Source organism: Rhinolophus sinicus, chromosome 1, assembly GCF_057876585.1.
Source record: "Rhinolophus sinicus isolate RSI-liver-muscle chromosome 1, RSI-T2T, whole genome shotgun sequence".
NCBI classification, from domain to species: domain Eukaryota; kingdom Metazoa; phylum Chordata; class Mammalia; order Chiroptera; family Rhinolophidae; genus Rhinolophus; species Rhinolophus sinicus.
In genome coordinates, this window is record NC_142501.1 from 114572649 (window position 1) to 114716827 (window position 144179).

The 144179-nt window shown below is 40.3% G+C and overlaps 3 protein-coding genes and 2 long non-coding RNA genes across 7 annotated transcripts; 1 reads left to right on the forward strand and 4 right to left on the reverse strand.

The window, feature by feature from the left end:
- Positions 1-2411: 2411 nt before the first annotated feature.
- On the reverse strand, positions 2412-64376 carry LOC148759225 (uncharacterized). The gene is made up of 14 exons (XM_088793581.1): positions 64101-64376; positions 58720-58839; positions 43264-43883; positions 39670-39784; positions 39334-39507; positions 33616-33722; positions 32168-32305; positions 29776-29846; positions 23327-23360; positions 20656-20807; positions 20555-20583; positions 5466-5538; positions 3136-3315; positions 2412-2449 (listed from the first exon to the last, which is right to left on the reverse strand). Exons 3-14 carry the CDS (start codon positions 43497-43499, stop codon positions 2412-2414), a joined length of 1347 nt encoding a protein of 448 aa, XP_088649707.1. The 5' UTR covers positions 43500-43883; positions 58720-58839; positions 64101-64376.
- Positions 64377-73291: 8915 nt separating this feature from the next.
- On the reverse strand, positions 73292-85871 carry LOC148759226 (optineurin-like). The gene is made up of 4 exons (XM_088788894.1): positions 85686-85871; positions 78240-78416; positions 77372-77575; positions 73292-73463 (listed from the first exon to the last, which is right to left on the reverse strand). The coding sequence occupies exons 2-4, from the start codon at positions 78403-78405 to the stop codon at positions 73384-73386; spliced, it is 450 nt and encodes a 149-aa protein (XP_088645020.1). The 5' UTR covers positions 78406-78416; positions 85686-85871; the 3' UTR covers positions 73292-73383.
- A 403-nt stretch (positions 85872-86274) lies between these two features.
- On the forward strand, positions 86275-100569 carry LOC148759227 (uncharacterized). Of its 3 annotated transcripts, none has more exons than XR_016018031.1 (3): positions 86296-87306; positions 91078-91286; positions 98103-100569. It is a non-coding gene; the product is annotated as an uncharacterized LOC148759227 (long non-coding RNA). The 3 variants fall into 3 exon arrangements; XR_016018032.1 differs by lacking the exon at positions 98103-100569 and adding an exon at positions 94068-95023; XR_016018030.1 differs by lacking the exon at positions 98103-100569 and having other exon boundaries at positions 86275-87306; positions 91078-92601.
- Positions 100570-105455: 4886 nt separating this feature from the next.
- Positions 105456-107342, reverse strand: LOC148759228 (uncharacterized). Its single transcript, XR_016018033.1, has 2 exons — positions 107216-107342; positions 105456-106082 (listed from the first exon to the last, which is right to left on the reverse strand). It is a non-coding gene; the product is annotated as an uncharacterized LOC148759228 (long non-coding RNA).
- A 9351-nt stretch (positions 107343-116693) lies between these two features.
- On the reverse strand, positions 116694-133416 carry LOC148759229 (ankyrin repeat domain-containing protein 26-like). Its single transcript, XM_088793604.1, has 6 exons — positions 132424-133416; positions 130921-131070; positions 127741-127811; positions 127307-127400; positions 120370-120482; positions 116694-116724 (listed from the first exon to the last, which is right to left on the reverse strand). Exons 1-6 carry the CDS (start codon positions 133333-133335, stop codon positions 116694-116696), a joined length of 1371 nt encoding a protein of 456 aa, XP_088649730.1. The 5' UTR covers positions 133336-133416.
- Positions 133417-144179: the final 10763 nt, after the last annotated feature.

Here is a 144179-nt window from a genome sequence, read left to right on the forward strand (position 1 = left end):
AAAGTCTCTTGATATAATAAAAAATTAGATGATGTGCTAGAAAAGCTATTAGCTACCTATTTCTGCCTCCACCACTCCCAACTCATGCAATATTTAATGAAGATACACGCTAAGTTTCCGTAACAAAGAATGACAGCCAATATGTTGGCAACACCTGAGAGTATGTTGTTTTCACCAAAAGTCCTGAAGGCTGAATTCAAAACGCAAATAATAGCTGACATAAATGGAACCTGAACTGGGACAAAAGCAGTGAGCTAAATCAAGTTAGAAAGATACACTGACCCTTCTCCATGGTCTGTCCCTGGTTCAAAGATTAATCTGTGTGAGAAAAATGGCAGTCTTGCTTCTTTAACGTAGAAAGCAGTTATTAAATTGCGCCATTCATTCCTTTCACCCTGAAACACTACAATCAGTTCCCTGAAATGTGTGAAATGTTTGCAAGTTACACGTACAACAGTCAAAGAACAAATATGTATGTTCTTAGCCTCCCCACTCCCAGACCACTTGTCCTCACAGCTTCCTGGCAATCTCCAACCTTGAAAACTTCAGCGTAAGAAGGCATAGACTCCTGAAACAAGGATGGGCTCAAATGACCCACAGTAGGAGTTGTCCATTTCCCTGTTCCTGGAAAATAAGCTAAGTGGAGCCTCGGTCATCCACTCCCAACACAGTCATGTTACCACCTACCCAACTCCATTACTGTTTTCACAATCAGTCCTCCCTCTGCCCAACCCTCCATATCCATGGGAAGGACATCAGTGCATCGGGAAAAGAGGTGGAGGTGACGAAACACCTGCGGTGGGCCATGGGTCTATAGAGTTCAGCAATCTGCAGTGCCTTTGGACTCGAGGGGACCCGCTCTGTAATTTCGGGTGCTGGTGGATGATACCATATTCCTACTTGCTATAAAGAGAATGTTTCCAGAGGCTCAAAGGTTTAATATGTTTTCATACAAATCTTAAAGAATGCTGGTTCCTCCAAGTCAACAAACAAAAAAGCAGCAACCTGTTCAGGACGCCCTTGAACCCCTTACTTTAATCTGCTTTTTTAGACCACTACCAACATCCTCTTTCCTTCTTTCTTGTAATTTCTCTTTATCTTGTCATACCCTACTATTCTGATCTCTTTTCCCTTATCTGATCTCTGATCTCTATTCTAAAAGCCTTACTCCTACTCCATCCCAGTGTTGGTCCTATTGAAACTTGGATTCCCCTGCTAATTCCATTCTTATCCTCTTCCACTGCAGTCACTAGACCTTTCCATAATTAAAACACACAGCCATAGGATGATAAAGAAGGAAGTGTACAGGGCTTAGAAACCTACACTTAATCTCATTTCATTACTCACTGCATCAACTAAGTCACTTTAATCTCTTGGAATTAATACTCCTCATGTGATCAACCACTTGACCAAAACATTAATGGCAATATGAAGTACCAGGGGGTGTTTTGAATAATTAATTGCTAACATCCCTTCAACACCTGGAATTCTATGGACTTTTGATTCTGTCTAGAAACATGGAGAACACTTAGCTGGCAGAAGTGGAAAACAGTAACAGAACAGCAACAAAAACCCCCCAAAAAGCAGAGACAATGGTAAAAAATCAAGAAAAGTCATGGAAGAAGGAAGAAAGACTGGAAAAAAAGAAAAAACTTCCTTGGACAAGGGAAAGGTACCAGCCAGGAGGAAAACACAGGCTGTGGAGTTAGTGAGTAGAGAAATCAATAAGAAATATCTCTGAATATGTGCTGCATTAACACAACATGATCTATACATAGATGTTCTTCACTTACAGAACAACGATTCGTCCCAAGAAGGCTACATCGCATTATACCTGAAAACACTTGCCTGATTGGGTCTTGCTTATGCACAACCTGTGGTTCTGTGGCCACAGCGAACTGAGATCTGCCTTAAACACTGATGGTGAAAACAAGGTTCTCGTCACTGCTGCAATTGTGGAGTACATTAACACAAGAGCTTGCGCTCACTGGGCTTGGGAGGACACTTCTCAATCAGTGTTAACACGTCACTAAACGGGACTCTCTGAGTCCACCTGACTTGCACCTGAACCTTGAATCCAGACCTGTCCAGGCACTTCTCAGTACAGGCTGAGGGACAAGAGAAGGGACTTGGGAAGCCAAGCAGGCTGAAGGTCACATCACGGGTCAGCCACTTGGTAACTATGGTACCAGGGGTCAATTAATCCACCTCCTGGAACCACACATGTCTAATGAATAAAAACTAGGCCGAACAGCACAGCTACTTTGCAAAGTTACTGTGCTGATGACCTGAGAGAACCAATGTTAGGCACACAGTATAGGGTCTATTCCAGAGCAGAACACTCATTAAAGCTTACTGGCTTCTCTCTGAAGTCTCTTAGTTAACATGCAATTATAGAAATCCATAAAATCCTACCTGCTCGCAGGGTTGCATTTAGAACACTCATCCACTGTTAAAGAAAAAATTGAAATAAAGTGTAAATACACAACAGAAAAACGCAGAACTTTGAAAGCGCAGATTGAAGTGATGTAAAAACATTTCTTTGGGACAACCCCTGAAGACTATAGTAGAATGAATATTAATGATACAAGTGGTGGGGAATTAATACATAAAGAACTTTTACTTCCCCTGCTATATATTTGTGTGTGTGTGTGTATATAAATACATATCTATATATCTATATATCTATACATACATATATATATTTTATTTATATATTCAGGTATATACGTACACATACACACATACACAGACATATATACATATATTTATGTACCTATATATGTGTGTATGTATGCATATACACTCCCCAGTGTATGCTAAATACTAGTCTAAATGGAACCACACTTTCTCCTTATTCCCTTTCTTATTTCCTTATGTTACTGAGATTGAGGAAGAAAGCTAATGTCTTGCTAAAAGGTATTCTATTTGGCTGTAACTTGCCTAAACAGAGTAAAGATAAAGCACATTTTGCTACAAAATGACTGTGGGAAATTCAGAACTACGATCAACCTACACAGAGGTAGGCTAGGGTTGAACTCTTTGTTTTTTCATTTCCTTCTTTGCTTTCTCTGTTTTCTTGTAGCTATGATTCACGCAATTCATGGAGCGTAGAAGTACGTAAGAAAAACACACCTCCAATCTGAGTCTTTCGTTTGTCTATTACGGTCATCTGTCCAAACTCTGTGGATGCTGACAGAGGTTTGCTCCTTGAGTGTGTGGCAAATGGCCGTTTATCACCAAATTTCGAATCCCCGGATCTTTGAGAAGTTCCATGATTGAAAGTCAAAGAAGTAGCATTCCAGCTGGAAGAATCTGAAAATACAGTTTTCATTTATTAGGAGGTAAAAATAACACAAAGTCGACCATCGTGTAAAACTTCCTTCTTCAGAGAAGCAGCCCCACACCCTCTTTCTCCCAAACACACTACTCCTTCAGAGTACATGTTATTTTAGGTGTCTTATACTTGCCATTCACATAGGTAAGTTTAATTAACTATTGTCACTCAGCAATTTCTGTTATATAATGTGTTCCCGATTAAAGCTTTCCTTCTCAATAGTTAAAATGGTGTGGGGTGTGAATTTTTTTGTCAATATCAAAAGTTATGTCTAATCGCTGACGTTTAAATATGCGTGACAAACATGGGTTTAAAACAACTTTGAATGAATCATACTATTTCAAAGAAGAAGCTACTTATTACAAGAAAATGGTCTTTTCTAAATGCTTCAATATCTTCAGAATTCATTTTGTAAGCTTTAGATAATTGAAATTCAAATGACAAATGACAGACTTGGGTGACCTTATTGTTTCCAAGTAAAAATATGATCAAACTAGGTCCACGTTAGCTCCAAAGAGTACAGGGCACCATGAGACAGAAAACGAATATTTTCCTTTTGCTTTTTATCTTTTTTTTTTTTAAATTTAATTTTATTAAATTTATTGGGGTGACAATTGTTAGTAAAATTACATAGATTTCAGGTGTACAATTCTGTATTACATCATCTATAAATCCCATTGTGTATTCATCACCCAGAGTCAGTTCTCCTTCCATCACCATATATTTGATCTCCCTTACCCTCATCTCCCACCCCCCACCCCCCACCCTCCTTACCCTCTGGCAACCACTAAACTATTATCTGTGTCTATAAGTAGAATGAAACTGGACTGCTATTTGTCACCATGTACCAAAGTTAATTCAAAATGGATCAAAGACTTAAGCATAAGACCTGACACAATAAACTGCATAGAAGAAAACATAGGTACTAAATTTATGGACCTTGGGTTCAAAGAGCATTTTATGAACTTGACTCCAAAGGCAATGGAAGTAAAAGCTAAAATAAACGAATGGGACTATATGAAACTTAAAAGCTTCTGCACAGCAAAAGAATCCTTTTGCTTTTTAAACAAAATCTCAGCTTAAACGTTTAAGACAAGTGAAAGAAAACCACAACTGTAGAAGTGAAGCTTTAAAGCCTCTTATCACTTCACATCCTGGAAGCTCGTACATCATTTAAAATAGTGGTTTCCAATGTCATGTGAGAATGTGTGAAGTCCCAAAGTCTGTCAGTCGAGGGGCCCGAAAAGGTCAAAACTATATTCACAGAAACACTGACTGTCATTTGCTATTTTCACTCTCATTCTCTTCTAAGTGTACAGTAGAGTTCTCCACAGCCGTGATATCACAGCTCTGATGGTAACATCATAGGTCTGATGGTGACTGGCTCGTAGCTCTAATGGCTCAAGGAATGCATGCCTGTGTGTGCTCGTATTTTAATTTGTTCGGTTTTTATTTCTAAGATTGTAACTATCTATGGAGACTACTGACTTAAAAATGTTCTTTGGAATTCTCAAAAATTTTTAATAGCATCAAAGCATCCCAAGGCACAAAAGCTTCAGAATTCCTGTTTGCAAAGATTGTGTCTGTCAAATACTCATTAACATTAATTACTTCTCCCATTTTTAATAATCGAAGACACCATAGGCGCACGTACACACACAGCCAGTGTTTGCTCGGTAGAATATCTGGATGTCTTAAGACCATCAGTGTTAAAACACTAAGAGGAGAAGTAAAGTTAAGAAACAATTGACATGGTAGCAATTGAGGCTTACTTGGGTAAACATAAAAATTCAAATAACCATTTGAAAACACTGGGAATATCTTCCAGTGTGATAATTGACCTCTGGTAACCACTATTAAGTACCGGGATTCCACACTGGGACATTTAGGGTATCGAACAAATGGAGGAACAGCTTAGTGGAGTCACAGTTTTTAAATCTCATTTTCTTATTCCTGTAAATACCTTTTGTCAAACATCGATACCAACAATGACATCATGTTATTTATGTCAAATCCTTCAATTAAATTTGTAGCAAAGATAAAAAGGAATGAGGAAGAGAAGACTGCACGCATGTCAAATGTCCTCGCGTACTCCTTCCCAAAATTAAATTGGTGTTACAAAGTGTACCTGGTCTGAAGGGTTGCACTTCGTCCATTCCTACAGCTTCGTCAGGAACAGGATCTTTCTCTTCAATTGTCGGCTGAAGGGGTTAGGAAACAAGATGATTAGTAACTATTGGACATTTCATGCAATCTCTAGTTAACAATTCAGGATAACAATATTAACGTTATAACCTCCAAGAAAATGACTTTTTGAAAAATAGGTATTAAGCAAATATTAGGTTGGTATAAATTATATTGCAGTTTGTGCATTTTTTTTAACCTTTTAAACCGCGATTACTTTTGCACTGACCTAACACCTTGAAAAGTCTACTTCATATACCATTGAAATATTTCTAATGACACATTCTTTTTTTTTTTTTTTTTTAGTGTTAAAACAAGCTACTTGCTTGATATGGTAAGAAACCTTGGTGTATGTCCTGTTGAGTCTAAACAAAACATTTTAGAACCCGCTTCATGTAGGTCAGCAAGAGCTTAGAAAAACCGAACTCTAGTTTGATAAAAATTTTGATAGGAAAAATGATGGAATAACATAGCGAAGTGATAAGAAAATCTTTTCATTAAATTTTGTTTTAATAAATCATAGGAAAAATATTATATATAATTATGCAAATTTTCAAAAAAGTATAATAATTTCTAATCAGGCTAAATAAGAACATTTATTTATTAACCAACTAAAATGTCCCGGGTACTTACTATCCAAATTTCATTTGTTTTCCACCCAAAACGACAAATGTGAAAACAGTTTGATGATGGTTACCCCACTTCCTGCTTGGTGGCCATTCCAAGACATTAGAATAAAATGATGAACAGATGCGATCCAGTATTGTCTCTGTCCAGGAGGTTTTGCTCCTAGATATTCACACGACTGGCTCCTTCTCATGCTTCACTTGGCAGTTTTTGTCACACTCAGAAAGATCTTTCCTGACCACCGAAATTCCACTCCCACTCCTATTCCAACTACAACCATGTCCCTCCCCCCAGCATTCTCCATTCTCTTTAAATGAAGCACTCATAGTGACTTATAACGGACTCTTGTTAACTTGTATTTCTGCTTCTAAAGCTACAGCTGAAGCCCTGAACTTCTCCATTCACTGTCTATCTGCCCAGCACACAGTTGGTATCCAACACAGACATTTACTTCAGGTCGAAACATTGAGATCGCACCAACAAAGCCTCAAGTACCAAAACGGTACACATCTATAGTGTATCGCCAATCATAGTCTCCTGCAACTTAACATCCCTAAGATTAGAAATCCACATGGCCCATCTAACTTTTCCTTTCTGTTCTTGACAGTATTGCCATTTGATTGTCCTACAGGTTTACAAAAATTGTCCCGATATTTAGTAAGTCACTACATCCCACTGTGATCATGGTGTTTTACATTCTATAGCTCCCTTTACAGTTTACGAAGTGTTTTCACATTTGTTACCATATTTGTGCATTCCACATACCTGAAAGGTAGGCATTAGCACCATTATGACGAATGAGGCCACTTACATCCGACAGCTTAAAAAGAAGTTTCCCCAAGACCCCATAGCTAGTAACTGACCATCCAGGATTCTAATCTGTGCTACTCTGCAAGGACAGTGTCTATACCAGTAGGCAGCAGTTGCCTATATCAGAAGATCACACCTTTCTTATATCTTTCCACAGCTGTCACCTCACATTAGCTCATCATTACACTGTACTTCTATTACTACAAGTAAAAATCAACAACAAAAACCCAACTTCAGAAAACATCATATTCATTTACTCGTTCACTCACTCAATCATCAGTCAGTAAGATAACAAAACTTTACTGTAGCCATGATATCATAGGCGTAGACCCAGTGGAAGCTGGGAATATAAATGAAAGACTTGGTCCTATACTCTAGTAGGGGTAGATATAATAAATAAAAACAACAAGAACAGAAAAGTACTGCTCTCCACTTCAACACCCCAAATGAATAAAGTACAGTTAGATCATAAAAGAGACAACAATCAGTTGTACCAGGGAAGCTCAGCAGATGCGGCAAAGATAGGGCTGCTTCTTGAAAGATATACGAGGTGCTGACAGAAACCATGAAGGGGATTCCAGAAGGGCAGAGGGAGCAAAAGCCTGAGGATGAAACAACATGTTGCAAGTGAGGGCCGCAAAGGGATGGGGTAAGCCTGGAACACTGAGAATGGGATGGAGATACCGCTGCCGTTTCAGAACCAAATCAAAGAAGGCACGTGTCATGCTAGCATATGAATTTTACCCTCACATAATGGGGAGTCACCCAGTAAGCAGAGGTGTTGCATCATCACAATTCTGTTTTAAGACAGTCAATAAGGCCGCAACTTATGCTATTGAGGACCTCCGTTTCTTTCTAGTATCCTATGTATCATCCTGTCTTGCGTCACAGCATAGCCTCTCCCAGGGGCCTCCAAACCCACAAAGGCAGCTACCAAGAGTAGGTCACTTTCTGGCTTCTACTAGGCGGCTCCGGGTTGGGCACAAGCAGCAGCTGACCTGGGCCTGCCCCACAGCCCCTCCCAAGAGGCCCCAAATCCAACACACCTGGTGATCAGCTTCAGCAACACCAGAACAACACCCAATTAGCTCCACAAATGGCACGCCCAAGCCATGGACTGAGCAGACACCGGAGCCCTGCTACAGCCGATCCCACTCTGTGACGTCAGCCCACACACATCAGCTCATCTACTGTAGTCACAGCCAGTCGTCCTGAGGGTCAATTCCACACACTGATGCACCAACAACAATCAAGGCTCAAGTACAACAGGAGGGCACACACCACCCACACGAGCTTCTGGAGAACCTGGCTAAGGTGACCAGGGAGACTGTACCACTGGACCCACACAGAACACCTGTTATATGAGCCAATGCTGCCAAGATGAGGGGCATTAGCAGATCTACATAATACATAGAAACACACACAGAGAGGCAGTGAAAAAAGAAGAGAGAAAGAAACGTTTATGTAATGAAAACCCAGGAAAAATCTCCAGAAAAAGAACTAAACCAAATGGAGACAAATAATCTATGAGATACACAGCTCAAAATACTAGTTATGAGGATGCTCAATGAAATTAGGGGAAGAATAGATAGACTCAGTAAAACTTCAACAAAGAGACAGCATACATAAAGAAGACATACAAATCATTTAAAAAAAGTCTGAAATGAATAATTTATAGATGGAATCAGCACCACATTTGGTGAAGTAGAGGTTCAAATCAGTGATTTGGAAGAAACGGTAGCAGAAAGCACCCAAATAGAACACAAAAAGAAAAAAATGAATAATAAGCAAAATAAAATAAAGACAGAGAATCCTTTAAGAGACCTCTCGTACAACATCAAATGTAGTAACATTTGTAAATCTATCAGAAGAAGAGAGATCAAGGAATTGAACTCCTCTTGTAATAAATAGTGACAGAAACCTTCCCCAACCTGAGAAGGAAATAGACACACAAGCCTAGGAAATACAGAGCGTTCCAAACAAAATGAACCTAAATGTGCCCACACCAAGACATATCATAATTAAAATGCCAAAGGGGAAAGACGCACAGAGAATATTAAAACCGACAAGAAAAGAGCAGTTAGTTATGAACAAGGGAGCGTCCATAAGATTGTCAGGTGATCTCTCAACAGAAAATTTGCAGGTCAGAAGGCATTGGCAAGAAATATTGAAAGTGATGAAAAGCTATAATCGACAACCAAGATTACTGTATCCAGCAAGGCTCTCATTTAGAATCAAAGGAGACGTAAAGAACTTGCCAAGAAAAAGAGGGTAATGCAGTTGAGCACCAGCAAACCAGTATTACAAGAAATGTAAAACCACAACTTGAAGAAGAAGAAGAAAAAACAGAAGCAGAACGAGGAGGAGGAGGAGGAGACGAAATACTAATAATAAAATGGCAATATCTACATACCTACAAATAGTTAGTGCAAATGTAAATAAGTTAAATGCTCCAGTCAAGACATAAGGTGGCTGAATAGTTAAGAATACAAGACCCATATATATATGACATCAAACTAAAAAAATTTTGCACAGCAAAGGAAACCATTTACAATATGAAATCACGACCGGATGAATGGAGAAGATATTTGCCAATGATATATCTGAGAAAGGGTTGATATCAAGAATATATAAGGAAGTCATAAAGCTCGGCACCAAAAGACAAACAATGCAATTACAAAATGAGAAGAGCACTTGAATAGACTTTTCTCCAAAGGGGTCACACAGATAGCCAAGAGACATAAGAAAAGATTCTCAGCGTCACTAATCATTAGAGCAATGCAAATTAAAAGCACAATGAGCTATCACCTCACACCTATCAAAATGGCCATCATCAATAATTCAACAAATAACAAGTGTTGGTGAGGATGTGAAGAAAACGGAGCCCTTGTGCACTGTTGCTGAGACTGTAAATCCGGCCAGCCGCAATGGAAACAATATGTAAGTTCCTCAAAACTTTAAAAATAGAACTACCATGTGGGGAAGCAATCCCACGTTGGGTTTTCCTCCACAGAAATCCAAAACACTCATTTGAGAAGACATATGCATTTCTATGGTCGTTGACACATTATTTACATTAATCCAGATAAGGAAGCAACCGAAGTATCCATCATCTTGTATAAAGAAGAAGTGGTACATAGATACAACAAAATACGACTTGGCTGTAACAAAGAATAAAATCTTACCATTTATGACAACGTGGGTGGACCTAGAGGGTATTTTTCCAAGTGAAATAAGTCAGATAGAGAAACACAAACACCACATGATTTCACTTATTGGTGATACGTAAAAAAAATAAATAAACGTAGAAAAGAGAAACAAACTCATAGATGCAGAGAACTAACTGATCCTGGCATGATTCGAGGAGTGCTGGGGGATGCTTGAAAAGGTAAAAGGATTAAGAAGTACACACTGGCAGTTGTAAAACAGTCATGTAGCTGTCAAGGACAGCACACAGAATACAGGAAATAACATTGTAATAACTAAGTAGGGTATCAGGGATTCCACACTAATCGGAGTACCAGTTTACACATTATATAAATGCCTAACCACTATGCTGTACGCCTGAGGCTGACATCATGTTGAATGTCAACTGTAACAGAAATGAAACATTTTACATTTATAAATAAAACTGAAAACTTTCTGAAATTTGACATTTCACCATATGGTTTAAGAATCTCTGCTTCTAAAATTGGTTATTATTTTATGCAAAACATGTACTCTTCAATTAGATGAAGACATTTAAATATATTCATAATGTACTGATTGAGGACATAGTGGAATCCGTTTGTAATACGGGTTTTGAGATAGAGAACTTGAATTCTCAATTTTCAAAATTACCATTGTTTAAGTCAAAATGATGAACCCAAGATACCTGAAACTAATATAAAATAATATTGAATGTCAGTTGAATATAACTGAAAAAAAAAGAAAAAGAAAAAAGTATAGAGAAGACACTCACGCCTACCAACTATGTGATACCAAAATACAAAGTGTAATAAAATAGAACTATATATTATATGCCACATAGTTTTAAAATTGAAATGTACCAGGAAGATTTCATGACTATTACAATAAGTAAATGAATCCATTACAGATTTCGTGTACGCACGAGTATTCTAAAAGTCCCGCTGATGTAATGTAAAATCACATTAAGATTCCTTACCCTTAACCAAATTGCATATCTCCATCACTGTGGGAAACCTCCCAATAAAATTTTACTATCACTCTATATTTCCCAGCCTCTTCTTTTTTTCATTCCCCATGTTCAATACTTCCTAAAGTGAAGGGGAAAAAAGAAACAGTGACATCGTAAAAACGGCAGTGTGAGGTGAGCCTTTTGAAATCTTCCCTGGAATTTACAACAAGTTGAACAACTATAATTTCACAAAGGACTCCCTGCGCAGAAGACCGGCGAGACTAAGGGCCGCACTACTGCAATAGCCTAAAGGTGGACAAATTGCTCGAGCGGTGGAGGAGGGAGGGGAGAAGTGGGCACACGGGGCCGTGTAGGCTCAGGACGCAGACCTAGCTCGGTGCTCCGAGCTCCCTTCATCCCGGAACTAGTGCAGCTGCAGGAGTGGGAAGAACTTGGACTGCTAGGGCTCTGATTATGGCCCACAGGGCTGAGGGGACAGCATACAACACAGCTGAACCCACTGCTAACGGCAGGGACGTCAGAGCAAAGACTGAGGGAAGAAGGCTGAAAACAGTGGTTTAAGCCCTCACTGCCGAGTAAAGAATGGAAGCCTTAGGCACAGAGACTAGCTGCTTCCTCCCTACCCTCCCAGAGCTCGCCCCGTCCCACTTGTCCAGTGCTAGAAGCAGAACAGTAGCAGTGTCAGATCAAACGAACAGAATATTTGCAGTTCAGAGAACTGTGGTTGGCAGTCAAGGACTCACAGCCCAAGTACTTCCAGCAAAGGGCAGGGAGCTGTGGAAACAGGACTGGCTGAGGTGGTCGTCACCGCCATTGCTCTGGGCCACCTTTCACAACCCACCCCACCCCTGTCCCCACCTATCTGGGCAGATCCCTGCAGGAGTGAACACAACTGCTGAAATGCACGGGCTCTGAATCTGGTGCAGAAAGAGCTTTGGAACTTCAGAAGTTCCCCACATCCCCCCACGGAGGCAGTGCCTTATGACCCCAGTGAACTGTTCACAGAGGAAACGCCCGCCTTCCAGGGAATCCCACCACTATGTGAGAAGCCGGAATAGTGCAGAGGAAACAACACTACAGTGTGAGAGACAATAAAAGGCTGCAGTCGGAGAGAAAATAAAACATTATTCCAACACCGACTGGAAAACAAAAGAAAGACCTCTTTCTATCAACCTGTTGCAGAACTCACTCCTGTAGATGTCTAGGAAGACACATAATAAATCATCAATTGCCATGAATAACCAAAGCAACAAGACAGCTCAGAAAGAAAATGAAAAGTCTCCAGAAAATAAACTTAAAGATATGGAAATATGTGACTTAAATGACAGAGAAGTCAAGACTGCAGTTCTTGAAAAACTCAACGAGATGCAAGAAAACACAGACAGGCAGTTTAATGAACTCAGAAACATAATCAAAAGAAATGACGAATGAAAGAGACAGTTTAGGTAGTAGAGTTGACCAGGTGGAGGAAAGAATCAGTGACATCGAAGCTAGAAATCTGGAAATGACACGATGGAAGGAGAAAGAGACCTGAGACGTGAGACTACAAGAACTTTGTGACTCCATCAGAAAAAGTAATATAAGAATAATGGGCATACCAGAAGGGGAAGAAAGAGAGAAGGGAACAGAGAATATATTCAAACAAACAGTCAATAAGAACTTCCCAAACTTGTGGAAAGAACTGGATCCTTGAATTCAAGAAACAAATAGAACATCTAATGACCTCAACTCCAACAGGCCTTCTCCAACGCACATTGTATTGAAGCTGTCAAAAATCAATGACAAAAAAGAATCCTCAAGGAAGCCAGGAAAAAGAAGACGGTAACCTACAAGTCAGGAGGGAGTGGAACCAAATATGCAAACAATAGACAGAGAGAAATTATGAGACAAGAATAATATATGCAGTAACGGTATCTTTTCGGTATGAAGGAGGAATAAAGACCTTTCCAGACATACAGAAGCTGAGGGAATTTTCTAACACATGACAAGCACTACAAGAAATACCGAAGGAAGCTATTCGACCAGATCAACAGGGACAATTTGTGGCAACCAAAACATAAAAGGGAGGAAAGTAAAGGCCTCAACCGGAATATGCGAATGGAGAAAGTAAGCATGCTGAGAAAATGGAATACTCTAAATATCAAACTTTCTTTCACATAAACTTAATGGTAACCACTCAAAAGGAATTCAGAACTGAAATATATAATGTAATGAAAGAAGAGGAGGGAAAAATCATAGACTACCACCACATAGAAATAAGAGACAACAACAAAAAGGCAAAGAAACAATGGAGACACAGTCTTACCAGAAAAGTAGAGATAGAATGATAGGAAATCCTCACATATCAATAATCACCCTAAATGTAAATGGACTGAACTCACCAACAGAAAGGCACAGAGCAGCTGATTGGATCAATAATCTAAACCAAATCATATCTGCCTCCAAGAGGCACATCTCAGCTACAAGGACAAACGTAGACTCAAAGTGAAAGGGTGGAAATTGATACGCCAAGCAAATGCTATCCAGAGAAAATCAGGTGTATCCATACTGATATCAGATGAAACAGACTTCAGGATAAAAAAGGTAACAAGAGACAAAGATGAACATTTCATATTGATAAAGGGGACTATACAACAAGAAGACAAAACAGTCATCGATATTTATGCCCCCAATCAGGGAGCACCGAAATATACCAAGCAACTACTAACAGAACTAAAGGGAGAAATTGACCAAAACACAATTATACTAGGGGACCCAAATCCATCATTGACAGCTATGGATAGATCATCCAAACAGAAAATAAAGAAAGAAATAGCAGCCCTAAATGACACATTACATGAAATAGACATAATTGACATTTATAGAGCACTTTATCCTAAAACATCACACTATACATTTCTTTTCTAGTGTATGGAACATTCTCAAGGATAGATCATCTATTGGGACATAAAACTAGCCTCAGCAAATTTAAGAAGATTGAAATCATACCAAACACATTCTCTGATCACAAGGCTTTGAAATTGGATATCAACTGCAAAAAGGAAGCAGGAAAAACCACAAATACATAGAGACTGAACAACATACTTTTAAAGAACGACATGGTCAAAGAAGAAATAAGAGGATAGATCAAAGGATACATAGAAGAGTGACATCATAGGAATGGCAGCAGCGAGGTGGTCTCCTTGAGTTCTCCTCCGGAACTTACCACAAATTGAACCCATCAAAGGACTCTGCTCATCACATAGAACAGCTAAGAGACTCGTTCGAGGATTACGTGAAGGTGGGCAAATAGGGCGAGCAGGGGAACACAGAAGGGGGTGGAGTGGCGACCTCAGCCCGCACCTGCAGCTGTGGAGACACAGAGGATCCCAGGACAGAACAGAGACCACAAGAGCCAAGACGTAGGCTCTTTCCCTGCGTCCCACAGCTGATCTCTCCTGCTGAGAGACCAGCATATCCAGCATTTGAGGCAGTAACCTCAGCTGAGACCTCCAGCTGGGCCCTAGGTCAGACAAAGGACCTGATCACAACACCCGGGCCCCTCTGCCCACTCTCCCAATCCTACCCCTGCCTTTCCAGACACTCAAGCTGGCCCCTGAACTGAAGAGTAGTGTCAGATTACAGAGGAGTCATCATACCAATTGCCTTCTCTGACAACAGTGCTATAAAATCAGAAATCAACTACAGGAAAAAAAAGCTGGAAGACACACAGACTCATGGAGCCTGAATTAACATGTTACTAAATAATGAATGGGTTAACTATGAGATCAAGGAAGAAACCAAAACATGTCTTGAGACAAACGAAAATCAAAACACGACAAACCAAATCTATGGGATCCAGCGAAAGCAGTCCTAAGACGGAAATTCACAGCATTGCAGGCCTACATAGAGAAACAAAAAAAATCACTAACCAACAGTTTACCTTCACACTTAAGGGATCTGGAAAAAGAACAGCAAAATAACCACAAAGGGAGTATAAGGAGGGAGATAATAAAGGTCAGAGCAGAAATCAATGAAATAGACACCAGAAAACAATAAAAAACATCAATGAAGCCAAGAGTTTGTTTTTGAGAAAATAAACAAACTCAACAAACCTTTAGCCAGGCTGATCAGAGAGAGAGAGAGAGAGAGAGAGAGAGAGAGAGAGAGAGAGAGAGAGAGAGAGAGAGAGAGAGAACCCAAATTAATAAAATCAGAAATGAAAGAGGAAAAGTGACAACAGACACATAGAAATACAAAACTATTTAAGAAATTACTATAAGCATCTATATGCCAACAAATTAGACAATCTGTTAGAAACGGAAAATTTTCTAGAAGCATACAACCTTCCAAGGCTAACTCAAGAAGAAACGGAAAACCTGAAGAGACTGATTACCACCACAGAAGTTGAGTCAGGAATCAACAAGTTCCCAACAAACAAAAGCTCTGGACCAGATGGCTTTACAGGTGAATTTTACAAAACATGCAAAAAAGAATTATCCCCCATTCTCCTCAAGCTATTCCAAAAAATTCAGAAGGAGGGAAGGCTCCCAAACACTTTTTACGAGGCCACTATCACTCTGATCCCCAAATCAGACAAAGACACTACAAAAAAGAAACAAAAAAACTATAGGCCGATATCTCTAATGAACATAGATGCAAAAACCCTCTACACAGAATTAAGCAATATCACTGAACAGAATTAAGCAATACATTAAAAACATTATACACCATGATCAAGGGGGATTCATTCCTGGCATGCAAGGATGGTTCAACATCTGCAAATCAATCAATGTGATACACCACATTAACAAAATGAAAAATAAAAATCATATGATCATATCGATTAGATGCAGAAAAAGCACTTGACAAAATCCAGCAGTCATTTACAATAAAAACGTTTAAGAAAATGGGAATAGAGAGACCACATCTCAGCATAATAAAGGCCATATATGATAAGCCCACAGCTAACATCACACTCAATGGGGAAAAGCTAAAACATTCCCCTTAAGATCGGGAACAAGGCAAGGTTGCCCACTTTCTCCACTTCTATTCAACATAGTGCTGGAAGTTCTAGCCACAGCAATCAGACAAGAAAAAGATTTAAAAGGCATCCAAATTGGTAAGGAGGAAGTAAAATTGTCATTATATGCAGATGACATGATACAATATATAGAGAACCCTAAAGAATCCACCAGAAAACTATTAGAACTGATAAACGAATTTAGTAAAGTAGCAGGATACAAAATTAATATTCAGAAATCAGTTGCGTGTGTATATACCAATAATAAAATATCAGGAGGAGAAATTAAGAAAAGAATCCCATTTACAATTGCTTCAAAGACTATAAAATACCTGGGAATAAATTTAACGAAAGAAGTAAAAGATCTGTACTCAGGAAATTATAAGACACCGAAGAAAGAAATGAAAGAGGATACAAATAGATGGAAGCACATACCATGCTCATGGATAGGAAGAATTAATAGAGTTAAAATGTCCATACTGCCTAAGGCAATATACGGATTCAGTGCGATTTCTATCAAATTACCAAGGATGGTTTCCACAGGAATGGAGCATATAATCCTAAAATTTATGTGGCACCACAAAAGATCCCGGATAGCCTCGGCAATCTTGAGAAATAAAAACAAAGTGGGAGGTATTACGATACCTGACATCAAATTATACTACAAGGCTACAGTAATCGAAACAGCGTGGTTCTGGTGTAAAAACAGACACATTGATCAATGGAACACAATAGAGAGCCCAGCAATAAATCCATGCCTATATGGCCATTCAATCTACGGCAATGGAAGCAAGAATTTACAGTGGGGTAAAGACAGTCTATTCGATAAATGGTGTTGGCGAAACCTGGACAGGCACGTGCAAAAAAATGAAGCTTGACCACTGCCTTACACCATATACAAGAATAAATTCAAAACGCATTAAAGACATAAGTGTAAGATCTGAAACCATAAAATTCCTAGAAGAAAACATAGGAAGAAACTTTACAGACGTTACCTGGAGTAAGATTTTTACCGATATATCCCCTCGGGCAAGGGAAGTAAGAGAAAAAATAAACATGTGGGATCACATCAAACTAAAAAGTTTTTTTCACAGCAAAGGAAACCATCACTAAAACAAAGAGGGATCCTACTGAATGGAGAAGATATTTGCCAATGACATATCCCATAGGGGTTAATATCTCAAATTTATAAAAAACTCTCTCAACTCAACTCCAAAAAAACAAACAACCCAATTAAAAAATGGTCAGAGCACATGAAAAGTCATTTTTCTAAAAAGGACATAAGATGGGAAACAGACATATGAAAAAATGCTCCACTTCACCAATCATTAGAGAAATGCAAATAAAAACTGCAATGAGATACCACCTCACCCAAGTCAAAATGGCCGTCATCAACAAATCAACAAAGAACAAGTGCTGGCACGGACGTGGAGAATAGGGAACCCTCGTGCTTTGTTGGTGGGATTGCAGATTGGTGCGGCCACTATGGAAAACAGTACGGAGGTATCTCAAAAATCTGAGAATGGAACTACCATATGATCCAGCAATTCCACTCCTAGGTATCTACCCGGAGAAATCTAAAACTCTAATTCAAAAAAATTTATACACCCTTATGTTTACTGCAGCACTATACACTATAACCAAGACATGGAAACAACCGAAATGCCCATCGGTAGACGACTGGATTAAGAAACTGTGGTACAGTTATACAATGGAGTAGTATACAGCCATAAAGAAGAATGAAATCTTACTATGCGACAATATGGATGGACCCAGAGAACGTTATGTTAAGTGAAATAAGTCAGACAGAGAAAGACAAATACCATATGATCTCACTTATATGTGGAATCTAAAGAAAAGAATAAATGAATGAACTAATCAGAAACAGTCTCAAACACATAGAGGAAAAACTGAGGGTTGCTAGATGGGGGGTGGGGATAAGGGGGAAAGTGAGGGGATTAGAATGCACAGTTGGTAACCACAAGAGTGCCACGGGGATACGAGAGTCAATTTGGGGAATGAAATCAATAATTTCGGCCAATCGAATGCAACAATGTGTTAAAAAGATTAGTCATCATGACCAAGCAGATTCATCCCAGGTGCACAACGATGGTTAAACGTTCGGAAATCCATCAATGTGATTTATCCCGTAAACAAAATAAAGGACAAAAATCACATGATTATATCAATTGATGCAGAAAAAGCGTTTGACAAGCTGCAACATCCATTTGTGATTAGAACACTTAATAAATAGGTATAGAGGGACACTACCTTAACATAATACAGGCTACATATGACAAACCCTCAGCTAATCTCATAATTAATGGTGAAAAACTGAAGCCCTTTTCTCTACGTTCAGGAACACAACAGAGCTGTACCCTATCACCTCTGCTTTTCAACAGTGTTGGAAGTCCTCGCCAGAGCGATCAGGCAAGACAAATAAATAAAAGGCATCCAAATTGGGAAAGAAGAAGTTAAATTGTCAATCTTTGCAGATGTAGATATAGAAAAGCCTAAAACTCCACCAAAAAGCTATTAAAAACAATCAACGAATACAGTAAATAAAGTTGCCGGCTACAAAATCAACATACAAAAGTCCATTGCATTCCTATATACTAACAATGAAACCTCAGAAAAAGAAAGGAAAAGAACCAATTCCTTTTGCAATTGCAACAAAAGGAATCAAATACCTAGGAATAAACTTAACCAAGGAAGTGAAAGACCTACATGCTGAAAACTATAAGACATTTTTAAAAGAAATTGAAGAAGACACAAAGAAATGGAAAGACATTCCATGCTCATGGATTGGAACAATCTACATAATTAAAAATGGCCGTATTACCAAAGCAATATACAGATTTAATGCAATCTCCATCAAAATCCCAATACCACCTTTTAAAGAAATAGAACAAAAAAATCATCAGATTTGTATGGAACCACAAAAGACATAAATGGCCAAAGGAATCCTAAGCAAAAAGACCAATGCCGGAGGTATCACACTCCCTGACTTGAGCTCGTACTACAGGGCAACAATAATCAAAACGGCATGGTATGGGCAGAAAAACAGACACATACCAGTGGAATAGAATTGAGATCCCAGAAATAAACCCACATAAACATGGACAGATAATTTTTGACAAAGAAGCAAAAAAGCATACAATGGAGAAAAGACAGCCCCTGCAACAAATGGTGCTGGTAGAATTGGAAAACCACGTGCAAAAGAATGAAACGGGGCTGCTATCTGTCACCATGTACCACAATTAACTCAAAATGGATCAAAGACTTAAGCATAAAACCTGAAATAATACACTGCATAGAAGAAAACATAGGTACTAAACTTGTGGACCTTGGGTCCAAAGAGCATTTTATGAATTTGACTCCATAGGCAAGGGAAGTAAAAGCTAAAATAAACAAATGGGACTATATCAAACTTAAAAGCTTCTGAACAGCAAAAGAAACCATCGACAAAATAAAGAGGCAACCAACTGAATGGGAGAAGATTTTTGCCAACAGTACCTCTGATAAGGGGCTAATATCCAAAATATACAAAGAACTCATGCAACTCAACAACAAAAAAACAAACAACCCAATTGAAAAATGGGTAGAGGACCTGAAGAGACATTTCTCCCAAGAGGACATACAAATCGCAAATAGACATATGAAAAAAATGCTCAACATTACTAATCATCAGAGAAATGCAAATAAAAACCACAATGAGATATCACCTCACCTAGTTTGAATGGTTATGTTCAACAAGACAAATAGTAACAAGTGTTGGAGAGGCTGTGGAGAAAAAGGAACCCTCATACACTGTTGGTGGGAATGCAGACTGGTGCAGCCGCTATGGAGGGCAGTGTGGAGGTTCCCCAAAAAGTTACGAATAGAATTACCATATGGCCCAGCAATCCCTCTCCTGGGTATCTACACCAAAAATCTGCAAGCATTTATCCATAAAGACAAGTGTGCTCCAATGTTCATTGCAGCTTTACTTATGGTGGCCAAGACATGGAAACAACCAAAATGTCCTTCGATAGATGAATGGATAAAGAAGTTGTGGTACATATAAATAATGGAATGCTATTGGGTGGTAAGAAAAGATGAAATAGGACCATTGGTAAATGGGGTTTAAGATGTGGTGATGGAAAGAGAACTGACTCTGGCTGGTGAACACACAATGTGAGATATAGATAATGTATTACAGAATTGTACATCTGAAATCCATGTAACTTTACTAACAATTGCGCCCCAATAAATTTTAATTTAAAGGAAAAAAAAAACCCTCGAATGGTGATATTTTATAAAACGGTTCACAGTGACAAATTTTCCATTACAAACATAAAACAATGATAGTTGGAACACTACTAAATTTTACAAGTAAGTGCTACAAAAACTAAATTCAGAGTAAAAAAGTTAATTTCACAAAGGAGCACTTTACCTTGGTATCAACATCGACGAGCCGTTCCGCTGATACAGACGAGGAATCATTCTTGCAAGTTTCGCAGGATACAGACCAGGAATGATTCTTGCAAATTTCACAGGATACAGGCCAGGAATCATTCTTGCAAGTTTCGCAGGATACAGACCAGGAATCATTCTTACAAATTTCGCAGGATACAGACGAGGAATCACTCTTGCAAGTTTCGCAGGATACAGACCAGGAATCATTCTTGCAAGTTTCACAGGAAACACTTTAGGGTCAAGACACACAACAAAAACAAGTGAGTTCATTTCTTGACAAAAGCAACAACAACAAAGGGCGTAAAAGGTCAGCTATCTGCATATGAAATGAAGTTTCTTGATATGATTAAAATTTGTATGATGTGCTAGAAAAGCTATTATTTACCTATTTCTGCCTCCACCATTCCCAACTCATGCAATATTTAATGAAGATACACTCTAAGTTTCCATAACAAAGAATGACAGCCAATATGTTGGCAACACCTGAGAGTACCTTGTTTTCACCAAAAGTCCAAAAGGCTGAATTGAAGCGCAACTAATAGCTGACATAACTGGAACCTGAACTGGGACAAAAGCGAGGACCTAAATCAAGGTAGAAAGACACACTGACCCTTCTCCATGGTCTGTCCCTGGTTCAAAGATTAATCTGCGTCAGTCAAAAATGGCAGTCTTGCTTCTTTAACGTAGAAAGCAGTTATTAAATCGCGCCATTCATTCCTTTCACCCTGAAACACTACAATCAGTTCCCTGAAATGTGTGAAATGTTTGCAAGTCACACGTACAACAGTCAAAGAACAAATATGTATGTTCTTAGCCTCCCCACTCCCAGACCACTTGTCCTCACAGCTTCCTGGCAATCTCCAACCTCCAAAACTTCAGCCTACGAAAGCACAGACTCCTGAAACAAGGATGGGCTCAAATGACCCACAGTAGGAGTTCTCCATTTCCCTGTTCCTGGAAAATAAGCTAAATGGAGCCTCGGTCATCCAGTCCTAACACAGGCATGTTACCACCGACCCAACTCCATTACTGTTTTCACAATCAGTCCTATCTCTGCCCAACCCTCCATATCCATGGGAAGGACATTAGCACATTGGGAAAAGAGGTGGAGGTGACGAGACACCTGCCTTGGGCGAGTGATCTATGTAGTTCAGCAATCTCCAGTGCCTTAGCACTCGAGGGACATAAGCCCCCTAAGTAAGCTGGGGTGCAGGTGGATGATTCCACATTCCTACTTGCTATTAAGAGAATGTTTCCAAGGGCTCAAATTAGTATAATGTGTTTTGATACAAAACTTACATTTTGCTACTTTTCCAATTTAGCAAACAAAAGCAGCAAGATTTTCAGGACGCTCTTGCACCCCTTATTTTAATCTGCTTTTTTAGACGATTACCAACATCCTGTGTCCTTCCTTCTTGTAATTTCTCTTTACCTTGTCATACCCTACTATTCTGATCTCTTTTCCCTTATCTGATCTCTAATCTCTGCTCTAAAAGCCTTATTCCTATCCCAACCTGTGTTGTTCCTCTTGAAACTTGGATTCAACTGCTAATTCCATTCTTATCTTCTTCCACTGCAGTCACTAGACCTTTCCATTATTAAAACACTCACCCAAATGATGATAAAGAAGGAAGTGTACTGGGCTTAGACACCTACACTTAATCTCATTTCATCACTCACTGTACTCAAATAAGTCACATAATCTCTTTGAGTTCAAACTCATGTGATCAACCACTTGACCAAAACATTAACGGCAGCATGAAGTACTAGGGGGTATTTGAATAATTAATTGCTAACATCCCTTCAACACCTGGAATTCTATGGACTTTTGATTCTGTCTAGAAAAATGGAGAACACTTAGCTGGCAGAAGTGGAAAAAAGTAACAGAACAGCAAAAAAAAAAAAACCCTGAGAAAAGCAGAGACACAGGTAAAAAATCAAGAAAAGTCATGGAAGAAGGAAGAAAGAGTCTGGAAAAAAGGAAAGAACTTCCAAGAACAAGGGAAAGGTATCAGCCAGAAGAGAAACACAGGCTGAGACATCAGTAAGTAGAGAAATCAATTGGAAATATCATCTCAATTTGTGCTGCAGTAATGCAACATGATCTATACACACATGTTCTTCACTTACAGAACAACGATTCGTCCCAAGAAGGCTACATCGCATTATACCTGAAAACACCTGCCTGATTAGGTCTTGCTTATGCACAACCTGTGGTTCTGTGGCCACAGCGAACTGAGATCTGCCTTCAACACTGATGGTGAAAACAAGGTTCTCGAGACTGCTGCAATTGTGGAGTACATTAACACAAGAGCTTGCGCTCACTGGGCTTGGGAGGACACTTCTCAATCAGTGTTAACACGTCACTAAACGGGACTCTCTGAGTCCACCTGACTTGCACCTGTACCTTGAATCCAGACCTGTCCAGACACATCTCAGTACAGGCTGAGGGACAAGAGAAGGGGCTTGGGAAGCCAAGCAGGCCGAAGGTCACATCACGGGTCAGCCACTTGTAACTATGGTACAGGGGTCAACTAATCCACCTCCCGGAACACACACGTCTAATGAATAAAAACCAGGCCGAACAGCACAGCTCCTTTGCGAAGTTACTGTGCCGACGACCTGAGAGAACCAATGTTAGGCACATAGTACAGGGCCTAATCCAGAGCAGAACACTCATTAAAGCTTACTGGCTTCTCTCTGCAGTCTCTTAGTTAACATGCAATTTTAGAAATCCATAAAATCCTACCTCCTCGCATTGTTGCATGTAGAACACTCATCCACTGTTAAAGAAAAAATTCAAATAAAGTGTAAATACACAACAGAAAAACACAGAATTTTGAAAGCGTCAGATTGAAGTGATGTAAAAACATTTCTTTGGGACAACCCCTGAAGGCTATAGTAGAATGAATAGTAATGATACTATTGGTCGGCAATTAATACATGCAGATCCTTTACATTTCTCCTATTTATATGTGTGTATATATATTTATATTTATATGTTCATACATATATACACACACATATATATGTATATGTATGTCCTTATGTATGTTTGTCTGTATTATATATTTATATCAAATGAAAGAAAAATAAACGGGATGTGCAAAAATTTGATAGCTACAAGTCAAGTGCTACTTACAATGATTGTAATCCTAACCAGACCCATCAGAATGAACGAAAATGGTATCAGTAGTAAAATTAGTATCATAAGCTAACAAGGTCAAATTTAAATAGCATGATGTTTCTGGACTTCCGTCATGAAGAGCAGTTTGAACCCTTTTTTGCTCTTACACAGTACCACTGGTGCCGCTCTTCGGTCAAGGGTGTTCAGCTTAGGATGAAACACCCTGTTATTAGCAGCTTAGTCAAGAGGCAGTCTAATTTGCAGCACGGCAAAACATGGAAACAGACTCTTTCCGGCCATCTCTCCAATGTAGGGCAAGTATGAAAGACTTTGTGATTTCAGTTTTATCAAGCACAACCCCTGAGACTGTTTCCCTCATTGCTTGAGAGTCTATCCGGACTCACCTCATAGAGCAGGAAGGTCCAAAGAGTCATTGCTGTATAGCAGCGTGTGATGCCATTTTTCTCATCCCTCACCATAGTGGCAAATGCGTATAGAAATCATGGTTTTTTACCTTATAAGTCATATATCATCAGATCCTAAGCCAATGAATAACAGCAAACAAACAAAACCCCCCCAAAAACAAATAACTATCACTTGTAGTATAATAATGTACACTGATTACAGAGTTCCTTTGGTTTCTAAATTTCTTCATTTCTTCTAAAACTAAAAACATAGCTCTCGTATGAAAAGGCAGTGGTTAACAGAGTAAGTGAAAATGAAACAAAAAATTATATCCAACATGTAGGATGAGTTACCCATGGATATACCAAGAAACTCAACATTCAGAGAAAAAAACGTGCTTCCCTATTGACCTGCTGCTCTTCGCTCTCCATCTGATAATGTCCTAGTCACTCTTCTCATGTCCCATTGAAATGCTAGTGCACAATCTGGAAACCTAGGAATCATCTGAGTTTCTCTCTCTCCACTATCTTTTTACATTCGATCATCACTAAATCGTATTAACCATAACACTCTCCAGGCTCTGCTTTGTTTTGCCACAGCCACTGCCCTAGTCAAACAGGGGCTCTGAGCAGATGGCTTTCACAGGGGGGGAAAAAATGAAACACCACCTAGTGTTATGATTACTTCCTAAATGAATAGGATTTATTGTCAGCAAAACAAATGAGAAAGATATAAGCCAGCAAACACCAACATGTTAAATGGAATAAATTAACCTTCCTGACTTTTTTTCTCTCAAAATGGATGGCTGAAAACATCATAGCGCACTGATACTAGTTCAAGGAAGTAAAAGCCTCCTTTGTCTGCCAGTTATTTGTAGGCGCTTTTCTACAAACTAGCCTCTATGTGAGGGGGCCAGCAAACTTCATCCTGCCATCAGCTTTTGTAAATAAAGCTTTACTGTAGCACAGTCTTGCCCATTCAGTTGGCCCACGACTGCTTTCACACCATAATGGCAGACGTGAGTAGGTATGACGGAGACCACATGGCCTAAAATCAGGCCCTTTACAGAATAGGCTTGCTGGTCCCTGCTTTATACCACAACCAGAGTGTCCGAATGCCATCTCATCTTTTTCCTAGTCTGCTCAAAACTCTCCCATGATCCCTGCAGTAACCACTGCTGAGTCCCTGCCCACTTGCCATTTCTTCGTCTTCATTCTCACTGGAGAACCACAATGCTCTGTGGATATTTCCTGTCCCAATACACAAAGAGCATGGCCTCTCTCCAGCTCCACAGAGAAAAATGATGATACTAAGCTAATCAGTGACTGCTTTACCACTAACTGGTGTGGGTACCAGCATGTGCCAGACCCCAGCCTGTAAATGTCACGTGGGTCTACTGGCAGCCTCTCAGTTTTCTTTCTATCAAAAGAATCACACAGCTGGACATCACTGTTTATCATGGCTTGTGGCAAATCAAAACCACAGTGCAATACCTCCTCATGACTGTCAGATGGCTATCATCAAAATGGTCCCATATAACAAATGGTGGCGAGGAAGTGGAGGAAAGGGAAAACCGAGCCTGCACTGTTTTTGGATTTGTAAATTGTTATAGCCACTGTGGGAAACAGTAAGGAGATGCCTCAAAAAGTTAGAAATAGAACTGCCATGAGATCTTGCAATTCTACGTCTGGGTATTTGTCCAAAGAAAACCAAAACACTAAGTTGAAAAGATATCTCCACCTCTATGCTCATTGCAGCAGTATATATAGTAGCCAGGATATGGAAGCAACAGAGGTGTCCTTCAATAGATGACTGGATGAAGAGGATTTGATATGTGTGTCTGTGGGAGGTGTGTGTGTGTGTGTGTGTGTGTGCGTGTGTGTATACAGTAATACTATGACTGATATTAGAATAATTAACTCATCCATAATATAACTGATATAATAATAACTCATCCATAAAAGATGAAATCTTGCCCTTTGTAACAATATGGACGTTCCTAGAGGTATTATGTGAAGTGAAAGAAGACAGAGAAAGACAAATACCTTATGATCTCATTTACATGTGGAACCTAAAAAAGCAAAACACACAAAACAGAAACAGACCGATAGCTAGAAAAAGCTCCTTGACTGTTCCCAGATGAGAGGGAGTTGAAGAGATGAATGAAAAGGAAAGTGAATGAGAAGTACAAACTCCAGTGATGAAATATCTAAGCCACAGGGATGCAGTTAACGGCACAGGGAACATGTCAAAAATATCGCAGTCACTTTGAAGGGTGCTAGATGCTTACTAGACATACTGTGGTGATCACCTCACGAGTTATAGCAATGTCAAATCACTATGTTCTACACCTGAACTGATATAATATCGTATGCCAACTATATTTTCATAAAACATAAAAGGAAAATAGAAACCCCTGCAGAAACGCAGTCCTCAGTCTTTGGATATCGTCATGTGAGAATATGATGCTTGGAGCCGTTGCTAATTAACCAGCCAGCAAATGGGACCTAAACAAAACACTGACGACCTCACAACTGAAACAGGGAGAACAACAGGGATCCTGATGGCATCACAGACCCACCAAAACCATCCTGGTTCCTCCTGTGGTAACCACTGTTAATTAGGTCACCTATTACCTGCGGCTAAAACATTCTAACTGATATACTTCCGAAGGCCTACAGGATAAGAGCAACTCCTTCGTCTAGAACTAAAGACTTTCCTAAGCTTGCCTTACCTAGGTATTCACCACCTTCTCAACCATTCCCACAGCACGCTTTTCATACCATCAAAACTGAACTGCTCGTAAATCTGCAAAGGTCACTGTGTGTCTTAGCCTATGTCTGCACTTCCTTCTGCCAAACCTGTGATCTTGATTATTCTTCCCTTGCCCAACACGGTCCTTCTGCTCTTTATCTGGCCAACTCCCACTCACGCTGCACACTTCCCTAAAATCCTACCCAGATTTTTACAACCGAAATCGTCAGCATGGACATCGAGTGTCTGGCCCACAAGGTCTGACAATTACGTTCACGAACTCACCCTAGAAAAAGTGCTGCATACCTCACTGCTGAGTATCACTATGGCCACCTTCGAAGGACACCCCTGGGGAAGCTGTGCACTGACGCCAGCACCTCGTCTACTCTGCGAAGCAATTTTGGAACTCTTTTTCTGGAATGGCCATCAGAGCTGTTGTCGTGTTACTCTTGATGTCCTGAATGTCTTCAAAATGTCTTTCTTTCCATATTTCCTTTATCTTCGGGTAAAGAAAGAAGTCATTGGGGGCCAGATCAGATGAGTAGGGTGGGTGTGTCAATACAGTTATTTGTTTACTGGCTAAAAACTCTCTCACAGACGGTACCGTGTGAGCTGATGCGTTGCCGTCATGCAACAGCCATGAATAGTGGGCCAAATGTTGAGGTTGTTTTCTTCTAACATTTTCATGCAGTCTTTTCAGAACTTCCCAAAACTAAACATTGTTATCTGTTTGTCCAGTTGGTACAAATTTATCATGAATAATCCCTCTGATATCAAAACAGGTTAGTAAAATTGTTTTGACTCTTGATTTGGACTGACAGAACTTTTTTGGTCGTGGAGAATTGGCTGACTTCCATTGTGCACTTTGATGCTTTGTTTCAGAATCGTAATGGTACACCCATGTTTCATCACCAGCGAAAACACGGCTCAAAACATTGTCTTGACTATCCAAAAGGTCTTGGCAACCTTTGACTCTCCTTTGCTTTTGTTCATCAGTGAGCTCCTTTGGAGCCATTTTTGCACACACCTTTCTCATGCCAAGATTTTCAGTTAAAATTTTCCTGTTTCTCTATCGATGTGTACTTGGTCTGCTATGCTTCTCACAGTCAGCCGATGCATTTGACTCACAATTCGATGAACTTTTGCAATGTTTTCCTCAGTTCTGGTCGTTATTGGCCACCCTGACGTCTCTTCATCAGTGACGCAATCTTTCCCCTCAGAAAAACGTTTAATCCATTTGTACATGGCCGTTTTCTTCACGACATTATCCCCATGAACCTGGACTCACATGTTCCTGATTTGACTTCCACTCTTGCCAAGATTAACAAGAAATTTAATGTTTGATCATAGCTCTAATTCAAGCTCAGACAGCCTCGCAATGGCACACAAAATTATGCAACAACAATAATGAGCGCCACTCAGCAAGACACTGCCACACGTCAACACGAACACAGCTCTGAGACACTGATATACCAAGGTTATGAAACCTTACTGAGCTGTTTGTACAGTGCTGCTAATAATGTAAGTGCACGCTGGCGAGTTCTCGAACTTAATTGTCAGATCTCATACTACACACCCAATAAAAAACAATAATGATAATGATAAGCTCTCAGTGGGCTCTGGCACCTAGTAAGCACTGTGTAACGTATAGTAAATAATAGCAATGACAATGATAAGAACAAGCTCTTGGAGGGTAGGGACTGTGGTTTTAAAACGCTTGTCTTCTGCAACATCAAAATAATACTTAGTACCTAAAAGACACCTGATGCTTACATAGCAAACGGCTGCAGAGGCAAATAAATAAATGAATGAAAAGATTGCCCTTGAAAATTCTGTTTTAAGAAACCCCAGAAATAAACCAGGGACAGCTCTAAAGTATTAGGGGCACATTAAAGATCAAATTCCGTCTCATCTCTGTGTTTCCTATAACTTGCAAAACCACCGACACAAGTGCTTTGATAGAGGTCTACTATGTTTAAGGGGTCCTCGGGCATTTCATGTTGTACAATGCACAAGGTGCCACATCCAGTGAGTAGAATAGCGTTTTTGTCATTGCGAAACTTTTCTGTACTTTTATTATCATCTTTCGAGTCCTAAGTTGGGCTATGGGAACATTTATTGTGATTATCTTTTGACTAATGGCTACAGAGCATCTTGTTCTAGAGAAATTACACTGTCATGACAACTATCCAACGAACAGAAGAAAACAGCTTCTTCTAATGAGGTCAACATGTCTCACTCTGTTTTGACTTATGAGGAAAAAAGGTGATACTAGTGAGAACTTGTTGGCATAGCCACATGGAAAATAACCCATGCTTCTCAGCAAGGCACAGCTTTACTGACTTGCATCAGGAGATACCTTTCAAAAACAGTCTCACTGCGATTCCTTCACACTGGCTAAGTTTTGCAGTTCTTACTGTTTGCCATTTGTTTATGGGACTAGGAAGGTATTGTTGAGTTCCTAGTTTTAGTTACATTATGGGGAGACAAACCACAATGTAATCACAAGAATTCATTCACTACCTGTAAGCCATTTGATGTAAAATTTAAACAAAGGTCCATTTTTAGAACAAGTCCAACTTGTTGCAAGGTGATTATAGAAGAAACATACAACATACTGATTTAAAAATCATTTTTCGTATTTACACAAATATCATATGGGATTGTAGGGGTCATGACTAGATAAATGACTTTCTTTTCACACAATACGCTCTCAGATTTTAAATACCGACAATTCACTTTTATAATAATTCTGAATACTAGACTATTAAGAAAGACATTAACTAAGAAAGAAAAAATATACATGCAATATACACATTTTGCTTTAACAGCTCTTTCAATAGCAAAACTTTCTTAGTCTTACTGTATGTCTGGTAGGACCACAAAGTATACTTCACTATTAGGAGTCTTACCTCGACTGTTATTGTCAGAAGACTTTTTCCATCTCCTCTCTTTTTTGCAATCAGAAATTAGTTTGGCGTCGCTATGTGTAAAAGAGGTGATAATATTACTGTGGTATAACTGACAGGAACACATTTATCAAAACATGGAATTCTTAGAGTATTTCAGGTAATGTCTGAGCTAATATAAAAACTTGAATTATCCCATACGCTTCAATTTTGTAAGTTCTACAGACAAACAAAGAAAAAACAACTCATAGACACAGACAACAGTTCAGTGGCTGTCAGAGAGTAAGTGGAAGAGGGGATAGATAGTAGAAAAGGGTAAAGGGGGTCAAATACATGATGACAGAAGGAGAACTGACTCTGGGTGGTCAACACACAATGTGATATACAGACAATATATTAAAGAATTGGACATTTGAAACCTATGTAATTTTACTAACCGTTGTCACCCCTATCAACTTAAGTTAATAAAACAACAACATGGTAAGTTGTACAAAATTTTTCTTAAGCATGTGATTAAAGAAGACAAAAAAGCAAGGTGAACCAGTCATGGTGAGGGCAGAATAGTTCAGTCAGTTAATTAGAATTAGCAGGGGCAAGTGGCGAGAACTGAGAAATCCTAGTTCCATAGTCCACAAGATCCATTGTCGGAGAAGTCACTGCTGTTAGGCTCAGAGTTTTCCTCTACAAACCAAGCAGCTCACTGCCTTATTTTACAGGTTGTCACAGGATCAAATAGATAATACAACAAAATGGAAGGCAATGGAGTAAGTTTTTTTGAGCTTTAGTTTTTGAAATTGTTTTGGAATTCCAAATAAATCTAATGTGTGCTTTTCATAGGTTCTATTTAACATTCAAATGCTGCAGTTTACAGAAAATGTTTTAAATGTTGGTTATTAGCTACTCTTTCTTTGTGGTTTGTAATTCAGTACATCTCAGCTATTATGTAATTTGTAATTAAAGGCATTTAGAAATATGTTACCTCAATAAGTCAGATAACATAGTTGCCCCCTATTATCGTAGCTAATCACACCAGTGGCAGAAAACGTATAGAAGTCAAGACCTGGCTTGGACTACTTCTGTCTCATGACTACCTCCTGAAACTCTGAACTATCAGATCTTTCTAACCTTCCTAGGCATCCCCAGTTGACTTGGAAGATACAACACATGCACATTCATGAGGCATGGAAGGGGTGCAGCTAGTCTAACACCAAGTAACCTCCTTTAGATCCAGAGCTTCCTGTTTACTGGCTTCCATGTCAGGCAAAACTTTAAATATTCTGAAACTTGAGGGAGAGTCAAGTCACTTGACAGATTTTCATTATTTTGGAAAACAGATCACTGAGCCTCATCTTAACTAAGGAATCACAGGCAAGTTAGTGCCTGCTACTGTGGGAAAGGCGTTACGGGACCTTCCAGGACCTAAGGAAAGATACTCCATGGGATAGCAAGTGGCCTTGGCGTACAGATCTGGTAACAAAGGAGAAAGGAAAGTCTGATCTTTTCCTGCAGCATTACTGGCACCTCTCTGACAGCTCAGAATGTTCCAACTAACATGTGCTAGCAGAAGACAAAACAAGACACTCAAAAGGGTAAGTCATCATGAGGTCTGGGCTAAGATGTGGGCCCCGCATAGTTTTGTTTTTCAGGGTTGGGGAAGGGTGTGTGTGGCTAAAGCTAGAAGTCCAAGCTCCCGGGACAGGGTGCTGGTGCTCTGGAATAGGGGCTGAGAATGTAAACAAACACATGCGTGTCAAGTAAAAAATATCGTCACTTGGAAGTCCAAGTGTGGAAAACCAAGAACACCGAGGACTCGGGATCAGCAAGGGCACCTGGGAGCACAGGTAGTCATGACGACAGGACCCATTGCTACAGCAAGCCTGCAGCAACACAATCAATGGAAACCAATGAATGACCAGAATGACCTTCGTTCCCTCTCCATCTGACTTGTGAAAGAGGATGGTCCCTCTTGGACTTAGGGAACACTTTGGCTTCTTAAAAATTTCAAGGGGGAGAGCATAGCCGATAGCCTCCAGAAAATAGAGAATTTCCTGCTAAACTGTACATTTTACACCCCCAAATAACCAGTTGAAAAAGTCAGAGAAGAGACATTATTGGTACCTGACACACAGGGGTTATGCTTGGAATGAAATGGAGAATGTTGGGATCCCTAGAGATAAAGGTCTTCAAAGTTCTGGGATAAGGAATCTGTCCCTTTGCTACGTCTTCCACGTCTGACCGTTTGTTTGGTTTCTGGCTGAGGATGTCTACTAACTCACTGCCATGCCCCCACTGCCTGAACCCAGTTATGAAGTCTCACCTGTTACCTAAGAAGTAACAGTTAAAGTATTTGGAAGTTCAGTTTTGTGATAATTAGCATGTCAATGTAAACACTTACTCCTTCAAACCTTTAGATAAAGCGTATTCTTCTGCAGTGAATCCACTGTCATCTTGAGCAAAGACATCTGCACCTGCCTGAAGCAGCAGCCGGACTGTATTTGAGGATTTAGCCTTTACAGCAAGCATGAGGGCTGTTCTGAAATAACAGACAACAACTTCACCCTTAGGAACTGTAAGTTACCTAAACAGCAACATTGAGAGACTCTACCGAGTTCAATATATTGCTTATCTGTATAGAATTGACCATTTACATGCTTAAGTGTTCATCTTTGTAAATTATGTCCAAAGCTAAAATGAAGGCACATGAAAACAACAAAAACAAAAAGCCTCTTGCCCCACTTGGGTACTACCTAGAAGTTGCTAATTTAAAGTTCTTTAATAGACAAGTCACTCTGCTGAGGTCACTTATCTGAAGTAGGTGAAGATTTCAATGAAGAATTTCCCGTTTCTTCCTTAGTCTTATATACGTTACATCCAAAGTCAGCTAGAAGTCAGGTAAATTAAAGCTAGTTGGCAGGCTCAAAACAATAGTATTAATAATAATTCTAGCAATCATTGTCATCATTGAAGTTAATGGTGCGCATAAGCACGTGCTGGGCACCGAATTACACGCCAGGTCGTGACACACGACCATCCTCGAAGGAGATATGATTTTCCTCGTTTCCACATCGGGAAACATGTGTGGTGATGACAGTAATGTTCCCATGGTCACACACGTGACACGTAGGAAAGCTGAGCATTGAACCCAGTCCTGAGTGAACTGAAAGCCCATCTCTTTTTTTATCACCCATCCATGACTTGTTTCATTAAAGAAGAAGTTTATTCAGTTAATGTTGTCTTTCTCCCTTCTACTCATACCAATTAAAAATGATAAAACAAAAACACATCAAAATAGACTAGAAATAAAAAAGGATAAAAACGGAGGAATATCTGGTAGTAGCAATTCACAGTCACTTAGGGAAATCCCTATAACATCAGCATTCCTTGAAGAAAACAATTTCAAGCAGAGTCATCCAAACAACAAAATCAACTCCTATTTACCTTTAACGTGCATCTTTTAAGGAAAACTGAATACACGGCAGAGGTTAAAAAAACTGTCAGAGAGACTAAATCCCATATTGTATCATAAACTAAGTTAGACTCCATACTATACAAAACTAGTAAAATTACAGTGAAAACCCTTTAGCTAATATAATACCATGTGACCCCAAACTGCAATGACAAATGACATCAGTCGATATCATAAAGGAATATGAATCCTGCAGGATACGGTTCTTCCAGTTCACCAGTCAGAATAATTGCTTTTCTACCTAACGGACGATGTGCTGATATTTTTCACTTTGTAATCATAGGTTAATCCTCTTGTTATTAATCTTTCTGACTTGAGCAACTGTTACCGCTCTAAAACAGTTCTAAGTTTAAAAACAAAAGAACAAACCACTGTACCTTTTCCACTTATCAACTGCATGTATGTTTGCATGTCTCTCGAGTAAAAACTCCACCATTTCCTGGCTCTTCAGATGCACAGCAAATAAAAGTGGTGTAAAATCAAACTGTAAAACAGAAAACATTTTACAGCTTAAAAACTACATAGTTCTACATCAAATTTGAAAACTCATAAAAGATCCTCTAAACTTGAACATACACTAGAGAAAGTAAATACAAAGTAGCCCTCTGTGCTGTCATCTGCGGCTCTTCCCTTTAAAATATCCTCCTTCTTCCTCTCCAACGGATGAACTTCCACCTCATTATCCAGAACTCCCCTCAAACACTGACAGCCCTGGTTCCAAAATCTTTGCTCCTATCACAGTCTCTACCGCACTGCACTGCAGTGATTTCATCGTTCCCATCTGAACCCGGAGCTTTTGGAGGGCAGGGGCTATTCTTCATCCCTGTGTCTCCAAGCTCGAAATCATAGACGTAAATGCTTTAAGTCGTTTTATTGAATTGAAAACCTAAATAATTGTTTCTGGGGCAGTGTTTGTTACATTGTATTCCAAAGAATACGTACTTTACCAGAAATTAACTACTGTGGCCCAGTAGGAAGATTCCAGAAAGAGCACCTGTGTTTGAGAAGTATTATAAAGCTGTGCTTTATATGGCTATTACTAAAGAAGTGTTTCAGGTTGCTTATTCCCGATTTGACAATACTTTTCTGTGGCAAACATTAACGTTTGAAATATCATGGAATTTCAGGGATATAGTTTGGAGAGCTTTCCAACAGAGGTGAAGGTTTTCTGCAGCTTATGCAAACATGCTTGCTTCACTTCTATCCATGTTCTCAGGATCCCAGATGTCAACTTCAGGCTCTCCTGCTCCAAAAGGGTCACTAAAGAAATGGACTCTAAATTAAAAAGAGTTAGGCTTCAAATGACCTTTGATTGTTTATCGCTAAATGGTCCATGGGTTTTCTCCCATTATAAGATGATGGGTTTTTATCTGGGCTGTTGGTAAGCTCAATGTGAAATTTCATTCTCAGTTACGATGATAATCTTGGGACCCCAATGCCTATCTACTTTTTGAAAAAAATCTGTTTTCATTCTGGGTCTATTTTAATTGCTACTTAAAATTATTTTACGGCTCAGGCAAAATATAACTCCGAAATAAAATATCATGGCTTATCAGTTAACGTTTTAATACTGATCTTTTAGCATCATGAAAGCGACTAAATCACTTGCAGTTTTAAGGAACCCTGTTGAGGAGGAAGATAGAATGCTGACTGGAATATGCATGACACCTACAACTATAGCCATCACTGACCTCATAAGACTTAAAGACATTTCCATGGGTATGATCATTTATAGGACGTATAATGAAAAAGGAAGTTTTTTTTCTTTTTCTTTTTGTTTTTTTAAAAGAAAAACAACTTAGGAATTCTAGCTTGAAAAACTTACTCTCATTCTAAGGAGATTAACATAGAACACATATAATAAATCAACATGGACTGTCTTGAAAATCTTGAAATGTTTATCAAAATACTCTGTACAAGAGGAATCGCACACTCCAGTGCTTCCGGAGGCAAAGAAGGGGACCCAAGTAAGTGAAGAACCCAGGTGGGGACAGCAGCACTCTGGGGAACACATGTCTCATAGAAGAGGCGCAGCCTCGCCACAGGACACCCACTGTAGTCAGGGCTCAAGGGGACCAGGCTGGATTCGTTAAGAGAAGCTTGACAGCGTTGTTTCTCATCGGTCCCCAAACTCTCGATGTTGGCTCAACATAGGGGGGCAAACTAAACATATCGAGGAGCCACAACTAGTCTATGGCCCACTTGGGATTTTTTATCTGCCTTTTCCAAATGTTTGTGTATAATGTGAATATTTGTATGTAAAATCTTTCCGTTTTTTAGTATCATAAGCTTCATTAAAAAACTGGGCCCCAACATGCAACAAAACTGTCATTTAGACTCATTACACCCACTTCAAGAATTTTTCCCATTCTTATTCAAACCATAATCTATCTGTATTCATTTTTCAGATTGTTAATCCAATGGATAATTACATTAGAGGACTGCTGACACTAAATTATTGACACTTCCCATCTGTATTGCTACTAACTTCATGGGATTTCATGTTTAAACCTACCATCGTGATTATGCCACGGCTCTATGAATTTCCCAGACATACTGAGAGAGTTTATCACACACTTTCGATCACTGCAGCATCATTTACGGTGGCCAAGAAACGGAAACAACCACACTGTCCTTCAATAGATGGCTGGATAAAGAAGATGTGGTATGTATACACTATGGCATACTGCTGTGCCATACAACAAATGAAATGCTGCCATTTGGGACAACACGCATGGATCATGACATTATTATGCTGTGCAACACAAATCGGACAGAAAAAGTCGAGGACCATACGACTTCACTCATATGAGGGATAGGAAACTGAAAGCAACAGATGAACAAGACAAAGAAACAAAAACTCATAGACACAGACAACAGTTGAGTGCTTACCAGAACGTAAGGGGGGACAGTGGATAGTAGAGGAGGGTAAGGGGGGTCAAATATACTGTGAAGGCAGGAGAACTGACTCTGGGTGGTGAGCACATAATATGACATATAGATGACGCATTATAGAAATGTTCATTGCAGCTTTGTTTACGGTGGCCAAGACATGCAAACAACCAAAATGTCCTTCGATAGATGAATGGATGAAGAAGTTGTGGTATATATACACAATGGAATACTATTCGGCAGTAAGAAAAGATGATATAGGAACATCTGTGACAACATGGATGGATCTTGAGAGTGTAATGCTGAGCGAAATAAGTCAGACAGAAAAAGCAGAGAACCATGTGATTTCACTGATATGTGGTATATAAACCAAAAAGAACAAGACAAACAAATGAGAAACAGAATCTCATAGACACAGACAATGGTTTGGTGGTTGCCAGAGTATAAGGGGGGTGGGGGTGGGGGGTGGGAGATGAGGGTAAGGGGGATCAAATATATGGTGATGGAAGGAGAACTGACTCTGGGTGATGAACACACAATGGGATTTATAGATGATGTAATACAGAATTGTACACCTGAAATCTATGTAATTTTACTAACAATTGTCACCCCAATAAATTTAATAAAAAAATAAATAAATAAAAAAGAAATGTACACTTGAAACCTATTTAAATACAATAACCACTGTCATCCCAATAAATTTAACTAAAAAACAAAGAAAAGAAAACTGGAGATTTACAGAACAACAGGCAAAAAAGTAGGCTCACAATTTCCTATTACTGCAGGAAACCCTGCTTGCAGTAAGCATTTGTTGATCTAACAAGCGGAGCACAAACAAACATGCAAAATTCTTAAAGGGCCCGATTCTGCGCATTAGGAGACCACCCATCAGCAAATTTCTGAAGATTCTCTGAGCGCCAGTGAATGACTGATGGCTGAAAGGAAAAAGGTGTTCTTTTTTAAGCCAGTAGATACCGCCAATGATATTTCCTTCCACTTCTCGAGCCCAGAGGTACAGACAGTTCAAAAGTCAGGCGAAGAGTGTTGGGAAGGAGAGAGCTGAAGGGTAATCACCTCCCAAACTCCACCTCTTCTAGAGATATTTAAGTATCTGAGATTTGCGAATTGATATATTGCACTAGTAGTTCTTCACCAAGAGTTGTATCCGAATCTCAGGGAAATATTTCTAAATAACACATGTCCAGGCCTTATTAGCTTTACTCAGTCAAAACCTTCAGGGAAGAGCCTAGCTTGTGAATGATTGTAAATGTTTTTAAAGTTCCTAGGGTGACTTTGATTTGCCAGCACAATTCTAGCTGAGAACTAGTCCAGTAGACGATCACTTCAGTCTCTTCTCTCGCCTATGTCACCAATTTCCTCTGACATTGAGGATTAGGCCAAATAAAAGTGGAAGAGACATGTCACTTATGAAAAGCACACTTAATTTCCTGGGTAGGAGAGGAAACGGGATTAATAACTCAAAATGCAACTTGATTTCATTAAAGCTAAACTCCTTTCTTCTCATGGGACAGTCTAGATTTCACAGCAGAGTTTAGACTCTTACCTAGGTGGCTCTTTCTGCCAGAACAGGATGATATGTCACTTAATTATCTGTCCTTCCCTCGTTTCCCACTTAATTGCCACCTGTTCACTGTAATTTGGAGGATTCGGAGCCTTCCTAGAAGTGGTCTCGGGGGAGTTTAAAACTCACTGACTCTCTCTCCCAAGCTAAGGATTATTATCCCCCAAAACTGCAGAGGACCTTGACTAAGCATATAAACCGAAGGAAAACAAAAATAAAAAAACACTTTTTATTAATTAAATTTATTGGGGTGACATTGGTTAGTAGTTGGTTGCAAGTGTCATTTCTATAATACATCATCTGTATATTGCATTGTGTGTTCACCACCAGAGTCAGTTCTCCTTCCATCACCATATATTTGACCCTTTTTCCTCATCTATCACCCCTCCCCTCTCTACCCTCTGGTAAATATCGAACTGTTGTCTGTGTCCATGAGTTTTTGAAAAATCTCTTCTTGTTATTTCCTCTCAATAGTTCAATTTCCAAATTCCCCTGCATATTTCTCATAGTTATTTCCTTTCCCTTTCCTTTTTCCCTCTCAGGCTTTGGCCAATGGGAGCTAAATAGCTTTATGTAAATCACTTGTTTATAAATAGCAACTTGTCAAGAGCAGGAAGATTTCAATGATATTGTAAAATGCTTTTGTTCGTTTGAGTTTTAAGGAGAAGCCGATTTCAAAGGCAAATTGTGCTTTCCTGCATTGTTTTGCATTAATTGGAAAACAACTCGGACGTGAAAAAACACTTAAAAAAGGAAGTGTTGCCTCTAACAAGTTGTGTTTTCACAAGTAATTTGTCACAAGTGCATAAAGGAGAGCTGTGCCCTCTACTGCTACTTTAGAGGTATGATCATGTGAAGTAAAATTTTAGAAAATTGAGTTCCAACTGTTTGCATTCAGGGGACGCTTGAGCTTCCAAAGATGTAAAATTGACCCTTCCTGTGTCAACCAAGGGCATTCCTGCTGGGGTTGCATTGGCGAGCGGTGATGTACGTCCAGGAACAAAAAGGGGTGAATGCAACCCCATCACCTGCTCCCTCTGTACGACAACCCGCCCAGCGTCTCCACGAGGCTGAGCAGGAGCCCCACTCCGAGGTGGAGACCCCAAGGGGGGCCATGGCTGGCAGAGTGGCTAGGAGCACAGGTGGATGCCCCGGCTGGATGTCCAAACGTGACTGGCCCTCCTGCCCCAATCTTCAGAACCCCCGAGGCCTGGGCTGCTCAGGGCCTGTGTCCTGCTGCTTCCCCTCCCCACCTGCATATCGCCAGCTCCCCGGCCGGGACCCAAGTTCCACTCTTCCTCCCACCCACCCCCAGGAGCACCCATCTCCTAGGCCCTGCCCTGTAGCAGCCACCCCCACATACTTCCAGCCCACCAGGTCTTCAGTCCTCGGTGGGCTCTGAGCCTTGCACCCACTCCCACGCAGTAACAGGACTGTTACAGGCCAGAGCTGGGCCCTTTCTGTGGCCAACCCATTTCCCCTTCCTGACTTGGCTTTGACTTGTTTCTGTGGCGACAGGGCCTGATGTACAGCATGCAGTATATATCGACTAGAAATAAAATGCTTGTGGCTGAAACACATGTATTATAAATATTGTATAAATACATCTGTGGATCTATACCTCATTGGTTGCTTCTATATCTGCCTGGTGTTGCAGGAGCTGTTCAGCTATCGCGGTGTTGTGCCCCATGGCCGCATAGTGGAGAGCCGTGTTGCTACGGAAGTCCTTCATATGTGGGTCCGCTCCGTGTTTTAGTAGGATTGTTGCACACTCCTCTTCCTGGCTCTCCACGGCCTGTCAGGATTACGTCATTAAATAAACGGTAAATTATGGGAATTCAAAGTAAGCATTCCACAAGTTTCCACAATTAGGTATAGTTAATTGAGAGAAATTCATTTTTATTCTAAATAATTAAACCAAATCCATCTCCTGTTGACAGAGCTGGCTACCACATACCTTCATGAGAGCTGTCTTGTTTCTGTTGTCACCGACATTCATCTGGCATTTCTTCTCTGCTAGAAGAGTCACCACTTCCAGACGGCCAAAGGCGCAGGCCAAATGGAGAGCAGTCCTATGAGGGTGAGAGGACATTTAGGACATTACAGGGCACCGTCTCAAACATGCAGTTCTGCATGCAATTGTAAACATGACACACTACTCCAATGCCTTCAGAACCAACACGGAGTTTTCTTCTGCACAAAGGACAACATTCACGAGCTCTTGTTACTCGCCACACTAATGAAAGAGCAGCCTAAGCGACTACCGAGAGCATGCCCTGGGGAATCAGCTCAACTCAGGTTTGATCCTAACTTAACTCTACCACTTAATAGCTGTCCCTTAGCCTTTGTGTGCCTCCATTTCCTCATCAACAAATGGGGATAAAAATAGTACTTAACATCACAGGGCACTGTTGTTGGCTTAAATGGGAATCTATGCAAAGTGTTTACTTAGGTTCCTAGCACAAAACACACACTCAATAACTGTTTGGTAATATTATCCGAATTATTACCATCACTACTACTTTACAAGACAACATTTCAATTAAGTAAAATGATATCATTCTACCTACTTTGCAGCTGTGTTTTAAGGATTAAGAAAGAACACTGCATTGCAGTGGTTCTAAGATGCTTCTTTTCTCATATTTTAACACCTCTGACACTGGAAGGCAATGCATAATTCAGAATGCCTTGAAAGTATAGTTGGCAGCATTTAAATAATTTCTTACTGGTACTTACAAGAACGGGCATCCTACCACCCGTGGTGCCTGACGTGAAGTGAAATAATGGAAACACACCAGACCTTCCGCAGTTCTCCTCGTAAGTTGGCATCTAAATAAATGTTCGTTCTTAAGAGCATCACGGGGAAAGAGGACTAAAATCACAAAGTAATTCTTGTTTTGATTTTCAAGAAACTTGACGCCAAAGGAGACTCAGGAGTCAAGTGACTAGGGATGGCTCATTTCATTGACTGTGGAGATTCAAAGATTATATGAAAATCGGATGATTTCCAATGATCAATATTCATATTTAATACTATTGCACACTAGCTGAACAGCAAATTTGGTCACTGTTCACAACGTCCTAACTGTAGAAATCCTTTTGTTTGAAATGGGGGAGGAAAAGCTTCAATTGAGATTAGGTACAAATACTTCCATTTACAATTTTTCATTTCACTCCTACTGGGCAACATAAAGTTTTTTAAGGATGAAAAGGGCCTGAGAGATAGATTCTGAGAGTCCTGGGTAGACTGTGTCTGCTCCGTAACAGTTATTCAGTGTATATTTGATGAATAAATGGATTGAAAGAATGGATAACTATAGCTGGAGATTTCAACATTTGTAAACAACATTTTTATAGTAAAGCAGTACTTCTGCAATAGTAATAATCACTTATATGTGCTTTTTTGATCTCCACAAAGACAGAACCAAAATGATTAATCAAAGATCATTTAATATTATAGGTAATGAAGCACTATGTAATAAAAAAAAAAACTAAGTGTGTACAGAAATATAGATACATGAACTTCTACAGGCACAGATAAAAAGACTGCCTTTACTTCTGAAGAGGCTAAAAGTTGCCAAAAATACCAATCTTTAAAAAAAATATATTAAAAAATAGAAGTGAGAAATTGTTTTAATCTGAACAAGATTCATATACCTGGGAATAATGAAATATTACCTGGGATTACTTTATTAATAATAAACCATTACTAGAATTTCTGTATATGTTCAGTGTAGAGATCAGATTTTTTTAAAAAGAAAACGTCACAGTACAAATACTCAGATATCAAGTTTGCACATATTTTGGGCTAAAATAATATCGTAGTCCGTGTGTGTGTATAATCAAAGGAATGCTTTTCTCCTTTTCCGATCTACCAGAGTACATCTTTGCACGTGAGCATGTATGTATCATCCATACCACCTTCAACGGTCTCAGGTAATTCCATCCTACGGATGCACTGCAATTTATTTACGAAATCCCTTGATGTGAGTTCTTCACAATACATTGATATTGTAAGCAGTGCTGAGAAAAACAAATTGTATGTGATTTATCTAATTATTTCATAAAGATATTTTAGTACTTGGAATTGATGCGTAAAGGGAACACACATTTTTAAATGTGGTACTTATCACCAACTGCCCGTTTGAAAAGTCAGAAGCAACTTAAACTTGAAGCAGCAGTACAAGTACCATGGCTCCTCATCTTCTCAACCTTGGAGGATGGAAAAGAAGTTGTCATCTCTCTTTCAACTTGAATTCCTTTTCTCACCTGGGACACTAAGTATTGGTCACTTACAGATACACAGAAAGAACTTGGTCCCATTCAAAATTCGAGTGCGTTTTTTCTGTTGATTTCAGACACTTCTCTATAAAACGAAGATACACTTTTCCCTGATATACTTATGCCGTACATAATTTGCAAGTACATTTTCTTTTATTTTGTTAATATTATTTTCTGATATACAGAGACTACTGATTTCTTATATTGCTCAACCAACCTTCTGAACTCTTGCTTTTCAAGTCTTCGCCAACATAAAAAAATGTATAAATAGGCATTTCTGTTTTCTTCTGGTACGTTCCTCATTTCGTATATTTATAAGTTTTTATCTATAGTACACCTGGAACTTATTTTTGTGATATGAAAATCTAACGAATTTTCTCCAAATACTTAACAGGTATTTCTCCATCATTCATGAGTAATTCATCTTTTCTACTAACGTGAAATGCCGTCACTATCAAGCTCTAACATCCTACCTATATTAGGGTGTTTGGGCATTTTCAGCTATATTCCAATCATGTATCTCTCTTTTCAGCTCTTAGTAAAGAAATTGTGGCAATAGAGCACCTGTTGACACCTAGAAGGGCAAATCTTTGTCTACTGTACAAAACGATTCTTAATGTCATCACCACAATCAAAGAGACAGCACGTGCAACCCAAACTTGTAAAGCCCTGAGAGTTTAGCCGGCTTATGTAAAACTGATACCTAGAGGAAGAGCACACACGGGGAGAAAACGTGTCTTCCTAGGCAAGCCCACAGCATGTGCCCCTGGAAGCTTCCCTTCTAAGGCCCCTCAGTGAACACCGTACATACCTGGGTGGACACTGATGGAAAACGGATACTGGGTTTTAGCTGAAGAATTTTTAGCCCACAAGTTGATCTACTATGGGAATTCGTTTTCTCATTAAGCACTTTTCTATAGTATTTAACAATATGGTCTAAAACTGTGGACATCAAAAATAAAATGCTGCATATACTTTTCATTTCTATTATTGATATTTAGTTAAATCGCTTTAACATTGTCAGTAAAGTGCTCTATAAGGGGAATTATGAGTGACGGGTCCTTGAGATTTTGTTCCTGGTGCTCACAAAGTCGGCCTGGGCACTGGCACCCGGGTAAGGTCCCCACCCGCGAGGGAACACAGCACAGCGCCCTGGGTGACAGGAGGGCTGAGCTCCACCTGGATGAGCCTGGGCCGCTGAGCCCTTCTGCCAGGTCCCCCAGCCTCCTCCAGGCCCGCCCGTGCCCACTGGCCTCGCAGGCCCTCTCACCTCTTCTGCTTGTCTCTGTCATTCAATCTCTCTGGATGGCGCGAGAGAAGCCTCTTCACTTCTGATACGTCGCCCCTGCAGGCAGCTTTGTGGATTTTGGGGAGATCTCTGTCTTGGATGTGGTACCCGGACCGCAAGGAGACACCATCTCCAGTCCAAGGCTGCCTGCCAAGACCATCGCTCTGTGATCTCTTTCCGAAAACCTTCCGAAGCCCGAAGCCAATAACCTTCTTCATGGCCAAGCCTAAGGGCTTCAGAACCTCCTCAGCACTTCTTACGCTTTTTTTCTCCCGAGCCCAACCAACAGCAGACTCTAGAGCAGCCAACTCCCTGTCGCCACACTATCCCAGCAGGGCAGTTAGGAAGTTTGGAATCTCTCAGCCCAGAGAATGGCTGTAACCAAGCAACGGTGCACGGGTCAGAGACTGATGTCACTGCGCATGCGCACAGAAGCCCCGTGGCTGAGGTCAAGGGTACCCAGAGCACTCGTGCAAGGCCCAGGTGTCTCAAGTTTCAGAGATTGCTTGTGGGCAGCGCTGAGTTCCATTCTGACCTTGGTGGGCGTTGGCCCAGTCTTTTGCTGGGTGGTCTGAGCAAAATGAAATAGGACATTTCATTTCCTGAATTAAGAAAGCAGAGATGTAACAGGCAGAGAACTTGGGAGAAGCAAAAACCATAAATGAGAGAAGGGAAAAAAACAACTTTATGTACCCTAAACTGAAATCCAATAATCTCGATTTATAAAACAGACAAGCATTTAAAAGCTTGATTCCCAGAGATAACTCTTCTGTATTTTGAAATGTTTTACTTTCAACCTCAATATCTATCACCTTAGACCCAAAAATCTACTTAAAAAAATTGGAGTATACTTTGTACTTATCTGCTTTGTGAATAAGGCCTGTGGAACTAGAAATCTCTTTCTCTTTTCAGTATATATGTCAAGAAAGAAAGGAAATTTGCTCCTTTTGCCTCAGGATTTCACCAATTTATTCAGTCTAGAATGGCCAGAAAAGATCCACCTTTCCAATCCTTTTAGTTGGTATTATATTCACTTGTCAATTTGTGATGACTGGACCAGTAGTATTATAGCCGATGTTTGATTTTCAAACACTTTTTTAAAAACCCATCTTAAATTTGTCACTTAAATCCTTCAACTGTCTTTCCAAACGTGAGTTCGCATTAAGTTAATCGGTTCATAACTAACCACACTGCTGACTGTTCATTTTTGGCAGTGTCACGACACTTGTCTGTACAATGATTTTGCCAATATTTGAGTATTTAATCATCTTTTTGTCCTTATAAAACTGAGTAGGAAATATAAAAATGAATTTACCAATACCCAGAAGCATAGATCATACAGACATAATACAGTTATTAAACCTAGACATCATTAGACAGTCTGAGAAACATCCTTACGTCAAGTGAAACAAATTAAAGAAAATATATAAATCATTAGAAATAAATCATGGAAGATTATAGCTAAAAATCAAGGATAAACCAGTAATAGCTTTGACAACTTTCTTGGGATGAAACCCTTACATTACAACACGTTAAGGCTACTATTAGGTTTTTGTGCTTTTAAGTTGCATATGCATTTGAACCTAAAATGCTATGAACTAGCAATCACTTCTCCTTAATCACTACGTAATTTTGGCATCTAGTGGAAAAAGTATCTACTATTTTTCTAATCTACCATTTCAGAAGGAAAGAGTCCAATTTTAGCTGTTGCGTCTTTCTGAGTTTTCAAAAATGGATTCCAGCAGAGAAAGACTGTTTCTGATGCTCGGGAGAATATTTTGGCCCTTTTGTCACAAACCCCGAGTGCAGGTTTTCGGTAGTGCTTCTATACATCATGTACCTCCTAAGTAGTGTACATAGCTGTTTCCAAGTGCAGAAATGTTTCCATCTTTGAAATTTAGCAAGATACGAGTCTACATGACACAACGTTTTACTCTAGATGAAGAGTATTTTTCAGATTTGTATATGTTATGCTTGAATGGAGTATTGTTTTCATTATACGTCCAATATGCATTATTATGTAAAAGCTCAACTTACATTTTCTTTCAATCTCGGGCTTTGCTATGCATTCTTTTAAAGGTGTATTTTGGTGAACTAAAGTTTTCAAAGTTTTGAAATCCCATTTTTCTTCTCTTTCTCCTCCTCTTCCCCTTTGTTCTCCATTTTTGCTTAGAGCTCTCTGTGTCTTCTCTAAAATTTTGCCTATTCCAAGATTACAAAAAAATTCATCCCTGTGTTGTTCTCAAAACAGATACCGTGTTTCCCTGAAAATAAGACCCAGCTGGACAATCAGTTGTAATGCGTCTTTTGGAGCAAAAATTAATATAAGACCCGGTCTTATTTTACTGCAATATAAGACCGGCTCTTATATAATATAATATAATACCCAGTCTTATATTAATTTTTGCTCCAAAACATGCGATAGAGCTGGTTGTCCAGCTAGGTCTAATTCTGGGCGAAACACGGTAGTTTTGTTTTTACATTTGATCCATAAACTTGTGTTTGTCACAAAGTATGCAAAGAGATTCTTTTTCTTTCCACAATAGTTGTCTGTTTTTTCCAGCATCATTAGTAAAAGGACTATCGTTTCCCTAATTAATTTGGATTAACTTGGCACCTCTGTCAAAGAATCAGTTGACAATTTAAGTGTGGCTTTTTTCTGACCACTGATCTTATTATCTGTACTAAAGCCAATACCACACTGCCTTGAAGATTAACGCTGTACAGTAATTCTTGAAATTAGGTCGTGTAAGTTGTCCAACATTTTTCTTCTTTTCCAAATTGTTTTTGCGATTCTAGGTTCCTTAGATTTAAATATTCATTTTAGAATCAGCCTGTCAATTTATCCAAACAAGAGAGAGCCACAGAGAGAGAGAGAGAGAAAGCCTTCTGGGATCATGACTAGTTTATGGTGGATCTACAGATCAATTTGGAAAATAGATATTTTAGGATTATGGATGCTTCCACCTGTGAACATGGTCTACGTGTGTATTGATTTATGTCCTTAATTTGTCTCAAGAACATCTTCTAGGTTTAGGCGTATTTACTTCCAAGTATTGTTTATTTTTATGGCACTTTGAATAATACTAATTTTAAATTCCTTTTCCATGTTATTCTAGTACATAAAAATACAATTGATTTTGGTAAACTTACCTTATATAGTGTAACTTGATTACGTTCACTTATTAGTTCTTGCAGATTTTAGTAGTATATCTATACAACTATGGGAAGGGCACATAAAAGCCATTGTATTTCCTCTGATATAATCTTTATTTCTTACTTGTCTTATTACATTGGTTTAAAACATCCAGAAAAACGTGGGAAAACATACTAAGTGCAGGATCCCTGCCTTGTTCCCATCTCTATGGGAAACATCAAGTATGATAATTACCTGGAGGTATTTCATAGCGGTTTCTATCAGGTTGCGAAAGATCCTCTCTATTCTGAGTAAGCTGAGATGCTTGATCATGAATAGATACTGAATTCTGTCACACAATTTTCATCCATCTTTTAAGATTATCATGTCATTTCTTACTCTAATCTAATTCTCTTTATGTCGAATGACTTCTTAATATGGCACCGACGTTGCATTCCTAGGCTGACTCACATTTGATCATGTCATGTGATGAGTTTCAATATTGCTCTGTTTTGTGACTATTTTGTCAATATTTGTTCCTGTGATCATGAGAGATATGGGTCTGTACTTCTATTTACTTGTAACATCTTTCTCAAGTTTTGATATCAGGGTTATGTTGCCTTCAGGAAATGAGCTGGTCAATAATCCTCCTCTTCTATTTTCTGAAATTTATGATGAATAATTAATATCGTTTCTTCATTTTTCCCTTAACTATTTGCAGAATTCACCAGTGGAATCATCGGGGCCTTCAGTTTTTCTGGGAAGGCTTTGTATTTCAAATTCATTTTCTTTAGCAAAATGTAAGACCATTCAGATGTCGTGTTTCTTACTGGGTCAGTTTAGGTATGTCTTATCTTACAAGGAATTCACCCGTATTCATAAGTGGCCATTAATTATTTTCTTAGCATCATTTTCAAGCTCCCAGTGATGTCTCCTGTGCAATTCTTGATATTGATCATGTGTATTACATCCTTTTATGTCTCGATCAAGGGATTATTGATGACATCATATTTTTCCAAGAACCAAATTCTGGCTTTCTGAATTTTCTTTATGATTTCTCCATTCACTGATTCATTGATTTCTTCTCTTTATTTCTTCTTGTTTTCTACCTTGTCTTTAATTTTCTTTCCATTTCCAAGCTTTTTAATGTGGTAGTTCAAGCTTTGGATTTAAACATTTATTCTTTTCTCTGAAAGCCTTCATTGTTACACATTTTGTTTTAAATGCAGTTTTAACTATACCCAGAAATTTTCATAAGATGTGTGTTCATTACCATTCATTTCAAAATAACTTCCTATTTCCCTTGTGTTGAACCTGTTTGATATTTTCCATCATATTTGAAAATATTTTAACCTTTATTTCCCTCAAATATTTTCTTGCCACATTGTTTCTCTCCTCACTTTCTGGTGCTCCAACTTGTTATTTTTAGTTGGTTTATAAAATGGCAATATTCTTCAAGTTTGCATTTTATCATTAATGAATTTCAATTTATTGACGCCTTTAATTGACACTTCTCTGTAGCCCATATTTTATTGAAAAAAAAAAAAAATGCTGTTTCTACCGATGGTGAGATTCCTGGTAAGTTCAGGGAAATTCTACTATGTGGAGCTTATTATTTATGCTTTTATGTGTGGAAATGTTTAAATATTTCAGTCCAAATATTTTCGTCATCATTGTCTTCATTATTTCATTGCCATTGTCATTCTTAGACAAATATTTTATGCCATAAAACTCAGCAAATAAGTTGTTTCTATTTCTGATTATCTTGAATGTTTTGCCAAACCAAATGGAGATGTTGCAAAATAACAGGCCTTTTCTATTTCATTCCATTCAATACAAATGCAAATTCATCCCCAGGAAGCTCATCAAAAAATTCTTCTCAAAAGGGAGGGAATTACAAAACACAGTTATAACATTTCAAACTTCAACCAGATACACGGAGCTCTCTGTGCTTAATTCACATCCTTCCTCGCTTTGGTAGTGACAAATTCAATGGCTTCCTATTTACACACTCTTTTTAATAATTCCAATTTGCTAAAGGCTTCAAAACTTTCAGTTTCCAAGGTGTTCCCTTCATTGAATCCTTTGATTCAAGATTCACAAATGGTTTTGAAGAGATTGCAGCAAAAATGAATAGAAGACTCACTCACAAAGTACTTCAATACTACTGTAAGGCACTAGATTGGTTTTCAAGGTTGTTCTTCAAAGAACTACTTGTAAAATCTGGCTCGTGCCAGACAGCCAAGAGGAAAAGTTCATACAGTCATGCTTTAAATCAACCTCAGCTTAAGCACCAAATATTTGTGGTCCACTTACTTTAGGCATTTTATTTGTTCATCAAGCTCCTTCTTCATGTATTCCACAGATAAAATCTTTGGTTCTCCATTCGTCTTGACAAATGATGCCTATTTTGGATGGTACAGGTCATTAATAAATTTCCTAAAAATCGGTAACTCTGTTGCCTTCAGCCAGCACTGGTTTTCTACTGTTGTCCTGGTATACAACTCTAATTTAAATTTGTCCTAGATGTCGTCTTTGAAATGCATTATTATGATTAATAGGTGTATTATGAGAAGCTTTGACTGGTTTGATATACCTCTGCTTTTTACTTTCAGATTCTGCCAAGTTCTGGTCTACTCATGCGGATGACACAGGTGCACTGAACAGAATTCTCACTTGAATGTGTGGTTAACTCTGAAAATCACCCGCTGATAAACCACCTCCATTCCAGGTCCTTTACAGATGCTAGGTTACTAACAATTCCCTTTCACTGGCAGTGGGCAGAACACTCACTAAATAAAATAAAGTGTGCTCAGACACGAGTGGTTAGAGACACCTATCTCTTCATTGGACTCTTTGTTGGTAAAGCCAGGCCAGCCACTTTAATAAATAAGCCCCAAGATTTTAGTGGCTTATCACAAGGGAAGGGTAGTTCTCCTTCATGTGACAGTCACTGAAGATGCGACGGGTCACTGAGCAATTATCTTGCCCCTGGTGATTCAGAGACCCGAGTTTCTGGTAACTTAAGTTGCCATATTTCAAATAGGATCCTCTGTTGCTTACGTCTAGATGGTGAACCGGACAGAGAACTTTTTAAAAGTCTTGGCCTGGAGGTGACACATACCACTTCTTCACATATTTTATAATTGTTTACCGGTCACACATTCAAGTCAAAAGGACTGAAAATCCGTCCTTGATGTGGCTGTCATGTTTCAATTTCAGTTTTATATTATGGAAAGGGAACACAATTTTTGGTTGACAGCAAGCACTCAATGTCATTGATTCTTACCTCATGTATTTCAGTAAAATGAATTCCCCAGATGGATCAATACTTAAATGCAAAAAAGTAGGTAATTATAACAACAGAAAAAAAGGAAAGTCTGTCATTTATGACACAAAATCCAGAGCTCATAGAAGAAAAGAATTAGTTAAGTCAACTGAAAACACAGCCTTGGCAAGCAGCAATATGGGTGAGGCAGGGTGGAGGCTCATGACGCAAAAGACATCAAAACATAATCATTTCAATATATAAATGGTTCCTATACCTCCAGAAGAAAATCCCCCCAATCCAAAAGGAAAACTGGCAGAAGATGATAGAAGATAGTTCACCCAAAGAGGAAATATGATGAGTCTAAGCAATACATTAAAAATAAAACCAAAATAATATGCCAATGGAACAAATCAAACACTTGACTGACTGACATTCTGAGATAGGCTATAGCAAAACAAAACCTCATACACTGCTTATGAAGGTGTCAATTGATACAACTTCTACAGATCTTAATTAATCAACAGTTGTAGAAATTTAAAAGGAGGATACCCTTTGCCCTAGTAAACCTACTTCTAAAAATTATCTCATACACTTAGTTCCTTTTCTCTAAACATCTCATACACTCAGTTCTTATTCTCTAAACAAGAGACATTCATTCATTCGACACTGCTTGTGTCAGTAAAAGACTCTAAACCACTCACAGGTCTATCCATAAGGTGATGGCTCATTAATCTATCTTTCACCCACACACTGGAAAAATTATAGAGCAGTTTAAAAGAAGAAGATAAATTTATATGCACTTACATGTTATGGAAAGCTCTCTGTACATCTTAGGTCAAAAATGTAATCTTCATATACAAATAATTCAATAATATTTATCAAAATATATATTTACATGCATTTTGATATGCCTGTAAATGCACAGAAAGAGTTTGTGAGGACAAACACCCACTTTTTACCATGTTCTTCAAAGAGAGGAATGGGATAGAAAGATGGCTTAGGGCTTTGGAGTTTTTATTTTCAATTTTCATTGTATATAATTATTTCTAACAGATATGTATATATGACATGTGTAGTTAGGGAAATAACTGTAGTTAGAAAAAACAAATTAGGTGAAAGCAGGTCATTAAAGCCTTCCCTGAGAAGTACGCCACCGGATGAGTCCCACGAAGGAAAAAGATGTCCATCACAACACATGTAATATCTGTGTGATTTCTATGTGTTTGCCTGTGAAGAAGCTAAGGTCTTCCAATAATGTGGATCGTGTAAGACAGGCACACATATTATTTGCCTTTAACATGTTCCTTGTATTAACTGGGCTCCTGAGAGGACAGGCCACGGACACATATGGGGGTGGTCAGGCTACGGGCAAATAACGTGCTGCCCTACAGAGCTCCTTGCAGCACCTGTTGGGTAGCATCTGCAAGTAGTCAGAGCTCAAACTGACTTCCTTGGAAATTCTCCCGGAAACTGTTGGGTAGGGTGGAGACGGGCAATACATCCAGCAGCTACTTTTGGTGATCTTGAGAAGATACCCACCAAGAAGGGCTCCTGATGGCTACCTGAGCTCAATTATGATAACAGAGCCTAGCAGCCATTTCTAAACAGGGGCCTCTCAGGCAAACTGCCCTTCAGGGAGAAGCCTGCTCTAAGCTGCGTGCCTCCCACACTGAACTGAACATTCTGCCTGCACTGTGTTCCTATCATCTGAGCTGACCTGTACAAAGGAGATCCTGGAATTGCAGACTGTAGCAGAGCAGAACTATCAAGCAAGAGAGGGGCCTTGCCCCAGGACCATCTCAAAGCCATGCAGACGCACAGCCGTGCTGTCTCCTAATTGAGCTGTAACACTATTGAGCTTCACCATAGCTCTGCTGTATCACAATTGAGCTGTTTACATTGAATAACTTCCCTCTTTCACCACACCACAAATTGAATATCCTTTTGGCATTGAATTAGCACCAATGACAATCAGCTGACACTCTGTTGTTGAGAACATTGCCTCTCTCTCCAGCACATGAGCCTCAGTCCCTCTAGGGTTGTGTAAGAGGCAGATCCCAAGCCCAGTCAGATCCTAGTTTGAAGGGAGCCTAAAACCAGCAGCAAGGCTAGAACCAGAAGCAAGAAATGGAGTCAGGGCAAGGAGCTCTTTGGCAACCCCACAGGGTTTCTTAGCAGTCGTCAGTCAGAACAGGGGTCAGAGACACTGGGGTCCTCAAAGGAAAGATGGGAGCACATCTAGAAGAAAGATTAGTATGGGCGCAGGGGTCAGATCCAAGCCACACAACTGGCCCTAAGTCACAGGTTTTGTAAGCCTGAGATCCAGGGCCCTAAACTAAGATGAGACCAGCATTGGGGCAGGGCCCCGAGGTATTCTGGTTGTCAGAGCACAAGCTGAGCCCAAGCCAAGCAGGGAACCAACCCCGTTCCTTGTGAATACTGGTTTCTGGCCTAGTTTTAAGGAGGAGAAACGTGGCCCCAATAGGTATAGGGAGGTGGCCACTGTGGGTACCACTAATTAATTGCCGCATAAATTCCTTATTCTGGAGAGGAAACAACATCTCTTAGAACACAAACCAAAAAAGCATGGGGGTGAGCGGAATAAAAACACTCTGTTGTGTAATTAGTTGGATAAACATTTTTTTTTTTTTTTCCACTCCTCTCCAACCATAGATTCTTCTCCTCTCCATCTTGACAAGCTGGTTCCTGGGTGGGAATATGCCCAATGAGAAAAGGATAGGGAGCAGGAAAATTCTTAAGTCACACATGCGGCCACGATGGTCTAATACATGCCTTCTCTGGGCTTGAATATAAAACTCACCCTCACGTGAGTGCTTTCGAAAGTTCCTTGGACATCTCTCACTGCTACTTCTCTGTTATCCTGAGAATTTCAACTCTTTTCTGGACAGCACCTCCTCGACCATCCCTAAGATATCCCCATCCTGTCTGTCTCACGCACACTCATATGTGATGGTTATTCTTTGACTACATGCTTTCACCTCAGACAGACCCTAATGCAAATTTATCCTAGGGTTCCATATTTACTGTTTTGCAGAGATGCGTTTGACCAACAGTGAGACTTTTTTAAAAGGTTATGCTCCAAATTGAACTTCATTCTATGGCATGTAATGGTATATTGAGCTTCTAAACTATTTCAAAATTGTCTGACATTTTGGAAATGACAAAACTTATACTAAATAGGTCAACTGATGATAAAATCTGGAAAAATCTGCGCCTCTCAAATATACAGTAAACTACTCCTTGCTCATGATCCTTTTCAAGGGAGACGTGAATTCCTCACCAAGCATATAGATGGTTTTCTAAGTATAATAATTCTAATTGAGGCCTTCCATACTATGTGAATTGAAAATTAGGAAATTGGCCATTTTGCTGCCAGTGACGTCCATATCAACTTGAGCACTGGAATTATATCAGCAAATTTTTAGTCACAAGGTTCTGCAGCTTCACTACAAACCTATTAAATCAGAATCTAGACTGCTGGGTTCCAGGAAATCTAAGGTTTTTAGACTCTTTTCGGTCATTCTGATAAACTGCTTAAACGATTGCCTTCTTGGTAACTGGAACATCTGCAAGTCTATTCACTGAACTCCTATGGTGTTCCACCTTCAAAACTTTTCTCCCATTGTCTACTGAACATTAAAATATAGGTCATTTAGAGAAAGTCAACACCTCAACTAGTCAAGTCATGTCAAAACAGCCAATCATATATTTTAGTCTCTCCGTTCTCTGAAAAGTTTACATCACAAAGTACAGAAATTTGAAAGATGGAATGAGAATGAACATGTCATAGACAACTGTGGTCCTCATTAATCTTTCAGATTTCAAAATTTATCTTAGTTACTTTTTATCTTAAACTTTTATAAACTGATGCTGGAGTTTAAGAAAGTCTTCATTATAATCAAGATTTATTGTAACGAAGCAATTTACTTTGGCTGTGGAATTTGTTGGTTTGGGGCCCTGGATGTAACTCACAGAACACTGAAAAATATATCTGGGTTCACATCAGCGCACAAAAGAGAAGAGGCTAATCGTAGAGCTTGCTTCACCACAGAAACTTTAAAAAATTACATAAAATGGTCAAAATCAACACTGACAGAACTCTAGAAAACAAGCCAAGCTTTACATCAACAAAGTGAACACTAAACCTGGGCGGAAAAATAAGCAACTTAAAATGATAGAATGTTTTGTGGCATTTTCATTTGCCTTTGTTTCAACCCTCTGCCTGGTAAGTACAGTGCTGGTCGTGGTCTTCCAGAAGGGGGCCTGTATTCCTGATGTGGGACGCAGGGCTGTGTTTCAGAGGGCACAGAACAGACGTTGTTCACAAAGAGTTATTTGTATGTTCTAACCTGTCTGAAAGCTAGAAGACTGACACAAAGCACTGCCCCCTTTTGAATACTTCAGAACTCACTCATGGTGAAAAAAGGCAGGAAGTCAACAAAAGCAATGGAAGGCAAACTGACAACCCACAGCCAGTAAGGACAAAACATTATAGATTGAGGCACACAATAGACCAGTGAAAGCCATGGGTGAAGAGCTAGAGAGGGAGTGTCTTTGTAAAATTGAGGTATTCAAAGGCACTCATGTGTGCTGGAAACTTAGACACACACATACTCAAGGCAGAATGCCTGCTCAGGAAAGACACAAGAAAACTCTAAGCTTTCACCATTGGCTGATCTCAGGGCTCAGTGTAGCAGGAATTAAAGGCTAAGGAGGACGTATAAATGGCCTGGCTACACACTGAAGGAGTGCCCCAGATTTGCAAAGCCAGAAAAATTTAGGATTTTAAAAATATAATTAAATCTCTCTCTCTCTCTCTCTCTCTCTCTCTCTCTCTCTCTCTCTCTCTCTTTTTCTTTTTATTTTTTGTTTCTAATGTTCAAGAAAATTTAGGTCAAACACTAGCTGAACAGGAGCTACAGGTACAGAGACTTAAGAGATCACAAATGATAAAGAATACAGACCTGTAAAATTGTTGCTAAAGTTCATTAAACAAGCAGCTACAACCTACAAGCAACAGAAACCCTAAGGAGGGAGAAAACCTTGATTGAAAAGACTACATGATAATATTCAGGATGTCTAGTTTTCAATGAAAAATTACAAAGCATGGAAAAGAAATTTGGCCCATTCACACAAAAATTAAAGTTAACTGTCATTGTCTCTGAGGAAGCACACTGATTGGAATTACTAGAGAAAGATTTTTAATCATGTATCTCAAATATGTTGAAATAGTTAAAGGGAGTCATAAGAATAATGTGTGAACAAACAGAAAATATCAATCAAGAGACAGAAATTATTAAAAAGAGCCAAATACGAATCCTAGTGATGAGAAGTATAATAATTAAAATGCTCCCTACAGGATTTCAATAGCAGAATTGTATAAGCAGAATAAAGAATCTGTAACCTGGAAAATAGACCTAAAGAAATTATTCAGTTGGAAGAGCTAAAACGCAAAAGGATGAAGAAAATACACAGAGCCCGAGAGTTCAACCAAACCAACATACAGTGGGAATCCCAGAAGAAGAGAAGGCAGAAAAAAACAAACAAACAAACAAACAAAAAGAACCATAAAGAGTTCTTCCCGTAAGCAGCCTGAGGTCACCTCTGAAAATGGTTCACTACTCGCTTGACTCAGAGAACCCCACAAAATCATGTAAATCAAGAGGTTCGCATCTACCTGTTCATTTTAAGAACACTCGTGAAACTGCCCAGGCCAACAAGGGTGTGCATATCTGAAAAGTCACCAAGTATCTAAAGGATGTCACATTACAAAAGCAATGTGTGCTGTCCCGTCGTTATAACGGTGGAGTTAGGAGGTGTGCCCAGGCCAAACAATAGGGTTGGACACACAGTCCAACCCAAAAAGAGAGCAGAATTTTCACTGCACATGCTTAAAAATGCAGAGAGCAATGCTGAACTTAAGGGTTCAGATGTAGACTCTCTGGTCATTGAACACATCCGGGTGAACAAAGCTCTCAAGATGCAGCCCAGAACTTACAGAGCTCAGGGGGGTATTAACCCATACAGGAGCTCTCCCTGCAACACACAGATGATCCTAACTGAGAAAGAGCAGATTGTTATTGTTCCTAAACCAGAAGAGGAGGTTGCACAGAAGGAAAAGATCTCTGAGAAGAAAGTGAAGAAACTAAAACTTATGGCCCGGGAATGAGTTCAGCATCAAATAAATGCTAATAAAAGTAAAAGCAGAAAAGAAAGCATAAAGAATATTTAAAGAAACCATAGCTGAAAACTTTCTAAATTTGAGAAAAGATGCAGATCTACATATTCTAGAAGCTTAATGAACTCCAAAAATTATAAATCAAAGAGGTTCATACACACATCACCAAACTCTTGAAAGCCACGGACAAACAATCTGGAAAGCAGCAAACAAAGAAACAAAAAACCAGTCAGTACAAAGGATCTGCAATGAGATGCACAGCATGTTGCTCGTCAGACACTATGGAGGCCAGAAAGCAGGGCAATGACATTTCGAAATTGCTGGACTGGGTTCTGGTTTAAGACGGCCACGTAGGAATATCCTGAACTCATCTCCCCCCACATACACACCACATTTACAGCTGTATAAGGAACAATTTACTCTGAGAAAGAAAACTAACAACTGGTAGAGCGACCCCTGCTCATCGGGTAAACAAGAGGGAAAAGGAATCCACGCGGTTAGGAAGGGCTGACAAAGTCTCGCCATAAACCCCACCCCCCGCACACTGTACTTGCTGCATAGCTAATGCGGTGAGAGGCTGCCAGGTGGGACAGGGCTGACATAGGACGTTTCCATCGCCACAAACAGTTCTATCAGACATCACTGCTGTGGAAGTTTGGAGTCCTACCTTTCCCGTATTGTCTCTTGTTTCTGAAAGGACTGTTTTGCTCATCCCCGCGGTGTTCCTTTCACACCTGCACTGATATCACTGAAGTCACCCTTGCCTCATCAGCATGGCTGATATATACCAGTCCTCATTCAGAGGAATTAATTTCTTGCCCTGCTCTAGGTAAAAGTGTATGGACTTTGTTGTTATAGAGGTTTGTACTCATACTCTGCGTCCACCATTTTCTAACTGTGTGGCCTTGGGCAAATCATTCAATCGTATTCTATTTCCCCTTCTGTAAACTGTGGAAAATTCATACTTCACAGAGTTATGAGAATTAAATGAAATAACAGAAATTTAGGGCCTAATTCAGTACCTACTACATGTATGTGCTCAATAAATGTGATTTCCTTCCATCATATAACTTGTCTCCAGGTGTGACCAACTTACATAGAACCTGCCCTTCCAGGGGGAGGATTTACTGGTATCTCTAGGAACTCTGAACTTCACAGGCAGAGGAGGACAGCTAATCACGCGGGGAAATCTAACATATGATTAAGAGATGGGTTTCCTTGCTTGGACATCATAGGCCAAGATTCAAGATTGCCAAACAAATTATACAGGTGCTTTGGTGGTAAAATTGTTTATGAAAACAGGTAAAGCCTCATTTGAGCGTAGCAGACAAGAAAATGTCCGAGGAAAATATGGTAAATGACTCCTGAACGAGAATATTGGAAAAGCAAAATGAGCCAGGTGAGACAGGTGTAGTCATCCTGAAATGACTCTCATGGGATAAACAGTAATTCTCTTTTTATAGACCCAGAAGACCATGAGACAGGCTGAGGGAATTTTCAGTGATTTCTACGCCACAATCTTTCTTTCACCTGTAAATGAAATTGATGAAAGTGATTGACCGCCACTCTTATTCCTGAAATACAGTGCTACAAGACTGTTCCATGATGGAGATTATTCATTTATACATAAATAAAAAGTAGAAGGAAACTGAAGCACAGAACAAAGTTCTCTTGTGCACACCCACACACATGAACTTGTATCTGTGTGTCCAGCAGATTGTGCGTGCCCACCCACCCCGCAATGGGGACGGTTAGCCTGCCACCCCTGTGCTCTGTCTTCCCTCTCAGCCATCCTCAGCATGTCACTCTTTTGCAGGCCAGTTCTCCTCATTGTCACAAGCGGGTGTAACACTTGCCAGAGCAGTCAGATACAACAGCATGGAGGGGAGGAGAAGGACTATTATCCCATGAGCCTATACAAAGAGTGAAATACGTGCTCTGGTGTTCATTGCTGCTTTATTTACGGTGGCCAAGACATGGAAACACCCAAAGTGTCCTTCGATAGATGATTGGATAAAGAAGTTGTGATATATATACACAATGGAATACTATTGGGCCGTAAGAAACGAGGAAATAGTGCCATTTGTGACAACATGGAGGGATCTTGAGATTCTTATGCTAAGCGAAATAAATTACAGAGAAAAAGTCGAGAACTATTTCATTTCACTGATATGTGGGATATAAAACTAAAGAAACAAAGAAACAAGACAAAGAAACAAAAACTCATAGACACAGACAATAGTTTAGTGGTTACAAGAGGGTAAGGAGGGAGAGAGGTGGTAGATGAGTGTAAGCAGGGTCAAATATATGGTAATGGAAGGAGAACCGACTCTGGGTGGTGGACACACAATGTGACACGAGTATATTGTAGGACAGAATTGTACTTGAAACCTATGTACTTTTACTAACCATTGGCATCCCAATACATTTTAATTAAAAAATCAAAAAAGGGACTCAGAAGACTTCTGACATTTCTCTGGGTGAAAATGCCCACATCTGATTCAGTAACTGACACGATAAACTGGATCACAATGACTGGCATGGATCACATGGAATTTCTTCCTGGGACATGGATAGTGTGACCTCTCTCAAGTCCCATGGGTTAGGGCTGGACAGTAGGACACAATAAATGCTCCGCCTCAGGAGAAAAGGTGGGACCAACTCTTAGGAACACAAGGATTTTCCTTCTGGTAATATTTCTTGAAACTTCGTTCTCTATGCTTCCCGTTGTGTAGGGAACAACACCCACTGCATTTCTCCAAAGCCAACCTTGGATAATATTGACTGTCCTGTAATATACTCTCTCTGTTCTTGGCATAGTATGGACCTTACCTGAAGTTGTCCTGAATTAACTTTTTCCATTCATTGTTATTCTTCATCTATAGAGGAAATAAAGTGAAGGCGACAATCTATTTCTTCTGGGAAATTAGTTTTTTGTACGCACAGCCTCCCCTGAAAGAACACACACAATAGCCTGTTACATGCCCTCTCACGTGTACCATGAAGCTTTCTGCTGGCCACTTCACCGGACTCTCAAGACATCCCAAATCTAACAGTAATTACACACAGTTTCCTTGTAGATAGAAAAATGTTATAGGGCCACGTAAGGAATCTCTCCTCTTACACATATCTCTTCAGTTACTATTGTGTTTTTCTGCTTGGGACTAGAGGCGTAAAAATTAATAAAAACAGACGTAATTCATGACCTTGTGGAATTGAGTCTAGCAGGAAAGACAGACATTCACCAATCATAACAAGCAAATGAAAAATTATAACCATGATCAGTGCCAAGAAGGAGAGAAGCAAGAGAAGTCAGAACGGGTGCCATGAGGACGTGAAGCTTCAGCTTTTATTGTAGGAAGACAGCAGCCAACTGTGTAAGTAGTAGAGGGGTAGGAGCATGATCCAGACAGAAGGAATAGCATGGGAGAAGGTTCTGTGACAAGAGAGAATGGCACAGCCTGAAAAAGGCCAAAGAGGTGGGAGCATAGAAAGAAAGGTGCGGGAGGTGGTGCTGGGAAAGCCAGCATCTGAGATGGAAGCCAGATCACGCAGGCCCGGGTCACTCACAGTTCGAATTTTAGTCTTTCTCCTATGTGTAGAGGGCAATTTCTGAAATGTCTTATCTAGGGGATGGCACGATCAGATTAGCATTTGAAAGGGTTATTCTGCCCAGTAGAGATCATCCTGGAGGCAGCAAAGCCAGTTTTCAGGCTAATGCAATATACCACATGAGAGACGTTGCTATCTTAGACTAGGGTGGAAACCGAGGGAAGCGAAGAATTCAGAAGAGAGTCCGGACGTAAGACATAGCCAGAATTCCGTGATGGATTGGGTGAGAGGTAAGGTAGCAGGGCCTGGTGAATGGTGGTGCCCATTAACGAAAATGGAACATAGAAATAGGACTGGGTTTGGAGGTAGATGAACAAGTTTGAGAACTGCTGAGCTGAAGGAATCTCTGAGACAGCCAAGTGCACATGTCAAGAAACTAACTGGATCTATAGATCAGGAAGGACTCAGAGGATTAAAACGGAGACATCTATTTATGACTCAACTTCACATAGGTGATAATTTAAACTTTGGGCATAGGTGAGATAAACCAGAGCAAAGAGTAAATTCAGTGGCTGGGAAGCGGGATACACGTCTGCAGATGGGACCGAGAGGTAGCCAGAGAGGAAGTGAGGAAACAAGGTGAGGGCTGGGTCATAGAAGGCAAGGAAAGAGAGAATGGTTCGAAAGGAAGCCAGTGACCCGCTGCCCTGAATGATGCTAAGACCTCAAGGAGAATGAGGCCTGGACAGTGTGCACTGGATTTTACTGCAGGGACGTAACTGGTGACTTCACTGAAAGGTGTTGACAATAGGCGGAGGCGAGATGGAAACGGGTTAGGCAGTAAGTGGGTGGTGAGGCAGTGGATGCTGTGAGTCCTAATAAGTTTTGAAGGAGTTTGGAGGTGGAGGGGAGGGATATAGTAGGGTAGCGGGGGCAGTGTGAGAGCGCCAAGAATACTCACTTTTAATGGGAGACTCTTGAACATATTTAAAAGCTAAAGCGAGGATTCAGTTGGAAGTACAGACTAAAGTTACGAAATAGAGAACAGGCTGTTGCTACTGTAAAGACCTAGAGAAAGAACAGGAAGATGGGATCCAAAACACAAGTGGAGGGATTGGCCGTTGAGGAAAAGACCTGTCTAAGCTGGGAAGGACGGAAGGAGAGACTTGATATAGTGGGAGGAGTCCAGCAGGTGGGGGCCAGAATCCAGCAGCCCTGGAAGCCAGGCCACCTGTGGATTATTCAGCTGAATGAGAAATGCATTTCTAAGTCCTTTGGACCACATATTCTAACACCTGTAAATTAAGCAGAAAAATAACATTATAACAAACATGCTTAATCTGATGTCATCTCATCATTTTCAGGCATTGTCCCAAACTCACTATCAGGGGTCAGTTTCAGAATGACAAAACTGACACAAAAGGATTTCACAATTTTGATTTGTTTTAAAACCAGACCACAGAAAATGTGATCATAAATATTTGGCCAAATGCTATTTTGTAGTCAATTGGAGAAATCTAAATTCCATTTGTAGGATAACTAGAAAAGCCAGCAGGAGGGCAGTGAGATGCAATCTGTTTTGATAATTGGCCTTGGCCATCCAATTTCAGAAATGCATTCGAAATCTGCTAACAAACACATAAAGCCTGATCCAAAGCTTGCCAATAAATTCCTAGTATTTATTGTTTCTTACTGCGTGGCCTGTGAATAACTGGAGTCGTGTTGCTCTTTCCTTTTCACAAAAAAAGAAATCTGAGGAGTCTTTGTGAGAAAAGGTTAATCAAAGGGCCACTATATGTGGTTCTGAATTTGAAACTTACCCTGTAATCGAACATTCGTGAGTAAAATTACTGCAGCATCCACTTTATTCGTTAGCGTCATGCCTCCCAAATTGAAGCCTTTGTACAAGTAATGCAAATCAGAAAACTTATTCCACTTGTGGGTTATTATTTAATGCAGTGACCCTAGTTTTATAGAGTGTGACTCCATATTTGAGGGAAGGTTATAACCAACTCTCACCCTACAGCTTGTAATCTTAAAAAGAGAAAATGTCAAAGTTGAAAAAGCAATGTGACAAATTTTTAAAAATGGGAAACTGAGGCCATCTTGTAGTTATGGAGAATTAAAAATAAAAACTTTATCTCACATTTTTTTAACACACATTAAAGACTCATGGCCGAACCAGGCCCAGTTGGAATAACTGTTACCCTATGTTCTGCAACAACCATGTGGAGCCTCCTCGTTCCTCCCTTAAAATACTGTTAATGTGCAGATACTTCCTTGACATCAGACTCCTTTCAACCAGGAAATTCCAATTTCCTGAAAAAAATGTTTCTGTGGTTATAATTTGATTTTCGAATCGGAGACAGACCTTAATTTCCGGTGCTAAGGAATACTTTCATGGAAAATGAGCTCTAAATCATCTTTTGAGGCATTAACAGCAAATGTCTTTGAGAGATGCTCCAGAGCCCCAGAAACAGGATGTCACTTGAGTTTTGAGACCGTGTAAGTGCAGGTTCACTTCCAGAAAACAGTGCTGTAGGAGGAGGTGTCAAACGCCTTCTTACCAGAAATTTCTGGATTGATCAAAGAAATGAGATCAACAGGAGCCAAGATGCCACCCAAATGGCCCACATTTTGTAGAGGAGACTGAAGGAAAATGCCAAGAGCTGAGTCATATGCATCCTTGCTGTGATTACAAAATGGTGCCATGGAAGCAGAAGCAGTCCTTTCTCTACGTTCTAGACTCAGTCGGCTACACCACAGGCAGATCAGTTCTTGAAGATTAGAGGAATCTCCCTATAAGCGATGATATTTGGGTGATATGCATTCATACTGTCAGACCAGACCTCTTAGTCTAAATTGATATAGTGATTTAATGATTTATATTTAAACTTGATAATGTACATCTACATTTAATAGGAAACACTTCCTTACTCTACAGGAATTAAAAATAAACATACCCGTTGGCACTAATTGCCTGAGGAAATTATTGATTGAAAGGATGGCAATAAAAGTAGGAGAGGACTTGGAGGATGGTTGTGGAGTTGGCCACAACAAGGACAGAGAGAAAAAGATGAAGAAGGAGAGAGTCAGGGAAGGAAGAGAAAATGAGAGAGTGAGAACGTATTACAGTAGATAAGGGTAAAATACTGTGCAATGATTGTATGTGGCTGAGCAAAATAAAAGAGTAATAACCATAGAAGCCACCATTTGTTGTCCACTCACCATATGCCAGGCAGAATGTCGCGCCCTGATTGTGCATCATTTTATGTGATCGTTTTTGAAAAAAGAAAAAGAAAATTATGTGGTGGAGGCAGATGGCTCAGCTGGTTAGAGCACAAGCTCTGAACAACACGGTTGCCGGTTCGATTCCCACACGCGCCAGTGAGTTGTGCCCTCCACAACTAGATTGAAGACAATGAGCTGCCACTGAGCTTCCTCCAGAGGGGCAGCTGGATGGCTCAGTTGGTTAGAGAGTGAGCTCTCAACAACAAGATTGCTGGTTCCATTCCCACATGGGATGGTGGCTGCACCCCCTGCAATGAAACAGCCACTGGACTTGGAGCTGAACTGCACCCTCCACAACTAGATTGAAGGACAATCACTTGGAACTGATGGGCCCTGGAGAAACACACTGTTCCCCAATATTACCCAATAAAACAAAAAATTTTTTAAAAATTATTTTAAAAAAAAGAAAAAGAAAATTAGGTGAGCTTCCCCAAACTGCCAGAATTGGATGGCTTAGATAGGATTTTATCATAGAATTTTTCTCTTTCTTCAAAAATCTAGATCTCACATTTAATATGTGTGCCATTCTTCTTCCTCAGTACCTGGCATGGTGCCATTCATTGACTGAATATGTCAGGCACATTTTTAAAGAAGAGGCTGAAATATTTATAAAACTAGATACTACATGGCCATGTTAGTAGAGATTCTTGAAATCACAAGTGAGTTAAGTGAATTGAAAAAGGAGACACAGGTGAGTGGGGGGGCTTTGCCCGGGGTTGGGAAGGTAGAAACAAGTGTTCTCTAGAGTTCTCTGGGGGAAGGTAGGGACTCACCTCTCCAGCTCGTCTAGGAACCTGGCTAGAAAGGTGGCACAAAACTTCAGCTGGCACTGTTTCCAGCCTATGCTGCTGGGTCCTGCCCTTCCAGTTTACTGGAAGGTTTGTGTGTGTTCTGGATCAAAATCTGCTATTCCATTTCTGCCTTATTCTCTGTATCTCAAATGTCATTTATAGTTTTAGGACTTTCTGGGTTGGTTTGGTTTAATTCTTAACCACATAATTTTTGAATGCTGACCTGCTTAAGACCCTATTTTGTGTGAATATAAATAAAAGGAGTCAGACCACTCTAGAAAGAAAGAGAGAGAGAGAGAGTGAGAGAGAGAGAGAGAGAGAGAGAGAGGAGTGAGGAGCAGGTCTTCCATGCTGAAGCTAGAAACAGGTCCAATCTCCTATCACAAACCTTGCATCAAATTAAGTTACTACACCAGGAATGAAAAACTAACTCACTTTGCAGAACATATGCACAGCAGCAGCAAATGGGGGGAATTCTGGAAATCCCCACTTAGTGTGGGCAGTTCAGGGAACAGAAAGGGCATACTAGGTTGCCAGCCTGTTTCCCAGCTTCTTGGAGGTACAGAGTGCAAAACCTACCCTGGAAGAGCTGCCAAGTTTATCCTCCACCTTGGCCCAAGGAGAAAACACTGAAGGGCCACATTCTAAGCACCATCGGCACACACTGGCAATAGCAGCAGCAAAGATTCAGCTAAGGGAGAAAAAACAGGGAATTTTTATTTGACATTTTAATGTTTCTGTAATCTAGCTGCTTACTAAATCCAACAGCAAACAAAACTTTCTGTCTTGGAAGATAAGTGATAATATAACGACCATTTCCTGTATGTCTGCCCTTCCTTCTGAATAGACGAGTTATCTTGTGCTACTTTTAAAAAATGTATTCCCAATGAGGGTCTCTGTTTCTCTAACATCCTCAAAAGATTACTCAATGAGGTGTCCCCAGCATACAACTGTGGTATATACATTTACCATAGTGAAGAAATATTTGTTGTAAGAACTGTCCTTCCGTACTAATTAGTGCATTATCAATCCAAAGAAATTAAAGTCCCAAATGCTAACTTAAGAGTCTAAAACCATTCTCCTGGACTTCTCATCGTGCCGGTTTCAATCAGATGAACTGTCCATGTCTGCATCCCTATGGCAGCTGCAGCCAGGAGTGGGTGCAGTTCAGGGCCTTGCAACTGTGTGTGTTCACTGCTAAGCAGCTCAGGAGCTTTATGATTCAAACAAGTTTTGATTCAAAACAACTGCATGACAATTGTTTTCCACACTTACACATTTTTAGAAAAACAAACAATCCCCAACTCCTAGTATGGTTATCCCAATCATAATTATGTTCCAAAACCCAGTATTTAGTGTAATCAAAGGACATAATAGAGACTCAGAAGTATTATTTATATATATATGTATATATACACACACACACACACACATACACACACACACACACACACACACAAACACACACACACTTTACTAGTGTGCTGGTCAACCAAGACGCTTGTTTGGGGTCTATGATCACGACCCTGAACATCAATTAGCATCTCACGCCCATGTTCATACCATCATTATGTGTCATAGTGCCCAAATGGAAAAACAATCCATGCCCATCAACTGACAAATGGATAGACAAATGCAGTATATGCACACAGTGGAATATTATTCAGCTGTTCTAAGGAATCTGTAATGCTACACATTACAATAAGGATACAAATTGAAAACACGATGCTAAGGGAAATCATCTAGTCATAAAAAGCCACACCCTGTATGGTTCCATATACGTGAAATGTCCAGAAGAGACAAATCTTCTGCAGAAAAAAAGAGTATTAAAGGTTGTCAGGGAGTCGGGGAGAGGAGAATTGGAACTCCACTCAGCAGGCATCCTGCCTCTCCTCCCCTCTAACTTGCTGGGGCCCAGTCACCTTTCTGATCTAGTAACAATGAAAGCACCACCCCTTTCCTGAAACCCTCTGTGACAGCAGGTAGACCACCCACATCTCACTCCCCTGACCTATGGAGCTCAATTCCCTCTCACATCTATTGAGTCTGACCCTCCAAATTTCAACCATTATCATGAGGAAACCTTTCACTTCCTCCAGCGAAATCAACCTGAATTTCTTTACTCTGTTATTATTCTATTGCACCTATTCTTATAACAAGGCTGAAGCACACTTTTAGTGTGTCCTCCTAAGAACAGCTGATTCCTTGAGGATGAACCCTCCAGGCATGGGCTTTCTGAATTGCTTTTGGGGGCATCGGGCTATGGAAGCTTCATTGAGGTGATTTTCTATTATCCTTCAAACCAAGAAAATGTGTGCTTTTTGTTTTCATAATAAGGCTCAGATCTTTTTCTTTGTTGTTAATAAAATTCTACTACCTTTCTATGGTCAAAGCCATACTTTCAGTCTCAGATGTCACATCAATGATCAGTGTGTATCTAAATAAACAAATCTAGAGCCAACTTGAAACTACAAAGTGGGGAGTGACTCTTAAAAGCCTGTTGATATACCCATGGGTCGGCCCCTCCAGACATTGCCCCCTTGCGTGTTCTTTCAGTTCAAAACACCACCAAAAGGGAACAACCTGTATTCACAGTTTAAAGCTAACTTATACACTAGTTGTTTGCCTCACTCACGGAATTTATTGCACTAAATGTCTGGCCTGCACACGTGGTTGAAAATTCAGATTGTAAAAGCAGCAATAATTATCCTCCTGTCCTTATAAGTGAATCCATGCTCCGGCTGCACTTGTTACCTAGGCCCCGATGGCACACCGTCTGCAGAGACCCAGTGAAGCTTGTTAAACAGGAGTGCAGTTCAAGATAAAACTGCAGTCATCCAAATTCTAAAGCCAGCCCTCTGGGCACCGTGAACGAACACCAGCAGGAAAGACCAGCACGTGTCACAGCATCTGGCTGCATAATGACCACCACTTCCCCGGGCTCAGTGTGGCCAGGAATTACAGTGGTCACCAAGGTCAAAATACACAGCCTAAGACGGAAAGCGTTTGCAGGGGTCATGGGAGGTCAGAAAGAAAACAAAAGTCTCCACGATCACGGGGCACAAATAGGCCATTGCAAACTTGTCAGGGCATGAATCCCAATGGCCTGGCACTACAATAGCTCCAATCTCTGAATATTACTTTGTTCCTGATTCATGAACCAAAGCAAAGAATAAAACCTTAAAAGCAACCAAAGATTGTGGGGACAGGGGCAGGGTGTGGAATAGATTATGTTCAAAAAACGAACAGTTGGAGAACCAATTACTCAACAGCAATTATGGAAGCCAAAGTGCAACAGAATGTCATCTTCCATATCATCAAAGACACTAACTACCAACGTGGAATTCTCTACGAAGTGAAAATATGTGCCAACACTCAGACAAAATAAAAACAGAGATTCACCACCAGGCATTTCTCACTGATGAAAATTCTAAGGGATGTTGTCGTGCGGGGCAGCCTGCAGGGTCTCTGCTCCCGCTCCCCACATAAGAACGCAGGAAGTGGCTATGCCAAAAAAGAACACCCACGGAGCCATAGGTAGGGGAGTCATACCACTATAGTCTCTGGTGGCTTGATTCACACGACGTGCAACCTGCTGTCCGCTTTTCTGCCAACTGACCGACTTCCTCTTGCTAGCTGCAATCTGCCGTGCTAACTGCAATCCGCTCTTGCTCCTTCAGCCACCATCTTCTTGCTAGCCCCCATGTGCTGCTAGCGTAGCCACAGCAGTTATATTAGTGGCCAATGGCTCACTGGGTACAGCTGATGGCCAACTAGCCACAGCTGATGGCCATGCAATCACAGTTGATGGCCATTTACTACCTGAGCCAGCACCTTTCCATGTGAGGCCGAGAGCCTGGAAACTGCACTCCTGGCTCTGTCCCCACAGATGTAGTGTGGATTGCAGATTGCAGAGAAGAGGATTGCTAGCAAGTGAGATTGTTTGGCAGAGATATGTGGATGGCAGGTTGCGGATAGCGTGGTTCCTGCTTCCTGTGTCTCCAACCCAGCCGCCAGTGAGACTATAGTGGTATGACTCCCTTAGCTATGGCTCCATGGGTGTTCCTTTTTGGCCTCACCATGTCCTCCGTTCTTATGTGGGGAGTGGGGCTGAGACCCCGTGTGACTCCCTGCATGATACAAGACCAAGGCATTTGCACATTCAGTGTCTGGTGAGGGCCCACTTCCTGGTCCATGGACACCGGTCTTCTTGCTGTGACACATGGCAGAGGGGCAAGGGCTCTCTCTTAGGCCTTTTATAAGGGCACTCGTCCCATTCATGAGAGCTCCATCCTCACGACCTAATCATCTCCCAAAGGCTCTGTTTCCAAAGACTTTCACGTGGGGCATCAGGACTTCACCTATGAATGTCAGGGGGACATGACATGAGCATTCAGCCTATGTCAGAGCCCTTCACGGTTCGTGGCCATGTGCGCTCACTCAGGATGGCTGAGACTTCAGGAGGCAGCCAGGGGAACCTCTCACTTCCCAGAGCACGGCTCTTCTTCTTTTAAAGGTTTTCAGCTGATGAAATCAGGCTCACTCAGATTCATTCCCCTTTTGATTGACTCACAATGATCTGAGTTACTTACATGTGCAAAATTCCTTTACTTTTTGCCACATTCTGAGCGTTAGAGGCAAGGGACAGATCCTGCTCATTCTCAATGGGAAAGGATTATGAAAGGTGAGCACAGCAAAAGGCAGATGTTATGAACTGACCTGAGGGTCTCTTCCTTCAGTTGTGTGAAGGAAGTTTTCTGAGTTTTATCATGCTTATTTTGAATCTGTTGAGAAGAAAATTTTTTAAAAATTTGTCATGTGAATTATATTGTTTGTTTGCATTAAATGATTCGGAAGGCAATTTAAATGTGAAAAAACCTGAAGTTTAAAATATTCATCATCATCAATATGGATTGAAATAAATCAGAATTATGAAAATATTTTGAATCATCTCATCTGACTGTTCCAAAAAGGGAATTAATTTTAAATTTTACAAATTGAACAATATGACTTAATAATCTAAGAGTATGGTGCAATTTTTAAACCACCCTTTTTATTTACTACCTAATAGTCTCGTTTTATATCAACTGGTCTTAAAAATAAAATGATTTTCCAGAAAGAATGATTCTCACAGATTAACTGAGTGATAATAATGATGGGAACTGAAATATTAAAAAAGAGAAGCAAATACCACCTTAGTTCCCAAAATCTAAAAATAAAAATGTAACTGCTCTTAACGGGAGTAGAGGAATGACATACAATATGTATATCAAAAATGTAATTTGCAGTGAAATGAATTAAGGCATGTTAAAAATCAATGAATTAACCTGTAAAAATAAATTTAAAATTTTTTTTCCAGTACATCGTGCCTTGCACAGTCTTCAATATCCCAGAATTTTTAGTGTTCTGCTTCACGCTTTTCCACCTCATTCGTGACTATATGAATTTTGAGGTTTAATAATTTTTATCTCCACTTCTTTTTATTCTCTAGTTTTTCACATGACTTTTGTACTCCTTTATAGATAATAACTCCTGTTAAGATTGATTTTCTTCAACAAGTTGTAGACATCCTTTTTAAACAAACTGTTTAAAACAAAATTTGTTTAACAATTGGGGAACAGTGTTTTTTCCAGGACCCATCAGCTCCATGTCAAGTAATTGTTTCCAATCTAGTTGTGCGATGCGCAGCTCAGCTCCAAGTGAAATCGTTCTCTTCAATCTACTAGTTATGGAGGGTCCAGCTCACTGACCCATGCGGGAATCGAACCGGCAACCTTGGTGTTATGAGCACGATGCTCTAACCATTGACCCAACTGGCCACCCCACAGATGGAGACATTCTGAAGATGCAGTTTCCAGTTTTGCTGTGCGATCATCATTCTGAACGAGTAAGATAGTATAATTTGGTTACGAAGGAAGTCGACTGACAATAGGCTAACCCCAAACCAGTATCAACTTTTGAAATAAATTCAGTTGCAATAAAATGTCATCGATACTGTAGCAGAGTCTTAGAATGTGGAACCTTGAATTACTCAGAATGAAGAACAAACATAAAAGCACCAGGAGTCTCAAAAATGCATCCTTTATTGTCATCGACTTTGCCACATATCTGCACTTGATTTTCTACTATTTCTTGAATGATTGTTTCAAAACTTTCTTCTATAAAATGACTACAAGTCACCTCTCAGTTGATAGTCTCTCATCTGTTCCCCATTTTAACTCTCCATAATTTCTTAAGAAGTTGTAGGGAGTTACAAGTAACTCATCTTGAGTAACTTAGGCCTCAGTCAGCTACAAATGTTTTATGGTAATTTGAATTGCTTTCCAAGAAGAATTGATTCCCAAGGTTAAGGAGAAATCACATCTCACACTGTGAATGTTTAATGAGATGATCACTGCATTTTTTTTCAACAAAAAAAGTCTTAATTCGATAATGCTGTCTGTAATCTTCTCTTACTTTTTGTTTTTTTGTTTTTTGTTGTTGAGTTGCATGAGTTCCTTGAATATTTTGGATATTAGCCCCTTATCGGAGGCACTGTTTGCAAAAATCTTCTCCCATTCAGTTGGTTGCCTCTTTATTTTGTCGATGGTTTCTTTTACTGTGCAGAAGCTTTTAAGTTTCATATAGTCCCATTCATTTATTTTAGCTTTTACTTCCCTTGCCTTTGGAGTCAAATTCATAAAATGCTCTGTGAAACCAAGGTCCATAAGTTTAGTGCCGATGTTTTCTTCCATGCAGTTTATTGTTTCAGGTCTTATGCTTAAGTCTTTGATCCATTTTGAATTAATTTTGGTACACGGTGACAGATAGCAGTCCAGTTTCATTCTTTTGCACGTGGCTTTCCAATTCTGCCAGCACCATTTATTGAAGAGGCTACCTTTTCTCCATTGTATTTTTGCTTCTTTCTCAAAAATTATCTGTCCATATTTATGTGGTTTTATTTCTGGGTTCTCAATTCTATTCCATTGGTCTACGTGTCTGTTTTTCTGCCAATACCATGCTGTTTTATTATTGTTGCCCTGTAGTACAAGCTGAAGTCATGGATTGTGATACTTCCAGCATTGTTCTTTTTTCTTAAGATTGCTTTGGCTATTCGGGGCCTATTGTGGTTCCAAGCAAATCTGATTAATTTTTTTGTTCTATTTCTTTAAAAAATGCCATTGGGATTTTGATGGGGATTACATTAAATCCGTATATTGATTTGGGTAATATGGCCATTTTAACTATGTTGATTCTTCCAATCCATGAACGCAGAATGTCTTTCCATTTCTTTGAGTCTTCTTCAATTTCTTTTAAAAATGTCTTGTAGTTTTCAGCATATAGGTCTTTCACATCCTTGGTTAAGTTTATTCCTAGGTATTTTATTCTTTTTGCTGCAATTGCAAAAGGAATTGTTTTTTGCATTTCTTTTTCTGAGATTTCATTGATAGTATATAGGAATGCAATGGACTTTTGTACGTTGATTTTGTAGCCGGCAGCTTTACCATATTCGTTGATTATTTCTAATAGCTTTTTGGGGGAGTCTTTAGGGTTTTCTATATATAGCATCATGTCATCTGCAAAGAGTGATAATTTAACTTCTTCATTCCCAATTTGGATACCTTTCATTTCTTTCTCTTGCCTGATTGTTCTGGCAAGGACTTCCAACACTATGTTGAAAAGCAGAGGTGATAGGGGACAGCCCTGTCGTGTTCCTGAACGTAGAGCAAAGGGCTTCAGTTTTTCACCATTAATTATGAGATTAGCTGAGGGTTTGTCATACATAGCCTTTATTAAGTACAAGTATTTTCCTTCTATACCTATTTTATTAAGTGTTTTAATCATACATGGATGTTGTATCTTGTCAAATGCTTTTTCTGCATCAATTGATATAATCATATGATTTTTGTCCTTTATTTTGTTTATGTGATGTAGCACATTGATGGATTTGCAGATGTTGAACCATCTTTGTGCCCCTGGGATGAACCCTGCTTGGTTGTGATGGATAATCTTTTTAATGCATTGTTGCATTCAATTTGCTAGAATTTTGTTTTAGGATTTTTGCATCTGTATTCATCAGAGATATTGGTCTGTACTTTTCTTTTTTGTGTTGTCCTTACCAGGTGTTGGTATCAGGGTAAAGTTGGCCACATAAAATGAGTTAGGGAGTACTGTCTCTTCTTCAATTTTTTGGAAGAGTTTGAGCAGGATTGGTATTAGATCCTCTTTGAAGGTTTGGTAGAATTCACTGGTGAAGCCATCTGGTCCCGGACTTTTGTTTTTGGGAAGGTTTTGGAAGACTGGTTCAATTTCGTTACTGGTGATCTGTCTGTTTAGATTTTCCAGTTCTTCATGGTTCAGCCTAGGAAGGCTATATGTATGTATGTAAGAACTTGTCCATTTCTTCTAGGTTATTGGATTTGGTGGCATATAGTCTTTCATAGTATTCTCGGATGATCCTTTCTATTTGCACCCATGATAACTTCCCCTTTTTCATTTCTGATTTTGTTAATTAGTGTCTTCTCTCTTTTTATCTTAGTGAGTCTAGCATGTGTGTGTGATGACGATGATGGGGATGAAAGACAGTTAAATATTCATCCTTCATAGTGGGAGATCAATAAACTATGTTGAAAACAGGGGGGATATTTTAAGTGGCAATTTAAGCCTGATATGTGGAGGTAAATATGGAAAGAACCAGCTAAATTTGTTGAAAGTTGTTATCTGGGGAAGCAGGAAAAGCAGGTGGGGCGTGGCCCAGGAGCTGCAGTTTTTCTATACAGAGTTGTGGAACAACCGAATCTTAAACTGTGTGACAGCAAAACTGGTTTTTAAAAAAGAACTTAGTGGTGATAAAAAGTAAAACAAACAATATTGGTATCTTAGAAATTGCCAGACTTCACTGGTGCACAGGCTCAGTTCCTGGCTCAGCAAGTAAGTGGGTTAGGAGCCATTTGGTGCAGGGTTGAAGGAGAGCCTTTGTCATACCACTCACTCATCCACAGTGTTTTGACCTACATTTGAACTACAGCTTATTTTCATTTTCTAGGGCGAATTTTCCAATTCGGGTTGAATTTCCTTGCTGCTTCTCAATTCTCCTGGGTCACACTTCTTACACACTTCCCCTCTCCTTACTGGCTGTCAGTTTAAGTTTGTTTAGAAAACACAAATTACGTGACATATTAAACTTGACAAACAATGAAAGAAAGACAAATCTACTGTTCCCTCTCCCCACAAACCACCTAATTTTTTCAGAATAAATTTTATACTGTCTACACCCCTATTTCTTGTGATTATTGAAAATGAAGATTAACTTACTTCTTTGAGAAAAACACATGCTGAGTCTTGGGATGTGCTTTCATCATATCTTACATAGTATGTAAATCAAGCCAGGATGTTCAGGTATCAGGGATTTTAGTTCTAGGTTTCAGCCCGACCTTAGTTAGGAGGAACTCGTCAACCTGATACCCACGTAGAAAACATTAGTCTTGGCAACTACTCACTGACTTACCGGTTGTTAAATACTGAGAAGGCCGGTTGTCAGGACATACTGGAAAAAAGAAGGACGATCTCTTTTGTCATAAAAGGTAGTCGATATTTTTCCATTTCAGCAATGATCACCCTTACAAGCATTATGTGATACTTAAGAAATAAGAGCCAATTTATCTTTGCTACACTGAAATTTTCCCACTACTTGGCTCCTCTGTGTTGAAAAGAAATGGTGGTATTTGTATCAACTGTCCAGGTGAGGTTTTGTAATTTGCTTAAAACAAAACCAAAGCCAAAACACTTACAGCCATCCTAATTTCAACAAAGGAGTCTTCAGAGTGCTTTTGAGTTCAGCTTGAGTTGTAATTCAGACAAAATGCCCAGCAGATCTGCCTTTTCAGCTTGAAGGCACGCCACCTGGGTCTTTAGCTGTTCTACTTCCTGTTCTGCTACTGCCTTGGGGTCCCCAGTGGGGTCCTGGAAATGACGAGGAACAAAGCAAATTAACTAATCAAACTAAGAACCTGGCTTTCAAACTCAAGTGCTCCACACCCACTGGGAAGGCAGTTTTTCAACATCTTTGTCACCTATGCTTTACAACAGAATATTCCAGCTTGTCCTTGGCAATTTATTTTGACATAACATTTTCATATCATTTTACTGTATTCAAATAATAGCAAATTAAAATCACCTCATGAAAGAAAGGCTTCCTCAGCATGCTGGAATAATCTGATATTATGAAAATAACCAACCAGACCTTGGCAATGGTAGACTTGCAAATTTTAGTCCAGAATATCAGAAAATAAGGATAAAATGCTGCCAAAATTCAACCTCTTGCTTTTTTATTTTACTCCACAAGTGCACACCCACCCCCTCGCTCCCCATACCTGTCATGTCCACTTAGAAGCCAAAGCATCAAGGATATCACTTGGTACAGTAATAGCAAAACACAATGAAAGGTCCAAAATTCTCCCAGATATATAGTCTGGATACTATAATACTCTGGATTGGTGCTTTAAGATGCTAAACGTAAGTCTGGTGAGAAATAAGCAAACTGAAAGTTCAGAGGCTGGTATGAAAGCTCAAAAAAAAATTAAATTTCAGGCTCTATAAACATTAATATTTCACCAATACATCAAGTACGTGTTGTGTTCAGCCAGATGCAATCACTGCATACGACAAAATCGGAAGAAAGACCCTGTTTAGAGGCAAGGTTTTACTTGGGAGCAGGGAGAACAGACTCGACTCCACACTCAGCTAATCAGTGTACGTGATGCCATGAGCACATTCACTTAATGTCTTGGCCTCAGTTTACTTGAGTTAGAAAGAAAGACATGGCACACAGGGTCTCTGGTCTCTTCCAGCTCTGACCTTCTCGGCCTCTCTGATTTCCTCCTCAGGAAACCTTCACTACTCTTGAGGGCATGGCACCACCAGAAATATGTACACTTGAGATTGTCAGAGGAGGCAACACATCAGAAAACTGACATGCACCGCACACATACCCCTCTCTGTGACAGCTTTCCTAAGGGATGGTAACCAGGCCCAAAGGTTCGCAGTGGAACCAAAAAGTATCAGAAGGGCATGTGCCTGGAACATAAACCAGCTCGTCCATGAAATGTTAAAAACTGATGGACGGGTATTAGCTTGCAGCAGGGAGGTGCCCCTCCTACCATCGAGATCATGCTCTTCCTTCATTTGCAGCATTTCCTTGCTGGGAAACTAGCACAGGACTTTGAGCAAAGCAACTCCTTGTGAAACGGAAGAGTCAGGTCTGCAAGGAAAGATTAAGAGCCTGTGCCATCTCTCTTAGTAATGACTCACACCAAAGAAACGTACATGTAAAGGAAGGAAAACATACAAGGAAAGGTACCACAGAGCCTGGAAGCAGGAAGCAAACAGATGAAGGCAAGACTACATAGGATCATTAGGAATCTTCACATTTACCCACCTGATCTGTCAGAAAACATTTTATGGAATGGATTTTTCAAAACTACCTTGGCAGGAAGGTAGGAAATAGAGTTTTATTTTTTTTAAAAAGGAAGAGGCTTAGAGCTTTATTTGACTTTTCTGTCTCCTTATAAAAGAATGTTCCTGGAATGAAGTTTTAAACAAGTGTCTGAGGACCAGGGCTATAAGGCCGTGACACTAGAACCTCCGACTGTCAGGTTAATTTTCTTTTTCACAATTCTGAGCATCTCTTAAATGCCTTTGAGAAAATATGAATCTATTTGTTTGGCCATAGACACCTTGTACTCTAACACTTTAAATGTCTCTCTATTTTACCCCCGAGAGTCTGTTCACTGACTTCCTGGACTAGAACTCCCATGGTTTATTTTCTAGGATCTCAGCCCCAATTCCACCATTTGTCACACTGTCCTCACTTTTAGTCACTTACCATTGACTTGGTGAAACACAGCAACTTCTCTGTCTTTCTCTGTATTTAGATAATATCTCCATCCTACTGTCCTAGCAACGTGCCCAGTTGATATCCCATTCTATAATCCAAGAAGAAAAGCCTATCTAACGACCTTCGCCTAGCAGTCTGCAATTAAAATTTAAAAACTACTCTGTAGGGACATTATATAGAGTATAATTCAGTTAAATCAAACAGAACCATTAATGCCTCTGCCTCACCCTGAGGATTGGAAGGCAGATCTCTAGAGGAAATTTCCAACTCTCTTCCCTGTGTAGGACAAAACACTTGAGAAGCCCTGATGCTGAGGGGGGATTCCCCCCTGTGGGAACAGTGGCAAACATGGGCCAGCATGAGTGAGACAAGTCCCAGGCCTTGAGAGCTTTACTAAGTGAGGAAGATGACCGCCTAACCTCAAAACCACCTCAAAACCACCTCAAGGGAGGCAAGGGGTCAGCCCGGGAGGCACAGTTTGGGGGGGAGAAGGCTGATGACCAAGGGTATTAAAGAGCCCCAAGTATCTCATTGTCGCAAATACCCAAGTCTTGTGTCCCAAGGACTCGTTTCTGAGTCCTGCTTGTAGCTCACTTCGACAGATCGCCTACACTGACACAAGCTGTCCACAGTTTCAACTTCTCATCTCAACTTCTTCCAATGCTGGGATCTGTAAGAAAACCTCCAGGCAGACAATCTCAAACTGCTTCTGGAAGCTTCCTTTTTGGCTTCAATGTGCTAGGTCCCAGCCGGCTGAAGCCAACTGTCAGTTCACCTCCCAAAAGCCAAGGGAGGAAAACCATATAAGACATTTTCTTCCAGAGAATAGAAAATTACTCATATGTCCCAGGTGTAATCATTTCTTCAGAGTATTACACCTCAAAAACATTCAGACAATGAGCGATTTCCCCCCAAACGTGACTTAATGCTCTTCCAACTGGAAGACACGTTGAAGCATCAGATGTGGTAAGCCTTATCCACAGTGAAACATTTCCAACACTAACATGAATGTATTAAAGCTCAATGTTTCCATTGTCTCACGAGCACGAGTTGATGAGTAGATCACTGATACCAACTGATACTTTTCTAAACAACTTTTCATTCTTTAGATTATTCTATACCATCCCCTTTTCATTACTTTCTTTCCATTTTATTTCTCTGTTCACATTCTTTACCCATTCAAGGAATTAGAGATCATCAAAGTTCAAGGTAAAGTCTCAAGAAAGATCACTGATATCTGGAGTTACGTCCTCCCTGAATCAACCCAGTGCTCTGTCCTCCAAAGAGTTAAGATCCAGGTTTGGAAGAAAATGAACAGCAGTTGTGTCCATGTAAACAAATAATACCCAGTGAGCGCGAGCAACCAGGCAGAGGCTGCACATCTGCTCTGCTTTGTTTTTCACTAACATCTTTGATACCCACTCTTGGCTGTGAGCATATTTCCCAGGTTCTTTGGGTCAATGAAAACACGGCAACCCTGTATAATATTCTTTCACAATATGACATTTCTTAAACCATCTTTCAGAAGTAAATGTGCAATGAAAAGTGATGAATCTATCTTAGACAGAGGGGAAGGACAAGGTCAACAAGTAACACTTCTGAGTAACAGATTTCTTAAAATGCAATTTTATATCACAGACACACACTAAAAACACACTTGGATGGTTCTAGGTAGAAGTCCTTCTGCACTGTCTGTAATGAATACAAAATGTTAGTTTATAACTGCAACATTCTTTTGACTATAATCAATACGGTCAAAGCTTTACAAATTTCTTTCCCCCAACAGTGATTATTCATGGCCCTTAAAACTGCAACCAATCTTCTCAGCAAGAACACTTCTTTCAAGGTAATGCAAAACATCTGTCTAACCTGAACCATGAAAGGCTTTGATCTAGAAGTCCAGACAAATAAGGTTCTACAAATAAGATACTACAAATATTAGTAAAATAAAATCACAGCCAATCAGTCTGCTCACCTGGAATGACATTTCTGTTTTCCCCTTTTAGTTTTCCAAGTTCTTCCTTCAATTTTTCATTTTCATGACTCAAGGCCATTAGGCGTTCTTTGGCTTCTTTGCTCTGGATCTCAAATAACAGGCGTTCTTCTTTCCGTTTCTCTGTCCAGGCTGAAAGCTCCTCAAATCGTCCTTTCATAGCTTGGTTATTTAGCTTCATGGCTTCTGTATGGGGTTCAGAGTGAGGGTGTCACACACCAGGGGACTGAACCTGACTTCATGAATCTCACTGCCCCTCAGACCCCTTCACCAGGAGGCTCTGGATCTAAAGATGCCATGTTGGGCCTGGGCCTAAGGGTCAGCCAGAAGAAGACTGTAGCAAGATGAGGGGCTTTTGTTTTCAGACAGGACCAGCGGGTCTAAGGGTATTTCTAGTCCTCATAAGACTCAAGAAAATAAAATTGATTTGGTTACCTCCATATAGCACAAGTACCTGTGTATAACTACAAAGACTAACCAGATTCAAACACAGGTCCTGCCAAAAGCCATGGCTTGAGATATTAGAATGCTTCCTCTTAACAAAGTAATGATATTTAGGACTAACTCTACAATAATAGCAGCCTTCTTTCGTTCTGTTTCCTTTCAAATTAACTAAATGTCATTATGCCATTTCCCTGAGACACATAAAATACTTTTTATTCTTACCTTCACCCAAAAGTACACAATGAAAGCAGCTTTAGCCTTACTGATAGCTTAATTCTGTGCTCTTTCTGCCCCCAGGGAACCAGACAGAGAGCAGGGAGTTCACCAACAAGCCTTATCACAAAGGGTATTATGTTCAGGAAGGTCCAGGGTGAATGGAGAAACACGGGGGCCAGGTGTTGCTTACCTTTCAGCTGATGGTTCTCCATCAGCAGCTCCTTCATTTGCCGCAGCAGCTCCTCTGGGGTGAATGTGCCCAGGTTTGGGTGAGCCAGATTGGGGGGTCCATTTCCTGTGGTTTCGTTGGGGCTGTCCCCCTTTTCAGTTAGGCAGTTAAGCTGTTGGTGGGACATGGCACCAGATCCTATGGAAAAGTTACAAACAGAAAATATAGCTGTCCGTCCTCTGCAAGGGCTCCCCATGAATCTCCCCAAATCCACTAGCAATTGCTAATATGTATTCCAAAAGTTGCCTACTTTCCCTCCCATCATATTTTGAATATTTTTTGACTCTTTTAAACAAAGGCTATCCTAGCTCAGTGTGTATGTGTGTGCACTTGGATGCCTGTGCATATGGGTGTGTAAAGGGGTACAGTGAGGAGCTGGGAAATGGAGGAGGGAAAAAAGGGCAAAAGGGCATCATGATGATCAGGAATCTTAGCAAGAGTCATTCAAGAGGATTTCCACATATATATATATGTATGTATGTATGTATGTATGTATGTATATGTATATCTGTGGATATGGGCAAAGCATCAATAAGCTGATTTTCCCATGCACATCATTCCATTCGAGTCTCCATATTGTGGGTGAATTGCATGGTATGTTAAGTATATTTCAATAAGCTGTTAATCTCCATATTTTATTTCTTGTATTTTGGGCTAAGAAGAAAGGGAGAACTAACACATTTCGGATGCTCACTATGTCCCGAATCACTGCATCAGACACGTCAGTTTCTAATCCTCATGGAAACTCAATTATATTTATTTTACAGGTGACAGAGCTGAGTTCACTGAGGTTTTATAGCTCTTCCAAGGTCACTTAAGAGGCACAACCAAGTAGCAAGGATGACTCCAAACCCAGACCTATAGGACCATAAAGGGATGACTGAATATTTAGGCTTCAATATTGGATCATTTTGCAAAGCACACTAAAAAGACTAAGAAATCTCGCCTAGTTATTGCATGTTCTGAGACTGTTTTAAGCATACCACTTAACCTCTAGCGGGGGCAAAGCTGACGTCAATAAGAGACAAGTGTATCCCAACTCCACCTCTGTAGGGCCTATCACCTGGGCAAACAGAACTCTCTTCTCATGACTGGCTACATGTTACAGGCAAACATTTTCTTTTACACATTTCATGAAGAAGATAAGCCTTTTCAAGAAACCCTGCAGTCAGTGAAGACGAGGAGAGAGAAGTCCACTCTCTGATGTCTCACTGCATCATCACGACTAAGAGTGCTCTCCCAGTGCCCATACAAGAAAAGGCAACCAAACACACTAATGCAGGGCGGTACTTCCTCCCGATCCAACAGGAGGCGGCACATGGGCTCTCTGGGGGTCCCCTGGAACCAGGAGACTGGCGACCTGCCTTTGGTCTAAAGGTACTTGTAGGAAATCAGAGATGGAGCTACTACTGATGGGACAGCAGGCCCCCAACAGTGTCACCTGTGTGACGTCTCCCTAGGGCAGCTAGCACAAGGAAAGGCATTCTCATGAGATTCTTTAATGAAGATGGCAATGTTGGGAAGTAAAAAAACACTGATAAAGTACAATATTCAAGTGTGAGCCGTTGAAGTCACCAATGTGCCCCACATCCCAATTCGTTTAGCAAAGAGGATACTGCTGACGTGTGCTCTCTGATAGTATCAGGGGACGAGAACGAACTGCTTTTGTTTTCCACAATAAAATAATCTGGATTATTTTGCATAAAATAATTTGGACAAAAATAATTTGAATAAAGCCAGTTTCTGGCTTTCTGTAAAATTCAGTTTTATACAGAATGATGTTGGTGCTAACATTTCATAAAATGGGTTTTTACTTAGTATCGGTGTTCCCATCAATTTTGCAGAGGAATACTAAAATTCTAGGTAATAGACCGAAAGATAAAATCCTTGTAACGTGTATCATTTACTTGTCCACATTAAATTTCCTCAGGTATTCGGTGATTACACTACACTTCGAAAAAGTAAATGGAAATATTTTACAGATTTTTTGAAAAAGTACCTAAGCAGGTATCCACAAATGTGTTTCGTTCCATTTTATTATATGCACACATTTCTCCTTAATAGTTTTTCCAAGAGAGGGGAAAGAGAAGGAAAGGAGAGGGGAGGAGAGAGGGAGGAAAGAAAACCACCCAGATATTTGTCCTCTTTGACTATCCTTTATGCCTCTACCAAGTCTTCAGACACACCACAAAGAAGTTAAACAGGTTCTAATTATTACACTGGTGCTTCTCACTTTTCCAGGTTGCCCAGATTTTATAAGGACACCAGGAAAAAAATAGGGTTATACTAAGGGAGACAGTAGAATAAACACTGGGTGCCAATAACCAGATGTGTGACCTCCAGATGTCACCTGACCTCTTGTGATGGTTAGCAAATGTGACTTATCTAGCAAATGGTCATTACAGTACTTTTCAGCTCAAAAAGTGTTCTTAAGCTTCTAATAAGGTCACAGTCCAACCCATACCATTCAACACATGCACCCTAACAGCCTCACGGCCATGCCACCCTCTCACACTAATAATACACATGCCTATCCTAGTTATAGTAAAGCCTTTGCTACTCAGCACTGATAGGAAAAATTATTTGGTAATGCAGATGTCACAGTAAATAAACAGTTAGCCTGTATGCTGAATATAAGTATGTAAATACCAAAATGATAAGCATGTAAATTAGTACCAAAATATTACTAACAGCAATTTAACTGACTTGTGGTGACTCAAAGAGAACTTTATGATTTTAGAATATTTCAAGGGGCCTCATTATGATTTATCACAGTACAGTGCATATGTGAAAGGTCTCTTGGTAGAATGCCACTTAGAAGAAGCTGAGTACTTACCCTGTTTTTGACAACACCTTGAGCTACTTTCAATGAAACAGAGATGTATTATACATCCTTGAACGCATCTTCAAAGGTTATGGAAATTGGCACTAAGCCATTTATTCCAAGGTTCTACCTGATTCCAGATTTTTCCATAAAAGTCCAACTAATGTGGATCTGAAATGTGTCATTTACAAGCAAAGGTGATATTTAACTACAGAAGGCTGAATTGATTTAACACGGGATTTGTCAAGATTTCCCTGATGAGGAAGAAAGAGAGCTACATAGAAGGTCCAAAGATCAAAAGCAAAATCTCGGGGATTTTATTCCCAGATCCACTATTTGAATTCCCGATTATATATTTTTATCATTCTTAACTCCAGAATGATAAATTCTGGAATTGCTTAACTACTTGTAGTTATAGCAATGGCTTGACTTTGTAGGCATGAGCTTAAATCTCATCCCTGAGTTGGGCTTTAAAATGATCCAGTCCAACTCCTTATTCTGGCTCTGGCGGCCCAAGATGGCGGATCAGACATTTAACCCTGGTCTTGAACAAAAGAAAAATAAGAAAAAAATAAGTCTTGTCTGGCTTTTGCGGCAGATGGTCATATAGACCAGGCGTAAATGACGTCAATGACAGAAACTATGAGCAATGACCTTAGCAGGCAACTGCCCATTATATTACAGGATGGTTCTGATTGTCAGAAAGTCATTTTGTATTGAACTTAAATCTGCCTTATACTGACTTCCACCCACTAGACATTGGACCAGTGGGAATACCGTTGTTTCCCCAAAAATAAAACCTGGCCGGGCAATCAACTCTAATGCATCTTGCGGAGCAAAAATTAATATAAGACCCGGACTTATTTTACTATAAGACCCAGTCTTATCTAACATAATACCTGTCTTATATTAATTTTTGCTCCACAAGACGCTTTAGAGCTAATTGTCCGGCTAGGTCTTATTTTCGGGGAAGCACAATAATACAGAATAAGTCTAACCCTACACTGTTGTGATTGATTCTCCAAATTTGCTGATTAAGTATTCATAGGTTCAATCCCCATGTGAATGAAGAAATTTTAAACAGTGAAAACCTATTTGGTGATCTGAGACAATAGCTGGTTATTGGCAAATTCCGGTTTGGGTTCACAAGGAAGCTGAGTGACATTCTGTCGCATCCAGCGCAACAGGGGCAGTGAGGGTGCGAGAAGGGGCGGTTTGGGTTAAGTTTTTAAGAAAGAAACAAACAGAGACTTAATGCAGTTAAATCTCTCTGAAGGCCAGGGGTCTCTCAGTCTCAGGGGACTGGAGCCCAGAATAAGGCCTACTGGGGGTTTTTATTGAATAGGTATACAAAAACAAGAGAAACCAACCTTGTTTCTTACACAGTCTCTGAAACTCACACATCATAACAGAAAAACATTTATCTCAATCACCCATTGTCAGTCAACAGCTGAAGCACAAGGTCCCACAATGTCCTAATTAAGGTATGTACCCTTTGTCAGTCAACAGCTGAAGCACAAGGTCCCACAATGTCCTAAATTAAGGTTATTTTGTAACAGTGCCCTTGAGCTAAGTGGAAAGAACTGATCTTTATTGTTTTTGTAACTTCTCTCACAAACAGGTGCCAGGGAAAAGCCAGAGCCGGCAACAGCTTTTCCCAGGCAGGGGGAAGGGGAGGCAAGGCCCCTTCCCATATTTTTCTAAGGCAGCTCATTCGGGGTGCCCACTCGGTTCCGCCTGGCTTAGGTTGTATCTCCTGTGAGATATCTTACCCGTCTTTGGCTGCAAACCTTCTTTTGGGGACCAGACAGAGAGACCTAAGGTGTAAACTTGAGGATGGAACAAAGTCCCAGAAAGGCACAGTCTCACAGACTCTTCTTTCCTTCAGGAAAGACACGGGGGGACAGTTGGCTAGGCTGTTGTGTGACTACAACATTCCAAGACTGCATCAACTAAACCCATCCCCATCCTGGGGAAATAACTCTAAGTACGTATCCTTCTAGGGGAATAAAAACAATGCTCATCTTTTATGCCAGAAATGGTATTCTGATTTTGTAATTTGCTAATATACGGAAAATGAAAATAGATTTCACCTCATCATCCCAGGCAGAAACCTGGGAGTTGTGTTTGATTCTTCCCATTTCCTCTTCCTCTAAGTCTAATGGGTCACTAATGGGTCACCAAAGGCTGTCACTTCCGCCCCCTCTCCAACCTCGCCAGCTTAGGTCAGACCCTTCTTGTATTGTCTGGACTATAGATATCAACGTTGCACTCTACAGAGTACAGGATTTCTGCCTATTTTGTCCACAGCACCTAGGACATTACCTGGTATATTTGGGGGTCCAACAAATACTTGCTGAATGAAATTTCATAGCCTCCTACACAGTCTGACTCTCAGATCGTTCCCTCTCAGCCCACTGTTTTTTTCCCCAACATGAGCTCATCTGGCTGCTTAAAACCCTTCCCATACAAGACAGAGGTCCAGCTCCTTCCTGAGAGACAAATAGGGCCTTTCAGGATCTGTCTGTCACTTAGTCACCAATATCATCTCCTGTCGCCATGCCACTCACACCCAGAGGACATTACAGAGCTCACAGTTCCCTGCACTCTTGCTTCTACGCCCTTGTATCTGTGTTCTGCCCTGTGCTTCAAATGAATGGCCCCCTTTTGCCCTGACAAACAGCCACTGGACAGTTCAATGTCCAGCTCAAGGAGATGTCCCGCTCTTTCCTCTGTGTACCCAATAGCGCGTTCCACCTGTGTTCCACCTCCCTGGTCCTTTTCTGCAAAGTGTTCACCCCATGCCCGTCCATCTTCCTGTCCAACTTAGGCCATGGTCTCTATTTCATTCTTCCCAGATACTGGCACACAGCAGGCCCTCAGGAAATGTTTGTTGAAATGATATGAAAATATAGTTTAACAAGGTATTTTAAAGTCTAACACTAATGAAACACTTCCTGCTGTGTAGGTGACAAACCCACACGCTAGTATTACGAGTTTTACTACAGTTCTACGGCATTCACTTCCAGATTCTTAAATTCAACTTTTAAAACTTACCTTGAAAATTAGTACTGTTTTTTATATTACTATTAGGTTGGTGCAAAAGTAATTGAGGTTTTTGCATTCATTTTTAACCTTTTAAACCACAATTACTTTTGCACCAACTTAATGCAAAGGTATCTGGACATCATTTCATAACATATATTCTGTTATTCAATCCTCATGCACATCAAAGTGAAAACAATGAAAACTTGTAATATATTTTTTTCTGCATGAAATAGATGTTAATTTCAAAAAGACAAAGTTTACTTTTTTCCTTTTCCTTTGTATTTACTGTTCCATAGATTCCAAAGAACATATCACACAGTTCAAGTATCTAGAAAACTCACAAGAAGCAGGGCTCGGAGATCTACTTAAATGGGGGGCTTCCACAGTAAGGTAATAAATACAATGACCAGTTCCTTTCAACAATAAGTTTCCTTTGGTTTTTGGAGGGTTTATTTGGATTCCATAGCATAAGACGCAACCTGAGGTCAATTACAAAAAGACACTACTTTTATAATGCTGTTCACAATATCTAAAGAACTACTGAAACCGTCCCAGTAGAAAAGCGGATCATTCATCCCAAAGACTCTAATCATTGTCTCCTCTCTCCAGGGAAGTCCATTCCAGGGCGGTCCCTGGCCCGGCCTCCTCAGGGTCTCCCAGCTGACTACAGACTGGGCAGGGCCTGAGGGTTAGCCTGGCCCCTAGACAAAGAGCAAGGGGGGTTTGCCGTTCACATCGCCACTTGCTGAACCAGATCTCAGGCTTTCCATGTCCTACCACCACCTTACGGGCCTACAGCTTTGGTTTTCCTTAAATATGTCTGTGGCACACATTTCCGTACAACAGTTTTCCTGGTGGAGGAGGCAGACGAACCTGGTTTCATTTTCTCTGTTCCATGTTTATTGTCTCCAGCTTACACATCTCCAACAGTAAAAGCAATTCCTCAGCCTCATGAAACATTCACATTCTCTGTCTAAATACAAGTATAAAAGTATGTATATACACATTTACACACACACACACACACACACGTACTAGACACAACGGTTTATGAAGATTCCTTTCAGGTGGCTGTTCAGTATCCCACCACCTGAGAGAAGTCATTTGTTCTCCAGTGTTCCTGGGCCGTTTCCTAAAGCTAGAGTAGTTTTCAGTTTTTCACGTCTCCCAAAGGTGTACCCTTAACCACTTCCCTTGTAATGAGGCACTAGCTGCACGTGATTCCCAACCCGCGGGAGGGTATCACTTTAAACCACGTTTGCGACCTACAGAGGAAAGTCACCTGCCGCCAGCCAGGCCGGTGCAGAGGGGGGAAGGGCGCTCAGGGATGGCCGCCCTCGCGGCCCTTTCCCACCAGGTGAGGATCCGCCGGGAACTGGAAACCCTCCCACAGGAGGGGACGCCCCACCCCTCGCCACCCACTCCCCTACTGGCTCAGGATGGCAGGGAAGGGGTCTGCGGGAACAGCTTCCAGGGTAGATAGAGAAGGAGCCACCGCCTCGCCCAACCCCTACCCGCCCCCGGCCCCGGACCACCCCGCGCGCGCGCTCCCGCCTTTTCCCGGTCACTGCTTCCTCGGCATCGTGCCCGCCGGGGGAGGCTCGGTACCCGGATGCAAACGCGGACCAGAGGACACGCGGGAGGGCGGCGGCGGGGACTCGGGGAGCCTCGGGCTGACTTGCCGCCTTACGACCCCGCCCAGCGACGCTCAGCTGACTGCCCTGTGGGCTTCCCCGCCGCAGCGGGGAATGTCCCGAGCCCCGCCCCCGACAGGCCCCGCGCCCCGACAGGCCCCGCCCCGACAGGCCCCGCCCCGACAGGCCCCGCCCCGACAGGCCCCGCCCCGACAGGCCCCGCCCCGACAGGCCCCGCCCCGACAGGCCCCGCCCCGACAGGCCCGCCCCGACAGGCCGCCCCGCCCCGACAGGCCCCGCCCTCCGAAGGCCCCAGCCCACCGAGGGCCCTGCCCCAAGTGTCCTTCCGCCCCTCTTCCCTGTGCCGAGTCCCGCTGGCTCTAGGCGCCGACCGGGATAATGAGGATTGCGCCAAGGTGTCAGTGTGATAACCGTGACGAACGGCGTTAATCAAAATAAATTATTAATTAAACCACGTGTGCGGAGTCGTTCTTCCCCGCGGGGGTCCCTATATAAAGCCATATCCACAGGGGGTCGCTGCACCCCGTGGAAAGAGGAGGATGGTCCCAAGCATCCTTGGAACTAGGCGTCGATCTCTATTAAAAGCCTTACATCTGGATGTAGGTAACTGAGCACGCATGGCTTTCCACCTGATTTTACGCTTAAAATAGACCTTTAATTATAAACAAAAAGGCTGCGGGATGCTTTTTCCGCTTTTGTTACCAGGGAACAAAACACCTGGTTTTGTTCCTGGATGTGTCAGCTGCCCCAGGCAGGGGGATTACTGCATCGACCTGGATTGTACCTGGGAAGCAGGGGTATTGCTATACTGGACCAGAGGAGGGAAGATGCTTCCGGATTTGTCAGAATTAAAAGGAAGGAAACAAGACGAGGAAGGAGGGAGAACCGCGCGAGTTTGCAGTGTAAGCACGGTGAGCAGGAACGAGCACACCTGACGCAGAAGTCATCTGATCTCAGCGGTCGGAGCACCAGGCAGGCAATGGGACCCTCGAGCAAGACTGGAAAACAGCAATTAGGGCGGGGTTGCAGGTGGTCTGGAAGAGTGTCTGGGAGCCGGTTTGCGCTGAAGACCAAGAAGGACGTCATACCTGGAAGCCTTGATTTTGGAATGAAGGGGCTGACGCTGCTGAAATCAGTGGGAATAAGCAGCGTGTGGATGAGCATCCACGCTGCTCACTGATGAGATGGAAATGAGCCGCAGGCACGGGGATGCGGGGGAATCCTAATACAAGTGGCAAGAGGCATATGCTCCCTTTCCTGGCATCCTGGAAAGATTCCGCAGGATTCTGCTTCGCTATCTAGACCGCCTGCTCCGGGCCGGCTCCTCCTGCCTGGCCCTTCACACCACCCTGAGGTTAACCCCCGGGAGCAGAGCAGGGGCAGCTAGCGAGTTAGTAACTGCCCCCAGACTCACTTCCAGAGCGCCCCTCCTGGGCCTGGTAGGCGTGCCTGGGCTGAGTCACACTCCACTGGGCTTTCTTCTATTTTAAACCATAGTAAGGTAAGATGAACTGAGTATGAGAGAAGCTGGGGAGGGGGGAGGGGATAGGGGGGTGGGACTGGAGGAAGCTCATATGCAATGCTGCCCATGCTACAGAGTGGGAAGGTTGGGGATGAGTTTCTGGTACAGAAAGTGGTCAAGGGAATTTTCTCTCCACCTACTTGCTCCCAGCAGGAAGGGCCTCTGAGGCATTGAGCACCTCCACCACTTCTTACTATGCAGCTATGTGACCTTGGACAAATTAAACGCTGGTGCTGTGCCTCATTCGCTCTCTGTAAAATGGGGGCAGGACTACGGATCCCTAATAACAAAAAGTTCCGAGAACCAAACCCTTTCTTAATTCACTTAAAGACAAAACCTGGCCTAAACTGATGTACATAAAGCCTTTTACAGGCTTTAGACCACTTGTGATTATTTGTTTCCCTGAAGGCACATTGACTAGTTTGTATGAGAAGTGCTTCAGATCCTCTTGGGGAGTTATGTTATATAAATTACAGGCATGTGTTACCTTGCTAACATCCAAACAATTCTGAATTCTGAATCAGAGCTTGCTGCAAAGGCTTGAAATCTACAGCACCTACTGCTTCGTGTCCTGGTGAGGATTAAAGGAAGAATGCATGTAAAATGCTCAGAACAATGCCTGGTGCAGTGTTAATTGTATTATTAGATTGCTAGTGTTAGAGCCGGCTTTGTTTCTCAGCCTGACTAGTCCAGGCGGTACCTCATTCCTCTGTCACACTTCCACGAGTAGATGGACTCTAAGTGCCCCTAAGAAAACTGAAACTGTACCTTGCTTTTAGCTGTTCGCTGATGTGGTTTTGTGGTAGGGTATTTAGGGAGGTACTCCTTCGTTTATGTAAATGATCTCTGTGCTCCTCCCCACCCCCTAGCTCCTTCTGTTTGAAGAAGGCAGCTAATCCCTGTGTTTCCTACTTCAAGGGCATTTGCACCATCCTTTTGAGAGAGCTCATTCTCACTAAACACCTTATATATCCCAGGTGTCATGGTGGGGAAAGGGGAGATAGGCTGGATGGGGTAGGGGGCTTTTCAGCAGTTGGAGAGAAGAATGACTACTCTAGAGTGGAAGGGGTGGGGATTGGTGGTCTCCTGAGCCCCTGCCGCACCAGGCAAGCTCTTGGTGTCACACAGCTGTGTGATGCATCTATTAGATCTAGAGAACCTGGCCCCACAGTTTTGGCAGATTCTGGAGTCCACACTTGTCACTGGAAATAATAGAGCAGCCTGCCTTCTCCTTAGAAGAACCCTTGTGTTGGGTAATGAGGGTATCAGCAGCAAGATTAATGGGCTGAAGAACAAGTGGTCCTGATTCCAATGGTACTGAAGGCCCTTCTAGATTTTTGCAAGACCCTAGAGAAGGAGAACCTCCACTCCAGGCCGCAGTGATGCCTGACAGTGGATCTCCCTACATCCCTCCTGGCACGGGCTGAGTGGAAAGTAAAGCTATGTAATATTTTTATGTACATCTGAGCTAGTAAACTAATATTCATACTTGGGACACCAGATCCAAAAGATCTACCTAGACCATGATTGTATATATATAGATATGAAATGTCTGGAAAAGGGAAACAGAGAGACAGAAAGTAGACCTGGGCTTGGCTGGTGCTGGGAGTAGCTTTGACTGCAAACAAGCTCGAGGGTATTTTTGGGGTGATGAAAATATTCTAAAACTGGATTGTAATGACTGCACAACTATTAGTGTAATTAAAATCACTGAGTTTACAGTTATAATGGATGAATTTTGTGGCATGTAAATTATACTTCAGTCGAGTTGCAGAAAAACACCAAAAAGAACATTAGAGCCTGAGGTAAATAATCATATTGTCCCAGAAAGGATATGTCCCTTCTCCTGTTGGGCCAACATCTACTCAGTAGCTGAGCTGGTCTGGGCTTCCTTTGAGCTTTAGATTCAGTTCACCATTGACTCCAAATATTCTGAGGATGGGTTCCTCGAAAAGTTCAACAGAATTACCACATGAGCCAGCAATCCCACTTCTAGATATACACCTGAATGAATTGGAAAGAGGGACTCAGACTGATTTCCTCTTACTGATATGCAGCATCTGCCTGTACAGTATGAGGAGTGAGGTGTATAGTCGAGGCCTCCATCAGAAAGAGGCTCTGGGAGTAGACTCTCAACTGCCGCCAATTTGCAGCAGATTCAGCCAAGTATCTTGAATCCCAGGGAAAATGGCACCGCTTTATGAAACGCCAGAGAGTGTGTGTTTGTGTGTGTGTGTGTGTGTGTGTGGTCCTTGTTCCTCTCCTTCATCCTATGTCCCTAAATCATGAAACAATAAACTCATTGGGACGGAGTTGGGTATTTATCCTTTAGGGGATTGTTGGTCCTCTGTGAATATTAAATAGGAATACCATAGTAATAATACTACTTATTAATGGCTTCCTACTCCTTTCCCATTGCGTATACAGAGAAGCTCTCTTAGTGCCTGCCATCTTTCTATCAAATCAAGGCAGAACATGGAGTTAACATTAAATCTTTGTTTCCCTGTTTTGCTGTAAAACTGTTGAGTTCTTGGAGCAAAATTTTCTGTTAAAGTCTTAATTAGCCAGAGCCAGTGATTTGGAAAAATAATCATGATATCACAATTCTTTGTCATGGTCTGAAAAGTATTGTCATTATCTTCTATGTATGTTTGAGGAGTGAGAAATAGTCTCAGTACTTCATTTTCTGCATAGGTTCTTGCTTCTAATTAAATAATTCACCTGTCAGTGTTGACACACACGTGATTTGTCTGTTTTCCATCTCATTTATTTTTTCCACAATGAGACATCTCTCTTCTCAGAAGTCCCTGGTGGAGTGGGGGACACAGGCCTGGGTGTCAGGCTACCTGGGCCCAGCCTGAGACGCAGGAAGGGGCAGAGTACCCTGGGACTTACCTCTCTATCAGGGAGGTAAAGAGGCCAGGACAGGTGAACTCTTAGCTTCCGTCTAGCTCTAAAAAAAACGTGAATTCCTTTTGGTTCATTGTGTTTGGTGTCCTATTTCAGTAGTCACCAAATTAACTTAATTTCAGTTTAGGCTTTTTGTTTGTATTAGTCAGGGTTCTTCAGAGAAACAGAACTACCGTGTTTCCCTGAAAATAAGACCTAGCCGGTTAATCAGCGATAATGCGTCTCTTGGAGTAAAAATTAATATAAGATCCAGTCTTATATTATGTTAGATAAGACCTGGTCTTATAGTATAGTAAAATAAGACCGGGTCTTATATTAATTTTTACTCCAAAAGATGCATTAGAGCTTATTGTCTGGATAGGTCTTATTTTCGGGGAAACACGGTAATAGATGTAATATATTCATTTTCTGGAACAGATATCTACACCGTGTAAGCATGTCTGACTTTATATGAGGTAGAAACCCTAAGAATGTTAGGATGGGTGGTTGATAATTAGAGGATTGGGTGTTTGAATACTAAAGAAATGCCACTTTTTTTTTTTTTAAAGATTTTATTGGGGAAGGGGAACAGAACTTTATTGGGGAACACTGTGTACTTCCAGACCTTTTTTTTTTTTTTTTTTTCCCCAAGTCAAGTTGTTGTCCTTTTTCAGTCTTAGTTGTGAGGGCACAGCTCAGCTGCAGGTCCAGTTGCCATTTTTCTAGTTGCAGGGGGCACAGCCCACCATCCTTTGCAGGAGTCGAACCGGCAACCTTGTGGTTCAGAGGACGCATTCCAACCAACTGAGCCATCCGGGAGCTCAGTGGCAGCTCAGCTCAATGTGCCGTGTTCAATCTTAGTTGCAGGGGGCAGAGCCCACCATCCCTTGCCGGACTTGAGGGATTGAACTGGCAACCTTGTGGCTGAGAGCCCACTGGCCCGTGTGGGAATTGAACCGGCAGCCTTCGGAGTTAGGAGCATGGAGCTCTAAGCACCTGAGCCACCGGGCCGGCCCCGAAATGCCACTTTTTATACCTCAAGATGGTGAAATGGGACGCATCACTTACAGGTACTTACCGTTGAATTATTTTATTGACCCTCTCTGCTGCATTTGATACCTGTGATCACATGCTCTGTGCTTTCCCCGCTGCTCCGAATGCCCCATCTGAGAGCTCGCTCATAGCTGAAATCTTTGTGTTCCTGACACTCCCCCTCAGCACCCTTTAATGCTTAATGCTTCTATGCTCTCCTTCCCCACCCTGGACAATCTCACTGACCCTCATGGCCTTCGCATACCCTCCTCCAAGCTTCAGATGTCTGCAATCAATTGCTTGCTGGCATCTCAAAATCAACATGTTACAACCCCGAAATTCATTATCTTGGCCAAACTGTCTTCTCCTCGCTATTCTCCATCGCAACTCACGTCATTCACATTCACCCATTTGTATACATTAGAAATTTGGAAGCACCTCTGACTCTTCCCCCATAGTGAATTAATCATCAAGGCTTGCCCCTTGTTACTTCTTAACTTTTCTGGAATCTATTAGCATTTCTACTTCCATCAGTGATGTGCTGGTAAATGGTTAACCACCTGCTCTGGAGGGAAGCCTTGCTTTACAGCAATTATTAATTTCTGTAGAGCAAATATTCCTACTGTGGATGATTTCAAGCTATCCAAGGTTTCACAGTCTCTCCCCCAAATTCCTGGGGACTTAATTGTCTTCTGTGAGATGATAAAAGCCAGCTCCCACGCACACTGGCCCCAGCTCCCATTGATGCTTTCTCAACCTGTGCGTCTTGTTCCGACCTTCTTTTGCCTCAGCCATTCCATAGCCAATGCCAAAGAGGTCTGCTCCAAACTGAGACCTGACCATGCTGGTACCCTGCTGAGATGCCCTTGGGAGATTCGATCCCCATCTCCTACCAGCTTACGCATTCATGCCCACCGCACCCGTGTCATTTCCAGTCACCTTGCAGTGTTGTCCCTGTCACACTGCGTGTATGTCTTTCCTTGCTACCCTTCTCATGCTGTCTGCCCACTTCCATTCCCTTCCTCTGTTCCTGGCTTCTATCCTTTTGTTCTTTGAGGCTCAGCTCAGCTGAAACCTCCTCCAGCCATTCTTCAGATTGGGTTGGGTGCCCCATCCCTGTGTGTCTATAATAACATTAGCAGGCTTTGATTGCTGTGCTTACAACCTTGCACCCATGGGGCTTTGTTCTGTTTGTTTGTTTTGATCTTTTTTCTTTCTATTCTGTAAGCGACTTAGGGAGAAATCACGTATTGAGATTCTCACCCCCATCTCTACCCCAGCTTTATAGCTACAGAGCATAGAACAGTGGCTCTCTCATTGAAATCAATCAATAAATGCTTCTTAATTATCAAATGTGTGTGTGTGTGTGTGTGTGTGTGTGTGTGTGTGTGTGTGTTTGGGATATGGCGGAGGTTAACAGTTGTCCAATTATCTATTGCTGTATAACAACCCCCCTCCCAACCACACAATTTTTGGCTTAAAACTGTTAAAATAAAAAACAAACAGAGACCAACCTTGAAAATTCCCTGAGCAGATAAAATTAGTTTAGTCATACCAGCAAAGCTTAATTTAGCTGATTTTGCAAGTCTAACTTGACCTGGTTCATTTCTTGCTTATGCCTCTGGAAATCAGAAGCAAAACTTGAACTCTTTCCCAAGGTTGATATGAGGTAACTGCTGACCTATTTCCCTGTCATTTAAGAAAATTCTAATGTAATAACCAATCCCTGTGAAGAACAGTCACTGCTTTCTCACTCTATAAGCTGTGAGATTTATAGCAATATTCCATGTTTGGGTTTGAAATGTTCTTACTTTGCAAACTGTCTTTTGGTGTGAACCCAATAACCTTGTACTAATCACTACTTTGGTGATTTGTTGGTTTTACTTCTGTTATTTCTGAACTTTTGAGAAAACAGTAACAATTATTTTGCTCATGAATGTGGGAGTTAGTCGGGCTCTGCTTGGCGGTTCTTGACTGAATTCTTTCGGCAGTCAGATGGCATCTCAAAACCTGGGAAGACTCAAAGGGCTGGGGCTCCGTCGGCTCTTTCCCCCCTGTATACCTCCCACTCCATGCACATGGCTGCTTCAGGGTAGCTAGACTTCTTCCATATGATCCAAAGTGGACTTCCTCTGCCCTGCCACCCCCCCCATTCTGATTGTCATCTATTCAGTTTTGGGAGGGTACAGCCCCAGACTCCAAGATGGTTTTGGAGGTGTGGTTTTCCTACTTTCAGTGTCTCTTTGACTAAGTTTCAGGTCAGTTGCTCCGTTGCGTTTCCCTCAGCACCTGAGGCTGAAAACTCTTTCCCAGGTTTTTTGGCAGTTGACTGTTTGTCTCCCCAACATCACAAAAATGGCCCATTGGAAGCCAAGGAGTTGAGAGAAACCCTTGGGAGATCTGACTGGCAGATTTCAGGTCAAGAAAAAATAAAATTCATGAGTTTTTTGGGGGTCGGGGGGAAACTTCTGTTTTCTTTCCCAGTTCTTCTAGGTCCAGATCTCTGACATTTGAATGGGTTCCTCTTTTACTTTCCCTCATTTGTCACAGATAACATCTTAATCAGTAATTTGCAACAATAGAGTAATTTTTTTGCATACTATTTCATGCAATAGATGCTTTTTGTAAAAAGACAAGCTTTTCGATGATAAGCCATAAAAATGATCGTTAAGAGTTTGGCAGCTAAGCAGGAAAGACAGCCAGCAGTCTCAAGACTTGGGCTCAGATCCTCTCGCCACCATTTAATAGTTGCTTCACTTCTCTGAGTATCGGTGTCCTCATCTGAAAAACGGATAACACCTGCCTTACTCGCCTTCTAGAATCATAAGGATCAAAGCTGGTGGAAGCTCAGATGTTGCACCTGCCTGAGTCTGGACAGTGGGTGAGGGAAGGGCTCAGCGGGGAATCCATGGTTTCTGCCAGCGCTTCTGCTGTGGGGAGGCTGCCCCTCGGGCTCTCGTTCTGCAGCCAGATGATTTGCTTCCTCCCTGTGTGTCCCTGGCGCCTTTCGAGCTGCTGCCCCAGAGCTGGAACTCAGAATGAGTGAGTCAGTCAGCAAAATGCTCTTCCCCACTTCTCCTGCCTGGCCCAAACTGACTCATCTATCCAGTCTCAGATGAAACATCATTTCCTTAAGAAAGCCTTCTTTGGGGCTGCCGGTTAGCTCCCTTGGTTAGAGCGCGGTATGCTTGACGGCAAAGTTGCCGGCTCGATCCCTGCATGGGCCACTGTGAGCTGCGCCCTCCACAACTGGATTGAAACAACTACTTGGCTTGGAGCTGATGGGTCCTGGAAAAACACACTTAAAATAAATAAAAGTTAAAAAAAGAAAGAAAGTCTTCCTTGAGCACGCCCCACCAGGCCCCACTCTCCTGGACTAGGGTCAGGAAATAGATAGCAGATATTAGGATAAAAAAAGCTTTAAAAATTAAGAATCTAATCAAGGCTGAAGAAGTTAGCTACAACCTCAGTGAAGAGTACAGATTTCTCTGCGCAGATGGAAGAAGTCAGAAATGGCATCCCTTCAACTCAGAAAAGCTCAACCGTATAAAGAACTCAGACACGATATAGTAACTGTGAAAAGGGCTCATTCTTAAATTCTCCTAACATTGAAGATACTAGAATGTTTCAACTTAAATACATTTACAATCAGATTACAATTAGATGATTTTAGATGGGAATTATAAGGCTGACTTCTTGGTCCAATTAGGCAAATTTTCTTAAACATTGCAACTACATAAATACCAAATATGCACACTCCTTAACGTAAAAAAAAAAAGTCAAAACACATAACTCTTAAAGATTTAACGCATGCTTTAATTCTAAATCTTCCTGGGGTTAAAAGAAGCTTCTTCTGTAGTAGGCAGAATTCTAAGATGACTCCCACCCCTTGCGTATGGGTGGAACTTGGAAATATGATGAGATGTTATTCCCATGACTAGATTACTAACCAGTTGACTTTGAACAAATCAAAACAGATTCCTGGAAGGGCCTGCCTTAACCAGGCAAGCCTTTACAAGGTGAAGCATCGGAGTAATGTGCTCCTGCTGACTTTGAAGATATAGCTGACCCCTGACCAACAGACAGAAAAAACACTGGGACCTCAGCCCTACAACCACAAGGAATTCGATTATGCCAACAACCAGTGAACTTGGAAGAGGATCTTTAGATGAGAACCACAGCCCCAGATTTCAGCCCGATGACACCCTGATCTTACCTGTGCGTGAACTCCTAATCCACAGAAACTTTGTAATAGAAAACTACTATTCCCTCTGTGGTGGGCTGAATTGTGTCCCTTCACCCAAATATGTTGAAACACTGACCCCCTTATGACCTTATTTGGAAATAGGGTCTTCGCAGATGTAATCAAGTTAAGAGGAGGTCATACTGAATAAGGGTGGGCCCTAAATCTGATGACTGGCATCCTTATAAGCAGAGGGAGATTTGGGGACACACTTGCACATACACAGGGAAGATGGTCAAGTGATGATGCAGGCAGAAACTGGAGTGATGTAGCTAAAACTCAGGGAATGGTAAGGCATGGATGCAGAATCAGATCTGGATCCTAGACAGTCGCACTAGCTGGGCTTTTGGGACACTCATCTCTCCTGGTTCTCCTCCTGCCATTTTCAGTGGCCCCTTCTACTCAGCATCCTTGCTGGCACTCCTCCTATTGCCCTCTAATGGCTGGAGTCCTCAGGGCTCCGTCCGGGCTCTACCCTCTGAGTCTCTCGCCAGGTGATCTTGTCATTCCCTTGTCTTTAAATCCCATCGATGTGTTGATTACACCAAACTTGACATCCCCATGTCAGGCGCCTTGAGTTTCCTTCTGGAACATACAAAAGCAGGTCTGATGGCATCCCCGTCCAGCAATGCCGAGGATGCCACCCGACCCCCCCACCTTCATTCTTCATTTGACTTCCTTCAGATCTCAGTGAGCTTACATTTAACCTTCTCTGACCGACGTAGCATTGGATCCATGTCACTTCGTCCTGCTCATTTCCTTCTCAGTATTTTTTCATTCCCTACAATGTTATTCACTTCTTGTTCACTTGACTGTTATTGGTTGTACTCTGTAGAATTTTAGCTCCATGAGGAGACCATGTCTCTCGTTTACTTTTCTGGGCCCAGAGCCACGCAAAGTGCCTGACCAAAAGCAGCTGCTCAGCAATACCTGATGAACACATGAAAGGTTGTCCTGAGCAGGTCACCTAACCTTGCTGAGGTAATTCCATCTATTCTATAATTTTAAGAGGATTCTATGGGATATAAGGTGGTATACTTGGAAGAGCCCAGTCTGCTACCTGGCACATAGCAGGTGTTTATTAAAAGTTAGTAAATGTAAATTAAATGTTATTTCCTTCCCCTTTTTCTGGGCCATACATAATAAGCTTATAACATGCACCTAAAAGCCCTTCATTAAATCTGGTGTGATGCACGTCACATAGTTCTAAACTGAGTGTACTTATTATCTAGTATACGGATGCACTGGGCTGTGTTCTCAGAGACAATGATTTAAATGGTGTGTATCCTGCTATGTGTCAAAGTTTGAGATCCAGTTATATGGAGTATACATTAAAGTGCAGTACTGGGTATATTAGTCAAAGTTCTCCCGAAGGGAAAAACACAATAGAAGACTGTCTGTCTGTGTGTCTGTCTGTCTGTCTATCTTCTATCTATCTATCCATCATCTATCTATCTATCTATCTATCTATCTATCTATCTATCTATCATCAGTAGGGTAGGCTGGCAGGCTGGACATTTAGGTAAGACTTGATGTTGCAGTCTTGAGTCTGAATCACACAGGGAGCAGGCTGGAAACACAGGCAGGATTTTATGCTTCGGTCTTAAAGAAAATTCCTTCCATTTTGGGAAACTTCAGTCTTTGCTCTTAGGGCCTTCAACTGGACGAGGCCCACCGCATTATGAAGGGTAGTAAGCTTTACTCAAAGGTACTGATTTAAATATTAATCACATCTAAAATATACCTTCACAAAAACATCCAGATTGGTGTGTGACCATACAACTTGACATTCTGTCCTAGCCAAATTAACCATGACACTGGGCAAATATTTTAATGATCAATTTTAAGAAGAATGTTGAAATAGTCTAATATTATGTTGAAATAGTCTAATATTTCTTCAGTTTTAGCCTGAGTTTCATGGAGAACCTATAATACAAAATCCTTACTCCTTCTTGCAGGAGTTTGTTATTGATTTTTCTTTTCAGTGTTTTCCCCATTAGTCTAAACAGATTCAATACTTTGGAGGTGGGAAAACAGTTCTTAGTTAGGAGTTTATTAATCATTACTCACCCAGACTGGCAAGTCTAGAAGTCTCTCTCCTTAAAAGAAAGACATCTGTGTGTCATATACCCCACTTCAAATATTGTTTATTATTTCATTCAAAAAGCCACAAAAACAAAACAAACAAAACAAACCAATTCCAGACCGCTAGTCACTATGCTGGATGCTAGTTACAATGACAAAATGTGGCTTTGGTTTTCTAATTGTTTTTTGCTGGTTGTCACAGGGCCCCTTAAATCTCATGACTTGTTTGACTAAAGAAAACAGGCACTTCATGAAACTGCAAAGGAAATGGAAAGGAAGTAGCAGGAAAGACCCCTTTGCTTCTGAGATACTCATTAGAAGTTGGGAGAGATTTGTCATGAAGTGATATAAAGCATTTTTCCAGCAGGAAACAATTTGTTGAGAATAGTTCCAGGTATGCAGTGGGCCTCCTGATGCTCATTAAGTCTAATCTGATTTTCTCAGCCTGTGACTATCTGTGTCCGGTAGAAGGCGCCAAAGGAAAGCACTCCTATTGGCTGAGACCCTTTCTTTTGCTCCATTTTAGTGTGACATGTGGACCAGAATAAGAAGTGGACAAGAAAATAGTTGCTTCTCCTCGCACGTGGTATATTGTAGAATAATGGAAAGGTAGGTCAAACACAGACTTCCCAGTAAAACGGCACCTAGACACAGAGTTAGCACAGGAAATTGTGTGTGTGTGTTTGTGGGGGGGGAGGGGCCAGAGCCCCAGAGAGTAGTTTACAGGCTCTCGGCCTCACGTGAAGGGGTGCTGGCTCGGGTGGTGGATGGCCGTGGGCTGTGGCTGATTGGCCATCGGCTGTGGCCTGTTAGCCGATTGGCCGCTGGTATAACTGCTACGGCTATGGAGGAGAGCCGAGGACTGCCGAGGATTGCCGAGGAGCTGAGCAGAGCCGAAGAGAGCGGAAGAGGAGAGCCGAGAAGAGCGGAAGAGAGGAGAGGAACAGAGTCAAGAGAGTGGAGGAGAGTCGTCGGTCGGTCGGTTGGCGGAAAGGCGGACGGCAGGTCGCGCGTCCAGTGGGCCCAGCCTCCAGTGAGACCATAGTGGTATGACTCCCCTACCTATGGCTCCGTGGGAGTTCCTTTTTGGCCTCACTGTATCCTGCGTTTTTGTGTGGGGAGCGGGAGCAGAGACCCCGCAGGCCGCCCCGCCTGAAAAATGGGGCGGCGAGCAGGGTCTCCTGCTCGACAGTGTGTGTGCACGTGAGTGCGCACGCGTTTCTGAAATGAAACAGCAAAGAACGGAAGTGATGAAAAATTCTTCAAGAAAAGGTGACCAGAAAGTATTCTAGAAAAACCTATGAAGATAATTAAAAAGTTGGAGAAGATGAGAGAGAGAGAGGAGAGCTCAAGTGAACATGAGACTTGGAACTTGGGTGAAAAGTATTAATATGGGGAACTCCAGAAGAAGGGGTCCTAGTCCTCTGTTTCTTGTAGTCCTCATAATAGTGAATGGAATTTCAGTGAATACCATATAAGTGGAGGATGAGGGGAAAAGACACCAAATCATTTAGAACCAATTCAGTGGAATTCTTTGTGTCAAGGGACTTAAAAGTCTAGTGCTCACAAACTGCATGTGGTACCTGTTGGGGAAGGTGGAAGTCAAAGCTTTAGGTACTCACAGAGGAAGCACCCTACTGTGGAAAGGAGACAAGAAAAAAGCAAAGTTGAGTTGGAATGGTAGACCTACTGGGTTCACCTTCTGTTTGTTACACTTTTAGAATCTCCCATTAAAAGAACCGATAAGGTGGAAGATGCCCAGAGAGATTTTCTGCCGGCTGCAGTTAAAGGATCTCTTGCTCAGTTTAGAAGCTGCTTCCAGAGCGTGACCATCGACATAATTTGGAAAAAGTTCCCTGTGTCCTATGCCACCCATCCAGAGACATTTCAAAAAGGAACACAAAGGAGAGCACTAATGACGTATTCTCGTGAGCACACACAGGTGACCACTGAAGACGAGACTAAGAAGCTACCATAGATTCTTCCTGAGAATGTTGCTTCTCTCAGGGTTCCCTGCAAGTTATAAAACTCCTAAGTGAACCAATGCTACAGGACGAATAGATAATGCATAACAATATACAAATGTTATAGGCTTTGCAATTTACTTCAATTCCAAGTAACTTCCAACATTGGGTGCCAAAAAACTAGAAGTTCCTTTCTTCCAGGAGACTTGATTTCTTACTCAAAGAGTATGCCATCCAGGTTGTTAAAAGTTTGAGCTGAATTATAAAATCTTTGGAAGGGAGTGGTGCTTAGTCCACGTTATTCCAATTAATCATTCAAAAAAGATCTCCTAAACATACTCCGATAAACCAGTGGCTGTTAAATTTGTGTGCTAAAGAGTTGTTACCAGGAATGACATTGTACCTCGTTCTTCTGCTGGGCTAGTAAGGTATTTGTTGTCCTCACGAATAGGATGTGTACTTGGATAAGCAGGATGTCCTCCTCCTTTCTCTGACTTTTAACAACGTATCTCTTTGATTTAGAGGTATGTGCAAACCTGGAATCCTGCTGGGCAGCTGCAAGAAGCCTTGACCCAAGTAGGAGCTGCAGCAAAGCGTTTTCTAACTGGGGCTAAGTCTCTCTTTGTCCTGCTCGTTACTATCTACCTAACTACCCCATCAGAATCACCTGAGGTTCAGGTTAAGATGCAGATTCCTCGGCCCAAACTTCACACTGTCTGAGTAGAGATTGGGGGTAGAGCCTAGGAATTTGAATGTTAAACAATCATTTCAGATGACTTCAATGCAGAAGAGCGAAGGACCTCTTTTAGAGAAATATTGCCCTGAGCAAAGGCAGATTGGTCAATCAGAGAGGACTTGAAGCTCACTTCTCCATTCATTCATTTTTTCATTTATTCATTTACTTACTCCCTCTCTCCTGAACACATTAATTCAACACACATTTCTGGTGCCTTAACATTGTACTTGGTGATGTGGGACATAGTAAATATAAAGAGACTCAGTTCCTGCTCGAAAGGAACTTGTATCTCAAGCCTGAGATATATGTAATATATATATATATATATATATATATATATATATATATATATATATATATATATATATATATATATATCATATATGTCCATATGTATACACGAGGTGTGATCAAAACATTCGGTGAATGTTTAAATTAAAAAAACGTATTACAGTGAAAGATGCATTGCCATTAATCCCTCACAAAATACTCCCTCTCACTTTGAACACACTTATCCCAGCATTCTTGCCACTTTCTGAAGCAGTTCTGGAAGTCCTCTTTCACGAGTGTCTTTAGTTGCGCTTTCCTGGCTGCCTCCATGTCCTGAATTAGTTTGACTTTCGGGACGAGCCAGAAGTCACATGGTGCCAGATCCGGTGAATTAGGTGAGTGAGGACACACCATAATGTTTTTATTTGACAGAAATTGCCATATATCAGAAGCAATGTGTGACACGGAGCGTTATCATGATGGAGGATGATTTATGGCACACTTTAAAGCATACCTTCTCTTCTTAACTGTAGCTTACACCTGAATGACTGCACTAAACAAGTTGAAACTTGTCACCGTTATTAAGGTTTGACGCGTCGCTTCCCATATTGAAGATGCCTGCCTTCCCATTGGATAGCACTCGGCAGCGCCATTCATTCTCTCTCTCTCTCTCTCTCTCTCTCTCTACATATATATATATATATATATATATATATATATATATGTATGTATGTATATATGTAGATGTATATATATGTATATAAAATGTATATTATATATATAATATATTTATATATATATATTATACACACACACACACACACACACACACACACACACACACACACACACGAGGGCCAAAAAAACGTATACACATTTTAAGAACTGTTATATATGCTCAAGTATTAGTTCACCATCATCAGAAGTGTATGGATGCTGATGGTAACCACTTTGAGCACCTCTTGTAATTGCATAATTCAAATGTGACTTGCATTCCTCTTTTGTTATTGGTATATATTGAGTTTTCCATTTTTAATAATTCTTTCCTTTCTTAAAATATGTATACATTTTTTTGCCATATATCTACATCTCCATATATAGATATATGCCATATATGTGTGTATATATATATATATATATATATATATATATACATATACATATATATATATATATGTATATATATATGTATTCACAGGATGTACAGTACAGCATAGGGAATATAGCCAATGGCACTGTAATAGCTATGTATGGTGTCAGATGGGTGGTAGACTACTTGGGTTTATCACTTTGTGAGGTGTGTCAATGTCTAATCATTATGTTGTGTTGTACACCTGAAACTAATAATAAAAAACACCTCATCATGAGAAAACAGAAGTTGCTCTTGATGAAGTTTGCCCCTAGTGGCCATCTGTGTCATTACTAGTCCAGAGAGGCTTTTCCTCTGGTTTAGGACGTTACTGGCTATGTGTATCATTTCTATCCACTGCTTATGCTATATGCTTCTATTATTTTAATTTTCTCTACGAGTTTCAGGAAGACATAGCTGATTAACTTACCTCAGAAGTTTCTTTCCTTCTCTACCAAGTAGGGCCATGCTATTTGCCAAATCTGAATACTTCCCTTTTCTGTCCCATTGCTATTTGCTCTAGATGTTTTTCTAATATGTTCCTCTAGATTTTGTTTTATGAAGTTTTCCATGGTGAGCTATGTGAAAACAGCAAGTTTTGGGTCTGCCAAAAGCATCTGCTGTCTAAAGAAATCTTGTCCACATTCAACTTGCCTGGGTTACATAATCCTTCCCAGAAGAGATCCTTCCATCAGACCAACGACTATTACAAAATCAGTCAATAGTATATGGTCTTTCCTTCCACCCTCCCTCCAACATAGCTCATCTTTTCTGTGCTTTACCACAAATCCTAACCATGATTTCTTGGGCACGTTTTCCCATGGTACAACATACAATACGTGGTCACCTTAACAGCCACTCACTAATTTTTGAGTTTTTACACTGATGTGACTCGACTTCCCCTCTCCAACCTGCCCTGATATTTGGTAACCAATTCATACTGCTGTCCCAATATTCGCCTGGAGGGTCCTCCTTGTTCTTCCTAGAAAGTCTTCTGCAGCTTTTAGACACACCCTCTCAGGGGTCACTCTAGTCAGCTGAGATCCTGCATCCCTTCCTGTCTGAAGTTTCTGGGGTACAGTCACCCTTTCCGATCTAGTAACAATGAAAGCACCACCCCTTTCCTGAAACCCTCTGTGAGAGCAGGGAGATCACCCACATCTGCCTCCCCTGACCTACGGAGCTCAGCTCTCCTTCACATCTGTTGAGTCTGACCCTCAAATTCTCAACCTTCCTCCTGAGGAAATCTTTCACTTCCTCTGGCGAAATCAACCTGGATTTCTTTATTCTGTTATTATTCTATTGCACCTATTCTTATAGGAAGGTTGCAGCACACTTGTCAAACCACCCCGTTTTCTCCTGTCCTCGGAAGAAGAGCTGATACCTTGAGACCAAGCCCTCCAGGTGCAGGAATCCTGAGTGGCTTTTGGGGCGCTGGGGCTATTGCAGCTTCACTGAAATGATCTCTTCCCTCAAACCAAGAATGTGCCATGTTTTTGTTTTTTCTTTTATCAATAAGGCCCCCATCTTTCTGTTTGTTGTTAATAAAATTCTACCACCTTTCTATGGTCAAAGCCACACGTTAGGTCTCAGATGTCTAAAATCAAGATCAGACTTTATCTAAATTAACAAATCCGTGTCCAACTTGAAACTACAAAGTGGGGAATGAATGACTCCTAAAAGGCTGTTTTTAAATAATGTGTATCCATGGGTTGGCCTGTGCATAGATTCCCCCCTTGCTTGTTATTCAGTTTAAACACCACCAAAAGAGAACAATCAGTACACACAGTTTAAACCTCAGTTACACAATATTTCTTCTTAGCAGCACACAAGGCACAAGGAATTTATTGCACTAAATGTCTGGCCTGCACACGTGGTTGAAAATTCAGATTGTAAAAGCAGCAATAATTATCCTCCTGTCCTTATAAGTGAATCCATGCCCCGGCTGCACTTGTTACTTAGGCCCCGATGGCACACCGTCTGCAGAGAACCTGTGAAGCTTGTTAAACAGGAGTGCAGTTCAAGATAAAACTGCAGTCATCCAAATTCTAAAGCCAGCCCTCTGGGCACCGTGAGCAAACACCAGCAGGAAAGACCAGCACGTGTCACAGCATCTGGCTGCATAACGACCACCACTTCCCCGGGCTCAGTGTGGCCAGGAATTACAGTGGTCACCAAGGTCAAAATACACAGCCTAAGACGGAAAGCGTTTGCAGGGGTCATGGGAGGTCAGAAAGAAAACAAAAGTCTCCACGCTCACCGGGCACAAATAGGCCATTGCAAACTTGTCAGGGCATGAACCCCAATGGCCTGGCACTACAATAGCAACAGTCTCTGATTACTTTTTTCCTGATTCATGAACAAAAAAGCAAAGAGTAAAACCTTAAAAGCAACCAAAGATTGTGGGGACAGGGGCAGGGTGTGGAATAGATTATGTTCAAAAAAGGAACAGTTGGAGAACCAATTACTCAACAGCAATTATGGAAGCCAAAGTGCAACAGAATGTCATCTTCCATATCATCAAAGACACTAAGTACCAACGTGGAATTCTCTACGAAGTGAAAATATGTGCCAACACTCAGACAAAATAAAAACAGAGATTCACTACCAGGCATTTCTCACTGATGAAAATTCTAAAGGATGTCCACTACAAACAGAAGAAAAACTACCCCATATGGAAGTTCTGAGATGTAAGTAAGAAACACTGGGGGGACACACTGGGAGAGGGTGAGGGCAGACAGTGGGATCAACAGTGGTCACCACTCAATGTGGGGCGTTGGAATCCAAGGCAGTGAGGAGGACATGTGCGTGGGCACAGCAAGGAGATGAAACAAATAAGATACAGATGATGGGAGCCACCTTACTGCCATAAAAGGGACTTAACAGAGAGTGAAGAAAAAACCCTGTGGAATGATCCCTGTGGAATTTGACTGGAATTAGAAGAATTGGTAGGAATTCATAGTTTTCATTATATTTGATATTGAACCCACGTGTGCGTGTGTGCGTGCATTTCTGTTGACACACATAATCCCTGTTGTTCACTGAGGGAGCCCGAGAGCAACGACAACCACTAGCAACATGCATACCCACCGCATCTGGTGTCCAGATCCAGGTCTCCCGATGTCACTCTCCCCCCTAAGAGGATTCAGGGCTTCTATAGAAAATGTCCAATGGCAGGGCTGGGGCGGACAACTGCAAGATGAGCTTGGAACAACTTGTCGAGAGAGGAAGGATGTGCTCAAAGAATAATGGGGACAGGTCAAAAAGATATGCTGTGAGCTTGAAATGGCTACCACTGGGCAAATCAGGAGCATTTAAGCACCAAAGTAATAAGCTTTCCTTCCTCCCTCATCTGTTTGCGTGTTTCGTTGGATGTATTGATCAATGCAGGAGGGATGACAGAATCATACTATAATCATTTGGCAACCATCAAGGCATTGATTCAGCAAGAGTCATCAATGGGTGCTCCATCTAGTGGGTGAGATTTTGAGGATTGACGATATATTTACAGAGTCTCAGGGTATCTGCACACAAGAGATAAGGGAATAACCAAGGGGAAATAGTAATTTTATGGTGGACAAACTCGGCGACGCTTCTTAACCACACGATCAAAGTCAACATTGCCAGTAACGGAATCCAGCACGTGCCTCCAGATTTGCTGCACTGGGAAGAACTCAGCATCACTTGTGTGACATTTCTGCCAAGTCGGCGTAACCAGAAGCTTCTTAATTTTAAGACTGTTTCCAAAAAACAAATCGATAAATCAATGACTAGAAAAGGTGAAAAACCTTAGACAAATTTTATTTCTGTAAGAGGACAGCTTTATGAATCTGTGTTTAAAATTATATATTAATATAATCAGATTTATGGCACTATAACAATTGTAATACATCCAAACATTGATCGTAACCATAACAGCAGATATCAAAATGATGTCTGTGAAAATTTTTAGGTTCATACACAGTGATAAATATTGGAAAATTGAAAAATAGCTATCAGTTTACACCACTGCAGTATTAATGACAACTTGGTTGTTTGGGTGTTGGATAAACAGCTAGTATTTGGGCAGCATGAGTATGTAAAACTTAACACTGCTTGTTTTCATCCACAAAATCTGCTCCAAAGCTAGTTAGACGCCAAGAAACACAGTTTGAATACTATATAGATTTTCATATACACATATGAAACGAAAATATTTTCCTTCAGTAAGAATTTTCACATGCCATATGTTTAATGGGAAAGAAGGAAAATGCTATGTAAACAGCCCAGTAAAGGTGAACTATTTATATTTCAGATCATATAGTTCTTACTCAAAAACGACATATATTCTTGTGATGCATTCAAAACTAGATCATCACTAGATATTAGAGCAAAGTAGACGGTGTTCAGATTGAAGTTCAGCATCAGCTAGAAAAAAAAAGAAAGAATCATACTCTTTATCTAAAATGTAAGTATACATGTTAAGAAGAATGAAAAAAACCTATGAAGACTCCACTACCCAGTAGGAGATTACTATTACATATCACTTGCCCATGGCTGCACACTGAGTTAACTGCTCTTCCTGCTAAGTTTCAGAGCTTCTGATTGTCTCATTCTTCATTCATTTATTCAACAAGCATGTGCTAAGGTAGTACAACAAGCACTGAAGTTACAAGGTGAAGAGGACATGGTCCACCCCAGAACCATCACCTACTCTAAACTGGAAAAACAGGTGAACAGGCCATTTCCATTCAGAGTCACATATACCATACAAATATAAAGCAGGGCATTATCGGAACACATAGAAGGGACCTCCTGGCTTTGTGTCAATATTGTCTGCCTTTTGGTGGCGGTGATACGTATGTTCGTATCTGAAGGACAAGGAAAAAGCATGCCACATAGAAGGAAGAAGCAGATGCAAAGACTAGAGTGGGGAAGAACACGCGTGGAATGAGAAGTAGTCTAGTTTAGCTATCAATAGATGCTAGAGCAAAGGGGCAGACTAGAGTTAGTAGCAAGAGAGAAGGCCGAATTATTTGGCAAGAAGTAAATTGATTTGGGTGGTTTTAACCATGCAAAAGTATGTGATGTTTCTCCTGAAGGTAAAAGGTAAACCAATGACAAAGTCAATGACTGGAGGTTTAAATGTCACCGATCAGGTGACAGCTATATGGACTGTAATTGCCTAAGTATTACTAGATGAGCCTGGTTACTGGGCCTTATATCACTAGCAAAAACAGGATAGGTTGATGAAGCCCAGTTTTCAATGTGCAAGTTAAAAGTTCCATATGGGTGGTAGAGGAAAGGAAGGGGACGGCCAGAAATAAAAAGAGATACATGGACTTTGAGGTTTTCGAAAGGCTACACGTGATGAATAAATGAGGAAGAAATGTATTCTTCATAATGCTTGTTTATGCTTTCAACTTTCCCACTTGCAATGCATGAGAAAATAGTTATTGTAGTATCTATTATCAAAACATGGAGAAGGATGCCATACTCTTTATTGTTTATTTCAGAAATTAATGATATCTAACTGGAATCAGTACATTTTGGCCACCTACCTTCTTCTACATCTCTAGTTATGCTTTCCACCAACTTCTGCTGCTCCTGAAATAAATCAAATCTTAGTTACAGTATTTAAGTTAAACAAGAGGCTTTAATGTAGGAATGTGGCCTTTACATAACACCTTTAAAGAGTAGACCTTGCTTGGGCATTGTGTAAATACACACAAAAGTAATCACATAAATAAAATAAATTTGTACTCATTTTAATTTAATAGAGAACATATATAGGTGATGCTGTTTAGACTAATCCGACCAAAGTGCAGCTGAAATTGGTCTACTGAATACACACAATTTCAGAAGGATGAGGTGTGATCTGATTCCTACAAAGAATCAAACAAGTCATATTTTACAGTGAAAGCATTACTTTTCAATCCTTAGAAAAACAGCCCTTTATAAAACTTTAATCAGTTTTTTTTTTTAACTTTAATGGATTTTTTCCTTTATGGATTTTTTATCTTAATGGTTTCTTGCACTTTTAAAATTAATCTTACGGTGTGTTCTAGGCTATTTCTCAGCATAGAACCTTAAATACATAAAATGATGATTGTGGCCCTGTCACGTCACGTGAAAATTCTGCTGGCTGCAACAATCACAAAAACTATTTTCTTGTCTGTATTATGACTGAAACATTTATATTTGTATGGACACAAAGATCACAGGAAATCTGACTTAGAAAGTATGGCCTAGACCCAGTTTTCAAATTTAGTTTCTGATTCATGACTAAAGAATTAGTAACAACGAAAAGAATACATAATTATTTAATTGTAAATTCGTATTCTTTCTACAAATGAGGGAGGCCCAATTTTTGAAGTATTCGAGTGGTTGTAGTTAGTCTACTTAATTACGAAATGTATGGGAATATTTCAAACTCTATACTGCAAGTGTCCCAGTCTAAAGTTTTCTTATTTAATCCTTCCTTCTGAAAGGTATCCTCTCACTACATGACCAAAACGGGGCTTACAATAATGTCCAGAACATAATAGACAGTGTGGTGACAACGATAATATGACACCCAATGCCTTTACAAATTCAGGGGTGAAGACAAATCTGTTGGCCATCATGGTTTCCAATATTTGCAGAGACTGTTTTCCATAACACCTTTTTGTCAATAGCTTCATAGAAGGGGCTTATAAAATGAATAATGTGACAACATTACTAGACGGCCTTGTAAAAACAACAACCCAATACCAGGTGAAGGGACAGGCCTGTCATGAAACAGTTTTAATTCCAATTAATCAACAATATATAAAATGCAAATCACATTTTTCTGTGACTTGAATTAGGGAACTGCAAATGTAACGTTATTCTCTTTTCCCCAAAGCCCTTTTCCTAGATATTTACTTCGATTATCTTTATGTTTATTTGTAGGTGAAGATTGTGTTCAGATAGTAGAAGTAGCTTGTAGTCCAATATTCAGAAGGAGAATGCTTCTGCAAGTTTATTTATACCTTTCCATTACTCAAAAATATAGACAGGTGAGAAAATTATACACAGGAAAAGAATGTATCCACGAACTTTAATTCAAAGGAGTTTCACTAGAAGGGTTTTCTCATAACTGGTACTTCTCAGACTCTGTCCCATAGAAATCTAAGGTTCCACTGGGGACCCCGCAGGAACACAAAATCTCAGAGTCTCCATGTCTCCGTTAGCTAGGCAGCTCTACTTGTCTATATTTTATATCATATAGTTTCATTCAAAATTTTTTTTAAAGACTCGTATTAGACTGAAAAATAAATATTTTTGAAGTCAGAAAGTCACTGATTTAGTCAAAGTCCGTAATTGTACATAACAGGCAATCAAGCTCAGAGAGATCAGAGGTCACCTGAGGTCACAAAACCAATGAGCTGCGGGCCAGGAATGGGCTTTAGGACTTCTTACTGAGGCTAGAGTAACATGCCAGCTACTTCCTCATATTCAGGAAATTGCCATCAATTTCTGACTCAGACAAAATGAATACCTAAAACTTTGTCATGTAGTTCAACAATACTGAGGCATGAGAAACAAAATAGTAACTTTCTAAATAATTGGAAGCTTTAACGTCATGAAAAAAAATAAGGAAACTGAGACTGATATCAAAACTCCGATTAATAGCAGTCAATACACTCAATATATAAAGCACAAACATTTCTCAACACAGGACCGAGAACTTGAAGGAGAAAATCTTTAATGATAGAAAGCAAACTCGAACTGAGGAAATTCTTCCTTAAAGGAACCTTTCTTTTCCTGAAAATAAAACTTGGTTGACCGATACCAACCAACAAATGCGTTAACCATGTTGTGGTAATCTGTAGCAAGCAAAACTTATACCACAAAAGAGATTTCTCTTTATCTCCTAGCACACTTCTGTCCAACCTCACATCATCACAGCTGGACCATAAGTCTTTCCAGCATTCTGTCGTGATTGGGAGACGTATCTCTGTATCTTGACGGAGTAGCGCTTTTTCATCTCTCTTAATCAGGCTTGCACGATTGGGCAAAACAACGCCCCACAGGGGGATAGTGGCTAACTTGGAAAAACGGTATTGAGTTTAAAATAAACCATTTCTCGTTTATCTAGAAATACTGAAAAACTAAACACATCTTTCCTACCAAAAATTAATTAAAGAAAAAATGTCCACAAGCATATTCTCTTGCATAGCTTCTGCATTTACACTCTTTCATCTTCTGATTTTTCTGGAGACGACTAAAGAGACCATTTGAAGTACGTATCATGCTGAACAACTTACAAAACATTAGACATACACTTTCCTTTTGTACCCAGTATTCCAATGTCAGCACTTCGAAGCACTGAGATCCTATACGACCAAAAGGCTATCTCAAAATACTTGGCTCTGCTATGCTATGTTATGATGAAATTAAATGAAAAAACAAGGTTGAAACCTCATTTAGCACAGGCCTACGCTATTTTGCTTGTCATTAAGTGGGCCATAAAAATACCATCAAATTACAAACCAATCTGCATTGACAGAAATGGCTATCTTAGAAGGTGATGTCAACATTATGGCAAATGACACAACAACGTTGCATCTCCTCTAACATCTATAACTAGTTGGACATCTCTAGCCCAAAAGAGGTTCCTCTGTCCCACACACTAGGATGCCTAAAAGATCCCACAGCCGTAAAGGGAAGGAGGGTGTATGGGAAGTGAAAGGGAGGCAGGATGGGGGGAAGGACAGGAACAGGCCCACACCTGGTTCCAGGTGGACAGGCTGAGCCTGAATCCCCAGCAAAGGCAGTAGCAGTGGAGGGGTTGGGGCGCAGCCCCCACATCACAGCCCAGTGGAGGGTAAGAGGGGCAGCAGCAGCATCCCCCCACCTCCACAAGAATCCCAACCCTCCCCAGTTGCAGCAGTGCTGGCACCACCAGAGACCAGTAGCAGCAGCAGAAATACTTCTCCAGCCTCCAACCACAGCACAGTCCTACCAGGGCCACAGGGAACCAGGTGAGCTCAGTGGGCTCAAGACAGGCTCTCCTCAACCAGCGCTTTCCCCTGTTCCCTCCCAAGGTGCTGGTGCCCAGCGAACGTCGTAATCTGGATACAGCGGCAACACCCATCATGCTGGTCACCCAGGCCAGCACTCCCACACTCACAGCTAAGCCCCCACACTTGGACCCCCTAGGCACAAGTAGCACCAGTGAAAGAAAACAGAAACTGTGCTATTGCATCAGCTACTGAAAAACAAAACAGAGACGTCTAATTATCTACCTGCTGAATTGCTCACATCAAAATGTACATCAATAAGAAAGTGTTCACTACTTCCAATGAGCCTGCAGAGGAACAAGCCATCCAGCAGCATGAACAACCAGGGTAACAGGGTAACACTGAGACAACGACACTTCTCCAGAAACCAAGTCAAAGTCACGAAAGATTGTGATCTACGTGATAGAGATTTCAAGATAGCAGCCAGGAAGAATCTCAATGAGATACAAGAAAACTCACGAGGCAGTTCAATGAGTTCAGGAGCAAAATTAATGCACAGAAGGACTACTTTACCAAAGGTATGAGAACTATAAAAAAGGTCCAAACAGAAATCCTGGCTCGGTGAAGAACTAAAGAAATGAGATCAAAATGGACATTTTAATAACAGTATTGCACAAAGAAAACAAGTTGCTAGTAACGACCCCATTTCATTGCCATCTCAGTCATCAATTATTCAAGTGATGCCGAGATATACAGATATAAGTGAACTTCATTTTAAAAATTCAAATATTTGCTCAATTTACCTCTTTCGAAAATGTACTGTGGCTTAGCAAGACATTTTATTTTATTATTACTTTTTAAGCAAGACATTTTAAATCATCGAAATAAAAATGCTATAAGTAAAACAGAAATTAAGGATGTACTATCATGTAAAAAGATGACAACTTTTAACTTAGAAAGAGAAGTTAATCTTTCCAGGGTTACAAGTTTGCCGAATTCATAAAAAGGATTTACCTCGGTTTCAATGAAATAAGAAACATCCACATTTAGTTAGTAAATGTCAATCATTCACTTACGCTTAGGGATGGCGAAACTGGGCTGTAGGAAAACTAAAATTGTTATAAACCATCGCCAAATTAAAAACAATGCAGAAGTAAGCCAAAGCATCTCAAAGCATACCGTTCGTTGTTAGGTAGTAATATTTCATTTGTAAAATCTAATTGAAAAGCAGCTTTTCCAGAAATTTAAAATGTGTCAGTTAATTACATTTATTGAATACAGTTAATGACAGGTAGCTCTTAAAACATGGGAGATGCAGGGACTTACAAAAGATGGTCAAATTTCTGTCTCCATTCTACATTAGCACACACAATTATGCCCTTTACGTTGTGTGCATTAGTCAATGAAACAACTCAGAATCTCCGACCAAGTTAAGAACAAGAATTACATCACAAATCTGAAACCCAAAGGAAAGAAGGTAATATAACTAACCTTCATCAAGTTGGTGCACGTGCCATTATTAGAAGTCTGTGGGGCTGACATAGCAATCACCCACTGCTCTCTTGGAGCGAGACTTCCTTGAGGTCGGAACCAATCATTTAGCCTTCCAACACAAGGGAGGTGCAGGTCTGGCCTCCTGGGAGCCGTGCTGAGTAAAGAGTTCTGTGGTGCATTCATGAGAAGCTGGGTTCTCATCTCTGCCAGCGTGTCCTTAATCCTGTGAAGATTGTAAGAGCAAAGACTTAGTATTTTATTTTTTCCTTAATGATTTGCAGTTCTTAATGTTTCCATAATAGTAAGTGGAATTGCCCATGAAACGAACACTGAAAATATGTCAGGGCAGACCTACCAAGTACAAGGATATGTTTCAAATTGTTTTAAACCGGTACATATGTTTCTGTGGGGAAGCCAGGCTAAGAAGTAATTCAACGTAGGGAGGGGAGGAAAAGGCCTATCAGTGATGTTGACGGCTTAACAGATAATACTTTCTGCCTTCTGGAATGGCTGAACCCATAAGATTCTTGAGGATTGCTAAGAGACATACATAGTAAACAAGTTTAGAAATTTGCTGAAATCCCACAAAGCTATTTTCAAGCATTTGCTTTCACTGCCCTTGGGTAATCCCCTCATTACCCTGAAGAAATTAACCATTTGGCACTGAGGCGTCATTTAGAACAACAGCCTCTGGGGGAGAACAAGAGAGCCTGGTTGGTGATCATACTGAACTGAAACAGCTCCAGGGGCATGTAGCTTATGACACTGTTACCAAGGCACTGGAGGTGGGATCTGCCCTTTCTGTCTTCCACACACCCCCTCAGGCTGACCGCCTTATTTTTATAGCCACTTAGTCAGTTACACTACCCTTCACCCCTATGTTAACCTTCTCCTATATTTCACATGTATGCCTCTGTGTACATCCAAAAGACTAGAAAAAACAGCTTGTCCGAAAGCGACCTCTAGAGACAAAAACACAGAGCACAATCGAGAAAGTACATTTACCAAGTGCCAGAATATGCAGAGTACTTAACCCTTTGGGTTTAAGTTGTTATAGTAAATAGTTACCTCATATTTAGGGAAATTTTGACAAGAAATTTTATAATAAATAGCGCTGTCTAAATCACAAAGCTTCAAAAACACTTTGCTTAGAGACTGGTAGATCAGATTAAGGCTATGAAAAGCGTGAGAAGGAAAAATACAGTCATGTAAAACCAAAAATGGGAGAGATGCATCCTGAACTAACATTTTAAAAGTAATTTATTCACTAACATCATTTTCCAAAATTATACTATTTAGTAAGCTTTCACTTCCTATTAATCTCGGGAATCTGCCTGGATAAAAATTAGACTTTAGAGGCAAATTAATGAGCTCGATTGATTTTTCTCTTTGTTTGGACTTACTTGTTTAGTTTCTTTTCCAAAGATGCTGTAACTTTTAATTCCTCTAGGTAGAGGCGCTTACATTCTTCCAATTCTATTTTAAAATGTTTCGCTTTGGAGAGTTCAGATTCCAGACGTTGAATTCTGACCTGCAGACGTTGAATTCTGTCACCACGGTCATTTAACGGGTCTACGTTTTCTTGACATGCTGCTTGTTCCTAAAGCCAACGGAAAGGATACATTTTAAAAATAATTATAACCTGAATAATTATAGTCTATTTGTATTCTTTAGTTTTAAGTCAATGATTTGGAGGGCAATTTAAATGTGAAAAAAGCTGAAGTTTAAAATACTTATCATCAATATGGAATGAAATACATCTGAATTATGAAAATATTTCGAATCATCTCATCTGACTGTTCCAATAAGAGAATCAATTTGAAATTTTAAAAATTGAACAATATGACTTAATAATCTAAGAGTATGGTGCAATTTTTAAATCACCCTTTTTCTTTATTTCCTAATAGTCTCGTTTTATATCAACTGGCCTTCAAAATAAAATCATTTTCCACAAAGAATGATTCTCAAAGATCAACTGAGTGATAATAGTGATGGGAACTGAAATATCAAGAAGGAGAGGCAAATCCCACCTTAGTTCCAGAAATCTGAAAATAAAAAAGTACCCGCTGTGAACGGAATAGGGGAATGACGTACAATACGTATATCCAAACGTCATCTGCAGTGAAATGAATTAAGGCATGGTAATCAGTGAATTAACCTGTAAAAACAGATTTAAAAAATGTTTTCTACTACATCCTGTCTTGCTCAGTCTTCAATATCCCAGAATTTTTAGTGTTCTGCTTCACGCTTTTCTACCTCATTCGTGACTATATGAATTTTGAGGCTCAATAATTTTTATCTCCTCTTCTTTTTATTCTCTAGTTTTTCACATGACTTTTGTACTCCTTTATAGATAATAACTCCTGTTAAGATTGATTTTCTTCAACAAGATGTAGACATCCTTTTTAAAAAACTGTTTAAAACAAATTGTGTTTGTTTCCAATCTAGTTGTGGGATGCACAGCTCTGCTCCAAGTCAAATCGTTCTCTTCAATCTACTAGTTATGGCGGGTCCAGCTCACTGACCCATGCGGGAAACGAACCGGCAACCTTGGTGTTATGAGCACTGCACTCTAACCACTGAGCCAACCGGCCACCCACCCACCGGGGGCTCAGCTCCAAGCTCCAGCCATTGTTTTCAATCTAGCTGTGGAGGGTGTACCTAACTGGTGCATGTGGCAATCGAACCAGCGACCTTGGTGTTATGAGCACGATGCTCTAACCATTGAGCCAACTGGCCACCCCACAGATGGAGACATTCTGAAGATGCAGTTTCCAGTTTTGCTGTGAGATCGTCATTCTGAATGAGTAACATAGTATAATTTGGTTACGAAGGAAGTTGACTGAGAATAGTCTAACCCCAAACCAGTATCAACTTTTGAAATCAATTCAGTTGCAATAAAATGTCATCGATACTGTAGCAGAGTCTTAGAATGTGGAACCTTGAATTACTCAGAATGAAGAACGAACATAAAAGCACCAGGAGTCTCAAAAATGCATCCTTTACTGTCATCGACTTTGCCACACGACATCTGCACTTGATTTTCTACTATTTCTTGAATGCTTGTTTCATGTCTTTCTTCTATAAAATGACTATAAGTCACCTCCCAGTTGATAGTCTCTCACCTGTTCCCCATTTTAACTCTCCATAATTTCTTAAGAAGTTGTAGGGAGTTACAAGTAACTCATCCGAGTTACTTCGGCCTCTGTCAGCTACAAATGTTTCATGGCAATTTGAATTGCTTTCCAAGAAGAAATGATTCCCAAGGTTAAGGAGAAATCACATCTCACACTGTGAATGTTTAGTGAGATGAGCGCTACATTTTTTTCACCAACAACAAAAGTCTTAATTCAATAACGCTGTCTCGTAATCCTCTCTTACTTTCCAAGATATACGAGAACATCCTAAACAGCAATAGTAACAACAACAAATCTCCTGGAATTTCAGTGGAACTGAGCAGGGTAGAACTACTTTCCTGTAAATACAATGCTTATTTGGTAAGACGAGGTGAGTGGATATAGTGTTTTTAAAACATGCCTACAAATTCTTGACATTTCTCCATGAAATTCCCTCTCTTTTAATATGTGCTGGCCTTAGTGAGTCACTGGATTCTAGTGCATGGAATAGGGCAGAACTGCTGTGAGAATGCTATGTCTGAGGCAGGAAATGTGATACAGCTTCCATGTGACTTTGTCTCTCGAGAAGCTCGGCCTGAGAACCCAGCCACCAGCTGTGCAGAATGAAGAAGCCCAGGCCACACAGTCAGGCCTCCTATAGATGTTTGCGCTGCGACGGGCCCAGCGGATGTCCCGGGCAAAAGGCCGCTTCAACTGCTACATGTGTGTGTTACAGCCTTTAGATGATTCTCATTCGCAGCTTCATGGCCACCCAGCTGATGCCAAGTGGAAAAGAAATGAGCTGGTCTCACAGACCTTCATCCAACTGCATTCCTTTGGAACAAAACAGATGCTGTTTTGAGCCACTAGCTTTTGAGTTGGTTTCTTGAGCAGCAATAAATAACTGGCATTGTTACTGATATTCAAAATGGTGTGAGGCCACAAGGAATGCCATCTAAAGCCTGTAGGAGTGCCTTTGCACCAGGAGGGACGTGGAACCCGAAAGGATGTGGAGAAGAGTGAGAATGACAACCACAGGGCCTCCAAGAGACGCTTCTTGGGGGCTTGCTGGCCCCTGAAGAGGCTGACAGCAAGAGCTTCTCAGCCAGTGAAGAAAATGAGTCTGAAATCTGGATGAAAGGGGACTCTTGCTATGAAGTAACAAAGTAAAATCCATGAGATACATGAGCTAACGAAAGACTATGAACTGTAAAGGAACCAGGACATATTGTGTTCAAATATCTGTTTCCCATTTACAGCCTCTCCCACAGGTCCCGTTTCTGTTTCCCATTTACAGCCTCTCCTAAGGTCCCCACAGGGCAAATCATGCTAAAAGAAAGAAATGGCTTCTGGGTGAAGATCAAATTCCCTGTGCTCCCAGGAGGACATGATATAAGGATGAAGAGAAGAGTGTAAAACTCTTCCTCGAGACCTCAAAAGGGTTAAGGTGGGGCCTTAAATTCCTGGAAGGATCTACAGAGTATAAGAATTTTAAAGGCATGGTCCTGCAACAGCTACAGGAAGCCCAAGAGCTTCTCTCAAAACGATTTATGACGGTGGCTTTTCTAGTGGCACGAACCCCAATAACTCACACGCAACGCCAAGCTTTTAGGATGATCAAGTAGCAAACAACCAGCTTGTTACCTTGGACTAATAAAAACCAAGAGAGTGAAAACTAAGAGGAGGCCTGTGGGTCTTAGGCATTCGCGTGGAGGAATGATGCTGAGGAAAGGGCTGCAAGCACAGGTCATTTCTTATGAAAAGCACAGAACAAAGAGCTCACAGGCCACAGCAAAGGGCCATGGAGAAGCACTGGCAAGGTTACCACTGAGTCCTAATCCAAGAACGGACAGCACACATCAGGCTGTATTTCAGAATTGCTATGGACTAAGGTGCCTTCCACTTTCCATTTCTGCAGGGGAAACTTCAGCAGTCGAGCAGAATGTTGGGTGTGTGGGTGGTAGATAACTTGTCCCTTCCATTCTCATGTTTTCATATTGAAAGGAATTGTCCTCAAGGGGCTTTATCCTAGAAACCAAAAACCAGGCCCTTCATCCCCATTTGCACCAGACTCACATGGTAAAATCTTAGACTCGAACCTGAGCCTGATGCCATAAACTTGAGACTTGTGGGGAGTATTGTGTAGGGATGAGTGTATTTTCCATGTGGGAGGAATATAAAGAATTGTGGACAGTGGATAGATCAAGCTGGTTTTTAAATGTGTCCGTAAATTTTGAAATATTCATTGCATAAAAACAGTCTAATATGGGTCAACATTAGTGCCTTGCTCCTAATGAACAGAATATGTTGAAAGAGATTCCGTGTGAATTCCAAGACTCCTTCACAAAGGGCAACACTGCTCCTGTTGGTTATGTCTCTGAGGATCTGAACCTTGGAACCCAGCCCCGTGTTGTGGGGGGCTCGGGCCACAATGCGAGCCGGCTGTTCAGGTGTGGGTGTCCCTGCTGTCTGCCCCAGCTAGAGTGCCGACCAACAGTAGGCACCAACAACCGGACACATTGCTGAACAGACTTTCAAATGATTCCAGCCACCAGCCATGGAGCTGCCCCAGTTGAAGCTGAGGGGAACAGAGACAGACGGCCCTGGCCACACTCTTCTTAAGTATGGATTTGTGAACCAAATAACTGTGGTTTATTTCAGCCACTCCATTGGGGAGTTAAGGAAAAAATAGACACAACTTCTGGATTATAAAAAGATATAATAAGCAACATAACTTATGCAGTATAAATTACAGACATATCTTCTTTTATTGCACTTTGCTGTAATGCGTTTTGCAACTATTATTATTATTATTATTATTATGTTTTACAAATTGAAAGCTTGTAATAATCATGCATAAAAAAATGCTATGCTTTAAAGGACACATTGAAAAACTAAAAAGCAAGCTAATGAAAGGGAGAAATATTTGAAAATCCTGTATGTGATAACTAATTTGTATCTAGGTTATACAAAGATTCTTACAATTCAGCAAGAAAAAGACTATCCAATTTTAATGGGCAATGGAATTGAATAATCAATTCTTCAAGGAAGATATATGAATGGATAATACGCCTGTGAGAAGATTGCTCAGGATCGTTAGTCATCAGAAAAAAATAAATCAAAACCACAATATGGAGCAGAGAGTACACTAGTGGTTCCCTAGGGCTAGGAAGAGTGGGAAGGGCAGACTGGCACACAGTGAAAGCTAACAGGTACAAGGATACTTTCCAGGGTCATGAAAATGTTCTAAAACTGCTTGTGATGACCACTGCATAAAGCTTTGAACACACTAAAAGCACTGCACTGGACAGTTTAAATGAGTGAACTGCATGCTATGTTCAGTATATCTCAATCAAGCTGTTACGAATGAACGGAAGGAAGGAAGGAAGGAAGGAAGGAAGGAAGGAAGGAAGGAAGGAAGGAAGGAAGGAGGGAAGGAAGGAAAAAAGAAACAAAGAAAGAAAGAAAGAAAGAAGAAAGAAGCTGATTTGGAGCCAGTGCTTTGGGGGTCATGCAACAGAGTCCTTCTTGGCTTTAGATAACTAGCCAGGGTTGAGACATAGGAGAGGTAACAGAATGCCCTTTTAAAGAAAAATTATATAGAAAAATAGCGGTCTTTTTCACTGCTTCTGTCTATGAAATTAAGGAAAAATCTATATCATACTGCTAAAAGCATTGAGTGGTTTATATTTCCCCAAATTAAGTGATTTTTGGGTTCCAAACGGATTATAAATTACCTTCTGTTTTAACCTATTTTTCTGAATATCCATTTCAGATTGATTGGGTTCTAAATCTCCAAGGACACTAACCTCTCCATTTTGATTGTCATGTAGCATCCTTGTATTCTGAAAGAGTGTCTTCAGTCTGCAGAATTGTAGAAAATGAGTAAGTCAAATTCTTTAAGACAAATATTTAATAATTATTTAAAGAGAGATTATGTCTATCATACAAAATAAACAAACCTATAAATTATGAACCTCTCCTATTTATTCCAGTATAATAGTTTGAGAGCATACTTATTAAATTATAATCTTAAATGAATAACATAAAACAATTGTGATACATATGATACAGACATCATATTGTAACGATGAAAGGTTCTTATAATTAAAGTATTATTAACATCCGCTTAAGATTGTTAGTATCAAACGTTACCCTATTATTAAATATCAGCTATAAAGCAGAGATCAGTATCAAAGGTGAAGAAGGAAAGTATAATATATGTGGGTGTTTCGAAAAGACAGAAAAATACCATTCGGAGCCTACTGACCACAGTCTACAGGAAGAAAAGAAATCATTCAAAATAGAAAGAGAAACCGGAAGGAAAAATCTGGTCAGAGTGGAAAGGAAAGGGGCAGGGCTTTAGAAGAAAGGACACTGGAGAGATAAGGTGTAACAGTCTCTTCAAGTCTGTTTTAAGAAGAGATCTTTGCCAGCACAATTTAATAAAATGAGAAGAATCCAAAACAATGCAGAGAAAGACAGTCACAGGAGGGAAAAAAAACACTGAGGAGAATCAGAGAAAAACTTCATTCAGTTTGCAGCAAGGGCACGCCACGTGCGGGCTTCCCAGATGTTGGGAAACTTCCATTATTATCTGAGTGAGACGATTATTCATCTCATTCTTCTTTAGGTTATACATCTGGTTTGGTATGTATGACATGTTTTATAACTGAAAAAAGTAGAAAGAACACAGAAGCCAAATCAATAACACTTCTGATGATGTTAAACAAAACCACAGATAGGTTTTTAGACATTAAACTGTTAGAATGCCGAAGAGAAGAACACTACTAAAGGAAGGAAAGATTACCAAAGAGAGCAAAGACATCTTGCAGAAATAAAGATTCAAGGGAGACCAGGAAGAGCGCAGTTGACAGTATATGCAAAAGACACTGTCATTACAGTTATAGGAATCATTAAAGAGTAGGTATAACATTTTGGCATTCACACAAGTTTGATTGTGCTGTGAGTTTCTGAAGTAAATTTTTAAGTAGGATAATGTGTTTAACTATGAAAATTACAGATATGAAATACATTTGTACTTAGGTTTTCATCAAGGAAGAGTTACAGTTAAATAGTAATTAATGGTTGACATGATCTGAAATATCAAAACCTTACCTGGTAACCTCTTTCTCTAATCCATCATTTGTCTTCTTTTGTTGATTCAAATCATATTGCAGAGATTCTGTTAACTTCTTATAGTACTCTAATTGTTTCGTTCCATCCTGAGACTTTGAAAAACATTTTTAAAGAAAGTTAGTTTTGAAAATCTAGAGACTCACTTCTTTCTTTAAAATATTATTCCTCATGAGTTCATTAGTAATATGTGTAGACAGGTGTATAAAATGTAGTTTATAAACCTGATGCCAGTAAGGACAGATTTCAAAAACAATGACTTTTCTTAAAACAGCTCAAATTGATTTTACAGTGTCATCATTGGTTTCCTGGAATTTAAATTGCCAAACTTTCTTAAAAACAGAGGTTTTCACATGTAAAAATACTAAGTGTTAAACCTGATTTAAATAGTGGCTTATTTACATTTCGGTTTGTAGAAATGCCTCCAGAGACATTTTCATCTACAGCTCAAGATTTTCCAGGGTTTATGGAATCACATTTTTCTACGATAATCACTGAAACTTCCCTGCAGTCCACCTTACATTATTGTGATCATCTGACGTGAGCATCAGATGAAGACTCTCATTCTCTGTAAGCGTTCTTCCATAGGTTTCAATTTCTCCGTTTCTAGTAAATATTTTTCTCTTTAACTCAAGTTCATCTCCTCTATGTTATATGAAAACAAAACTGTTTCTTGATTCCTGTGACTTTTTCTGTCATCCTGTTTTTCTCCTTGGACTCTAACCCTCTTTAATGTGTGGCCTCATCCCCAGGTCCATATTTTCGCCACTTATTCTCTTCTTTTACAGAAGAATCTGACTTTCTGCCCTTATAACTGCGCTAAAACAGTTTTCAGGGTCATCTCTTTCTTTAGTCCTTATCCTGCTTTACTTCTTCGCAGCAACTGATGAGGATGCCCACACCCTTTCTGTGGTCTTCTCAGCCCAACTCTTTTCTAAACAGCAGCCCTGATAGTCAGTCCTTGACCCTTTTCTATTCCTCTTTTTAAATGCTCTCAGCTTCCTACATCCCAGTGCTTCAAACCACATTCCCTCATCTACAGTGGCAGCCCTCACCCCCTTACTGAGGTCTTCTGTACGTTCCTTTTTCCCCTCGAGTCCCTCATAGACAGCGCCCTCAACCACACACTCATAAACCATGACTTGCTATGGATCGGCTCATCTTGTACATTTTACGGGGATTCTTACCACTGTTACTGTGAGCGTAGCGTTATTTTCAGATCTTGGCAGCTCCTCACCCTTAGGATGCTGACCAGCATACTTTGTCCTGCTTTTCTCTCAGAATGCATAAGTTTTTCATAAGCTTCACATTGTCCGCTATTCGCCTTTCCATGTTTGTTTGCTCTTTTGAATAACTTCCTATTCCTTGGGACCTGACCTGACCTGACCTGACCTATGGAAGTGTTCTGAAATTCCTTTCACAAGTACACCCCTTATCTTGTTGGAAGGCTTGTCAGCTGGAACTACCCTTTCTTCCCAGTCCAGATGCTTCCTCTCAACATTGTGTGAATCAAATATCTTAACCCCGGTAATATCTCACCTGGGGGGAATCCTGAGATGAGAGTCTTCTAGAGAAAGAGGGCTATTGATTGAATTCGTTGAAACCTGTCGTAATTAAACTTTTGATTTACACGGTAGAGCTTATGGTGGCTGATAATTCTGTGGCGATGCTAATTACTTCCCCTAGGAATCTATAGTCGCTCATTATTTTGGTATTGTAAGGGACTGTTAGCATGAGAACTGCTACTTTAGCATAAGAACTGCTACCTTAAAGTTAAGATAGGGTTAACAGCCCTGAGCTTAAAATAACCTAATGGCCTAATTGTTATGTGAGACCAGATGCCTAACAGCTTATCTCCTGTTCTCTGAAGAAGCAATGGAGGCTTTTGTAGTTTATCTATAAACTAACTCTTTGAAGCACAGCTCAACGTGCACTCTCTAAGCATAGCTCAACCTGCACTCCCTAAGACTGAAAAAAATTACTTAATGCCTTAGCTATGTGAGAATTGTAGGTTAACCTGTACTCCCTAAAACTACGGAAAATTACTGAGTGCCTTAGAAACGATATAAAAACCCTTAGCTTTAAGGGCTGGGGGTCCTTGTTAAAACCCGCTGCGTCGGGCAGAGACGGGGACCCCAGCTAGCTGGAAATAAACCTCGCTGTGTAACTTGCATTATCGTGTCCTCTGTCTGTCTGAGGGGGGGCGATTCCAGGACTTAACAGTATAAGCTTAATCAGTTTTAGGTATGCTTACAATAAATTTTTCGATTTTTTGACATTCAGTATTATTTTACATTAATTTCATGTGTACTGCACAGTGGTTAGAATTTATATAATTTAAGAAAGTGATCCCCCTGACTCGTGCAGCACCCACCTGGCACTGTACGGAGTTATTGTGACAGTATTAACTATATTCCCTATGCTTTACATTACATCCCCATGACTATTTAGGAACTACCAATTTGTACTTCTTACTGCCTTCACCTTTAGCACCCTGCTCCTAACTCCTCTCCCATCTATCACCCTAAATTATCGCGTACTCATCTGATGCCATGCGTTGCTATTACAATATTATTAATATATTCCTTATACTATACCCTGGATCTCCATGACTAGTTTGTAACAACCAATTTGTACTTTTTAATCTCTCCCCTTTTAACCCACTTCACGAACCCCCTTCCAGCTGGCAACCAACAAACTATTCTTTGTATGTATGAGTTTTTTTTCTGTTTGTTCTGTTCTTAAATTCCACTGATAAGCAAAATCACATTGCATCTGTATTTCTCAATTTGACACACTCCACTCAGCACAACACCCTCCAGGTCCATCCATACCGCCACAGATGACCAGAACCCATTTCCTTCCATGGCCAAGCAATATTCCATTGCATGTATGTATCATCTCTTCTTCATCCATTCATCCATTGATAGGCCGCATGCACATCTTGGCCATTGTAAGGAATCCTGCAGTGAACATACTGATGTACACATCGCCTCGAATTAGCATTTTTCGGTTTCTTTGGATAAATACTCTGAAGTGGGATATCTGGGTCATTCTTTGACTCTTGTGATAGCCTTTGTTTAAAAGTCTATATTGTGTGATATAAGCATTAGTCCCACAGCTTTTTAAATTTCATGTTGTTTTCGTGAAATATCTTTTTCCATCCCTTTATTTTCAGTCTCTGTGTCTTTTGATCTGAAGCCAGTCTATTGTAGGGAACATATGTAAGGATCTTATTTTCTTATCTTTCAGCCACCTTGCGTTTTGACTGGAGCATTTAATCCATTTACACGTAAAATAATTGTGCGTAGATACATAGTTACTGCTATTTTATGATTGATATTTTTGTTTTTCCTTTTTTGTTCCTTTTAAAGAAGTCCCTCTAATGTTCCTTATAATACTGGTTTGGTACTGATGAACTCCTTTAGTTTTTGTTTTGTTTTGTTTTTTTCTCCAGAAAGCTCTTTATCTGTCCTATGACACTTAATTATAGCTTTGCTGGGTAGACAAATCTTAGCTGTAGGCATGTCTTCATCACTTTGAATATTTCTGCCAATCCCTTCAGGCCCACGAAGTTGCTCTTGAGAAATCAGCTGCTACTCTCATGGGTGCTCCTTTACAGATTACTAAGAGCCTTTTTCTTGCTGTTTTCAAAAGTCTTTATTTGCATCTAAACTTTGGCATTTTAATTTTGACGTATCTTGGTATGGGCCTGTTGGGGCTCATCTTCTTTGAAACTCTGTGATTTCTGGGCTTATATGTCCATTTCCTTCACCAAGTTAGGGAAGTTTTCAGACATTATTTCTTCAAGTACATTTTGAACCCCTTCATTTCTTTCTTCTTCTCGTACTACCCGTATGATGAGACTGTTGTTATGCTTGACATTCTCAGAGTTCCCTTAAGCTATCCTCATAGTTTGGATTCTTTTTGCTGGTCTCATTGGGTAGTCTCTGCTACCATAGCTTCTAAATCGCTCATGCGATTCTCTGCTTCATCTAATCAGTTTTCATTCCCTTGAAGACATTCGCTTTTTCAGTTATTTTATTCTTCACTTATGACTGGTTCAATTTTTTTGTTTTCTATCTTCATTTTTGTGTTTCCTATCTGTTAGTTGAAGTTCTCCTTGAGGTCACTGAGCATCCTAACAACCAGTGTTTGGAACTCTGCATCTGCTAGATTGCTCTTCTCTATCTTGCTCAGTATTTTTCTGGAGGTTTGCTCTGTTCTTTTATTTGGCATACGTTTCTTTGACTCCCCATTTTGGCTTCCTCCCAGTGTTTGTTTCTATGTATTTGGTAGGGCTGCTGTGTCTCCCAGACCTATTGGAGTGTCCTCATGTAGTAGGTGTCCTGTGGGGCCCAGTGGCACGTACTAGCTGTTAACTAGAGCCGGGTGCTATAGGAGTGTCCTTTGTGTGGGTTGTCTGTACTCTCACGTTGTAGTGCAGCCTTGGTTGCTGTTGGCATGTCAATGGGAGGTATTGATTGTCAGACTGTTTGGTTGAGGACTGACCATGACTACAGTGGAGGAGCTGTTTTTGCAGGGGCTGCCCCTATAGAGCAGGATTCGCTGTAGCATGGCACTGGTGTCTACCCTGTATACACTTTGGTTGTATCTTCCTGGCAGGCACCCCGGTGATGCTCCCGCTCTGTCCAAAGATGGCCTCCAAGTATGTCAGCCCTAGGGACTCCTGGAAGCGGCCCGGCCACAGGCCTAGTTCAGCTGCAGCCTGTGTCCTGCCCAGGGCTACCTAGCTTGACCACAAAGCAGGATGCAGATGGCTGCCACCCGCACCGGCTTTGGAGGTGCCTGAAGAGTTCCAGTTGTGAACCACAGCCAGCTTCCACTAGTGCCATCTTGGGTCTGCACAGCAAGAGGTAAAGGTCAGCTGAAGCCACACACTGCTTGTTTGGGTTTTGTGAAAATTTGAGAGGTTTTAGGAAAGTCTGCAGCACGAGCCAAGACAGGATGTTTTTTTTTTTTTTTTGGAAACACCACTGGAAGCAGCTTGGATTTGCTCCCTAGTTAGGTGGGGCAGGTTCTCAGGGATTCACCAGGGTGGGATGGACATTGTTAGCCACGTTGATGTAGACTCAAGAGATGGCGGCTCCCATGTCTCACACCGCAACGGGTGATGGATCAGTTCAGAAAGAATGGATTCTACAAGCACCTCTGTGTGGGAGAAAGCTCCCTTCCAGCCGTCAACCTAAAGCCAGAAAACGTATTTCCTTTCCTTATGTCCCTGACATCTTTTGAACTACTGCCCAGAGTTGGAGCTCAGAGCAAGTGAGTCCCTCAGTTAGTAATCCCATTCCCAAGTCCTTTAAGAGAATTGACTGGGACTCTAGCCATCCTTCATCTCACCCAGCCACTGGTTTCCACACCCAGAAGTTATGGGGACATCTCTCTCCAGCACTGGAATCCTGGGCTAGGATGCCTGGTGTGGAGCTGGGACCACTTGCACCTCCGGGTGGACCACCGCATGCACGATATCCCTCCCGATTTTTAACAGTCAAACAGGGGTCTGGCATCAGCTTGTTCTGTTTTTCTGCCCCTCCTACCAGTTTCGAGGTGACTTCTTCTGTATGTCCTTAGTGGTAGGACGACTTTGGTTGAACTAGACTTCAGGTGATGCTCAGTGATGATTGTTCTGTAGTTTAGTTGTAATTTTGATGTGGTCATGAGAGGAGGCAAGCATGGCATTTACCTACTCTGCTATCTAGACCACAAATCCCCAATTTTTCAATTTTTGATACTTCAATAGATTTCTTTATAAAACTGCCATGTGACAACTCCTGGAACTACCATTCACGTAAGACTCCTTTTCAACACATTATCATGTCACTCATATGAAAAGTATGCTAACGTAATGTGACTTAATTGACAAGAAGTCTAGACAAAAATTTTTTTCAAAGTTTCTTTGGCCACAAAAAGGACCATCAGCACAATCTTCTGTTTCCCTTGATGGGCATGTCTGTCTAATGAAATTGCTTAGACCTGGCTACTGTGACTGAAATACACCAGCTGGAAGGTACATCTACGTCATTGGTCCACCACAGGGGTCACAATGCGATCTTAGGATGGGAAATCCTAGGGAGCCTCTCCTCCAGAGGACAGGAGGATGTCAGGGGAATGTTGTTCTGCTTAGGAAACAGTGATACAGTTTTCCCTGTCCATCGGGAAATTGTCATCCTGGATGACACATCAATCTTTTCTGACATCGAACTGTTAAATCTTTAAAAGCGTATGATTAACTCAAGTGAATGGAAAAAGATTAGTTTCTAAACTTGCAAAGCTAGGAGCACTATGTTACTATGTAAGGCCTTGATTGGACATTCATTTCTACTTTTACACTTGCATCTGTTTTCTTTTTCAAAATCCAACAAAGAGAAAAGTATATTCTTTTCAGGAAACATTTGCACAATGACCCAGTATTCTTTAATGATGAAGAAAACAAATTAGAACATTAAAAGTAATTTGTTCTCCAAATCTCACTAAAGGGTTTACATTTCAAGGGAAATTCAGAATTCTGGATCAAATCCTTACTCAAATGCCTGGACTCAAACAGATATTTGTAGTCCGATGTTTGTGACAGCATAATTAGCAACAGCCAAAAGTTGGAAAAACCCAAATGTTGGACAAACGAAACGATAAATGAAACGTGGTATACATCAAATATTGCCTTTAGACTATCGCAATCTTTTTTTATAAAATTCTTACCACAAAAATCATTAATTTTATGAACTGAGATTTCTTTCTCTGTGGAGAGGAATTACATTACTCCCAGCAAGTAGTATCAACATGGATACGGTACTTTTATTAACGAGACTGTTCTTATTGTCTAAAATAGTATTATATGCTACTATGACAGACATAAAAATTCCTTTGCAGTATGACAGAAATGAAGAGACTAACTTACCAAGCTTGTACCTGACAGGTTCCTGTGAAGGTGTTCGATTATGCCCTCTAGCTTTTTATTTATCGTTTTTATGACAGCATTTTGAGTTTCAAGCCTAAAGTGAATATTTTGACATAATTATTCTCACACATTGACTTTAAAGCATACCACATAATCTCTGAACAAATATCTGAAGGTGCAACTACATAAAATCTTACAAATTCAAAAGCGCATGATTTGGCAATTGTGCCATTTTTCTAGTTGTGAATTGTGGACAATGTGCAAAAGTAGAGATAATGTACACAAATTACTCTTTTCAAAGTAGCTCAAAGCTGACATTTTGACCCAGCTTCACACTCATGTGTTTATTGTTATAACTGATCTAATTGTCATAATACACTACACGTCTGCTTTATAAATACTCAAGGTACTTTCTGTGCTGCTTTAAATTATACCTTTGCACATGATCTTGGATCTTCTCGGTACATTGCGCATCCTCTGCATGTCGGGCACTTGCTTCTTGCTGCTAAAATAAAGAAAAAGTGATGTTGAAGTACTGATGATCTATGACATCTGACAATTAAGTTCGCAAACTTGTTGCATGATGTTGCTCCCCTTTTTTTTTTATATGTGTGAGGGATTGTTCATTATGAATTTCTACCAACTGGACAAACAGTTAACCAAGTTTACTCTTTGGAAGTGCTGAAACGGTTGTGTGAAAAAGTTAAGACGGCCTGAACTTTTAGCCAACGACTCATTGCTCTTGTATCACGACAATGCACCAGCTCACATGGCGCTGTCCGTGAGGGAGATTTTAGCCTGTAAACAAATAACTGTATTACAACACCCTCCCTACTCACCTGATCTGGGCCCCAATGACTAAATATGTCATTACCCAAAGATAAAGAAAATATGGAAAGGAAGACTATTTGATGACATTCAGGACATCAAGGGTAATATGATGACAGCAATGATGGCCATTCCAGAAAAAGAGTTCCCAAATTGCTTTGAACTGTGAACTAGGTGGTGGCAGCGGTGCATAGCTTCCCAAAGGGACCTTTGTGACTGTAGTGATAGTCAGCAAGGAGGTATGTAGCACTTTTTCTAGAATGAGTTCTCACACTTAATTATCATACCTTGTAGTACAAATGACCTGAGAAGTCACACATACTGTATTCCAAGCATCCCATCAACTCTAATTTTAAATATTCACGTACGTGAATTACCAGCCTATTCCAGGGAGTTTGAAAGCTAACAGGCTACTCTTGGGGGCAGTCAGACAGTTCATGGAATAGTTTGAGGGGCAGTAATTAAACAAGAGCAAAATGCCTGGGCTTTTATCCCAAGTCCATCAGTTATTAGCTGGGTGACCTTGAGCAAAATACTTAAATTTTTTGGGTCTCAGTTTCTTCATGTATAAAATGAGACAATAGTGGCATCTACCTCACTGGGATATGGGGAAGATTAAATTAGGGAACATATGTAATAGAAAAGGACACGGCACACAGTAAAATCAAAGGGTTTGCAGTTAGCATTATTAGTGTTGCTGTATTTTAAGTTCTAATACAATTTGATATTTACATGGATGGGATGCCAATGGAAGTGGTCTGTTACACCAGTTACAGTGAAATCATTCATCAAACTATTGGCAATGTCAGCAAATGGGGAGCATTAAGCCCGGAATAGAACCCCAGTACTAAAATCCTTTTACCAATTCCACTAGCCAACAGTACATTTTCTCTGCTTGTAATAATTTATACGTTACTATGTCTCTGTACCACTCAGTGGGTAATGAGTAAGGACTGCAATGCAAATACCACCTCCTGGATTGAGCATACAATTTACATGACCATGAGAGGCAGGGTAAAGCCACTGACATGGAAATAACGGACTCTAGTGCCAAACCCAACTTCCCAAATCAATTCATTCCCAGCAACTGATTAGGTTGGGATGTGTTAGCAAGCACTCAGAAGAGTAGATGAAAGCACCATGCTCTGGCAGATCAGAAAAGGCATCCTCAGAACTGTACAGTAAGAACGTGCTATCAATCTGTACACCCTGTCTGGCTGCAGAGAGGAAGGGCTGGTTCCCTGTTATTTTATTTTTTTTTATTTTCATGGAGGGGGGAAAACGACCATTTCATTGAACAATTTTCTATTAGATTCGTGCTTTCAATTTTATACATAATTGTGAGAAATACTTTCAGAATACAAGTTTAATTATATCAATGTCTCCAAGGGGAAGTATTGGTTTGGTATAAAATATTTAATTTTATCCTAACAACTGTTAAAGAAAACATTTTCAATTTATGCAAGGATAGGTGCCATCATATCAAATACTATTTCCCCTTAGACAAACTTATACTTAGAAAGACAGAATTCTCTTTCATGAAAAATTAAAACTATGTCAAATTTTGGGCTTGATTGCTCTGCACAGACTATCTGACAAGTTCTGAGGAACATGAGTTCAATGAGAATTGGAACAGTCAGAGAAAGCTTCACGGAGAGGTGAGACTGGGAGCGAGAAATCCGGGGGCAGGGAAATCAAAACATTGGCTCCCCCATAGCTTGTCAACTCGTGTTCATAGCAGAATTATTAACAGTCAAAAAGTGGAAACAACACAAAGTCCCATCAACTGATGAATGGGTAAGTATTTTGTCCACAAAGTGAAGTAATGTTGGGCAATAGGAAGAAATAGCTAACAATTGATATGTGCCACAACACGGTTGAACCCTGGAAATGAGATGTTACGTGAAAGAAGCCAGTCACAAAGGACCTCGTATCTTGTGATTCCATTTACATGAAACATCCAAAATAGGCAAATCTATAGAGACAGAAAGTAGATTGGTGGTTGCCTGAGGCTGGGAGAGACAGGAAGACGGGTGACAGCTAAGTGATGTGGGGTTTCTTTTGGGGGTCATGGAAATGTTCTATAATTGTGGTGATAGTTCCACAATTCTCTGAATGTAACAAGAGACATTGAATTGTATATTTTAAATGGCTGAAATATGATATGGGAATTGCATCCCAATGAAGATTAAAAAGAAAAAAAACAATAGTAAATCTAGATTATTTTCTTAATTCTCTATTGTGGGTGTGCATAATATAATGATCTACGTATTTCTATACTTTTAAAATATTTCTAAAATGAAAACAAAATGAAGGAAATGCCTACTTCAACTGGTTTGTATAATGAACTTTCTGTACAAGTCAGTCTGAAGTCCATGAAACATATGCCAATGCTGTAACCGTTCACAAAAGCGATGATAAGAAATAAGACAAATGTCTGAATTGTGCTAGTAAACATTATCTTCTGATCTTAAATGGCTGCTCATCGTGGTCATGGACCTATCACTACAAAAGATTGTTTAGTAGGAAAAAAGTCTCTCGATTTCTATGAGGAACTCTGCCTATTTCTCAACGTTACCAAGGGTATAGACTACAAACACATACAATGCAAATAGCAGGATGGAAGCCAGAATTTAAGGAAGAAGTGCATTATAAAGATAATAAAATTATAATAAATTAAGTACAAGGAAAACACAAAAGAGAGCTGCCTTGAAAATCAGCATCCTAAAACACTTTATATTAATCAACTATCGATGAACTGTTGACAGGTTACATTTCACACATACCTGACTTGGGAGTTGCTCTAATGTCTTGAAATCCTGCCTCTCAGCTTCTGAATTCATATGCTGATGTGATCTAACCTGCAGTGAAGCCTCTGACTTAGGCAGTTTTTTTATGGTGTCCGGTAGCTCTCGTTGAAGTTGTCTCCCAACCACCTAGGAAGATGATTCTGTTAGTGATTTTATAATCCCATCTATTAAATTACGTTAAAATTCGCTAACTCTAACATATTAATACAATACATAGCTTGAAAAAGATCACCCCACGCATCAGTTCACCTTCTTTTCTTCTTTTGGACAAATTCTGTTTACTGAATCTGGGTAAGACACAGAAGGTGTGATCCTGCTGCCCACTCACTATTACGTAGGTTACTTGAACAACAGATTCAGCCCCACTCTCCACTTCCCCTGATGAAGCTGCAAAGCTTAACAATCTCCTGACATCTCAAGGGGAGCTAGGTATGTCGGTGGGACTAGTGGTAGTCAATTCTACATTGTGGAATGTTTTCCCCCTTTTTTATCACAGGTTTAAATTGACTTCACAGGTCCTCACGTATGCAGTCCACTGCTCACAACCTTCCAACAGATTCCTGTATCTTAGAAGAAAAGCGACTCATTCCACTGGTCTTCAGGGCCCCAGGTAACACGGCCTGGACCTCCCTTCCTGCTACACATGAATCCTGCCACCCCTCACTCGTCTGAAAATGGAGACCCAATGCCAAATTAATAAATCAGAGACCGCTGCAATTCTCTTTGAAATGGACAAACTTCTGTCCAAATGATAGTAAATGGGCCTTGCGATGAGAAATATGAATTTGTAAAAATATTCAGAGACTATTATTCATAGCAGTGGGAAGATTAAATCAAGTAGAGTTTTGATAGAACTCCTCACATTTGTCCCAAATTATGATTTAATGAAAAATTAGCTGCCTTTAAAGAGGTCACAGTTCATAAGAATACATTATTTGAGACTGAAATAGTTCCAATTTATATCAAATTGACATGAATAAAAACAAAATTATACCAACTGAAATGTGGAAGAAACTACTGAGGGAAAGGGACAGCATCTACACTTCAGTTCATGGGGGAAATCTAGAATTAACTGTCTAGGTAATCCACTTAATTGAACCCTTATCTCTAAAAACTCTGTTTGCATAGGAGCATTTCCATTTATCTGCTTCATAATGGTACTGCAATGTGGTAACACAAAGATGAAAATGATTAGTGAAGCGGTCTAAGACTAAATCATTCATATCAATGTGTATCTATTAATAATTTATACCTTAAAATTTCATAGTCAACACAATGCCTTTACTCACAGGAAAGCACCTCACAGGTCTAAGTTTTATTGGCTGGATACAATGTATGCTTTTAAGCTGTTAGAGCAAATACATTTGTAATCTATGTATGTTTAATATTCAGCTAGTTTGCAACATTTAGCCATCATCAAATATTTGAACACTGAATTTTCTTCCAGGAAATTTGAAAACTATCTTTCTGGATACTTACTTCTTTTTCTGATTTATCCTTTTCATATTGGCACATTCTTCCATTCAAGTGATTCAATTTGTTGACAAAATCCTGATGTTCCTCTTTCAACATACGATCTTGTTTTTCAAATACAGCTTGAAGCGCTTTTTTGAGCTGCTGAAGCTGCTCTTGAATATTCATTCCTGAGTTTTCCTTATTGTCACTTTTGTTGAACGCATCACCCAGTTGCCGTGGAAGAAGCATCTTTCCACTTTGCAGGTCAGAACCTTTCTCCTTTGGGGAGTCCGGCTCTCCAGTATATGTGCTCACTTTTCCTTGTTTCCTTTGATGCACGTGTTCAATTTTTTCCTCTTGACACTGAGTTTGGTTTGGGTCTTTCAGTACAGGTTCAAAAACCAATGTCCTGTCTCTGACAGCATATCTAGTGTGAGGGAGCTCAGTGTCTAAGCTATTGGATTTACTTTGAGCTTTAGAAAGTTGCTGAAAAAGAATCTCAGTGTTTTCTTTTAGGTTACACCTAGCAAACCTGATTTTGTCCATGAAATGCAAGCATTCATCTCTTAATCCCTGGAAAGCATTTCGTAGGTGTCTTATTAATTGCTTACAAAGCTCATAATGATGGAGAGAAGCACTAGCCAGCATATAAAGGTTGGATTCCGCTTCTATTTTCAATCTTTCTTTGCTTCGACTTTCATTCTCCAGTTGAGAGTTCAGCATTGTATTCTCGGCTGTTGGAACATTAAGCTGTCTGTTATATTCAAATATTGTTTTTGTTAGTGTTTTGTCATTCAGTTTTATCGTCTTTTGAAGACGGTCATCCTTTTGTTTTACATTTGCAGTGTCCTCAAAGTATTTTTTTTCCATTTCCTGATTCTGAGGTTTCAGTGTGTCCAGTTGCAGTCTTAGTATGGCGATTTCATCCCGTAACATCTGATTTTCACGCAACAGGTCTTTTTCTTTTTCGCAACTCTCAGAAACCTAAGTAAAACAAAGGAGACTTGTAGCTAGCACTCAATGAAATGGCATATCATGATATCGTTTGAAATTAAAGAAGAACCTAAATGTTTATATAATGAAAAGGTTGTAGTAAGTGGATATCCCATTGGAAAAATACAACATTGAATGCAAACCTCCAACTTTATACAAGCATAAATTCCCCAGAGTTAAAAAAAATTTAATGTAAGATGCTGAATCCATGAAAGTAAAAAAGAGAACTTTAAAATCATAAGAGAATTTTAAGAGTCTCAGAACTGGAAAGGCAGCAAACCCAGAAGGCATGAAATAAAAGAGTAAGAAGTTTGACTACATTTTAAAATAGAGGTTACCGTCTGAATATACACCTATCCCACAGTAAGAGTATTCACTCTGCATATATTTGGACTGATTACATTTCCTAGAATTCTTTTTCCAAGAATACTCAAAATATATTTTACTTTTCTAATATTTTCAGAGTCACCTATGAGATTAAATCTACTAATCACTGATAAATCTAGGCATTGCGCTAAGCACTTCTTTATACATCAATGAACTCATTTCGTTATCACAATCTCGAACAGAATGATTGAAAAGAGGAGCAAGGTCAGGATTTTCCCCAGGACTTTGGACTCTACAATAGTATGCTTGCTGCTCTTCTAGTGTAAACATATAAATTCAAAAGACGCCTTAGATTTCAAAATACTCAGGGAAAATAAGCTAAAAATTATAGAGCTCTTCTTAGAAAATAGTGAGATTATTTGCTGCTGCAATAAGTGTTATTTCCCTTTCATGATGTTGAAAGGAGAAATAAATGTGAAATAGGGGAAAATACACTGACTTCTTTGAATAAAATACTCACCACTAAATTATCACTAAGTATGTATCGTGGCATCCAATATCTTCAAAAGTTCCTAGTACTGAAGTAGGACTCTACTGGGAGCAAATTGTTACTTTTCTCAAAAGCAGGACAAGGAGATCTAAAAGACGGTCTCTGACCTGGCTATGCTTCTACTCCTTACAATCAGTGGAAGTGAAAACTAACCTCTCTGCTAACACAGCAAGGGGATGAAATCCCTGCCTCAAACTGAAACTTCTGTTCTCAGTAGCAATAGAGTTGAGATTGTAAAAAGCTCATTGATCCATGTAAAAAGTATTGAAAGCCTCCCCTATAGATGAGACATTGGGAACGTCACTACTTGATTGTTGGACATAAATGGATTTCAGTCAAGAATATCATTTATTGCAATGGACGGAAAATCTCACTTCCCCTAAAATACACACACACACACACACACACACCTTTAACATCCTCTAGAATTCCCATAGGTACAACATTGGTTTTCAAAATATGTCCATACACAAATACGCACACACATATTTGAAAATAACTAAACAAAATACCTCAGAATTCATTTTCTTAAGATTTATTTTTGTCTCCTTTTGTTGTTGAAGGCAATTGGTCAGAATTGCATCTTCTAATATTCTGTTGTCCTGTTCTTGAGAAAGTGGCCTCTGCGTGTCGTTTTCCTTTTGTACAACCTAGAGAATCGAATAGGAACAAAGAAAAATTAGAATGTAACTAAAATTTAACTGTTAAAAATCTTAATCTACGTTTACTTATTCCTAAATTATTGGATTGTAACTAGAGAGTGAAAAATAAGTTGCCTTAGTCTAAATTAGAAGAAAAACATGAACCCGCAAAACTAATTTTGTCACCGTTTGCACTAAACAATCGCTTATATGTTAAACCCACCCCAAAAATGAAACAGTAAATGATTTTTAATGTCACAGAGGCTTCCTCACTTAAAATAGTTCACCACACCACATCTTAAATAGTGAGCCCCTATAGTGAATTTAAGAATATCTTTTAAAGATTAATAACTGGAGAATAGGCAAACTTTAATTAGGAGCCCACATCATTAACATCAATCAGTAAGAGAAGTAAATTCCTACATATTAATACAAATTATACACTATGATAGTGTTATACATTGACATAGTTATCTGTTGCATCCAATTCTAACTTATTCAACACCCACTCATAAGAGCAGATCAAAAATTAAGTCACATTTACTGATTTCCTACACTGAAATGAAAGGAATTAGAAAGTTATTGTTTGTGCCCTAATAACCAAAGGTCCCATCCTGGAAAGCGTGATTCTCTTAAAAGTCAGTTGAGTTGATTGCATGACCCCATTCTCTCTCTGAATGTAGACTCAGACGTCCATTACACAGAGGTCACAAGGAAGAATCCATCTCTAACCTTGGCCTTAGTGACAAGCCATAGGGAACTGCACATTTTGAACCACTGACTCCTTTCACGTGAGCCCGAATCAGTGGCCATCATTTTCACATGGTTCATAATTTCAACTGTCTCATCACGTGATTCAATATTTGATGTTACTTTCTTTGTTATGTAAGGAAGTTATAAAAATTAAAGGAGCAAACAATATTCAGGACTTTATTATTACTATTTTTTGCCTCAATTCAAGGATAAAGTTGAGCTGTGAATATGTATAGATGCTAACAATATTTTAAGTTTTCTAACTAGTTCAAATGTTATACATATCATTCAATTATGACCGTGTGACTCTAAAAGGCTAGCTTGAAAGGTAATTTCAATTGGACTCTATTATATTATTAAAGCACAGAAAACCATATTATACTAGAAATTTAAGCTTAAATTTTACATACACGTGTGTAGTTCTTTTCATTTCCATCAAGCCTCGCTTGCCCTTCCTCCGATGTCATTCCTAGGTGTTGTCCTGCTGACAAGTCTACATATTAGTTAAAACGAACTACTTAGAACAGTCAGATAAAAGCTATCATCTTTATAGATACAGAAAATAACATCTTATCAATTGAGAGTTCAAATTAAGCGTAATCTTTTCCTGAATACTTTACTTTACTTAAGAAATACTTCTAATTAGCTCACACTTCAACAAACCATTTGGGTAATATGGCACAAAGTAAAAGGCATACAAACGTGTCAAAAATGAATCCACCAATTCATTCATTGAACATCGATGGAAAAACAATCAGAAACAAAACGCAATTTAGAAATACAGGACAAACATATCGAATCGCACTATATACTCTGTTCTCTACCTCGTAATTGTACCTTTTGAACAACACCCTAAGATTCAACTGCAACGTCATTCATTGTTTCCACAATGACTGTTACTTCTGATGCATGTATCTGTGTACACCCTTCCTTATATCTGAAATGTTTTCCTCTACTATTCTGAAAATTTCTTTTCACCATTGAGGATTCAGCACTGGGGTTTAAGGAAGAAGGGAGAGAAGAGGAGACAGACTGCGGACACAGCTGAGAAGGAAGTGCTATGCACTAAATTCTCAATGAATCCCAATACTGCTGCAAAAGTCAATTCTAAACTATATAATGCCATAGAAAATCCAAGAAATATTTGGTTGTTGGTTTCAAAGGTGCTTTTTCAGTTACATCGAATAAAGTTATAACCAATACTTGTGAATGCCGAGCTATAAAACTAAAGCTAAAAAACTGTTTTGTTTCACTAGGCAACCTTTTGATCTTTCTGAAGTTTTCCCATCTGGTCCCAATGTGGTACATATAATCCTGCTGCCCACTCCCCAGTGTACGCTAAATACTAGTCTAAAGGAAATCACCCTTTCACCTCATTCTCTTTCTTATTTCCGTATGTTACTGTGCTTCAGGAAGAATGCCAATGTCTTGCTAAAAGTCATTCTGTTTGGTTGTAAGTTGCATAAACAGAGTAAACGTCAAGTAGATTTTGCCACAAAATGACTGTTGGAAAGTCAGAACTATGATGGGGCTACATAGAGGTGGGCTGGGGTTGAACACTTTCTGTATCTTTATTTCCTTCTTTGCTTTCTCTGTTTTCTGGCAGCGGTGATTCACACAAGTCATGGAGCCTATGATTACCTAACAGAAACACACCTACAATCTGACTCTTTCGTTTGTCTATTACGGTCATCTGTCCAAACTCTGTGGATGCTGACAGAGGTTTGCTCATTGAGTGTGATGCAAACGGCCTTTTATCACCAACTTTCCAATCCCCGGATCTTTGAGAAGTTCCATGATCGAAAGTCAAAGAAGTAGCATTCCATTTGGAAAAAGCTGAAAATAAAGTTTTCATTTATTAGGAGGTAAAAATAACACAAAGTTGACCATCTTGAAAAACTTCCTTTTTCAGAGAAGCGGTCCCACGTCCTCCTTTTCCCCGAACACACTACTCCTTCCGAGCACATTTTATTTTAAGTGTCCTATATTGCCATTCTCATAGGTAAGTTTAATTCATTATTGTCACTCAGCAATTTCTATTATGTAATGTGTTTCCAATTAAAGCTTTCCTTAATAGTTAACATGGTGCCGGATGTGAATTTTTTTGTCGTTCTCAAAAGTCATGTCTAACCACTTATCTTAAGTTCAAATATGTGTGACAAACATGGGATTAGAAAAAAAGCTTTTAAAGCATGGTACTATTACAAATTAGAAACTACTTATTATAAGAAAATAGTCTTTTCTAAATGCTTCAAGATCTTCAGAATTCATTTTTTAACCCTTCCATAAACAGAAATTCATATGACAAATGACAGACTTGGGTGACTTTGTTGTTTCCAAGTAAAAATACGATCAAACTAGGTCCACACTAGCTCCAAGGAGTACAGTGAACTATGAGACAGAAAATGAATATATAGCAAACTTATTTTCCTTTTGCTTTTTAAACAAAATTCTCACCTTAAATCTTAAAGACAAGTGAAAGAAAACCACAACTGTAGAAGAGAAGCTTTAAAACTATTTTATCACTTCACAACCAGGGAGCCCGTATGTCATTTAAAACAGTAGTTTCCAATGTCCTGTGAGAATCCCTAAAGTCCCAAGATCAGTCAGTCGAGGGGCCCGAAAAGGTCAAAACTATTTTCACAGAAACACTGACTGTCATTGGCCATTTTCACTCTCATTCTCTTCTAAGTGTACAGTAGAGTTCTCCACAGCCGTGATATCACAGCTCTGATGGTAACATCATAGGTCTGATGGTGACTGGCTCGTAGCTCTAATGGCTCAAGGAATGCATGCCTGTGTGTGCTCGTATTTTAAAATTTTCAGGTTTAAAGTCTAATATTGTAACTATCAATGGAGACCACCGACAAAAGAAAATACTTTGGAATTCTCAATAAGTTTTAATAGCATAAAAGAATCCCGGGGCACAAAAGATTCAGAAATACTGTTTTCAAAGACTGTGTCTACCAGATATTCATTACTATTAATTACTTCTCTCATTTTTAATAATCAAAGACTCCATAAGTTCATGTACACGCACAGCCAGTGTCTGCTCATCAGAACATCTGGTTGGCTTAAGAGCATCAGTGTTACAACACTAAGAGGAAGTAAAGTTAAAACGCAATTGACATGGTAGCGACTGAGGCTTACTCTGGGCAAACGTCAAAATTCAAATAACCATTTGGAAACCCTGGAAATATCTTCCAGTGTGATAATTAACCCCTGAGAACCCCTAATAAGCACAGGGGTTCCTAACTGGGACTTTTTGGGGTATCGAAACAAGAGGAGAAACATTTTAGTGAAGTCACACTTTTAAAATCTCATTTTCTTAGTCCTGTCGATGTCTTTTCTCTCAAACTTCGATAGCAACAATGACATCACGTTACTTATGTCAAATCCTTCAATTAAATTTGTAACAAAAAAAAGGAATGAGGAAGAGAAGATTGCACGCATGCCAAATGTCCGCGCGTACTGCTTCCCAAAATTAAATTGGTGTTACAAAGTGCACCTGGTCTGCAGGGTTGCGCACCGTACTTTCCTACAGCTTCCTCAGGAACAGGATCTTCCACTTCAATGCTGGTCTGAAGGGGTTAGGAAACAAGATGATTAGTAACTCATGGACACTTCATACCATCTCTAGTTAATAATTCAGGATGAAAATGTTAAAGTTCTTACCTCCAAGAAAAGCATTTTTTGAAAAATATGTATCTAAGGAAATATTAGGTTGGTGCAAATGTAATTGCAATTTTGCAATTTGTTCTTTACCTTTGAAACCCCAATTACTTTCGCAACAACCTAATACTTTGATAAGTGCACTTGATATAACCGTTACATATTTCTAATCACAGCTTTGTTTATTAGTGCTAAAACAAGATACTTGCTTGACATGGTAAGAAACCTTGGTGTATGTCCAGCTGAGTCTAAACAGAACATTTTAGAACCTACTTCATCTAGGTCCACAAGAGCTAGGAGAAACCGAACTGTTATTTGACAAAAATTTTGATAGAAAAAATCATTGACCCAAGTGGCAAAGAGATAAGAAAAACTTTTCATTATATTATGTGTCAATAAATAATAGGAAAAATGGTATATATAGTTATGCAACTTTTCAAAAAAGTATAATAATTTGTAATCAGGGAAAAATAAGAACATTTACTTATTATAATCATCTAAAATGTACCAGACACTTACCATGCACATTTTACTTCTTTCCCACACAGAACAACAAGTATAAAAATGGGTTGATGATGGTTACCCCACTTCCTCTTCCTGGCCATTCCAAGACGTTAGAATACAATGATGGACAGATGCGATCCATTGCAGTCTCTGTCCAGCAGGTTTTGCTTCTAGATCTTCACACGACTGGCTCCTTCTCATGCTTCACTTGGCAGTTTTTGTCACACTCACAAAGATCTTTCCTGACCACTGATATTCCACTCCCACTCCTATTCCAACTACAACCATGCCCGACCCCCGACAATATTCTTTAACCCAGCATTCTCCATTCTGCTTAAATGACGCAGATATAGTGACTTATAATGGACTGTCGTTCACTTGTTTTTCTGCTTGTACAGCTACAGCTGTCCCCTGAACTTCTCCAGTCAGTGTCTAACTGCCCAGCACACAGCTGGTATCCAACTAGAAATTTACTCCAGGTGAAAACATTCAGCTCGCACCAACAAAGCCTCAAGTACCAAAACACTACACATCTACAGGGTATTGCCAATCACAGTCTCTGAAACTTAACATCCCCCAGGTGAGAAATCCACGTGCCCCTTCTAACTTTTCCACTCTGTTCTTGACACTACTGCCATTTGATTGTCCTACAGGTTTACAAAAAGTGTCCCCGATATTTAATAAGTCGCTGCATCTCACTGTGATCATTGTGTTTTACATTCTATAGCACCCTTTACAGTTTTCGAAGTGTTTTCACATTTGTTACCACATTTGTGCATTCCACATACCTCAAAGGTAGTCATTAGTACCATTATGACAAATGAGGGCACTGACATCCGACAGGTTAAGAAGGAGTTGCCCCAAGACCCCACAGCTAGCAAGTGACCCATGCAGGATTCTACTGCGTTCTTATCGTCAAACGCAGTGTCTGTGCCAGGAGGCAGCAGTTGCCTATATCAGAAGATCACACTCCTCCTGTCTCTTTCCACAGCTGTCACCTCACATTGGCTCATCATTACACTGTACTTCCATTACTGCAAGTACAGTTGCCATCAAGTGACTCAATGCCTGCTGTTTTAACTGAACGAGACAGTTGTTACATAGTAAAGCAGCGCTCAGCCAAATTGTTGTTAGTGTAATCCAACATATCAGTAGTATTCACCATGCTTTTCCTACCATAGAAAAGTTCCTTGCAGATCTATTTGACAATACAAATATAATAATACTTTGGTGTCCCAGGCATTATCTTCTCAAGTTCCAAATTATAAAAACACCCTACAATCCAAACTCTTTCTTTCTGAAACTCATTAGGACATTTCCACATCTACAAAAACCACAGAGTCATGCATTTGGGTATAGGTCGAGCTGGAATAATTCTTTACCTTTTAGGTAAACTTCACTTCAGATCCCAAACTGACTCCTTAAGACTTGGAAGCCTACGTGTTTTATACTATTCTGCACTGACTTCCTAAAGTGAAACTTGCAAGTTAGCAGAATTGTACTACGCTGTCTTATTAGATTAACCACATAGCTAGTTTATTAATTATAGGATAAACCATCAAAAAATGATTTGTATGGGGAAATGCAGAGGTGAGAAAGTAAAGTCAAAGCACACCCTTTTCGTTTTAACATCACAGAATGGTGATTTTGTAAATAACATTGATAATAATAATAATTCTGAAAGACAGTACCTCAGAATCCCAAGGTGATTCTTCATCTTCATCTTGTCCTAATCCTAATGATGACTTTTTAACTATAAAATGGAGTCACAGGTACATTAATGTGAACGTATATTACTGTGCATTTTAAATACACATTCAGTCATGCTTATTTCCATAAAAGTAATAGCAGAAAAGAATTTCAGGGGGTGGAAGCGTTTGCAAGAAGAAGCAGTTGTTAATAGTGGGGATACTTTTGCAAAAAAAGATAGGAAAGAATGCTTAAAAGAAGTGAATATCACATGTGGGTCGACACATGTGAGATTTGTTTATAGCAGAGCTTAAGCTAGAAAGAATTCATAGATAGTCACTAAATTACCACGTATATTATCCTGGTGTGCACTGTCAACACAAGTCAAATTATCATTGCTTGTTTGGTCTTGTGGAGCACTTTCAATAATAGCCACACGATTTTCTCTTTTTCCAATTGCCGGCTTGGTTGCTTCTTTCTAGTAAAGAAAACAAAAAGAAAGAAAAACCCAACTTCAGAAAACATCATATTCATTTACTCGTTCACTCACTCACTCAGTCCATCCATCGGTGGGACAAGAAAACTTTACTGTAGGCAACAAATCATAGGCACAGACCCAGGGGAAGCTGGAAATACAAATGAAACATTTTGTCCTACATTCTAGTAGGAGTAGAGATATTATAATACATGAAAAAATAAGAACAGAAAAGTACCGCTCGCTACTTGTACACCTGAAGTGAATAAAGTACAGTTAGATCATACAAGAGACAACAATCAGTTGTACCAGGCGAGCTCAGCAGATGCGGCAAAGATAGGGCTGCATCTCGACAGTTATACGAGGTGCTGAGGGAAGGCATGAAGGGGAATCCAGAAGGGCAGAGGGAGCAAAAGCCTGAGGATGAAACAACATGTTGCAAGTGAGGGCCGCAAAGGGATGGGGTAAGCCTGGAACACTGAGAATGGGATGGAGATACCGCTGCCGTTTCAGAACCAAATCAAAGAAGGCACGTGTCATGCTAGCATATGAATTTTACCCTCACATAATGGGGAGTCACCCAGTAAGCAGAGGTGTTGCATCATCACAATTCTGTTTTAAGACAGTCAATAAGGCCGCAACTTATGCTATTGAGGACCTCCGTTTCTTTCTAGTATCCTATGTATCATCCTGTCTTGCGTCACAGCATAGCCTTTCCCAGGGGCCTCCAAACCCACAAAGGCAGCTACCAAAAGTAGGTCACTTTCTGGCTTCCACTGGGTGCTCCGGGTTGGGCACAAGCAGCAGCTGACCTGGGCCTGCCCCACAGCCCCTCCCAAGAGGCCCCAAATCCAACACACCTGGTGATCAGCTTCAGCAACACCAGAACGACACCCAATTAGCTCCACAAATGGCACGCCCAAGCCATGGACTGAGCAGACACCGGAGCCCTGCTACAGCCGATCCCACTCTGTGACGTCAGCCCACACACATCAGCTCATCTACTGTAGTCACAGCCAGTCGTCCTGAGCGTCCATTCCACACACTGATGCGCCAACAGCAATATGGCTCAAGTACAACAGGAGGGCACACACCACCCACACGAGCTTCTGGAACTCCTGGCTCCGGTGACCAGGGAGGTTGTACCACCCGACACACAGGACACCTGTTATATGAGCCAATGCTGCCAAGATGAGGAGAATTAGCAGATCTACATAATACATAGAAACACACACAGAGAGGCAGTGAACAAACAAGGGAGAAAGAAACATTTCCCTAATGAAAGAACAGGACAAAACTCTAGAAAAAGAGGTAAACCAAATGGACACATACCAGATACAGAGTTTAAAACACTAGTTATAAGGATGTGAGATGAAATTAGGGGAAGAATCCATAAAGTAAGTAAAACTTCAACAGAGAGACAGCAAATATAAAAAAGACATAGAAATCCTTAAAAAAAAAGTCTGAAATGAAAAATACAGTATTTAAATGAATAATTTATAGATGGAATCAGCAGCACATTTGGTGAAGCAGAGGTTCCAATAGTGATTTGGTAGACAAGGTAGCAGAAAACACCCAATCAGAACAGAAAAAAAATGAACATAAATAAAAAATAAATAAAACAGAAAATACTTTAAGGGATGTCTGGGACAATATCAAGTGTAACAACATTCGTAAGGCTATCGAAAGGAGAAGAAGGAGAGAGAGCACGAATTGAAAACCTAGTGGTTGTTGAGTTTCATGAGTTCTTTGAATATTTTGGAGATTAGTCCCTTATCGGAGGCACTGTTTGCAGAAATCTTCTGCCATTCAGTTGGTTGCCTCTTTATTTTGTCGATGGTTTCTTTTGCTGTGCAGAAGCTTTTAAGTTTCATATAGTGCCATTCGTTTATTTTAGCTTTTACTTCCCTTGCCTTTGGAGTCAAATTCATAAAATGCTCTTTGAACCCAAGGTCCATAAGTTTAGTACCTATGTTTTTTTCTATGCAGTTTATTGTGTCAGGTCTTATGCTTAAGTCTTTGATCCATTTTGAATTAATTTTGGTACATGGTGACAGATAGCAGTGCAGTTTCATTCTTTCGCACGTGGCTATCCAATTCTCCCAGCACCACTTATTGAAGAGGCTGTCTTTCCTCTATTGGATGTTTTTAGCTTCTTTGTCAAAATTGTCTGTCC

Excerpts from the sequence above, each read along its gene's own strand:
- LOC148759229 (XM_088793604.1), bottom strand. The coding sequence starts at position 133,335 with ATGTTACGGGATGAAATCGCCATACTAAGACTGCAACTGGACACACTG. Across the intron at positions 127,401-127,740 it reads ATCCAAGATCATGTGCAAAG|GCTTGAAACTCAAAATGCTG; the intron begins GTATAATTTAAA and ends TATTCACTTTAG. Across the intron at positions 120,483-127,306 it reads ACCTGTCAGGTACAAGCTTG|TCTCAGGATGGAACGAAACA; the intron begins GTAAGTTAGTCT and ends TGTTTTTCAAAG.
- LOC148759226 (XM_088788894.1), bottom strand. The coding sequence starts at position 78,405 with ATGTCCCACCAACAGCTTAACTGCCTAACTGAAAAGGGGGACAGCCCC. Across the intron at positions 77,576-78,239 it reads GGAGAACCATCAGCTGAAAG|AAGCCATGAAGCTAAATAAC; the intron begins GTAAGCAACACC and ends AACCCCATACAG. Across the intron at positions 73,464-77,371 it reads AAACAGAAATGTCATTCCAG|GACCCCACTGGGGACCCCAA; the intron begins GTGAGCAGACTG and ends CGTCATTTCCAG.
- LOC148759225 (XM_088793581.1), bottom strand. The coding sequence starts at position 43,499 with ATGAAGAAGGTTATTGGCTTCGGGCTTCGGAAGGTTTTCGGAAAGAGA. Across the intron at positions 39,508-39,669 it reads ACAAGACAGCTCTCATGAAG|GCCGTGGAGAGCCAGGAAGA; the intron begins GTATGTGGTAGC and ends TAATCCTGACAG. Across the intron at positions 3,316-5,465 it reads AGTGCAACCCTTCAGACCAG|ATTCTTCCAGCTGGAATGCT; the intron begins GTACACTTTGTA and ends CTGTATTTTCAG.